A 144179-nucleotide genomic window follows, 5' to 3' on the forward strand; every position below is an offset into this window, starting at 1 on the left:
AACAAGAAAGAAGCACACACAGCCGGTGAGTTGGCAAGCGACCTGAGAGACTGGTGTGTGTTAAAGGGAATGCAAATAGCAACATCATATCACAAGTGAAGGCTGCATACGTGTGAAGTGAGATGTGAAGAAAGGCAGACCCGTGAATGAACTTTAAAGTAAAATGCAGCTGCGAGATCAGCGATCCTAACTAACAGAGTGGTCCAGAGAAGGGAAGTAAGCCATTTGAAAGTCTCTGTGAAAGCTACATTGTTTGAAGCTAGACGGCAAAAGTGAGAGTAAAATAGTAAACATTGAGTCGAAGTGGTCCTGCGGTGATCTGTAAGAAAACCACGCACATTCGAAAGACTTCAACATCCGAAAGGGGTCCAAGCCCGATTGAGGGAGAAACAAAGTATACTAAGCTTGGGGAAGGCAGCCCCACTTGCAACTTTGTGTAGAACCTTATCATGAGAGGTCTGAGCCCGGCAGAGGGGGACCTACGAGAACTTTCTAGTGAAAGGTCTGAGCCCGGCACTGAGAGACCTACAAGAACTCTATAGTGAAAGTTCTGAGCCTTGCAGAGGGGTACCTACAAGAATTGTGTGGTGAAAGGTCTAAGCCTGGCAAAGGGGGGAAGTTTGAAGCCAGAGAAAGAGACTTTAACGTGGAAGGCCAGGCAAGCCTCGATCCACCGTTTTGAGCTGTATACTGTGTTTGAAACAGAGCCAGAGTGTGTTGTCCTGCATACAAGGATTGCCTTACCCCATGAGGCCTAACATGAGGAGGAGATCTGGGTCAGCCACATTATCATTTGAACACTGATTTACTCCTTTTGCATACAGTTCTCCTTTTTACACTTTTGTACAAGAGATAGAGCCGGCATTAGATTTTGTTAGTGTTAGGAAAGATTTCTCCTTACTGCACATTTCCTTCCATTTTTATGGACCCCCAAAAGTTTTGCTTTTATTTTTGATCCTGTCCTGACCTGTACTTTGTACAGTGCAGTAAAGTCTTAAGCTTCACTATACTAACTTTTGATCATCTGTTATGGAGAAACTGACATGCCCTTCAGGCTGTCAGTACTGGGAAACATTGTTTCCCTTAGTCTTGCGACTTTGTTACTACTTTTTAGTAACTTATTATCACTTGTGGTAAATGTTTATCATTGTACAATGCATCTTACAATGCAGTACAAGGGGTACACTTTTTATTTTGCCTTAGACTAGCTGTCATGAACCACCGGACGCTTCCCTTCTGGACTTCGTGGTCCCTGACCCATAGGGTACTGAAATCAGCAGTACTCCCAACATGGCCGCTGAACGTGAAACACTGTTTGCCAGTCTCCACGTTGTACGCTCTGTGTTCTACAAAGCAGACACGCCCCCGCGGCCCTGCGCTTCTCAACGCTACCGCTTGCAGTAGTCAGACGTGTGCTGCCGTAGTCCGTACAACGATTTCCACTGATTCCTGGTTCCCGGTCCCCTATTTTTCCTCCTCCTTCATCCTCCCCTTTTTTTGTCCTCACCTTGCATTCCTGGATTTCCTTCGCACTCGCCTTCTGAGTGCGCTCCTCGCCATTTCCTTGACTTTTTTCCCAGACATCTGAACGCTCCCTGGAGACGGGACACGAACCGCACGCTGGAACTCGAGGACCCACGCACAGGGTTATACAAGACCTGAACGGTGCGAAAGAAGACTTCATCGAAGAACTCGAACAAACACAGACAGGTGAGAAGGGGGGAAACCTGTGACAGATTGAGACGCCAACAAACTGATACAGTTACGGACATGGAGGCTGCAGTTCAAGACCTCATGCGCGGCATGCAGGAGTTAACAACAGAAGTTCAGAATCTTAAGGCCGAGAATGCTGCATTGAAACAATTAGTCCTGTCACATGATTCCGCGACCAAGGAAAGTGTGTTGCTGGGCGGAGTGGTGGATAAATATGATGGGTCATCAAAGAACCTTTGTGGCTTCCTCGATTCGTGTTTAGTGCACTTTACCTTTAAGCCCTACTACTTCTCCACCCCCAGGGCAAAGGTGGGCTTTATGATTTCACATCTTTCCGGGAATGCATTAACTTGGGCAACGCCCTTAGTTAATTCGGGTGATACCCTCCTGGATGACTATGATGGTTTCGTACAGGTGCTAAAGACAATGTTTGACCGCCCAGAAAAGGTTTACAGTGCCCAAGAACGCTTATTGGACTTCCAACAAGCATCCCAGGATATGCTTACCTATGTAACACGTTTTAAGCAACTGGCCAAGGAAGCAGACTGATCCTCTGAGGCCTGTTGTACCCTCTTTCGAAGAGAGCTGAATGAAGAGATAAAAGATGAGCTAGCCAGGGTAGCTCGCCCAGGTTCCTTCCAGGCTCTCATGGACCTCTCTTTACAAATAGACTTTCGTATCCAGGAAAGGAAGGCGGAAAAGAAGAAGACTAAAATGCCCTACCAAAAGACCTCTACAGAACCTTCCTCTAGACCTGAGCCCGCTCCTTCCCTGACTACAGACCCAGAACCTATGCAACTAGGAGCCTTCCGCGGACCTATAACTCTGCAAGAAAGGATGCGACAGATTCACACCGGGCTGTGCATGTACTGTGCCTCTGATAAACATCTTGTGAGAGAATGTCCTTTAGCCCCTCCACGGCGTTCGGTAAACGCCAGCTCCCGATCCTAGATGGAGCAGAGCTTCGGGAGAGAGATGTTTGCTCCACATCTATTCCATCCTTGAACTCTCCTGGACAAAACAATCTTGTGATTCTGCAGGCCTTTCTATCACCTTCCAAGAAATAAGCTTATCCCATTCTGGCATTAGTGGTTTGTTGGGCCATGGAGATATTCATAGATATTGATTGGGTCACTACCCACCACATTCCATATGAAACACGAGACATCATGCAACCTGTAGAGGCTATCGATGGAAGACCTCTTTCCTCAGGACCCATAACCCTGCAAACTAAAGAGATCCTGCTTTCTATAAACCACCATCAAGAGAGGATCAAATTTGACATCATAGGATCTGCCCATTATCCAATGGTACTGGGTATGCCCTGGTTACAGAAGCACAACCCCTACATCAACTGGGTGGCAGGATCCTTGTTTCTTGGTTCAGAACACTGTATGTCCCACTGTCTATCCCTGGATTCCTCGTCAAGATCCTCTGAAGATACGCGAACAGACCAGCAAGGTCCATTCACAGTCTCAAATATCTTCCAGGTTCCCAGGGCCTATCAGGATTACACTGATGTGTTCTTGACTGCCATAGTTCAGGCTCTAACCCCTCACAGACCTGAAGACTGCGCTATTGATACTGAAACCTCAGCAGTGATTCCCTTTGGATGGATGTTCATTCTATCAGAACCAGAGAAAAGAGCCCTCCGAGAATACTTGGATACCAACCTGGAAAATGGCACTATACGACCATCCAAATCCCCGGCGGGAGCTTCGTTCTTTTTTGTTCCCAAGAAAGATACCAAGGAGCTTAGGCCTTGCCTTGATTATCGTGGTCTTAATCAATGCACCCTCAAGGACCGCTACCCATTGCCCTTGATCTCAGATATCCTGGAAGCGGTGAGAGGAGCTGTAGTGTTCACGAAATTAGATCTCAGAGGCGCCTACCATCTGATCCGTATAAAGGAGGGTGACGAATGGAAAACAGCCTTTAGAACACCCTTTGGTCATTTTGAATACTTGGTTATGCCCTTCGGACTCACCAATGCCCCAGCGGTCTTCCAACGTTTTATGGACCCGGTATTCTCCGATATGCTGTTCCTCTTCATCATAGTTTACCTGGACGATATACTGATATACTCCAAGGACCATCTGAAGTATGAAGAACATGTTAAAGCAGTCTTACAGCGTCTACGTGAACATAAGCTCCTGACTAAACTTGAGAAATGCCTTTTCCATGTGTCTACTGTTCACTATCTCAGATTTGTCCTTGGCCCAGAAGGAATTGGAATGGACCGCTCGAAAGTAGACTCCGTCCTATCCTGGCCTGTTCCAACTACTGTGAAACAGATTCAATCCTTCCTGGGGCTTGCCAACTTCTACCGAAAATTCATACCTTCCTTTTCGGAGATAGTACAACCGATCATTACATTGTTGAAGAAGGATACTCCCTTTCACTGAACAGCAGTCCAAGGTGAGGCGTTTCAACGATTGAAGTCGGAGTTTACACAAGCCCCCATCTTGGCTCAACCTGACATTGACCGACCCTTCCTAGTGGAAACGGATGCCTCTAACTATGCCATCGGGGCAGTTCTAAAACAGGAATTTGATGACAAATTACAACACCCCATCGCCAATCTTTCGCGCACCCTGACTCCTAGCGAAACCCACTATTCTGTTCTGGAAAAGGAACTATTAGCCATCCGTCAAGCCTTCACAGATTGGCGTCATCTACTACTGGGAGCTAAACATCCTGTTCAGGTCCGCACAGACCATCGGAATCTTCAAGTTCTGCAATCCCTGGAATGTAGGAACAGTCGTCAAGCCCGTTGGGCCTTCTTCTTTGCCCAGTACCAATTTCAAATCCATCATGTTCCTGGAACACACAATATAATTGCTGACGCCTTATCCCGATGTCCTGACTATGAAATTCTTGAAGACCGATCCTGGCCAAAGATGTTTCCCCATACAATATTTGTTGCCCAAGCAATCAGTCTCCTGGAAGACATTCAGATTCAAACCCAGTGCTCTGCGATCTGGAAGGAGTTTACTGGGAAGAATCGATGGAATCTGTCGTAACTTGACTCGTTGTGAAGAATATTTGGGCCTCTGTCCCCAAGTTCCACACGGAGAGAAAACAAAAATCACTCCCCGTGCGAGCCTTGAGGCCACATGTGGTGGTTGTTCTTTTGCAGGACCAGACGCCGCCGAGGACCCCAGAGCTGTGAAATGAATTAGGTATTAGTACAAACAAACACAGTACTGTTAACAATGTAACTGTTATTGAAATAGGGCTTACCCAAGGGTTATATTCTAACTTCCAGTAACTCTGAGGCTTTGGTGCAGGGAAGCGACGGTAATACTTCAAAGCCAAGGCACCAGAAAATCAGCACTGGCTACCACCTGATGATTCTTGGAAGTATTCTGAAAACTGTGCTAACGAAGCAGTTCAAGGAACTCTGGAGAGCGTAGAATACTTGGCAAAGCAGATAAGGATAGTCCAATCAATCCATGAAACGTGAGCTAAAGTCAAAAAGGTTCATAAATCCAAGCAGAAACCAAACTCCAAATCCAAGGAACAAGAAAACCCAGTCCGTAATCCGTAAGCTTGAGATCTGTAACCAAATAAATCCAACGTGATTCAAAAACGCCAAACAGAGTCGTGAAACAGCTGTGAAGCGACGAGTGATTCAAAGTGTGTCGCTTTTATACCTGTCGACTCCTGATCACGTGAGCGTAGCTCAGAGCACGTAACCGAGAGTTCGGCCCGGAACCAGGAAGTAGTTGTTGTCGATTACTCTTGCTCCAGCCATCTCGCAATCTCCATGGCAGTTGCCAGCGGAAACGAGGGAACAAATAGTATTGCCTTCTGATAGAGCCTTGTAATTGGTGACGCTTCCTTGGCACCACAGGTAGCGTGGTCATGTGAAGGGCTGACTGTGACTTGGAGATTCTCGCTGTGTTATGTGTCAGAGAATCACCGCGGGTATGAGTGTTCTGTAAGGCGGTGTGCCTGGTGTGCCTGACCTTCCTACTGCGACAGAATCTCACAACAAAGGATGGATATTTATTCAAGGATAATGGTCTGGTCATCCCCACGCAGAGACTGCGACAAAGGATTACAAGCCTATGTCATGACACCCTTCATTCAGGACACCGTGGCATCACCAACACTCTCCGTTTAATACGTTTTGGTGGCCGAAAATTAAAGATGACGTCCAGCATTACATCCAAACCTGTGCAGTCTGCACTCAAAATAAGCATGATAGCAAGAAACCGGCGGGTCTCTTGCTCCAACCAGCGCTGCCAACAAGACCTTGGGAATTCATTGTTACAGACTTTATTGTGGAACTAGCACCTTGCAGGGGTTACACAACTATCATGGTTACTATTGATTTATTCACTCACATGGCTCATTTCACACCCTTATATAAACTGCCATCCTCCTCTGAACTCGCTGGATTCTTCCTGCAACACATATTGTGACTTCATGGACTACCCTCCAAGATCATATCTGACAGAGGACCTCAGTACATATCTCAGTTCTGGAAACACTTATGTCGTATACTAGGAATCCAACGTGCCCTCTCCTCAGGTTATCATCCACAGACCAATGGAGCTACTGAACGTGTGAACCAAACCCTGGAGCAATATCTTTGCTGTTTTGCCACCAAGGTCCAGGACGATTGGTCACTTCTAATACCCGTGGCTGAATTTGCATACAATAATTCGGTCCACTCGGCTGTCAAAACAAGCCCCTTTTTCTGTAGCCAAGGATTCCACTCTTCGGTTCTACCATCCATACTCCCACATCCTACCCCAGTTCCTACAGTTGATTCCTGGATTGAAACCCCCATCAATGTACACAGAGAAGCAAAAGAACACCTCGAAAATGCCCGAACAAACACCAAGCATTATGCGGATTCCAAAAGAAGACCAGGGCCTTCATACACAGTGGGTGATAAGGTCTGGCTTTCCTCGAAACGACTGCCTCGACACTTACGACTAAATAAGTTGGCTCCCCGGTACTATGGCCCTTTTTCCAATAAAGGAAATCATTAACCCAGTGGCCTTCCGACTCAAACTACCAGAATCCTGGAAGAGGATCCACCCACTTTTTCACACTTCTCTGTTGAAACCATACGTCCAGTCCTCCCGGACTGCTCCAAGATCTACTCCTGTGGTTGTCAATGATCAATTAGAATACGAAGTGTCCAGAATATGTGACTCCAGGTACACACGTGGTCAGCTACAGTATCTGGTCGAGTGGAAAGTGTACCCTCCCAGTGAACGCACCTGGGAACCAGTCTCAAACATAAATGCCCCCAGACTACTCCAAAGGTACCACCTTATACACCCGGGTAAACCCGGAGGAACTGGGTTTCAGAGGAGGCATGCTGTCATGAACCACCGGACGCGTCCCTTCTGGACTTCGTGGTCCCTGACCCATAGGGTACTGAACTCAGCAGTACTCCCAACATGGCAGCTGAACGTGAAATACTGTTTGCCAGTCTCCGCGTTGTACGCTCTACGTTCTACAAAGCAGACATGCCCCCACGGCCCTGCGCGCCTCAACGCTACCGCTTGCAGTAGTCAGACGTGTGCTGCCGTAGTTCGTACAGCGATTTCCACTGATTCCTGGTTCCCGGTCCCCTAATTTTCCTCCTTCATCCTCCCCTTTTTTTGTCCTCACCTTGCATTCCTGGATTTCCTTTGCACTCGCCTTCCGAGTGCGCTCCTCGCCATTTCCTGGACTTCTTTCCCGGACATCTGAACGCTCCCTGGAGACGGGACACGAACCACACGCTGGAACCCGAGGACCCACGCACAGTGTTATACAAGACCCGAACGGTGCGAAAGAAGACTTCATCGAAGAACTCGAACAAACACAGTCAGGTGAGAAGGGGGGAAACCTGTGACACTAACACTCAAAGGATTTTTGGTTACTGTAGGTGTGCTAAATCGACAAGCTGATGGCAGCAGTGACTTTTTACAATTTTTTGTGTTGTTTTTTATTTTAGCCTTACCGTGTTTACCACGTTTGGCTACTAACTATGGCTAGTGACGAAACCATGGCCGTGCCACAAGGTGTTTCGCTTGTCCTTTGGCCATCTTGTTCTTTAGCCTTCTTCCTGTCCTGTGAGGCCAGAAACATCCTTATATGGACTTCCAGTGCCAGAGAAAGCAGAAGCTTTTGGTGGGCAAGTGGAGGGCTATGTGTGTTTGCTGGCAGGATGTGGGCTGGGACTGTCTGGTCCTAATCCACAAACTGGTTTCAGTGTGTCTCAGTGGTATGCATGAGTGTTCCCATCAGTGGTTGTGATTGCTCCACTGCTGGGGAGTGTGTGTGTGGCTAGTCCTGCTATTGGCTAGTGGGAGTTTCGGCTCTTACCTGGCTTTTACGATAAGAAGAGAACCCCTGCACCCATTCTTGAGAGATCCTGGAGTAACCTGAAGCAGCCAAAACTCGTGTCCAGCTGTGAGACCCGTGAAAAGACGGGAGATCCAACTGAAGGAGGCCTAGCAACCAACATCTGCTGCTCTCCTGGTGGAGCCCTATCTTGCTCGTGATCTTCAGCAGTTCTGCAATGGAGCTTCGACCCTTGGAGTGGAGGGAACATCCATTCCTGATGTCTGCTCGGTACCCTGCAAAGAAGAGCCTTCGGAAGTGTCCTAGGACCGTCCTGTGGCTGACCAGCTCTGAGTTTGGGCTACCGTGCTTCCGACTTCACCATTCAGAGTTGTGACCTGGAACTTGGGGGATCCTCATCTTGTCCTACAAGACTTACCTCAGGGAAATGTCAGTGTCCTAGCTTCAAGGGTCCCGAAATAGTAGGGAAAGTCTGACCGTGACAAGTGAGGCCCTTTGCGTCGCAGTGCTGCAGTGACCAATGTCCGAAACAGCTTACATGACCCAAGTACAGTCCTGAGAAGGGTCCTGCATTGAGGTTTGCTGCAATCTTCATTCGAGAGTCCTTGCACAAGCGAAAGACACCAACCGGAGATCAGCTCGAACCTGCAACCCCTGCACATCGAGGATTGCGACTGATGGTGGGAAAAGCAACCTAGTTACAGTGGTTCTTACTTGCCCCTAAACTCCAGTTAACATTTTTCCTTACTTTTACAAAGCTTTTAATATACTTTGGTTTTATTATAGCTTGCTGGCGCAAGCATTCTGAAAGTTGGGGACACTTCTATTAGAGTTCAATGTCCTCCAACCCTTGTAACTGTTCACTGGACCCCAGAAACCCTACTTCATTTTTTCCAGCTTCGCAAACTTTGTTGGAACTTTCCTGAACTTTTGGACATAAGGGCCCAGACAATTTAGGGAAGGACTTTTGAAGTTAGGGTCTGTCTAAGTGTAATCTCTGATTCCCATTGTGTGTACTCATTGTGGACCCTTTACAAGCTCACCACCTCCTGAGAATCAGCCTAGACCCTCGCCACTGCTACCTTGAACTGGTTTGACTACAGCTCCCCAGAGCTGTCCCTGTCACAATATAGGTTGGCCTTCTATACATCTGTCCACCAGGCCAGAGTATAGAAAATCAGTCCTAACAAATTGGTGGCAGCGGTGGGATGGCCCTCTCCTCTTAACATCTGGATGTTTTGTGAAAAGGATCAATATTGGGTACCTCAGTGTAGTGCACTGGCGGTGTGTCCAGATAATTGTGATTGCCTAGTAGTTAACAGTCCCCTACTAGAACGGATAACATAGAAACAGTTACATTCACTACGTTAAGCTCTTCTAGAATGGAACACTTAAAAAAATTGTGTAGTGAAAGGGGCTTAACAGTCTGTGGCACTCAAGCAGAATTAATTGTGAACATTCTTGACTTTGAGAAAAGCAAATGTATACCTCCCTTATCTAATGGTACTGGTAGTAAGGCTTCTGGACTTTTGTCTGTCACCACCTCAGATGCTGAAGCATTTTTTTGAACTGAAAAAGGAGAAGCTCAGGCTCATGGAAAAATATTCAAGGTTAGAGTTTGAGAGAGTTGAAAGGTAGGACAGAGATCACCAGATGCAGCTTGCCAGGATTCAGGCCTCACAAGGTTCTTCCAGAGGATTTAGAGATGGTTCAGGGTCCTCTTCACATCTTAGATTCCCAAAAGACCTTCTAAATATATATGAGGAAAAGAATGATATAATTGATTGGCTTATAATTTGAGTATGCATATGAAGTATAAGGAGTGGGTGATCCTTATAGAATTGTATGGTTGCTCAGCAGACAGTCCCATGCTGGCTGCAGTGCCATTATGGACATGTCTTAAGCTGACAGGCAAGAATATGCAAAACTTAAGCAAACTCTCATCTTAAAGCGTGGGAAGACTCCTGCCCAATACTTGACGAGATTTAGAGAGTGCAAAAAAAGGAACGCATGGCTTATGTATGTATGACTTATGTTACGTTTGTTACTTTTGTTGTAGATTCTTTGAAAAACTTGTGTGGCAGCGTAGAGGTTATCAGGTAACCAACCACCTTTGAGGGCATGATTCCTTTAGTCATGCTTGAGCATATTTTTGCCTCTTGTTCCCCAGAGATTAAGCAGCATTTGGCTGACTCATAGGAGTTCAATCTAAAGAGTCTAGCCATTTCTGCTGACATATGGGTCTCACATAGAGTGTCCCATAAGGAAACGCCTGCTTAAGGTAAACAGGAGGAGGGAAAGAAGCAGAAGAAGAAGAAAGAGGGTGGTGCTACTGATAAAACTATGTCCAAGAAGGCCCACAAAAAGTTAAATAAGGGGAAGTCGCAAGAGTCAGGTCAGGGTAGTGGGACTAATCCTCCCAAGCATGAGAGTGGTTTCTCTAAGGCTCCCTAATTGTCAAGATCCAGTGGGACCTGTTACACTTGTGGAGCCAGTAACCACAGGAAGGGGGACCCCAAGTGTAAGGTTAAGACCTTGGGGGTCCACTCTGGAAGCCTGGCCTTCTCTCTGTATGAGGAAGACGAGTTTTCAGGGGTGTCCTTCCCTTTAGATGGGGTCCCTTCAGGTGAAGAGTCTAAAGGTAGACTAGATTCATTCGAAAATAGTAGTGCTGGAGCGTCTGCTCCCATCCCAGACCTGTCCCTTAATCATGTGTTCTCTGAGGAAAGTGTTTAGGTAGAAGGTGCATGCACCTCTACTGTTAGGAACACTGGGCCCAGTCTAACTGAAGTAGCTTCTTCCATGGTAAACCCACAGGACCTTGCCAGACGTCCTGTGGGGGGACACTCAGTTGACTGATAGGCCCTCTCTCAATGTTCCAGTAGCACCTGTCAGTAGAGTCGTGAATAGTGAACTCGTTAGGGCATCTGTCAATGTTAGGAGAGCTATTCATAGAAGAGTTCTGGGTGAGATTACCTTTCAAGACTTAGGTCCTGACAGACACTCACCAGACCCTTCAAGCACTTGGTCTCGGAATCAGGCTGCCTTAGCCAAGCCTAAGGGAAAGCCTAGGCCTAAGGGGAACACATGCCAGAGGAGTTGAGGCAGAGGAAAAGAGAATATTCCCCCTGTCCTACCTACAACATCTGTTGAGGTAGTTGGTAGAGTCCCTAATCTATATGGGTTAAAATGGAAGGCGAATTCTGGAAGTCAATATGTGGCCTTCCTACCTCAGCATCAATGTGTCTGATAAGACATGAACTGGGCCTGGTCTCACTAAATGCAATCTATCTCTGGAAAATATTGAGTCTGTATCGTAAATATGTGATGGCCTCTGAAGATGATGGTGTGATGTATTTGATGGGAAAACACATGTTGAATACTGATAATTTGAATATTGCCAAATGGCGCAAGTGGTGTCTCTTGGCTATGATAGATGCAGGTATTGATGATGAGCTACTGGTAAATAATCCAGAAAGAGCAAAAAAAAAACTATGGATGTGGGATTGGATCGAGACTAGAAATGCATGTGCTAAATTGAAAACCTTCAGATGTCATTCTTTTGCTGTGAAAGAAGTCCACAAAATAGAGCAATACCTCATCAAATTTCCTGATCCTAAAAGCAGATTCAATTATCTGAGATTAAGATTGAATGTTTTTCCTTCAAATGAAATACGATTTATGCGAAGGTTGACTACTAATGCGGATTGTAGATTTTGCAAGGAGTCGGGACAAGTTGAATCCTTAAAACATCTAATTGCTGTATGTCCTGCACTTATTGGAAAGAGATGTACCTTCTTTAAACATTTGTTTATCAACCAGGTCATCACTGACCATGAGGTGTTATGGGATAAATTATATCATAGCCAATTGGTCAAAATAAATTTAGCTATACTAATGTTTGTGGAGGCGCTAAAGCTGAAAGATGGTACTAACATATGTTTGCTGGAAAATGTGTAACTGTGTAGGAAAAGATGGTTTAAAACATATCTCCAGACATCGAATATATTAATGGACGAGAACTTGAGATGATAATGGGTAAGGTGAAATATGGTTGAGATCTCCTAAAATGCAGAATTTAGTGTGATTACTACAGGGAGCATGTAAATCAGGCAGTCTAAAATCAAATGAAATTTTAATATTCATTAAGGTTTATGTTGCAATTTTTATTCTTCTAATGTAACAAATTCATATGTAATGATTGATTTCCTTGCTATGTTCCATTCTGTGCAACGTGTCAACGTTTATAATGTATATTTTATTGTGTGTCTTCTTTTTGAAAGGCTGTTTTTTTTTACAGCTAAATCAAATAAAGGAAAAAAAAAAAAAAAAAAGAGTCCCTATTCCTGGTTTGAAAGAAAGACTACCATAACATTTTGAATACTCCTGAACTACCTAGCATGCTGGTAAAGGAGATCCCTAGCGGAAAGATTAGTATGGGCCAACACAGAAAGAAACCGTCATTCATATGAATATGGATAAAGGCCTGCTTCCAGTGGGAGGGTTCCTCACCAGTGAAGTAACGGATACTAAAGCAAGGTGGGTTATTGGAAAGTAAGCCCACAGAGCCCACCAGAAAAATCCTTGAGCGGTTGGAGGTTTCTCAGGTGGTGAGGCCCTTCCTCCTACAGTTGGGGTGTGACATTCCCCTAGTGGTTCATCCTAGTCTCAGGATAACACTAGAGTGGTCTAACACACTTTCCCGCTGGCCGATGATGGTGATCTCAGAAGAAGCCCGCTGCAGGAGTGTCCCTCTCTGTCACAAGGTTGACAGGAATGAGACATGTATTCACCTACTCCAGAGTTCACATTTAGGAGTGGACTCATTTGTACCAGAGGCAAGTCCTACTTCGTTTAGCCCTTTGGCCCTGGAGACCTCGGTAGTAAGTTGAAATTGGTGGTTGCTGATCACAACACCATATGCCTTAATGCCAACCCACAGAGAATGACTGCCAAGTCAGTCATTAAAGGATAGTTCCGGGACTTTTTTTTTATTGTCCCTACGGTTCGGCCATGTGTTTTTAAGCATAAATCGGTAGATCGTAGAAAACATTCCTATGGACCTTACCCGACTTTTCGTCCATTAATGCTCTCGAAATCAGCCGCCATTTTCTGATAATCCTATCATTTCCCCCCATCGCCCTGGCTCACCTGCTTTTGCAGCACTAAATCAAATCCCCCGCCCCTGAAACAGACTTTATCAAAACATTCATATTCCCCGCCTCTATCCGTGACGTGACTGTGCTGCGTAGGCAAACGCGCCCAGGCGTCTTCTACGCGACTCCACACAGAACCCGGAAACCAACACAGATTAGCTCACAACACAGCGCGCCACAATTCGGAATATGAAACTGTACTTTTAAATCAAACCGCAAGATTGTAAATTTGGTAAAGTACATTTATTTGACATCAAATGTTTAGAGAATATTCAGCGATTTGCATTTTTATTTGCTCACGTTCCAAAAAGTTTTTTTTGAGGCACGCGATGTTCCTTTGCTGTACACAGGGTCTTAGATCATCTCACAATACAGTGCCACAATTCGGAATATGAAACTGTGGTTTAAAAGCAAACGGCAAGATTGTCCATTTGGCAAAGTACATTTATTGGACATCAAATGTTTAGAGAATATTCTGCGATTTGCATTTTTCTTTGCTCTCGATCCAAAATAGTTCGTCTTGAGGCAAGCGATGTTCGTGTGCAGTACACAGGGTGTTGGTTTACGATAAAATAAGCTCTTCGGTCGCACTGATAATCGCATGGCTGTTCCAACAACGAGGCACTAGGCCACCGCAACGGTCTGTATGTTGCATCTAGCCGTTAGTACCGCGTAAGGGCATACTTGTACTTGGCGATCGTCCCATAAAATGGTCAGGGTGGTAACGTTGTTCACGCGGAGAAGCAACTGGCGGTTATAAAAGCCATCCGCCGGTGTCTGGTACTCGTGACACATACAATAATGAAGGATGTACCTGTTTTAAAAACATAAAAAATGAAATTAGTCTCACCATCAGATCTTTATTAAAATTATTCATTTTATATATTAGGTCGGGAAATTATTTCATAGCTAGGACAGTGCAACTGGGTATTATACGTCAAGGGGGGGCTGTAGGATTCTGAGACAGTCCCCCAGTGCAGGGGTTGACAGGGAGGCAGTGCAGGTGGAGAGTGGAAGGGCCCAGGACCGAGGTCGCAGACAGTGGACCAGTTGTAGCAGGGGAGAGGGAGAGAGAAAGCCGAAGCAAAGAGGAAGGTTTTGAGGTGCTTCCGTAAATGGAGATGGTTCTCCTCAAGATAGTGCGCGGTACAAAACAATATGCCACATAGAACGAACAAGTACAACTTAACCCGTCTTTAAAGCTAATGTATAGTAATTAAATTGCGGTATAAACTCATCTAAAGAGTTACTTACATTATATTTGCATTTTCCATTGTGTCTGTGCGTAGGGCAGCCCCGAAATACCACTCCTTCTATGCCGACGTTATTTCTTCTAATGAACGAACATTAAATGGCTTTCGTTTCTGAAATTATATTCATTATCGTTTCTTACGTTATTGCCCCACACCCCCAAAAAGAAGTCTTTCGGGATGGTCCCGGCCTGTCGAGGTCAAATAACAATAGAACCTTATACTGAGTCGTGGGCCATTCCGGCACCCGAGAAAAAAATCAAAGCAGCTGACCTTCACTTTGAACGAGCACACATTCCTAGTTAGCTACATTCAGTGTAAGGCCATCTCACAGGACTCACAGAGCAATCACTTTTATTTACACAATACATAGCTACACATATTCAATGGGCCTGCGACATGAGGAGACTCGAGAGAACAGACAATCAAATTACAATCATTTAAACCGTGATGTGTATTTCTCAATGAGCTCTTCTTTAGGTGGACATGGAACAGAGGCAATGTTGGGTGGCAATGCAGTTGTCCCCTGCACAGGTTCGTTCACAACTCCATGTATGTGCCTATCTAGGACATCAACAATAAGTCTCTCAATAAAGTCATATTGCATATCCTCAAACACTGGTTTGATAACCCATTGTTTACTTCTTTTAGTGAAGGCCTTATTGTAGCGAAGCGTCCCTAAAGTTCCGGTCGTCCTACTTTGTTGACGGCCAACATTATGGTTATGTGCCAAGACCGCTAGAAGAGTCCGATTTATCATGCCCTCCATGCCAAAATGCAATCGTTTTGGCCTGTACTTTAGGCACATATTGTGGAACACCTCCAAATCTCCTGTGTGGCAGAATTCCGTGAGTCCCCTCAAATCTCTTGTTATAGTTTTATCAAATACAATCTTTTCAATGGCTTTGTGAGTGAGTGATGAAGGAATCAACCACTTCTTCTTCCGTGCCTCCTCTGTGGACAAATGGCCATGTTCACAATTGTGGAAATGTTGGTTTGTGGTCCAGCGGTGAACGTTGCTACAGTGTAGCATTACTGACCGCCATTTTTCCAGTAGAATTTCCAACGACCCTCCACATGTTTTTGAGCTCCACCAAAGATGGTTGCTGATTGACTTGGACCACTGTGAAATACCTTGCATATCTTTTTTTTTACCTGCAGCCGACATTTTTTTATTGATTGTTTTTGCAAGATGCCAAACGTCAAATTGGTGATTTATATTTTTGTACTCTTCTCTCATTGTCTTGGCAATTGAAACGTGTCTGTCCGTGGCTATCAGGTCGATCACCATTCCCCGCGATTGTAGTTCTTGCAATGATGCTACAAAGCCAACTTTCTCCATGGCCACTGAGGATGTACTTTGTGACACCTGCACGACCACCGAACTCACAATTTTCTTACTTTCCATGTCCTGAAAGTGGTAGGTGCAGTACTTGGCTGAAAATCCTGGGCTGTCGCACTGTCCATCACCGGCTAGCCTGAACCGTTTGCCCGCGAATGTACTATCAATAGACATTTTTTCCATTCTCCAAGCTTCGCTAATGGCTGGAAATAGATAATCGGTTTGGTATTTGTAGAACTGAGTTTTCGCAATGAAATGGATTCCCACAAACTGAAAGAAAGACTCTAACTTTTTAAAACTTGAGCCACTAAAAAGTGCAGCCGCTGCACAAAGTAGATTGCCTGCTGGCAGTTGCCCCAGCATGGGTTGTGCAGACCATGAGAAAGGATGATATTTTGTACAGGTGGCATGTATTTTAAGGTTAGTGCCTCGAATTGCACGAGTCACATTAATCAATGGCTCCCCACATACTTCCCCACCAACCGAATGCCCACATTTCATCCGAATAACAATATCAATCAAACAACTATCGAATACAATGAATTTGGCCTCTTTCCTTATACTGTCACTCTGCATCCCAGCTGGTTCGGCCTGTAACGTTGAGGACATGTCACTCACATGAAAGGTAGAATCTCTGATATCGTCTTCCGCTATGTTCAGTGATATTGATGGTGTTTCATTGTCGTCCACTTCATTCTCTTCCATTGCAACATCTGTTCCTTCTCCGGCGATGGGTGAATAAAACAATTTCTTCAACTTTCTCGCGGTCTTAGTTTTTGCGGGTGTGGATTCTGTGAATTGATCTCCGACTGCATCCGAACTACCAGGAGGACATTCACTATCAATGGCTGGATGTGGTATAGCTCAGTTGTCAATCACTTCATATTCTTCTCATTGGCACGATGCATCTCCAGTCTCAAGTCCCTGCCAAAAGGTTTGACAAGCAACATCTCTCGTTCGCTTCACTGTCTGTGTAGATCTAGTTCGTACACCCACTCGCAACTAGAGGACAGATTGGAAAAGGGATGTTCAGTTTAAACACAACTTACAGTATTGAACTATTAACAGTGAAAAACAACATAATATAGTGACCAGGACACTAACCTTCTTTTGCTTTCTTTTCTTTGAAACTTTCTTGCCTCGAACTTCAACATCGGGACGCTGTTGCTCCGACTCGTGTGTGCATGTCTCCACTTCCTCTTGCGCTGCAACAACTATATTTTCATGATAAGAACATCCATCACGCACTGACGCTCCATCGACTCCCTGAAACATAGAACTTTCATTAGTATGTATAATAATATTGAAAACACAAAATGTACTTGGGGACCAATACCCACGTACATCTCAATAGCAAAACACGAATGAACGCTTTGTGTAGAACATTCAAACGACAATTATTCACGCATTGTTGATCTAGTTAGATGGAACTGTCAAGATCCATACCTCGGGCTCCTCATAGACTTCCATTGATGATATTATTGAAGATGATGCTTCAGTAACTCCCTGAAACACAGTAATTGCATTAGTATGGTTTTCTATTTTGTTAAAAAGAACATACACTTTGTACAGGCGTCAACGGCTCATCTAAATAGACCTGCACAAATGATCAGTTGTCTAAAATAAATAATGGATATCTAAATATGATTCGATTTGCTCGATCGTTGGAAGTGTCACCACCCAGAGATCTGCATCAACTACTAGGGGTGATGTTCTTGTAGAAGAAGCTCCGTCATCTCCCTGAAACATAGTACTTGCGTTAATAAAGAAGGAAGTATAGCGGATGTAATCACGTCATATGATTTCGCTTGATCGAACTGTCAGTATCCATACCTCGAAATGCAAAAGAACATCAAGGGACGATGTAACTGCGGTGCACACTTCTGCAAGCTGTTGCGCCGACCCGTAACTGCATGCTCCCCCTTCTTCTTGGACTAATGCTCCATCGACTCCCTGAAACATAGGACTTTCATTAGTAATGAACACAATATTGAAAAAAGAAGACACATAGGAGGGCGACGACAGAAGGACATATCAATGGCTAAAAACGAAAGAAACATTGTGTGTAACAATCACGCTACAAGAATGCAAGATCTGATGATCTCCATCGATGGAACTGTCCGGAAACGTACCTCGAGCATCTGAGTGACATCAACGGTTGTCGTCAATGCGTTGGACTCCTCATCATCTCCCTGAAAGACAGTACTTGCATTATTTTGGATAACAATAATTATAACTGAAAACAAAGACTAGAGGACGAGTACAAGGGTGTACCATTAGGTAAAATAATCACACGATAAATTAAAACTATTGATTTACATGCCTAAAACAAGTCAGTGGCAGAATAGCTAAGTAAGATTACCCGATAGGCGCTTGAAGTGGCTGATGACTGCAATAACGACACGGATGGATAATCTTCCGCCTTCCTATTGAGTGGATACATAAATGGGGAAATTATTGTTAGCTAATGCTACACACTACCGCAAGGCCGAGAGATAAATACGTAAACTTGACACACCAGTGGAGGGATGTGGACGAATAGAGTGGGAATAGCGGTTGAGAGCAATTTTCGCTTCGCTCGCGGTGTGTTCTTCTTTATTAGCAATGATGTGGAGTACATGTCAGAGGTAAAGTGCCTGCTGCAGATGCGGTATCGATCACCCCTCTTGTCCGCAAAGACTTCTAGGACTCTACTTTCAAGCTCAGACGGTGGATATCCGCAATATCGGACCCATTCTCTTATCTGATCTATTGTCTTAGGGAAAACATGCATTATAGTACCTTCAGATTTACTATGAGTCTTCGAAGGGCAACCGCCAATGGAACAGGCAGGCATTGTGGAAAGTTCTGAAAAGTAAAGATCAACAATTCTCTATGAATACCAATGTGTTAAAAAATTAAATGACACATAAAAGGTTCAATGCAAGGTTCGTTTTGGTTCTTGGAACTATACACGTTATTCACATGCGGATAAGTATTTGAATAACTTTAAAAAAATAGAAAAATAATTTCACTAAACTCAGAACATGTGACTAGTTCCTTGCATGTACTGTCTTGAACGAAAAGAAATTGGACGCAAAATGATTATGGTACATGGCCTTACCTTGACGAACAAACAGTTAGATGCAGGGATCAGAGTAGTTTCTTGTCGTAGAACAGGGAGCAGTTCACAGGTTGCAAACTGACGAGTTTCCTCGAAGTGGTCACGGAAGTTCACAGAGACGAAGAGCAGATAACCAGCACCTTCACGGGTTGACTAGCAAAGCGCAAAGAAGTTCTCATTAGAAATATGAAGTGGGTTATAAAGAATTCGAAACAGGGGTGTGTTTGTGAATGACGTGTATATGTCGTGGCATTATGCGGTTTGCAGGGGGGCGTCCAGCGTGATGGGGGATGCTTGGCAGGAGACACTGGGTCTGGAGGTAGACATGGGAACAACAACCCATGCTCTATAGACCACTTTGAAGTGTACATGGTCTTTGCCACCTCTTGGCCTTTATCGCTCCCTGACAGCTCCACTTGCCAGCACAAGTACCCCGGTGCGAACTGCCTTTGATAGGGCGGGGGGTGGATTGGGGCGGTGGACGTGCAGACAAGACACAGGAAGACTCGTGAATGGAGACACACTTATGTGGATTGCAGGGGGGCGTCCAGCGTGAGGGGGGATGCTTGGCAGGAGACACGGGGTCTGGAGGTAGACATGGGAACAACAACCCATGCTCTATAGAGCACTTTGAAGTGTACATGGTCTTTGGCACCTCTTGGCCTTTATCGCTCCCTGACAGCTCCACTTGCCAGCACAAGTACCCCGGTGCGAACTGCCTTTGATAGGGCGGGGGGGGGGGGGTGGATTGGGGCGGTGGTCGTGCAGACAAGACTCGTTTGCCGCAGGGCCTCACCAAGGAGAGGCCATCTAACTGCATGTAAGAGGCAGGCTGCAGGATCTAGTACATGGAAGGCAGGGGGGTGAGTTTATAAATACCTCACCCTCCCAGGAGAATATATGGGTGCAGTTCACCCTGGAGACCCTGGATGCCTAGGCAGTTAGTCAGCAGCAGGCTGGCCTGTGGTGGCAAGGCGGCACGGGCCAGAGGGGGTCATCTCTGTACCCGGTGCCCAAAAGGATGATTTATTATGATCAACCATATTGATTATTTACCTATGACCATGTTTTGTATCAACAAAATCCAACGGCCTTTTATTGCCAACGCTTGAACAAAGTGGTGTGGTAAGTATTTTTGGGGGAGGAGGCAAGGCCGGGAGGCTTGATGCCAACCCGCAAAATAACATATGTATGTCTGCTGCATATGGGTTCAACGGTTATGTGGATTGAAGGTGGGCGGCCAGCGTGAGGGATGTTGCTGGCCGGAGACATGTGGTGTGACAAGACAAGGCACAGGAAGACTATTCAATGGAGACACACCAGATTCATTTAAAAAATCAAAACAACCATTGTTAAAATATATGTTGGGTTTTATTTTAGATCTTAATTTCAATTGAACATAAATAAACATTACACATTGTAAAGTTCCGGTTGCAGCACATCCAGGGAAAATCCGCGGTATTGTCCACTGTCGCTGGGGAAATGTTGTCTAATGGCAAGTACCGCACAGGCAGGTATTACTCTCCGAACGCGGTGTCTGAGTCTCCCTTGAAGCCACCAAGTGAAGCAACGATAGGCCACCAGCCTGTACCACCTGTGAAAATGAAAGATGCAAACTGTATTAAAATGACAAAACTTTCTTATCACTGTCGATTCAGGTAAAAAATGTCATTCTGCTTTGAAAAAAATTCTATCTAGAAAATGCACAATATGGAACCAATTTACATGCGTTCGAATGATATGTAGATGTAATTTTATATGTGGGAGACGACCATGAAATAGTAGTGGCATCACTGACATCACAACCAGAGTATACTTACTCGTTACTCGGATTACGCGGACGAACAGTGCCGCGAAGTTCGTGCATAAGCACCATCATCATCCTCAACACGGTCCGTGAGAGGCAGGCTTCCCTGAACTCTGGCAGCTCGGTGATGCATTGCGGACTTGGCTCGCTTCCGAAATGTAGGCCAAGCACCCGGAATTTTCACGGCAGCAGCAGTTCTCCTCCTCAGTTGGCATTAGCTCGCACCGATTGCACGTGCACCAGGTGGAGACGCCGTCCATGCGACATGGTCCAGGCTCTTCATCCGTTGACTGGTCCTCCCAACTGCCGTCCGAATCCCCATCGTTTTCGCGTGCCTGCCTTTCCAGTAGTTCTTCCTCGGTGTACTCGGGCTCGTACATATAGGGCATTATTGTAGCCATTGTGTGGTAAAGAAAGTAAAATAATTTACAGAGATGGTACAGGTGTTCACAAGGCCTAGAAGCGGCGAAGGTAGCTGACCAGAGCACAGAAACGAGTCACAGTAACACAGAGAGAATAATGGAATCGAAAATCTGCTGCTGAGTGTTGTGAAACGGTGTGTTTATACTTATTGAGGAAAGAGGCGTCCTGCCATTTCCATGGCGACACTTCATTAGCTGAGGCGCAGCGATTGTTGCCACGAAACGTGCTTTGGCGTTGGGAAATGGGCGGTACGCGTCTGCTGATGTCAGGCTCAGGGGCGGGGGATTTGATTTAGTGCCGCAAAAGCAGATGAGCCAGGGCGATGGGGGGAAATGATAGGATTATCAGAAAATGGCGGCTGATTTCGAGTGCGTTAATGGACGAAAAGTCGGGTAAGGTCCATAGGAAAGTTTTCTACGATCTACCGATTTATGCTTAAAAACACATGGCCGAACCGTAGGGACAATAAAAAAAAAGTCCCGGAACTATCCTTTAATACCATACTGATTGACAGGCCCAGAGGTAGCTACTCTGCTGTGCTCAGTAGTGGTCAGACCCAGTGGAGAGTGAAGTGACCTGTCAAGTGTCACTTAGCTGTCATCCACAGGAAGGTGGTCTGAGTAAGAGAACTGCCAGATCTCTCATAAGTTTGATTGGAGTCCTCAGTGAACGCCAGAGAAGGAGGTGGGACCTTCTCCTGTCAAACTTATTTGAGTCCCTGAACACATGTAAGTGGTCTGGGCCTTGCCAAGTTTCACATCCTGGCAAGGTAAACTATTCACAAGACACGGGTGGACCTGTTCTGGTTGCCTTAAAGTTTCCTGAGGATAGTGTGGAAGATTCTATCTTGCGAGATAGAATAGGAGCCCTGCTTATGACTATAGAGAGGGAGCCAGAGAAATCTTTGCCAAAGCAGCCCTTCTTATGGCTTCAGTGAGGATGTCCTAGTGTGCCCTCACCTTACCCCACATCAGCAAGGTGAGCTGGAGATTGGTTTGAAGCCATCTCCCCCCTTGTTGTCACTACAACCCTCTATAACAGATTGTTCTAAACCAGACTTTATCCTGTGAGTTGGTGAACTCACCAAGTTTGGGTGTTGTGGTGGTTCAGACCAAGCAAGTTCTGACAGTTGGTGTGAGATCCACCCTGTGTTGAAACAAGGAGTGTTTAAGCACTCTAGCTGTCTAGAGTCCAGTTCTGAGGAACTGGAGGGACATACTGGTAAAGCCAGTTTGGGATTCTATATGGACACTAGAGAATCACCATGCAACACTGCTGTGTACCCTGTCAAAAAGGCGACAGGGGGTCATGGCATTTTATACAGGACTTGTGACCTCTTAACCACATTGTAGAAGCAGAATATACTTTAGTTCCAAAGCTGGGGAAAAGTTTGTGCAGCATCCCCACGGAAGCTTGCTACTTCACGGTCATAGATTTGCAGAATGCCTTCTTCTCTATACCATTACATCCAGACTCACAAGACCTTAACTTTATTTCTATATAGAAATAAGAAGTGGAAACATACAAGACTTCCTCAAGGGTACTGTGAATCACCTTCCATATTCAATAGGGTCCTCCAAATGGACCTAAGCAACGTACAGATGGAAAACACGGTTATACAGTACGTAGATAACAAATTGATTTGCAGCAAGACAGAAGAACAGTGTAGAAATGATGAGTGACACCAGAAAGGGCAGAGGCAATATGCAGTACTGCAAGACCCACAACAGTCGGGGAAATGCAGCAGCTCTTGGGGCTATGTAATTACGGCAGGGCATGATTATTCGATTACAGCACTTACACCAGAGCCTTATAAAGTGCACTGAATCAAGCACAGAGAGGGGAGAAGACAATACAATGGACAACAGAAATGATTGAGGCATTTTAACGAGCTGAAGGAAGCAATATGCACAGCTCCAATACTAGGGGGATCCCAGACTATCAAAAGGAATTCTTTCTGTTCTCACACTCTGTGGGAGTAGTGATGACTGCAGTACTGACACAGAAGACCAACTTGGGGCACAATCCACTAGTCTACTACAGCGGGGAAATTAGACCCAATAATGAGAGGACACTATCCATGCGAACAAGCTTTGGCTGCAGCCGCATTCGCTGTACCCTGTCAGCGAGTATTACCATGGGATGCAGCACCACTCTTTATGTGGAACATGCTCTCTTTGCAATACTGGAAAGACTGAAGAGCACACTGATAACACAGAGAGCCTCCGTATGAGGTATTCCTGTCTAACCTAGCTCTCAAGATAGTGAGATGCAGAATTGTCAACCCGGCAACTTTTCTCGCCAACTCCTTACAGGAGGGTGACTATGCACATGTCTGCACAGCGAGCCTAGAAGAATTCAGGGACACTCGCAAGGTACATGAGGATGCACTTGAGGGGGGAGACATGCTCTATATTGATGGGTCATCAATAATTGACCAGATGACCTGGGAAACGCATACTGGGACAGCAGTAGTGAGACTGAGAGAGGACAGGACAAGGGAGTTAGTGATGAGTGCATGCCTGCCATCACATTATTCAGCCCAAGCAGTAGAATTAGTGGCCGTAATATTGGCATTAGAGCACATCAGGAAGAATGAAGTGACAAATTATGCAGATTCCACCTACGTGACTGCCACAGTGCATTCTGGGCTCTCACGTTGGTTGAGAAGCGGCTTCAGACGTGCTGATGGGTCACCGTTGGAGCACACATATCTATTGGGTATATTAGTAGACGTAATACATCTCCCAGAGTTAATAGAAATCATGAAATACCAAGCACACATAAAAGGGGAGGATCCTGTCTCTAGGGGTAATGCAGCAGCAGATGTAGAGGCCAACGCACCGCCTTATTTGGGGACATTTTAGAAATGGAGGCTTTGTCTCACACGCGCGATTATGCAAGAACTATGATACCAAAAGAGGAGTATAGAATATTACCAGTGACACAAATTATGGAACTGCAGGGAGCTGCACCCACATAGGAAAAGGAACTGTGACTTAGGAGCGGATGTACAGTATCTCCAACAGACACCCTATGGTGGCAAAACAACAAAGGACAGGTGGTTATACCACTTGCATCATTGAACAAAGCACTGACACAATTACATTATCCAACCCATACAGGGAAGGAGGTGCTTGCTGCCCACATTGGAGAAACCTGGTTATGTCCTAAATTGGTGGAACACGTCACCAAATACATGATTTTTTGGTGTGTAAACAATATACTGTAGGTCATACATTAAGAGTAGTGGGAGGAGCCATTCCTCACCCAGTTGGTCCATTCCAACACCTCCATGTTGACTATTTTGACATGATCCAAGTCTGCCAAGGGTACTGGTACCGCTACATGATATTGGTTGTGTGTCCATTTTCCTGTTGGATCGAAGCCGGTCCTTGTTCTCATCCTGAAGCCCTTAGAGCGGTGACATTCCTGGTCCAGGAAATATTCCCACAATGGGGCGTGTGTGAGGTCCTGCGGTCTGACAATGGCCCTCACTTCGCCAATGAAATGTTCCAGCATATTGAGAGAAACCTGAAGGTGTCTCACTCGCTAGTCCCCGGAGATCTGTCACCCAGGTGGCTAGGACACAACCATCACTATTGGATCCACTTCCTGGTGGTGGACCACTGGGGAGGATCACCTGGATGAGGGGTCTTTGGGGAGTGGAAGTGGGACACTGAAGGTTCAGACATGGTACCCCCTTCCTTGTAACACCTTTTCCCCATCCTACCCCACAGGATATTTAGAAGCTGTACCCCCCTTTTCCGACACAAACACTTTCTTACACCATGAAAGACAACGGACCAACACCAGAGCCATTTACCTGACATGTCCCAACACAAGGGTCAGGCAAAGTCAGGCAATTGACAATAACTACACACACCTGACTGCCCTTTCCCTTCCCCACAGGGATAAAAGGCAGAGCATGAGAGTACACTTTGAGCAAGTCCAAACGCACGAGGAAGCTGCTATTCCAGGAATGCTGTTCAAATGGAGATGAAAGGTGGTGAGACCTGAAAGGACGACAAGGAGAGAAGTGCCCTTGCCCTTTCCAACCCAAAACTGCAAAGCCTCTGTGAAAGGAATAATAAGACCAGGAACTACCGCTGGCACGTGGTGTAAGCAATTCAACGGTGTACAAGGCCCTCCTGCAATGCTAGCCAAGGCAGGGAGACGTGCCTGCTACCGTGGTACCATCCTTGACTCCAGAGACAAGAAACGCCAACTAGCTCAGCACAGCCGGTGAGTCAGAGAGAGCTGATGGTAAGCCAGACTGTGTTGAGCTGAAGGTTGCAATCAGCAACATTATATGAACTCGAGGAACTTGTGAACAAAAAACATGTGTGTTTATGAACCTGTAAGAAAGCCCAGGGAAGGGCCAGCTGCAGAGTGGTCCAGTACTGCCTGGGCACTCATTCGAAAGACTCTGGCTGGTCCCTTTTGTTGAAACTACAGATACCAAGAGGCCCTAGGAGAGGCATATGGGGGTGTCAAAGTGGTCATACAAGCGTCAATTGCCAAACCCCTTGTACAGTGGAAAGTCTTTGACACATTAAGAAAATAAATTGAACTGTGTCACTGGGGCAATTGCGGAAGCCTACGAATGAGGGTGACCAGTAACAACCCTGAGAACATTGTGTTAATAGAACTGCGTGAAGCCTGGCTGGGAGCTTTAACGAAAGCCTGACTGTGGGCTGATACCCGAACTTAGGTTAGAAAAGAACCTAAGGGTTCTAGAGTAATATGTTTCGTGTGAACGGAGGCAAGTGTGAACCCGACAGAGGGATGCCGAAAGAAAGCTAGGGGAAGGGAAACCCGCTTTCCGGTGAACTGTGTTAGAATGGCTATGTGAACCTTACGGAGGGTTGCCAAACGGAAAGCTGAGGGAAGTAAATCCTGCATTGTGATAAAGCAAAGTAAACTGTCTATCTGGCAAATGTGAACACAACTGAGGGATGCCTGCGAATCAGGGTGAACCATGATACGGCTATGAACATTGTGTCGACAAAAGTGAACCCGACCGAGGGATGTTCCTAGTGAATGATTGTTTAAAAGGACATCGAGATTCTTGAATGTTACAAGTTGCTGATCTTTTCAAAGAAAGGCCATAGTGAACCCGACTAAGGGAAGTCAACAATGCAAGAGGGATCGGAGTGCAATCGAGGAGGATCCAGAGATGAGGAGAAATCACCAGACATGAAGATTATTGAAAGGAACATTTTGTTTGTTGTTTATGGCACATCTGGTCCTTTGAGGCAAGAGACTTTGGGCCTCATTACGAGTCCGGCAGTAACCGTGCCGGAAAAACCAGCAGGTTACCGCCGGACCCGTATTACCTTTCCGCCTCTGTGATTCCCGGAATCAGCGGGGCATCACGACCCCGGAGACCCGGGAATTCGGGAATTCCAGAGGTAGAATTGTGTAAGTCCCCATTCCCATGGAGCCCCATAGGACTCCATGGGGATGGGGACAATGGAAACACTTGTTCCGTCCATGACAGAGCCGGTGTTTCCATGTCTGCCTGCAGGCGGGTGGTGTTAAACCCGCCAGGTCAGACCTGGCGGGAGTGACACCTCCCGCCTGCAGGACTCTTAATCAGCCGGTCCAGAAAGAACTGTGGCAGCGGTTTTACCATCACCATTCTTTCCGGACCGGCATGGTCATAATGAGGCCCTTTGTGTAAAAGAAACTTGGCCACAGAAGGCCCTGATATTTTGAAAACAAACTGTATGGTTGTGCTGGAGAAGTCCAGGACTGTGCTGTGCTCAAGACCCCCACCTTGTCCCTTGCTAAAACGTGGAGAAGGGAGACCCCAGCTATACCATCCTGACTTATCATTTTGAGAACACTTCTTTCTTTTCTTCTGAACACTATCCCACACTATTTCGTAACATAGCGGTAAGGATTGCCAATAGGTTTTTTATTATTTGATGGTCGTAGCTTGCTCCCATCTTAGATTTAGATTAGGCGTTTATCTCACCCATTATACAGTTTAATAAACACCCTTGAACTGTGATCACTTGTGTCTGTCTTTACTGTTGCCACCATAAATTCCTTACATATGGTGTCAAGAGTGAGATGTGATTCAACTGATAAAAATTGAAACCCATACTGATAATTGTGGTACCACCATAAGAGGGAAAACAAAAGAGGAGGTGTTCTCACAAATATGTATCCCGACTGATCAGCAGGATCTGTTTTTTAAAACTCAAGTATTACTAGACACCCTTCCTCGCTCACATTATAATATACAACAGTGGGATCGAATAATATTGAAAGTTCAACCCGTTTTTGCTTTTGTTAGACCTAGCACCCCTGCCCCTTGGAACCTTTTTTTTGGTACCCAATTGCCATCTGTTGTGGGACCATCTGGGTTGGAGATTAACCCACTGAGGTCCATTCCTTCGGCGGATTCAGAATCCGAGGAATCTGAGAATTTTGAGACTTTATCTGAGGGGATCGAGACCTGTTTCTTTTCTGATTCAGAGCCACCCACAGAAGGGACCCTTACACCCCGGAAGAAATGGCCGATCTAGCCAAGGTCATAGCCCAGTTAGTGGCCCATCAGATACAAGCCGAGGTTAGACTCCAAGAAAATGTAGCTAAACTAATTGAATTGCAAGCAAGACGCTTACTACCACAGAGGGTACTTCAATCATATCTTGAGGGCGAAGATTTAGGAATTTTCTTTCTAAACTTCGAATGTCTAGCAGCGCAAACTAGGATGGGAAGAAAATCTTAAAAGATGTTATCTGTGCCCTCTGTTGAAAGGCGAACTACAAACCTCCTATCAACTACTGAATCTTACACACCGTTCTATCCATCAAAGAATGTTGGAAACCTGCAATTGTTACTGGCAGAAGTTGAGAACTATTATATTAAACCCAGGTGTGTTATAAATGCCATAACATATCATATCATATCATATCAGAATCCCCCTTAGAAATGGTTGAATGTGTTAAAAACACTTTGGCTATATAGATCAATGGTAAAACCTTAGAAGAGCTAACGGAAATGATCACACTGGAACAATTCACTAATTCCTTACCCCCTTTTCTGCAGAAAGCCATTCTACAGTTAAATCGACCTACCCTGACTATGGCTATTGTGTCTGCACAAAACCACTCAGACGCAGCTAAACATTTCCAGTCAGGCCATTGTTGTGTAGCGGAGCAGCTGAATGCCTCTGCAGGAGGTCCCGCCCCATACCCCCTGTATTTTTGAAGTCTGTGACTGTGCCATGCTTGAAACCAGCAGTTGTGACCATACCCCAAAGAATACTTGAAAGAAGATACCCTCTGCGAAAGCCCTACCAAATGTATTACTGAAGAGACAACATTCTAAGGGAGGAACTCCCCGAAGAAATATGAAAAAGAGCGAAGGAAGAGCTGGTGACGTCACAAGAGACAAATGTGACGACCTGAGAAGCCTGGTGGAAGAGAATGTATGGAACCATATAGAAACTGATAACGAAGTAAAGAATTGAGTCAACTTTCATAATGGGAAGAAGAAGATTGCACATATGTGATGCACTGCAGAGAATACAAGCCGTTCATAACTGTACAGATGCAGCAATGCAAGTAGAGTAAGTGATCATAGAAGCTGGCTTCATGTAGTAAATAGACTGCAGGCAGAGCGGCCATTGTATAGAAACTGGACATCCTTTTCATGAATTTAGTAAGCTCGGACCCATGGAGAAGAAGGACCGAAAACTGTGTCGCAGCAAGTATTAGCTGAGATCGCAGACTTGAATGGTGAAGCTGTCTGGCCTGGTATCAAAGTTGACGCAAGACAAGGCTGGTTATCTATTCTCAAGGCAGTGAACGTAAGAAGCTGAATCATCCCTTGGTAAGGCGCAAAGAAAGAACACCAGTCATGTCAAGTTTTATTCAATCAAGACATTTAAATGCTGCAAAATAGTCCAAATCATGGTCTCATATCACGTGAGTCAAGGATAGAAATAGAGTTGGGTATGATGTTCCAGGACTACGATAGTGCTCGCACTCCCTTATATTCCCAGAGACAAGAATACACTGCAAGGCCAAGTTCAAAGACAATCTTCATGGCAGAAGGCATGGGTGATGAGAGACGTTGGGTTTATTGGGTGGGGAGGTAAAATCATGTCCACCTCCTGGCACATGCGCATGAGCTTGCATGCTGCTAAGTGAACTGAATGTTCCAGACATGGCACAAGCGTGGCAACCAATTGTAGAGGGCCATATAACGAAGGGCCTTATAGTTTGAGAGCCAATGATATACTGTGTACTTAATATTGTTGAAGATGACTTGTACTAGAGGTAGGCATAAATTGCCCATCTGACAGTAGAGATCGAGTACATCTGCCTAATAGCTTATCAATGGTTTAGTTGCAATTAGAAAATCTGCCTAATAGCATACCTATGGTCTAGTTGCTTTTAGGAAATCTGCCTAAAAGCACACCAATGGTTTAATTGCATTTAGAAAGTCTGCCCATTAGCAAATCCGTAGTCTAGTTGCATTTAGAAAATCTGCCTAATAGCATATCCGTAGTTTAGTTCCATTTAGAAAGTCTGCCTAATAGCATTTCCGTGGTTTAGTTGCATGTAGTAAGTCGGCCTATGAGCATATCTGTGGTCTAGTTGCATTCTAAAAATCTATGTAGAAACTGTGATATAGTTGTACCTAGAAACTGTGAATAATATAACCCTGTGATATAGTTGAACTCAGAAACTGTGAATAATCTCTCTGTGTGGTATAGGTGAATTGAGAAACTGTGATTAATCTCACCCTATGGTATATTTGAACTTAGAAAGTCCGAATTATCGGTGTGGTACAGCCAGTGCTCCAGATAAGATTTTGAGGTGGGAGTATTTTACGCATGCTTTTTCAAATTAGAGAGTAAATGCAATATCAAGAGAGTAAAAATGTGTTGTCTCCTCTGCAAGAGAGTAAAACGTATCCAACACATACAATCGAATAGTATATTTTAAAGCGCAATATGCAGAGAGGTGATGGAAGTCTTTCTTGAAAGTAACAGCTTGAAAGTTTTACTGCGTTTGTTCCAAGTACATTTTTCTGAACAAATACAGTAAAACTTTAACACTGCTAGTTTCTGGGAAAGGCTTCCCTCACCTCTCTGCCTAACAAAATGCAAGTGCGCACATCCAGGGGTGCACCTTGGCTAAAATTTAGTTGGTGCCCCTCCCTCAAATGTTGGGAGGGGAACCAACTTCATAGACGGTGGAGGAGTGGCAAACTTACTTGTGTAGGGGCATCTTACTACATTACTCATTGTAATGAGACTATTCCAGTGCAGCTTCAATGTTACAATCAGTTAACTCTCTCAATTTAAGACTGAAAAACCCACTTCTTGCAGATCCTCAAGGTCCTAGAAAGTGTGAAAATGGCAGATGGAGTGCAATGAAAGATTCAATATCATAGCATAACAGGACATTGCAGAGTGTGGGGCAGTTCCCTGGACGTCCCAAGCAACTACAGTGGCTGGGAGCAACAGGGGAGAAAATGTAATGTTGGTTGTACCACAGTCCGCTATACTAGAATCTCTGGTGCACTGACTGGCTGGTGAGACTGTCTGTCTGCCTGTCAAATCCAGTGTTATGAGACTGGGGAGGGCCAGTGCAGCAACAATGCAATTTTATACGCCCCATATAGAATTGCATTATTGCTGCACTGTGATGTGCCTGTGTTTAACAGTTAACTGCTCACACACGTTTACTGGAAGATTGGCTCTTCCTATGGGAAGGAGGGGCTCAGGGAGAAAATGTCACACAGTGGCTGAATCCACCTGTTATTGATGTTCAAGCGTCTGCATCACCTGGACGATTTGCAGATTCAACTTGTGAGGCTGCTAGGTCAGACTCTTTGTAATTGCCCGACCTTTGAAGAGATTTACTGCACTGTTAAAGTCAGCTGTAAATGCACAGGATTGTGTGACTAATTGTGCTGTGCGGTGTTGCAGAGCTATGAATGGGTTTGCTAGGGTTACACTTAGCGGTCTGGTTAAAGGCCCTGCTTCTATCACTGAAGATGGGTAAATCATATTCAACTGAATGTTAAGGTTAAAGGCTGTTTATACTGTGCACTATCACCACTGGAGTGTTCCCCTGGCGCTCTGGCAGATCTGAATGGAAAAAGGGTAGGATGGGTTAGTAGGCTTGAGTGTGAAAAGTGCAAGAGAGCTGTGATGTGCTGTTGGGAGCTTCAGTTCGGTTAATACCATTTGCTGTGCTGTGTAGACATCACATAGGTCCCACCACCCAGAAGCTGTATTTCCACAGTCTGCTAGAGACAGCACTAATATGTGAGGGACATGGACAATTGCGCAGGCTACATTAGCCGCTGCAGAGCCCTGTCATTTATTCCATAGCTCTAAACATTCTTAGTGTTCTCCTTAAACAGAAGATGGTCCATGAAGAACACCTTTATATATAACCTATATAACCTATAACCCCCGACACCTCACCTTCAAATCCTCCGACCCAACTCCAATCAACCCGTCACACCAGTCCAACCCCCCCAAACCCACCAACTCAACTGCTCGCCTACTCTTCCCATCGACCACCAAGCACCACCCACCTCTATCTCCCCCTTTTCCACCCTCTCCTCTCCCACCCCCCACCTCCGCAACTCCATCACCATCCTCATGTACCGAAGTAAATTGCATCCTTTTCAATGCCCGATCTGTAGCAAAAATCAGACACAGCATCTTTGACTTCCTTGCCTCTGACAAACCGGACCTGGTCTTTATCACGGAAACCTGGTTCTCTGACGACTTCGCCCCTATCACCAATGAAGCCTTCCCCCCAGACTACTCCATCATCCCACTGAACTGTCCCTCTAGAGGAGGAGGAATAGGAATCGCCTTCAAGTCTCACTTCTACGCCTCAATCATCGACAACCAGCCATCCATTCCTTCATGTGAATCACGTCTCGTAAAACTATCCCACCCCCCTTCGTTCTCCCACAGCTTCCTAATCATCTACAGACCCTCTGGCTACGAAAGACAATTCTCAAACAAACTCTCGACTCTATTGCCACCCTCCAACTAAACCATCCCACCCTCACCCTTCTAGGAGTCTTCAACATGTCGCTTGACATCCCCACCAACCCTATGACCCACGCTCTGGTTGACGGTCTAGACACAATTAACCTCCATACCCACATAAACGGGCCGACTCACTATAAATAACACACACTTGATGCCATCTTCAGCTCCCACACCTGATTCATCTAAACCCCCCCACCCCTATCATCTGGTCCGATCACTTCATTGTTTCTTTCACCATTCGCTCACACAACCCGCTCCCATTACCCAAACCAGAACCTCCGAATCTACGCAAATGCTGGAAGAAACTAAAAATCCTTACCGAGCTAGCCGATGCACTCCTTCAGTCTCCTTTGCCTACCCAATGAACCCCTAACCTCCGACGCCTTTGACTCATGGCTCAACACCTCACTAATCCCGCTCACCCCCTCTTGCAAACCATCAGCTCACCATGGCCTTTTTCCTAGATGGTTCACACCAGAACTGAAGACTACTAAACAGCTATATAAATCCCTAGAACGCAAATGGCAGAAAGACAAAACGGCCCTGAGCAGATCCTCCTTGGCCCGGCAACATTGCCTCTACAAGGCTGAAATCCGGAAAGCTAAAAAAGCCCATTACAACTCCTGAATCCTAAACTGTAAAAACCCCAGCAAAGAACTTCACAAAATCATTGCCAAATTCACCAAACCATCATGTACCACCACCCTTCCCAGCCCCCCACAATCACCTTGCGACTCACTCTCTCTACACTTTTACACCACAGCTCTCGAAAGAACAAACTCTCTAACCAACAAACTAGCTCTCTTACACCCACCATGCAATCCACCCACCCTACCTGCCATCCCACCGCCTGCGACCGCTACCCAACCGACTTTCGACTCCTTCACACCAATATCAACTGACCAATTTCTCAAACTTCTCTCTGCCCGCAAACCATCCGGCTCCCCGCTCGACCCCTGCCCAGCCACAACCCTCAAAGAAATGTTTGCATCTACCTGCGCAGGAGAACACGCAAGAACCATCATAAATGACTCCCTCTCCTCGGGTATTTTTCCCGATGCATTCAAAACTGCTCTTGTCAAGCCTCTTCTAAAAAAGAAAACCTCCCTCGACCCTCTCAAGCCCAAAAACTACCGCCCCATCTCAAACATCAGGTTCCTTGCCAAACTCATTGACCAAACCGCCTACTCCCAACTAAACGCCTTTGTCGAAGCCAACAATCTCCTAGACCCCGCTAAATCAGGTTTCAGAGCCCGACACGGAACCGAAACCACCCTAACCTCAATCTGGGACGACCTTAAAAACACTGCTGATTCTGCGGGATGCGATGCACTAATCCTTCTTGACCTATCAGCCGCCTTCGACACAATCAACCACTCAATCCTCCTTGACCGCCTCCACTCCCTGTGAATCCGTGGAAACGCTCTCAAATGGATAGCATCCTTCCTCGACAATAGGAACCAAATAACCCTACTCTCCACCTATGCTTCCCATGCCCGACCAGTCAACACTGGAGTTCCACAAGGAGTATGCCTATCAGCCCTCCTGTTTAACCTCTATATGTCCACCCTCCCACGGATAATCCGCTCGCACAATATCCTGTGCTATAACTACGCCGATGACACACAACTAATCCTAAAACTCCTGAATTCAAAACCCAACTGCCAACCTGACCTTGCTTCCTGCCTCCTCGACATAGATCAATGGGTGACCACAAACCACCTCTTACTAATCCCCTCCAAAACTGAAATCATGGTATGTGGCAACACTGAAATTCTTCTGCACCCGCTACTCTGGCCATCTGCCATGGGCAATTCCCCAACACCCTCAAATTCAGTAAAATAACCTTGGATGCACCCTAGACTCAGACCTTACCCTCTCGCTCCAAGTCAACATGGTCTCCAAGTCCTGCCACTACCACCTTAAAACTCTTATGTGCATTTTTCCATACCTCTCCTTTCCCAACAGACTCTCCGCGGTCCAATCAATTTTTATTTCAAGACTGGACTATGCTAACCCCCCTCTACCTCGGAGTCCACGCGTACCAACTGACTAAACTACAAAGAGCACAAAACGCTGCAGCCAAACTGCTACTAGCACTTGGCCCAAGAGATCACATCTCCCCAGCCCTCAAAACTCTGCATTGGGTTCCAGTTGCCCGAAGGGTGACCTTCAAAACCTTATGCATCTCTCACCGAGCAATGCATAACACCGGACCCCAATATCTTCAAGACAAACTAAAACCCTACCATCCTCCACGCACTCTAAGATCAAGCTCTGCCAGCCTCCTAGTCATACCAAAAACCAACTCAGTCAGGTTAGGTGGATCATCATTCTCAGCCTCTGCCCCCACTCTGTGGAACGCACTTCCACCCCACATCCGACTCACCGAGGACTTCATGTCTTTCCGCAAATTGCTGAAAACATGGCTCTTCTCCTAAAATCGACTCTTAACTCAAACTGGATAATAGCAATCAATGACCTTAGCCCAAAGCTGCTTTATCATAAATAACAATCCAGCATCATGATCCAAGCGAGAAATCAAAAACGAATAACCGCCAATGTAAATTATAACGGATAAATTGAATAGAACGAGTGAAGTGGATGAAATTAGTAAAGTGGATGAAAGGAATAAACTGGATGAAAGCAGTGAAGTGGATGAAATTAAGGAAATGGATGAAATAAATGAAAGGGAAGAGAGGAACGAAGTGGATGAGAGGATGGAAAGGATGAGTACATGATACAGATAGTGTGCACGGAATAGATATAGTGCATGGAACGGACAGATGGCATGGAATGACTGAGTGCATGGAATGAATGGAACAAATGGAATACATGAATCAAGTGCATGACATGGATGGAGTGCGTGGGACGGGTGGAGTGCGTGGGACCGGTGGAGTGCATAGAACTGATTGAACAGATGGAGTGCATAGAACTGAGGGAGTACATGCAACTGATGGAATGCTTAGAACAGTTAGGGGGCGTGGAATGGACATTGTACAAATATGGTTGGAGCGCATGGAACGGTTGGAGTGCATGGAAAGCATGGAGCATGAAGGCGCTCGACCTACTGAAAACCACCATATCACATCACCACGCTTACTCTTTTCTATACACCACCACTCAACTAGAACACAGCGATACTATGACACATTCGGTATAGCTGTCCTCATACCAACACCTGGCACATACTCCCCATCATCCTATCTAAACACAGCTGGCTGCACACCCACCAGCCTATGCATTCTCCTCGGGCCTAACGCAGCCAAAATCAGTCTGGTAATACCCTGCCAGAACAAACACATACTCCTGATCTCCAACCACCACACCTACCGCTAAGAAGCAGCTATCATACGAGTGCCGCTCCTGCTGCACATATATCCGGTGCACACACGCACCTTATGACTCTCTCGCTCTGTCTCTCTCTACTGACTTGAAATACGGTTCCCGAGGGCGTTCAACCTACCTGCGCCTTCAGATCATACCACTGGTACATAAGGCGCTATATAAATGCAAAGTAACATAACATAACAGAACAACCCAACCCCCATATAGAAAGTATACTTAGATGTTCCCCTTGACCGTATCACAACCACTCGTAAGTTTTTCTTATTTGCCACGTAGTATGATGTAATGTATGACGAATTTTCACTATATAATTGTGTTTTTTTGTAAGGTATGCTGAGAGCTCTAGGGAACATCCGTTGATTTCCGTTGTAACTCCCTGTTTTAGAAAATTGATATCAAAACATAAAACTTTGCCATCTTCCTGAGCTGTTTAGTTTATTTGGTGTCAGAGTTATTCTGCATCCCATCCATTGCATGCGTGCTATCCAAAGGGCTATAAGCTCAGTTGGGAAGACGGAATGATCATAAGCTGATCCACCGACCTTAACCTCAGGGAATAGAGAAACAAGGAAGATCATATAGAGGTAAAGAAGGGATGCCGCGAGAAAGAGTAGACATCAAAAGAATTGATCCCAAAGCAAAAGGGAGGAAATAAAAGGAAGCAGACCACCTCCTCCTGTCTGATTTTCCTGTAGAGAAACAGGACATGTGGCTCAACACTGCCCAAAGAATCTAAGGGATGAACCTATGGAAATAGGTTGCCTAAAGGGTGAAGAGTGGGATGAACCTGAGGAGGAGCTAGACACCTTTACTATCTGTTTATGTCAATCGTCTACTGATTTTACATACGAAAAAGCTTGGGTAAACGCGAGGCAAGTAAGGGCCTTATTTGAGGTGTGTAGTAACCAAACTGCTATCCAAGCTGATTTTTGTTACAACAAAGGACCTAGAAAATGTGGCCCTAGTTAGAGTCACCTGTGTGCATGGCGACAACAAAGTGTACTCGCAAAATACCTGTAAACATTAAAATCCAGGGCAAATCTTGTGAGATATTGTCAGCCTTAATTCCTGGGCTCCCTGAAGAAGTTATCCTGCAGTGGGACTTCCCTACCATCTCAAATCGCTTACAGGAAACTCCACCTCCATTTGGAGATTTTCTACCTCAGAGTTGCTGGCAAGCAGACTATTACTCCCAAAATTCTCCAATATGGGACTGGGAATCTTCCGAGCCTATGAAAGCAGAGACAACCCTTATAGCCCAATTCATAGGCTACACTAGAAAGAACAGTAAAACCTCTACACCTCTATCAATACCAACCAGTGCCAATCAATAGGATATGCGACAGTTCTCGGATATCTCTCGTCCCTGTTCTCTTCCAGGTCTGGACAAATTGGAACCTGGACAAAGAACAGACATATCCACCCTGCATAGGGGAAGGGCATGTGAGACACCTAGAGGTGTCTCACTCGCTAGTCCCTGGAGATCTGGAATTAGAACATCCAGGTGGCCAGGACAGAGCCATCGCTATTGGATCCAGTTCCTGGTGCTTGACCAGTGGGGTACGATCACCTGGTTGAGGGGTCTTCGGGGAGTGGAAGTGAGACACCGAAGGTTGAGACACAGGACCCCCTTCCTTGTAACACCTTTTCCCCATCCTACCCCATAGGATATTTAGAAGCTGTATCCCCTTTTCTGACACAAACACTTTCTTACACGGTGGAAGACAACGGACTAATACCAAAGCCGTTTACCTGACATGTCCCAACACAAGGGTCAGGCAAAGACGGCCAATTGACAATAACTACACACATCTGACAGCCCTTTCCCTTCCCCACAGGGATAAAAAGCAGAGCGCACTTTGAGCATTGCCAAATGCATGAGCAAACAACTATTGCAGGACAGCAGTTCAAACGGAGAAGAAAGGCAGCGAGACCTGAAAGGATGACATGGAGGGAAGTGCCCTTGTCCTTTCCAACCTAGACCCACAAAGACTCAGTGAAAGGAATTATAAGACCGGGAACTACAACTGGCGTGTGGTGTAAGAGATGTCAGTGGTGCACAAGGCCCTCCCACACTGATAGCGTAGGCGGGGAGACATGCCTGCTACCGTGGTACCATCCTTGACTCCAGAGACAAGAAACGCCAACGAGTTCAGCCAGTGAGCCAGAGAGAGCTGATAGTAAGATGGACTGCGTTGAGCCGAAGGTTGCAATCAGCAACATTATATGAGCTCAAGGAACCTGTGAACAAAAAACTTGTGTGTTTATAAACTTGTAAGAAAACCCAGGAAAGGGCCTGCTACAGAGTGGTTCGGTGCCGTGTCGGCACTCATTCCAAAGACTCTGGCTGGTCCCTTTGGTTGAAACTACAGATGCCAAGAGGCCCTATGAGTGGCAGGTGGAGGTGTCAAAGTGGTCATACAAGGGTCAAGCAAAACCGCTTGTACAGTCGAAAGTCTTTGACACATTAAGGAAATAAAGTGGACTGTGTTACAGGGTCCAGTGTGAAGCCTACAAATTAGGGTGACCGGTAACAACCCTGAAAATATTGTGTCAATAGAACTGCATGAAGCCTGTCTGGGGGCATTAAGGAAAGCCTGGATGGGCACTGAGACCCGGACTTGGGTACGAAACGAACCTAAGGGTGCTAGAGAGATTGTTTGTGTGAACTGAGGCAAGTGTGAACCCGACGGAGGGATGCCGAAAGAAAGCTAGAGAAAGGGAAACCCGCTTTCTGATGAACTGTGTTAGAATGGCTATGTGATTCCGATGGAGGGATGCCAAACGGAAAGCTGAGGGAAGTAAATCCTCCATTGCGATAAAGCAAAGTGAACTCTGTATCTGGCAAATGTGAACCAGACTGAGGGATGCCTGTGAATCGGGGTGAACCATGATACAGCTGTGAACATTGTGTCGACAATAGTGAACTTGACCGAGGGATATCCACAGTCTATGATAGTTTAAAAAGACATTGAGACTCTTGAATGTTTCAAGTTGCTGATATTTTGAAAGAAAGGCCTTAGTGAACCCGACTGAGGGAGGTCAGCATTACAAGAGGGATCGGAGCCCAGTTGAGGGGGATTCAGGGGTGAGGAGAAATCACCTGACGTGAAGATTATTGAAAGGAACTTTTTGTTTGTTGTTTATGCAAATCACGTCCTTTCAGGCAAGAGACTTTGTGTAAAGAGACTTGGCTACAGAAGGCCCTGATATTTTGGAAACTAACTGTATGCTCATGCTGGAGAAGCCCATGAGTGTGCTGTGCCCAAGAGTCCCACCTTGTCCCGTGCTAAAAACATAGGAGACCCCAGCTATACCATCCTGACTTATCCTTTTGAGAACACTTTTTTCTTCTCTTGTGAACATTATCCCACACTATTTTGTAACATAGCGGTAAGGAATGGCAATATGTTTTTTAGTATAGCCCCTTTTTATTTGACTAGACTCAACTTCGACTGTATTGTTATTATTTGATGGTCTTAGCTTGCTCTCATCTTATATTTAGATTTAGTTTAGGCATTTATCTCACCCATTATACAGTTTAATAAACACCCTTGAACTGTGATCACTTGTGTCTGTCTTTACTGTTGCCACCATGAGTCCCTTACAATATCACAAACTTGCTGGGGATCCAAAACCAAATCTCTTGTGCCTATCACCCACAAGCGAACTGGGTGGGTGAACACCTCAACGACTTGCTTAAAGAAGCCATAGCCAAAACTAAGAAGAGTTTGAACAAAAGGCGGCTGCATTGCCTTCCTCTAGCCTTGTTCGCACTGCGCAATAAGCCTGGGTCTGACCACCTTTTAACCCCCATCAGGTGGTGACAGGACGGCGCATGCTACTTCCCCTGGCTCCTCCCACAAGTACAATTACGGATTCTGAGAATGTGGCTACTGTATTGGGTCAGGAAATGTACGAATATACCACTTCCTTGATTGCTAGTGTCACTTTTTTTTCTCGTCAGCTGCAAAGATACCAGGAGAGGCCTGAAGCTGTAGAAGAAAGCACCAGCATTGACTGCCAAGACTTACTTAAGCAGCCGCCCGTATACCCAGGAGACCAGGTTCTATTGCAGAACCTTTCCAGAAGGTGGGCCGTGCCCAGGTTCACGGGCCCCCACACTGTGTAAGCAGTAACTGAAAGTGCCGTTAAACTCGTTGGGAAGAACGTTTGGAATCACTTAGGCGACATCAAGCCCTACAAAGCAGTGGCCTCACCTGGCACCAAAATTGACAGGGCCAAAAATCCTCAACAATTTGGACTCAGCACTGCCGAGCACAGGACGACCAATGGTTACTCGCTCTCGGGCAGCAGAGTTAGGGCAAGGCCTTCCTACACATCCAGAGTGAGGGTATACTGGGCCTCATTACAAGCTTGCCGGTCTGGTAAAATCGATGCCGGTAGGGAAATACTGGCATCGATGACCGGATCATTACGACCCATGAGTACGTCAACACTGGCACAGGCTCTTCCATGAGCGGCATCCCCGACACACTCCTGCTGTGCCTGAAACACCGGCATGCCGCAGACCAGTGCACATTCAGAGGTGCACGGACATGCATATACCGGCATCCACATACCGGTAATAACAGCAAGAAAGATACCGGAACCACCGGCATCGCGGGGCAGGCGTTAACGGGGATCAGGTGAGCAGAAAACAGCCACAGGTGCACACCATTGAACCCAGCCACAGTACAAAAGCAGCACACCCACACCCCTTCCAAAGCAAAAATGCTACCACTAGCACTAGCCCTGCTGGAGGTGGAGTACATGCAGGAACAGCTACTCTATGAGGAGGCAGTGAGGCAGGCCATGCAGCAAATGCACAGGAGGAGAAGGAGGGCCAGAGGGGGACAGCACATGCCCAATGTACATGACATTGTGCCACGCAGGTGCCCAACAATCCCCAGAGAATGTATCAGCCCATTCACCCTAACCCCATCTCAAATCCACACCCTGTACCGGCTGGACAGAGACACCATCATTACAGTAGTGGAACTCATACACGATGGCCTCGTGAGCTTTATCAACATACAGACAGACATTCCCCCCCTGCTCAAGGTTGTGAGTGTGCTACACTTTCTGGCAACTGGAACCTATCAGCACACAGTGGGTCAAATGCACAGGATATCACAACAATGCTTCTCCCGCGTGCTGATGCAGGTACTTGAGGCACTCCTCAAGCATGTACGTGACCACATCAGTATGCCACGTACCCCAGCAGAGATGTATGCAACCAAAGTAGCATTCCATGCAATAGCAGGCATGACAAATGTCTTAGGTGCGATAGACTGCACACATGTAGAGCTGGTAGGGCTGCATGGCGTTCAGCAGGTATACCGCAACAGGAAGCAGTTCCATTCGATTAACATCCAAATGGTGTGTGATGCCAGCAAACTCATCACACACTGCTGTGCCCGATACCCTGGGTCGACACACAATGCACTGGTCCTGCGGAACTCAACACTGCCCCGCTACATGGACCGACATGCCGGACCCCACACATGGCTGTTGGGTGAGTGTGACCACAGGGGCAGACGCATTGATGATGGGGTGGGTGATTTGCCAGCACTGGGAATCTGCCTGATGGGTGGGACATGTGGGGTAAAATTGGGGGCAGGGGGAGAATGTGCCAGCACTGGGAATCTGCCTGTGGGTGGGCCATGTTGGGCGTGTGTACATCACACAGCAAGCCGCAATCCTGGAGCACTGGTGCACACGGCTAGTATTGAATCCCTGAAAATCATGCCTGAACAGAATAGACCCACCCATGTTTGTCAAACGATGCAAATCATCATCAGTACCCTCTCTCTTGTCAACATGCAGGTGATGCTGGGTATCCACTGGTGGGCCGGCTGCTGACCCCAATCAGACATCCACGTAACCGACATGAAGAGGCATCACTTCAAGTCACAATTTACATTGCCTACTGATATTGTGGAAAAAAAATACTTCCTCTCTCAATTGTGTGGTTAGCCAGCAATCCTTGGTCCCTTAATGATGTTGAAAGGGCAACCATGAAATTAAATGCATCCAGAGCGGTTGGCCCTGATGGAATTCCAACATGCCTTTTAAAATCAGATATAAAGTTCTGGGCTAGTATTATAAAATATAAGATTGATATGGTATTTGCTACTCAATCCTTACCTCAGTCATGGTGTGCCGCTACGATCATTCCAATCTATAAAAAGGGCCCTATTAATGATCCAAATAACTTTAGGCCGATTGCCCTCACGGATGCCTCCTGAAAAGTATTTTGTCATCTTATCTTAGAGGAGCTGCTACCCTATCAAAATACCAAACCGGTTTTCGTCGCTCAATGGGGTGCTCCCTAAATGCTACAATTATATCTCACATTCAATGGAACACCAAACATAATCATACGGGTGCAGTCTATATGGCTTCTCTCGACCTGAGTGCAGCTTTTGACTCAGTGGTGAGGGAATTATTGTGGAGAAAAATGCAACAGATGGGATTCCCCTCGTACCTGGTGTCGCTAATTGCCCTTCTGCATACCTCGACTTATTATAAGGTCAGATTAAATCGAGCAGGCACTACCACTGATGTTATACCAACTAACATTGGACTTAAACAAGGCTGCACTCTTGCAGCTGTATTATTTAATCTATACATCTGCGATATTGAGGATTGTTTCCCTGTGAATCTGGGGGTGCTGAAACTCAATTACATGGGCGTTGCCGATGATTTATTATTATTTGATAAAACACCCTTTGGTCTTCAAAACAAGTTGAATTCCTTTTCCTTATATGCATCAGAGAATAATCTGAAAGTGAATCAATCTAAATCTAACATACTGGTTTTCACAGACGGGAAAAAAAGGCATATCTGTTTAACTGGTCTATGGATGGTATTCCTATTGAGGTAGTAAAATCTACTAAATATCTTGGTTATACATTGTCCGATATGTACTCATCGCAATGGTGGAAAAACAAACTGTATGAAAAAGCTAGGCCTCTAATCTCTCAGATGAAAATTATCATGGGAAAATATTGCGGCTTTTCCATATTACAATTTTATCTACTTAAAGTGGAACCATGCATACTATATTTTCTTGATATATGTCTTTATGAAATTGAAGATGTTCTTGATTCATTACAAGGTGGCATATGGAAGCAAGTATTGGGTTTGGCCGCCTCAATTCCAAATGATATCATAAGACATGAAATAGGACTCCTTCCTCTATCTGTAAAATGGCATTAGCGGATGCTTAATAATTATGTTAAGTACCTAAATCCACCAGCCAATAGTCTTTATGAAAATCTAAGCAATCAGGCGCTGCTTAAACATCCTCCGTCCATATTAGCATTTGTGGAAAAAATGAAGGATATTATGTCCGCTACACGGATCCCAGAGGAACATCTAATTTTGGGTTTACCTAGCTGCAAAAGGAAAATGCAGCTATATTACTGGTGTTGTCAATCGGACAGAATAAGTAGGTATCTCACGTATCAGGAATATGCTCAGACTAGAAGGAAATGGGGTACTTGTCCGAGATATCTTATACAATTTCCATCAGCTTCTGGTAGAAATCTACACCTCTGCTTCAGACTGAACCAATTCCCTACAAATGAAAGATTAGCCCAATGGGGAAGATGTAAGGAATCAACAAATCCTGGTGCTTGTAGATTCTGTCAGAAGGTTACTGTGGTTGAATCTTAACAACATCTGGTTGTTTTCTGTGACTATTTCGAGATAAAGTGACTTAGTACTCTTGGATCTTACTTTGATCCCTCTTCTTTGCTGGCGAGAATGACCCTCTGGTCTAGGTGTATGATAGGCAATAGTACCAAAATGACTATGAACTTGATAATGTTACTGTGTGAAATTGACAAGAAATTAAAGGATATGAATCTTTTATGTACATAGTGTGAAATTAGTAAACTACTAAGGTTAATAAGGATTTTATGATCTGAATAAGTTCACTTTTAGTTTTGTCATATCAATGATTAAATTATTTTAAAATAAGGAAATGTGACCTATCACATATGAATTGTAGCAAAAAGATTTGTGTTTATTTGCTAGGAATCAGAAATATGTTTTTTATACTGTTGTAAATATATGTTCAAAATCTTGTGTAAATTGTAAAGGTTTGTAATCTTACCAAATACAATAAAAAAAAGAGGCATACAATTGCACACACACAAGGACTTGTCTCACAATAGAACAGACCTTTGGCCTACTGAAGAGTCGCTTTTGCAGCATAAGCCGGTCTGGGGGTGCCCTCATCTATGGTCTCGAGAGGGTTGGGCGTATTGTGATTGCTTGTGCAATACTGCACAACATGTGCATCCGTCATAATGTGCCCCTGCCCCCGGACGTGGATATGTTGCCACTGGACGATGACGATGATCAGCATCACCATGGCCATGATGGACAGGCCACATGAAAGGCATTGGTTGCAAGTTATTTCTGATGGATGATCCAGACATGGGAATTTTTTATTGCCACACTGTATGCGTTGAATTGTGTTACATTAAATACTCATACACCCCTTGAATAATGTACAGACAACTGTATTGCTTTCAAACACAACTGTATTAATGCCTTGTGAACTATACACAAAAAGTGAGAGGTTGGACATGCATCTCAGTCCTAACAAGATGGTTACAACTCCCAATTACAACTAAACACCCAGAAATTGGCCAAAACACCCTTCCCCTTTAACACCCGTTTGCACTCACCCACCCCACAAAGTGAAAAACAACGTCCAATGTCGTATGTGAAATGCCAAAAACATCCCTTCAACAACAGGTTCCCACTGCCAGGCACTGTAGTGAAAGGCCTACTTCCACCCCCTCTTTGGAGCTGTTGGTTGGTAACCCATTGGATGGGTCAGCCTCAATGAGCGGCGCAAGGGGCTGCCATGTGTCGAAGGGCTGGGCGTAGCACTTGCTGAGTCGACTGGCGGCGTTCTAATGTGCCGCTGTTCGGCGATGGCCGTGAGTAGGAGGTTAATGGACTCTGCCATTGAGCACATGACTTCGTTGCCTTCACGTACCCTTCTGGCCAGTTGGTACAACGCCTCAGTTGCCCGGCCCAGCATCCTTCCAGTCTTTCACGTGTTGTCCTGAATGGTCTGCCTTGTGAGTTCTGCCTCAGTGAGGTACCGGTTCAGGAGTACATGCATTGCCTCCTGGCGTTCCTCGGTCCGGGTGAGGCGGGCTTCAATGTTGCGAATGTGGACCATTCCGGCAAGGGGCATGGGTGGTGGGCTGCATGGGGCTGCTTGGCTGAACCTGGGTTCTGGCTCATGGTGCCCATTGTCATTGTCACCGGGTCCAGTCTCCTCCATGTTGCTTGGTGCAGCTGTGACACGTCGTGTGCTACGCATGTCTGGTGTGTCTGAATCCTCAAGTTTGGGCATACTCTGTATGGGCGATATGGGATCGTCAGGCATTCTCATTGCTGGGGAATGAGGCAGATCCTCAATTTCAATCGGCGGTGATGCTGCTTCCTCATCTTGTGTAGCCTCAATCATGCCATGTGTTGTGGTGCGGCGTGGCGGGTCGGACACTGATTTAGGGCTGTGCTGTGGCTGCCGCCTGCCTGAAGGTGCCTTCGCATGGCTCTTGAGGCTGACAAGTGTGCGAGGATGGCTGGGAGGACATGACATGGAGGCCGTGGACTTTGGTCGGCTGTCGCTGCGTGCTGGTTCCTGGCTGCGAGCTAGTTCCTGGCTGTGAGCTGGTTCCTAGCTGCGTGCTGGTTCCTGGCTGCGAGCTGTCTTTTTGTGGCTGTGCCGACGTACAGCGGTGGTTGGGGTAGTTGCAAGTTCTCCTTCGCTGCCGGATGAGGTGCCTGTGGGCGACAATTTAGGGGTACTTCATTGTTTGTATTTTTATTTGTATTTATTGTTTTAAATAGCGCCTTAAACCAAGGCGCTTTACAATGAACAACAGCATATGCATTAAACAAGGAACAGTAGAAGCAATAACGATAAACATGAGTCAAACCAGAAAATCAGCATATAGAACAAGTTACATATGAGAAGGAAGAGGGGGGGTGGACAAAGAAAAAGGGGAGAGAGGGTAGTGAGTGAAATGAGCAGTAGGAAGAAGGGAGCTTTAGAAGAGAAGGGGGAAGATAAAGAACACGGAGAAGGATAGAAGAAAGAGGGAAAGAAGGGTAAGAGGGGGAAGGGCATCAGGGAGGGGAACGAAAAAGAAGAGATTTCATTGAGGAGCGGAATGAAGAATAGGAAGGGGAGGAATGGATGGAGAAAGGTAGGGAGTTCCAGTGTAAGGGGGCAAGGAGCTGAAAGGAACAGAAACGAGAGGAGGCACAGGGAGGAGGGGAAACTGAAAGTAGGAAGAGATTGGCAGAACAACGGGAGCGAGAGGGGGTGTAAAATGAGAGAAGAGAGGAGAGGTAAGGAGGAGCAAGGTCATGAAGAAGAGATTTAAAGACCAGACAAAGGAAGGGAAATTTAAGTTGGGAATGGAAAGGAAGCCATTTTAGCTGAGAAAGTGATTTGGAAATGGAGTCATAAGGAGAGAGAAGACAGAGGGTGCGGATGGCAGAGTGATAAAGGGATTTGAGGTGGGCATAACACATTGTTGTGCTATGAACCATGCAACAACCATCACACTTAGTTCAATTTACAGTGATGTGCATCCTTTGAATCATGGTGGGGGCAGTGTGTAACAGCACACATGTGCAGGGGTGGAGCAGTGTTGGTACATCATGGTGTGTACACGATTTGGTATGTGCATGTGGGATGGATTGTTGTTGTGTTCGGCCCTTGATGTCGTGTATATGCAACCCTGGACTGTGCATTTGTGTAGTCTGCATGTGAGGGAGTGGGGGTATGGGTGTGTAGGTAGGGTCATTGGGGTGTCATCAGCTACAGAGGGGACACTGGATGGGCACATTGGGATGTTTGCAATGGTGCATGCATTGTGGACAGGTGTTGTTGGTGCCATGCTGACACATGGCACAGGGGCCATATTGACCTCGGTGGAGTGTGTTGACGCATGCATACGGTGGGTCTGTCTGCATGGCATGGAACATGTGTTGTGTGCCTGTGGTGCTTGTGGACAGTCTCAATGGTGGGAAGATTTACTCTTTTGAGAGTCCGGTCAATGTCTTGCAGGGCAGCAGGTATCTGGTTACAGTCATGCACATGGCACTATTGGCGATCAGGGGACGAGTGGCTTTGGGATGTTAGTAATGGACACTCACCTGCATCTCCAGATGTTGTGGCTCCATGCTCAGCATCACCCACACCCTCGAAGCTGGCCATGTTCAGGATGGAGGCACATCTTTCCTCCCAGGGGGGGGAGTTTGAGGGGAGAATGTGGTCCACCACCAGTGGCTTGCCCCTGGCTGCGCTCAGCAGACAATAGATTTTGCACTCTGAGACGCAGGTCATCCCAGCGTTTGCGGCAGTCCTTTATGGTCCTGGGTGCAGTGCCTATCACCGAGACCTTGTTGGCCACTTCGGTCGAGATCTCCTTTTTGAGCAGCTGTGCAGGCCTGGGCAGATCCACTCCAAATATCTTGTCTGCATTGTCTACAAGGGTGTCGGCAAGCATGTTTAATTGCGGCGGCGAACGTTCCCCCGGGTAGCTGACATGTCCCTTTGTGGTCTTCAATTTCCAGCTCCTGTGTTTGACTCCTGTGTTTGGAGGATTGCAATTGATTGTGTTTTTAAAGATGGCCGCCTGTGCATTTCCCGTTCCGGCGTAATTATGTAGTTTCCGGTACTGGTATGCCGGTGCCGGTATTTGCGGGTTGGTGATGACGGTGCCGGTACCAAGGGCATTGATGGTGCCATTGTGGGGGTTTTTGGATGCTTTAGGGGTATGCCGGTACTGCCGTTACTGGCATGCAATTTGTTACGGCAAGTCATGCTAGTAATCAGACGTTGATTCCGGACTCAAGGCATGCTGGTAACGGTAGCTATGGCATGCCGTTATTGTGGATTTCCTACTGGCTATCTCGTAATGAGGTCCTCTGTCTGTTATTTTTCTTTCCGCACACATTCATTGTGAAAGTGCGACTGTTTTAATTGTATTTCTTCAATTCTGCCCATTGATCCTCGACCTGATACTTTCCAAGGTAAGCTTGCGCAATTTATTAGAAGTTCCAACAGGTCTCAAGCATGCCATCCTACTGTTTATTTCCATGTTTTCATAGAATACCTAGCCCACGTTTATCCACACCTAGAAATTGGAAACCCATCCGTCCTTGCAGTCCTCAGAGACTCTATAATTAAGGCTGTGTGGGAACAACTATTCATTTTTTCCATGACAGACTACATGGTCTATGGGGCTTAAACTGATACACTACTAATACATTAACACTCATTTTTGCGCATTTCACACAGGCAACTTATATCATCAAGCTGAAGCTGCACCAGGATCCAAGCAGCACAGGTAATGGAAAAAGGTATTAAAAACATGCTCATCTTGTCTTGGATCTTATTTCCAAGTGGTGTTTTTGCATTATTGTTTTGGCGAATATCCCTTGTATCTAGTGCTACCGCTGTATCCTCTACTAACATTACCCCAACTCCAGCAGGTGGAACGACATGTCAGGTGGACAGGGGAGCACTGTAAGCACAGTAAGGAGAGGTAAGCGCAGCGCTGACACAGACATGGGAGGGGTGGACCTATATCTCACTGACACTGCTCGAGTGTCTAACAGCATGTGGTACAAGCACATGACCAAAGTAGGTAAAGAAACCACTGATGAGAGCTGCTATGTCTGCTCACTTATCCCCTATGCCATAAGTGCCTCCAGAACGTTTATAGCAACTGAAATACCGGCAGCAAGAGCACAATGCCTTATGTACCTATCCATTTTTACAACCCGAGGAGATTCCAAGGGAAACAGCTACATTGAGATGGATGTCCAAGGCAACGTTCCCCTATGAAAACAGTTATATAAAGACTCTTGACATGATGAACAATTACTGGCAGTTATACCAGGCTATACAATACATAACTGATGGCCCACAGAAAGGGGAAACAAAACCAATAACACTGAAAGAATTACCATTGCTGAAGAGGGGGGGGGGGTCAAGGAAATAGGAAGTAGAACCAGGTTGCTGGGAAAGACCACAGATGCTCGTGTATGGCCAAGTGTACACAGCAGAAGGATGGAAAGAGGGAGTAATAGGAAGCAAAGCACACACCCTATTATAAGCACCGGTCAAAACAGTGCAAGGAGAAAATGACAAGTGCTTGAAGGAATGGGATGCAAGCACCAACTTGCTCACCTGGGTAGACAATGAAGCTGGACCAATGCCTATAATACCACTGAAGAAACCAGCATTATGTTACCAGAATGAGGGTGCACTAAATATTGAAGACAATACAGAGTGAAGTTACACAGAAAAGCCTTCAGCAATGAAGCTTGGCATAGCAGTATTAATGGACCACTATTGGGCTTGCGGATCCAAGGCATACGAGAAGCTGCCAGCCAAATGGGGAGGAGTTTGCTCGTTGGTGCACATGCCAGCACTGGAAGAAAGAATCTGTCAGTAGGAGTGAGTAGAGTGAAAAAAGACAACTATTTGTCATCAGAAGCATAACTAGATGATGTACCACCTGCACATTGGTTGTTCAGCAGGGCAGAGATGTTTTTTGCATAAGTAGTTCCAGCTCTCCAGACATACACCAATGCGAAATGGTTGCAGATAACCAGATGGGAGCTGATACAAACAAACTCTACAGTAAATGGCTTCAATGCGATAAAAGAAGAGCTCCAAGCAGTAAGGTTAATAGCACTTCAAAACCGATATGTTCTAGACCTTCTCACAGCAATGGAAGGAGGATTTTGCACCAAGATCAGGAGTTCTTGTTGCACGTTCATGCCTGCAAATGACGGAGAGAATGGCACGCTGACAGAAGCAGCGACAAGGTTATCAAAGATGCACACCAAGATGAAGGAAGAAGCCAAAGGGACAGGAAAGGACCAGAGCTGGTTGTCAAACCTATGGTCATGGATGCCATCATGGCTAGCAGATGGACTGACGGTATTACTAGGAGCACTAATACTAGTGCTAGTGGGACTATGTGTGGTCAAGATCTGCATTACACAATGTTGCAGAACCACTGAGAAGACCATAGGGATCAAAGTGATGGTAGATGTGAACAAGGAAGGAGAAAAAGACAAGATAGTAGAAGAAAGAAATAACCTAAGGGCAAGGATAAAGGAATGCCCACTGTTCCCAACTGAGATGATAACATTTGACAATCCATTTGACAGCAACAGATACTGGGGGAAATGGGAGACTGTAGCTATATGACCTGGAGTTTCAATGACCATGCAAATTACTATGGACATCTTATAGGAGTAACGAAGATATGGCTACCAAAAGCAAGAGTGACAAAGTATGGAGGATTAGTCAACATGTATACCAGAGGGGGGACTGAAGAGCTGAAGAGAGGGTCCCTGGAATGCCCCTCCTCACCCGCATGTACATGAAGGCCCAAAGAGTCGAAATTGCACGAAGCCACTGACTCTTATTGACACCATTTATTTGTCTATACCTTTCACCTTTTATGTTAGCACTACACATTAACAACCCCATGTATGCTGTAACCTACAAGGTGCTGTATGACCTAGATTAGTACTCTACACAGCCCCTGCTATTCTGTGCCACTTGCCATGCATATCACTTGATGCTAGGCTAATCTGTGACATTTGAATTCAGCCTAACTTGTGATATTTGAATTTAGCCTAACCTGTGACATTTGAATTCAGCCTAACCTGTGACACCTGAATTTATCCTAACATGTGGCATTTGAATTTAGCCTAACCTGTGGCATTTGAATTTAGCCTAACCTATGACACCTGAATTTAGCCTAACCTGTGACATTTGAATTCAGCCTAACTTGTGACACCTGAATTTATCCTAACCTGTGGCATTTGAATTTAGCCTAAGCTGTGGCATTTCAATTTAGCCTAACCTATGACACCTGAATTTAGCCTAACCTGTGACATTTGAATTTAGCCTAACCTGTGACATTTTAATTCAGCCTAACCTGTGACACCTGAATTTGTCCTAACCTGTGGCATTTGAATTTAGCCTAACCTGTGACATTTGAATGTAGCCTAACCTGTGACATTTGAATTTAGCCTAACCAGTGATATCTGGAACTAGACTGTCCAGCGATAAATTGAGCAGTCTCCTTTGCAATAACTGTGACCTAGACTACCCCATGAATATGTGCAAAATTCAAAGGAACCAGCCACTTCTACTCCTACTTGGCCATTACGTGACCATGGCCTCTATCATCATCTCATCATGCCCACCTAAGGATAGAAACATGAGACTGCCACGCATATACGAGCCTAAAATATACTCCAAGACTGCCCAAAACACCACCCTGGCCAGTATACCTTCGATTAGGCTAGTGCAGGAGGACATGCAATACATTAACTCTGCTCATGCCAGTACATCAAAAACCTGAAAGAAAACTCACACCCCTAGCATTAAATATCCACCTACCATCAAACCAATAGCACTATCACCTTATCTGGCTCACTTATCAACGCTAGATCACTTGTGGCACATGCCACAGAAATCGCAGACATCCTAACCAATGGAGACCTTGACCTGCTTGCAATAACTGAGTCCTGGCTTCACGAGGCAGCAGGCCCCACCCTTATGCTAGCCATGCCTGATGGCTACCACATACTCAGGCTTGACAGACCTAATGCCAGAGGCGGTGGCCTAGCCATCATCTCCAAAACTAACCTAGCCATTAGATTGTCCACTCCACTGTCATGCCAATCATGCGAGACACTCACAGCCAAACTTCCCTTATCAAGTACCCATACCCTTACTATCCACATGATATATAGACCTCCAAGTCCACTGGGAACATTCGAGGAGGATCTAACTAGCCTCCTAGCTAACCACACGAAAGACTCCTCTCAGACCTTACTGATGGGGGACTTTAACCTGGGCTTCACTGACCCTGATGATAAACATGCCCAATCAGTAGCAGCTATACTAATGGATCATGGGTTCACACAAAAAGTCCTTACCCCCACCCATAACAAAGGAAGGACTCTCCTTTTGGTGGCCGACCTGAACTGCAACATTACCATCACAAACATGACCCCGCAATCATGGACAGACCATTATCTAATCTCCTTCTCTGCCACACTAGATCTCCTTAGCCCCAAAACCATCGTCATGGCTCCACCTCTCCCCACAAGAAGTAAAAAGGATATTAGAGCCGAAAAATTACTCCCACATCTCCTCCCCTCTATCAACAACCTTGACTGTGATGCAGACCCTAACTTATTAGTGGAGGCCTTCAACAATTCCATGACCAAGGCATTGGACATTATTGCTCCTACCAAACTTCGCAAAGGTAGACAAAAAGCACACCTTAATGCCTGGTTTACACCACACCTCAAAGAACTAAGGCTCCAAAAAAGAAAGCTTCAATCCTGTTGGCACCACTCTCCTACCGATGAGAATAAAGCCGAGCTAACTGACCACTCTAAGCTGTACAAGAAAGAAATAACCAATACAAAAAAGAACACTTTTAATGATAGAATCTCAAAGGCTAAATCTAACACTAAGGAATTATTTACCATCCTTAGGCAAATGGAAGCACCTATCCCTCCCGTTGACAATGCCCCCAAAGACAAGCAATGGTGCACCGACATACAAAATGCCTTGTCAAATAAAATTGCCTCCCTCCAATCAAAAATAGCTATCAAAAAAGCTTCACTGCTCCCATCCGAGCAGCAACCCACCGACCAATCCACTCCGGACAGAACCACTATACCCTTTAAATTTACTAAAATCTCTATCCTTGAAACAGAAAATATCATTCTCTCCCTAAAACCATCAAACTGCAAGGGAGACAGCTGCCTGGCCCAAATTATAAAGGACGCAGCTAGAGACTTAGCCCCCTTCATCTCAAAGCTGATCAATGCCTCCTTCAAGCCCAACTCAGTGCCCAATAACCTCAAAGAATCCTGGGTTCTCCCACTACTTAAAAAACAAACATTGGATCCCTCTATCACCAACTAATTGCAGACCCATCACCACTGTCCCCTTCCTCCTAAAAATAATCAATAGAGTGTCATACCTTAATATCCAGGATTACCTTGAAGTCAACCACCTATTAGGCTCACAACAATCTGGGTTCCGCCCTCTACATTGAACGAAAACAGCCCTAGTAGGCCTTAAGACCCAAATCGACGAGTTGAAGGATAATGGGAAGACAGCTATGCTACTCCTCCTTGACCTATCGGCAGCCTTCGATCTGGTGGATCATGCAGTCTTATGCAATCACCTAAGGTCGGCAGCCCATTTCTCAAGTGATGCCATACTATGAGTCCAGTCCTTCCTAGCAAACCGTACGATGAAAGTCTTCTCCCCCTCAGCATCCGATGACCCTATACAAACATCATGCGGCATACCACAGGGATCATGCGTGTCACCTACTATGTATAACATTTTTACTAAGCCTCTATTCGATAAATTGGACAGACTGGGTGTCACCTACACAAATTATGCATATGACACTAAGATCCTCACTCCCCTTTCGGGCAACTTTCTTGAGGATTCGGCTCTGGTAAACAGGATATACCTCCTCATTCAGGCATGGATGGCATCCCATGGCCTCTGCCTGAATGATGATAAAACTGAGATACTGATCCTAGGCTCAGAGTTGAACCTAAAAAAACTCAGCCCTAGCTATGCCTCATTCAATATTGAGTGTAACTCTATCAAGGTGATGCCCGTAGTGAAAACGCTAGGCTTGTACCTTGATTCCACACTAACCTTTAAGAAACATGTCAACTCACTGGTATCTTCAACCGCCTACACTTGTAAGCTTATCCGGGCCTAAAGACCCTTTGTATCCGAAACCAATTGTATCACCGTGGCTAACACACTTATAATGACGGGTCTGGATTATTGTAATGCCCTCAGGTGCTAACAAATACATTACCGATAAAATCCAAAGGCTGCAAAACAATGCCCTAAGAGCCGCCCTAAATATCCCCAATAGAGAGCACATTATTAAATTCAGAAGAAATGCCCACTGGTTAAATATAAAGGACAGAATCCTGCTCAAAACAGCTTCACTCACATCTAAGTGCCTGAACAATACAGCACCACCATATCTTTCAGAAAGAAAAATCAGGAGAACCTCTACACGACTAACCAGATCTGCCAATGCCCATCTCCTAGAGGTCCCAAGATTTAAGCTCGCACAGCTGACGGATCTAGCTTCCCGGTCAAAGCAGCTATATCATGGAATGCACTACCTTTAGACATTAGAACTGAACAACCCTATCCTAAATTCAGACGTAACATACTGAACTGGTTACGTACCAACGACTGCTAACAAGCGGCTCACCTCCCTAGCACTGCTCCAGCTATCTGCCTCCCTATCTCTGCCTACATGACTCTATTATGTATAGGTAACTATTGGCCAAATGAATGTAATATGTATATGTAACCATTGCACCACGTATTATGTATATGTAACCATTGCACCACGCCCCAATGTAACGTGGAAGTGGTAGCAAGTTATCATTGTATGCCTGTACCCACTGCATGGTTGTAACTAAGCTTTAAGTATACGGGTCCTGTTTGCGCCCATCTACCTAAGGGTTTGTGCGCATTACCAAATAAATAAACAAACAAACAAGCAACATGGAGAGCACTCTCACAGGCAAAAGTGGTATTGCTAACAGATACATTGGGTACACATAGTCATGCTCATCACCTTCAAGAGGCGCACAAAGCGCTGAGAACAGAGCTGGGTCCCAGGCCTGGGGAGACCAGTCCCAGCCAATTGGGGGACAGAAATCCAGGGGTGGATGGCAAAGGACAAGGGCCAATGGTGCTCCTGTGATCCTGTAACAATGTAAAAGTTTCATGGGGAAGGGGCAGGACAGTCACCTGACAGGTGAGGGCCAATTAAGATCTATAGGGGTAATCCATAGTGTATACCACTCCGATCACTCAACCAAAAGGTGGGATAGGTTTTTCGGAGAAGGGCCCATGTTGTGATGACAATCTGCATCAAAAAGGAGTGACAGAGGTTTGGGAGCAGTGACTCTGGAGATTTTTGAATGTCCTGTATGATCCCTGTCGTTTTTAGTAATCAACGACAGTCTAACTAGCCCTTGGCTGAGTCCTCTGTTTGTTCTGGGGGAAGGGTTGTTGGGCCCTTGTGAGTTGAACACGCAAGCTCGTAGTAACCCCCAGACCTCTGGCATACCATACCTCACCAGCAGTAACTTGTTATCACTTGTAGTAACGCTTTTTTTTATCATGGTACAATGCATCTGTCACCGGGGTCGGTGATATCTTCGTCCGACAGTGTAGATTCTGAGATCTCCCCCCTCCCCCGACTCCTCACCTTCTTCTTCCTTCCAAGAACCCTTCTTTTCCTTTCTTCATGATCGCACCTTTTTTTTAATGTAGATAGGGACGACCCCGGGAGGAAGCCACCGTGCCCCCAAAGAAGGGAGACCAAGGGGCCCCTCCCCCGGGATCGACCAGGAGGGGAAAAAGCCCTTAGGCACAAAAAACCCCTGTGTTATCGTCGGGTGCCTTGGAGGAGTGGAACCAGGAATCCTTGAAGGGTGAGAGCTGGTGGAAAGTGTCTGGAGGCAACACGTGGGAGTGAACCCCCCCAGGACACAGGCAGTCCAGTAAGTGGTCCGAGGAACTGGTACACGAGGCAAGAAGTGGAAGTAACAAAACAGTAAGCAAAGGCAATCCAGGGGAACTGTTCTATTGTACTTGATGGTTGTGCAGATTAATAGGACCTCCGTCCCCAAGTACCACACTGATAGATTTAGGAATTACTATCAGTGCAATCTTTGAGGCCACAGGTGAGAGTGCCGAAGGCCGGAAACGGGAACGCCGGAAGGACCCCCTGACCGCTGTAAGGCAAGAATGGTTAGGTCAGTTAACAGAAAACGAATGAAAATGCAGTAAGGCGAATCAACGTGTGTAAGCTTACCCAAGTCTGGTGGACAGGACACTTTGAAGGGATAGGGGAGGAAGGATACCTGAGGCAGGCAGGAATATCACAGGCAGAGGCACGAAGTCCAATCGAAATTCCAAGGACACCGGGTGTTCCGTTCAATTTGACAACGGGAAAAGAAAATGCAATCCAAAAAGAGTTCCGTGGTCGAGTAAGCCAAAGTTCCAAGCAAAGTGTCAGGGTTAAGCAGTTCAATCCAAAAAGAGTTCCGTGGTCGAGTAAGCCAAAGTTCCAAGCAAAGTGTCAGGGTTAAGCAGTTCAATCCAAAAAGAGTTCCGTGGTCGAGTAAGCCAGAGTTCCAAGCAAAGTGTCAGGGTTAAGCAGTTCAATCCAAAAAGAGTTCCGTGGTCGAATAAGCCAAAGTTCCAAACGTGACAACTAAACGCTATGCAGCACTCAAGGAATGAAGCAGCTGCGAAGCGTTTGTTGATTGTTTCCTTCGTTCTTTTAACAGCATACAGGGATCACGTGATTCTGCTCCGGGAGCGTGGAGTTGAGTCAGGTGACCCTCGTAGTGAAGGAAGCAGCCGTCGATGTAGAAGCACGTGACTCGAGGCGCTTTGTTTTCCTCCTTATGTTAACACAACGCGGCACGCGACCTGCGTTGTTTCGTGCTCCTGTATACCAACGTTGTTTGGGATAGCAACGCCAAGGTAGGTGCCAGTAAAAGAATGGTCGCAGTCTGAACGAAGACTGGCGTGGGTTGCGGGATGTTCGAGTGTTACCCTGCGCTTGTGGTGTAGAAGCGGGAGGCTGGGAGTAAGATGTGGACCTGGGAGGAGAAACGGAAGACATGACAGATCCCCCCCCAAAGGCCCACGACCTCGTGGGCTTGACGGATGTTCACGATGGAATCGGGCAAGCAACCGCGGGGCATGGACATCGCGAGACGGAACCCACGAGCGGTCTTCAGGGCCGTAACCCAGCCAATCCACTAAATACTGAAGGCGTCCCCTACAGAGACGAGAACCCAGAATGGCATTGACCTCAAATATATCGGGCGCAGACACTGAAACAGGAGCAGGAGGGGCACAGATACGGGTAGTAACAGGGCAGGGCTTGAGCAGAGAGGCATGGAACACCGGATGGACCCGCCAAGCAGCCGGAACCGCAAGGCGCAATGCAACCGGGTTGATGATCTTGACGATCTTATAGGGCCCCACAAAACGAGGGAGCAGCTTGCGACAGCCAGGGATATGGAGATGACGTGTAGACAGCCAAACACGATCCCCAATCTTGTATTCGGGTGCTGGCAACCTCTTCCTATCAGCTGCTGCCTTCATGGAGGCCTGGGATTCCCGCAGATGGACGAGGGTCTGGGCGTGGACCGTGACGAGGTCGCGGGCACACGCATCAGCAGCAGGGGTGTTCGTAGGTGGGAAATCAGGAAGTGGCAGGGTGCGGGGGTGTTGGCCGTATAGTGAATAGAACGGGGAGAACCCAGTGGAGGAGTGAAGAGCGTTATTATATGCAAACTCCGCAAGATGTAAAAGGTTAAGCCATGTGTCCTGATGTTGGAGGATAAGGCAACGTAGATACTGCTCCAACGACTGGTTTACCCTCTCCGTCTGTCCGTCACTCTCTGGATGATAGGCAGAGGAAAACCGAACATCGATGCCCAGAAGCTTGGCCAGCGCCTGCCAAAAACGAGAGGTGAATTGAGTACCTCGATCAGATACTATTACTTGAGGTAACCCAAAGAGGCAAAAGACCGATCTGAAAAACAGGCGTGCTAACGTGGGGGCCGAAGGTATCCCCTTACAAGGTATGAATCGTGCCATTTTGGTGTACGAATCCACGATCACCCACACGGTGTCATGGCTTTGTATGCATGGTAGATCGGTGATTAGATCCATAGAGATCGTGTGCCATGGTTTAGGGGGAATTGGTAGAGGTCGGAGCAAGCCTAAGGGGCGACCCCTGCTGGATTTACTTTGTGCACAGATGGAGCAGGAATTTACATATACCTCGACGTCATGTCTCATAGATGGCCACCAACACCAACGCTTCAATAGGTCTAGCGTACGGATTTGTCCTGGATGACCATTGATAGCTGTATCATGTGACCAGTCTAGGGCCTGGTTGCGTGTGTCGGTAGTGGGCAGGAATAATTTCCCGTGTATGTAAGGCAGCCCATCCTGGAGGAACAAGTCCCACTCTGTTAACCTATGTTGATTCTGTGATACCCATTGGCGTATGGTGGCTATCATTGGCAGGGTAGGCATGCAAGCACAAATGACGTGGTTCTTGTCTAACAACGTTTCAGGAAATACAGGAAGAGAGTCCCCCCCAGGTGAACGAGACAGGGCATCGGCCTACCCGTGACCAATACCTGGTCTGTGTTTGATCATAAAATTGTAAGCGGCAAAAAACAAATGCCATCGCACTTGACGGCTGTTCAGGCAATTCAGTGTAGCCAGGTCTTGGAGATTCTTATGATCTGAATATACTATCGTCTGGTGCTTGGCCCCCAGGAGATGGTGTCTCCAAGTCTGCATGGCATCCTTGATGGCCAAGAGCTCTTTTTCTCTAATGGTATAATGCACCTCAGACGAGTTGAATTTCCGAGAGTGGTATGCCACGGGGTGTAACCGACCTGTGGTTGAACAGGGCTGGGAAAGTACTGCACCCAACACAAACGAGGAGGCGTCTGCTTCCAAGACAAAAGGGAGTTCTGGGTCCGGGTGTTGGAGTACAGGGGCTGTGGTAAATCTAGCTTTGAGGGCATCAAATGCCGCTTGGTGTTCCAGAGTCCAAAGGTAAGGGACCAGGGGACTGGTAAGAGCGGTTAACGGGGCAGCGATGGAGGAAAAACCAGTGATGAAACACCGATAAAAATTCGCGAAACCGAGGAAGGACTGCAGTTGTTTAAGATTAACTGGGACAGGCCACTCCGTGATTGCGCGTACCTTGGACTGATTCATACCGAGACCCCCGGGTGTTATGTGGAAACCAAGGAAATCCACTTCATGGGTATGGAACAAACATTTCTCGGGTTTTGCAAACAGAGCATTCGCCTGCAGACGGGACAGAACCTCCTTGACGTGCATGACGTGTTCCTCCAATGAAGGGGAAAAGATCAAAATGTCATCCAGATAGATCACAACATATACATCCAGGATGTCACTGAACACGTCGTTCATAAAATGTTGAAACATAGCGGGGGCGTTACAAAGCCCAAAAGGCATCACTAGATATTCAAAAAGACCCTGTTTGGTGCAAAAGGCCGTCTTCCACTCATCCCCCTTGCGTATGCGGATCAGGTTATAAGCCCCACGTAAATCTAACTTGGTGTAAACGGTAGCGTGTGTTAGTTTGTCCAATAGCGTGGAGATAAGGGGAATCGGGTACCGGTTCTTTATGGTGATTGTGTTCAACCGGCGGTAATCAACACAGGGACGTAGGTCCCCCTCCTTCTTAGGAACGAAGAATATGGGACTAGCAGCTGGGGAAGAGGAAGGGCGGATGTGACCAAGTCGCAAGGCCTGTTGGATGTATTCTTTCAGTGCTCGTTCTTCGGACTGAGACAAAGAATAGATACGGCCTCTTGGTACTGGAGCGTTTGGTACCAGATCAATGGGGCAATCATACGACCTGTGGGGTGGCAGGCCTTCTGCTGAGGCTTTATCGAATACCACGTGGTAATCTTGATATACCGCGGGTATACCGGCTGACACCACCCCGACCGTATGTGTTAAGGAAGAGTTATCTTACATGGTAAGTGAAGCCACGACTCCCAGGATACTGGCAGGAGTGGATGGAACTGCGGATTCAACTAAGCAGTAGTGTTGGCAGATTTCTGACTCGAAGGACACTTGTCCGGTACCCCAATTGATGAAGGGGTTGTGTTGTTTTAGCCATGGTATGCCCAGAATGACCCCAAACTGCGGAGTTGTGATTAGATCGAAGGATATGGTTTCTCTGTGATTACCCTGAATTATTACTTCCAAAGGGGCGGTCTGTTGCTTGATAGGGCCGGAAGCGAGGGAGGTACCGTCCACGGCCTGTACTTGTTCTGGGCGATCTTTATGAGTGGTAGGTTGAGTCGATGGGCTAATGCAATATCAATAAAGCAACCAGTTGCTCCGGAATCTATGACGATATGGACTGGATGCACATGATCTCTGCTAGGGATCAACACAGCCTGGACCACTATGGGTTTGATGGGACCAAAAGCAAGGTCAGAGGTGATCGTTGAAGTGCTCGCCCTTACCCCCGATCTTAGGGACGAGCCTTCCGAAAACCCGGGTTCTTATTCTTTGGGCGACGGGGACACTCCTTTACGTAGTGACCATTCGTACCGCAATAGAAACAGGCATTGCCGGAACGTCTACATTCTCGTTCAGCTTGGGTTATGGGGCTGCGAATCCCTCCTACTTGCATGGGTTCTGTGGTTGGGTCTATCGAGGAAGAGGTCCGGTTACCAGAAAACCCTCCCTCTGCCCTACGCTCGGTTCTCCGGGCATCCACCTGTAATGTTAGGTCTACCAATTCTGAGTAGACGGTGGGAAGCGATGGTACGACTGACAGGGCGTCTTTCATGCCCCCACACAAACCCCGACAAAATACAACCGCCTTCTTGTCTTCTGGCCATGAGGTTTCTGCGGATAACTGATTGAAGCGGGTTATGTACTCTATGAGAGCCTGTTTTCCTTGTGCTAGGTCTAGTAGTTCTAGATCCCGGGACTGCGCTTTGTGTCGAGTGTCAAAGACTTTCGCCATCTCATTGACCAAAAGATCTAAGTCGTATAGAGCAGGATGGTTGTTTTCTAACAAAGGGTTTGCCCAAGTCGCAGCCACACCCGAAAGATGGGAAAGGAGAAAGGCGGCCTTTGATATAGAGTCAGGGAAGGCCTGTGGTCGGCATAAGAAATGAAGCTTACACTGATTTAGAAATGTTCGATACCTACTAGGGTCTCCCTGATATCTTTCCGGGGCTTCTAAGGGAAAAGGGCTTGGGAGTAACACAGGAGCTGGCACTGGAGGGGCAGCAGGGGTAGTCGGAACCTGAGGCGCGGCATCCCCATATTCAGCATTATCAGGTAAAGGGTGTCGGGTGCTCTGTAGGGCGTCTAAGCGGTGGTGGATCGCTGTGGTGGCTGCGGCCATGTCAGATCTAAGGGTAGCGACCGCTTGCAATAGAGCGGTCACAGGGTCCCTGGCGGAGGTGTCCATAATCCGAACGACCAAGTAGGCTTCACAGTCTGTTCTATTGTACTTGATGGTCGTGCAGATTAATAGGACCTCCGTCCCCAAGTACCACACTGATAGATTTAGGAACTACTATCAGTGCAATCTTTGAGGCCACATGTGAGAGTGCCGAAGGCCGGAAACAGGAACGCCGGAAGGACCCCCTGACCGCTGTAAGGCAAGAATGGTTAGGTCAGTTAACAGAAAACGAATGAAAATGCAGTAAGGCGAATCAACGTGTGTAAGCTTACCCAAGTCTGGTGGACAGGACACTTTGAAGGGATAGGGGAGGAAGGATACCTGAGGCAGGCAGGAATATCACAGGCAGAGGCATGAAGTCCAATCGAAATTCCAAGGACACCGGGTGTTCCGTTCAACTTGACAACGGGAAAAGAAAATGCAATCCAAAAAGAGTTCCGTGGTCGAGTAAGCCAAAGTTCCAAGCAAAGTGTCAGGGTTAAGCAGTTTAATCCAAAAAGAGTTCCGTGGTCGAGTAAGCCAAAGTTCCAAACGTGACAACTAAACGCTATGCAGCACTCAAGGAATGAAGCAGCTGTGAAGCGTTTGTTGATTGTTTCCTTCGTTCTTTTAACAGCATACAGGGATCACGTGATTCTGCTCCGGGAGCGTGGAGTCGAGTGAGGTGACCCTCATAGTGAAGGAAGCAGCCGTCGATGTAGAAGCACGTGACTCGAGGCGCTTTGTTTTCCTCCTTATGTTAACACAACGCGGCACGCGACCTGCGTTGTTTCGTGCTCCTGTATACCAACGTTGTTTGGGATAGCAACGCCAAGGTAGGTGCCAGTAAAAGAATGGTCGCAGTCTGAACGAAGACTGGCGTGGGTTGCGGGATGTTCGAGTGTTACCCTGCGCTTGTGGTGTAGAAGCGGGAGGCTGGGAGTAAGATGTGGACCTGGGAGGAGAAACGGAAGACATGACAGGAACAGGCCGGAGTCCGGTACACGGAAGGTCACAGCAAAACTATCCGGAAGGTAGGCGAGTGCAAATCCAATGGACAAGGCAGGAAACTGGTACACGGAAGGTACGGAGCTGAGCGAGAGGAAGTAGGAAACAGAAGGACGGAGCAAGCGGAACAGACAAGAGGAAGAAAGGCGGTAAGTGAAGATGGGAAGGAGGGAGGGTAAGCAAGTTGGAAGGAGGACAGAGGAGGCGGGCGAGTGAAACAAAGCCAAGGGAGCAAGAGAAAGGCAAACTGAACCAGCGGAAGGAGGACGGAAGAACAGCGGGGCGAGCCGGACAGGGCGTGAGGACCCGACCGGCGGGAAAGGCGAGTAACCCAGGAAGAGAGCAACAGGTAGCAAGCAACTCAGGGCTAACAGGACGAAACCGGAAGCATTGCGACGCATCCGTGACCCGGAAGTGGCTGGTAAAAACACCGGGCCGTGGAGCGCCCAACCAATGGGAACAGAAGGAAAGTGAAACCAGGAAACAGGGGGCGTGGCCGAAAGCCACTGGCGGACGGGACTAAGTTCCGCGTCGCCAGCGGCTCCATAGACGCCAGGAACTCGGCGGCATGACAGCATCTTACAATGCAGTACAATGGGGTACACTTTTTGTTTTGCCCTAGTCTAACACTCAAAAGATCTTTGGTTGCTCTAGGCATGCTAACCGGATGAGCTGGTGGCAGCAGTGACTTTTTGCCATTTTTTAGTGCTTTTCGTTTTAGCCTTACTACGTTTATCAGATTTGGCTACTAAATGTGGCTAGTGTCTAAACATGGCCATGCCACACGTTTTTTCACTTGTTCTTTGGCCATCTTGTTCTTTAGCCTTCTTCCTGGCCTGTGAGGCCAGGTAAATCATTATATGGACTTCCAGTGTCTGGGAAAGCAGAAGCTTTGGCAGGCTACTGGAGGGCTATGTGTGTCTGCTGGCAGGATGTGGGCTGGGGCTGTCTGGACCAAATCCACAAACTGGTTTCAGTGTGTCTGAGTGGTATACATGAGTGTTCCTGCCAGCGGTCCTAATTGGACCACTGCTGGGGGATGTGTGTGGCTAGGCTCTATTTCTGTGGTGTAAGGAAGAAAGTGAATGAAAGGAAACAGGGCGGTAGCTTAGGCTTTTGGAGAGGCTGATGAAACGCCTATCACTGAGGCACAGAGGGAAGAAGAACCTACCATCCTTCCTACAAGTGATTGCCAAGGAAGAATGACAAGAAAAATGTAGCCCCTTTTTCTTCCTGAAACAGGGATTATTATATAGAAAGGAAACCTCCATAGAAGGCCTAAGTTTAGCTCGGTTAGTAATACCCAAAACCCATCAATAAATAGTGCTAGAGATTGCACATTCTCATTTGACAGGGGGACATTTATGACAATCTAAAACCCCAGCTCACGTCAGTAGGAAATTCTACTGGTCAGGTTTCTATACTGATATAAAGAATTTTGTTCAGACATGCGAGATATGCCAGAAAACCAGCGCACATAATCCCTTACCTGCCCCTCTAATCCCCTTGCTGATAATAGAAGTCCCTTTCTCCTGAATTGGGATGGATATCATTGGATCATTGGAAACCTCTAGACTAGGTAACAAATTTGTCCTAGTAACCGTTGATTACACTAGCCGGTACCCAGAGGTTTTCCCCATGCGGAACCGCACAATCCAGCACATTTTGAAACACCAATTACCATTCATTTCTAGGGTTGGTTTCCCCAAGAAATTCTAACGGATCAGGGATCCAATTTCATGAGTAAGTTTATGGGAGAAGTTGATGAATTACTACCTTAAGAACCTCAGTTTACCACCCTCAAACAGATGGACTGGTAGAGAGATTTAACAAGACCCATAAAATGATTTTGAGACAATTGGTAGATGAGGATGGGAAGGACTGGGATTGTATGACCCCATGGGCCCTATTTGCAGTGCGAAAGACAGCTTGGGCATCTACTGGATTCTTTCCTTTTGAACTACTTTACGATAGAGAACCAAAAGATGTCTTAGACATGCTCCGGTAGACCTGGGAAGAGAGAGAAGAGGCACCTATTCCCCTCTCACAAACAGCTACCTGATTACGAGAGCACATGAAACTCATCCGGGGTCTAGTCCATACTCATATGGAGAAAGCTCAAGCCTAAGATAAGTCCCCCTATGACAAGAAGGTACATTTAAGATATTTTTCAATAGGAAAGAAGGACAGAAAGTATTAGTCCTCTTGCCTACCAAACTTCAAAGTGGCATGGGCCATATGAGGTGCTAGATCAAACAGAAATGGGTACCTATAAAATAGCCCATCCAGATAGGAAGCAAAGGACTCACCTTTAGCACGTAAATCTCTTAAAGGAGTGGAAAGAAAATCCTTCTGCTACCTCCACCTCAATATTGTCTTGTTTGGTACCGGAGAAGATGGATATCTCTGAACTTATTCCCCAAGAACTATCTACACAAAAACAAGAAGATTTGAACGACCCTATTACAGCATTCCCCGATGTATTCTACCAGAAACCAGGGAGAGTACATGGCATTTATCAATATATCAGAACTCCAAAGGGAAAAGTAGTCCATTTGAAACCATATAGTCTTGCAGAAGAACGAAAACAAATAGTGTTTGAGGAACTGAAATAAATGCTTAAGGAAAACATTATCAAGCCCTCTTCAAGTCCATGATCCTCCCCTATTGTGTTACTAAACCTGATCATTCTTGGAGGTTTTCCATAGACTTCCGGCAGGTTAACCCCATCTCTGCCTTAAATGCTTATCCTTTGCCCTGCATCAATGAGTTAATAGATGAACTTGGAAATGCCACATTCCTATCAACCTTAGATTTAATTAAGGGATATTGGCAGGTCCCAGTATATGGACCTAACTGGGAAAAACAGCTTTCTCGACAACCCTTAGACTATTCCAGTTCAAAGTTTTCCCTTTTGGCCCCAGCCACATTCCAACAACTTTTGGACTGGATATTACAGCCCTACTCTGATTTCTGTGGGGCCTATATTGACGACATAGTAATTTATAGTAGAGCTTGGGAAGACCATCTTTTTCATCTTTCTACTATTATGAGGACCCTCAGAGACACCGGCTTAACTGCTAACCCATCTAAATGCAAGCTGGCTCAATCGGCTATGAAATACCTAGGCTTCTTTGTAGGGCACTGACCACTCACCTTTAGTATGGATCAGTCAACGGAAAGACTGTAACCCTCGAGTCATGCAATGGTTCTTAGACCCGCAACCCTACTGTTTGACTGTGGAACACCAAAAAGGTAAAGAACAGGGAAATGTTGATTTCCTTTCCCGGTTCCCCTGTGAAACAGATGCGGCTACATCTCATGGGAGAAGGGTATGTGAGAAACCAAGGGGAGTCTCACCCGCTAGTCCTTGGGGACTTGTCATCCAGGAAGCCAGGACACTGCCATCGCTGTTGGATCCAGTTCCTGGGAGTGGACCAGTGTGGGAGGATCATCTGGGTGAGGGGTCTTCATGGAGTGGGGTTGAGATAGCCAATGGTGAGATGCAGTATTCCCCCCTCTTTTGTTTATCTACCCATCCTATTTGTTAGGATTTCTCAAAATCCCAACCCCCTCCCCCTTTTTACATAAACACTGGGCCGAGGAAGAGTGTGACTAAGAGTAACCAGACTAACTCTCTCACATCGTACTAGACATTTCCCGTTAATTGGGCCAGGCAAAGTCAGGCACTTTACCCTCATTGCATACACCTCATACCAGTTAGCTCTCCTCACATGAATAAAAGGCAACACCTTAAGACACACTCTGGGCAGAGCAGAACAAGAGAACGAGCAGAACTTCTGGCATGAAGACCCACCTACTAGAGCAGAGCAACGGGCCGAAAACCCCATGGCTTCCCTACTGGAGGTCATTGCCTCCAACAGACCGCAAAAGATACATGGAGAAGGCCAGATCCGAGAAGTGAAGATTTCATTGTTTCAAGGACGCCAGCGACCCCCCCAAGTGAACGGCAGAGTTGGGGAGGAGAGACCAAGCCTGCAGTACTAATCTTGACTCGAAAATTGGATACTGCCAAACAAGAAAGAAGCACACACAGCCAGTGAGTTGGCAAGTGACCGGAGAGACCGCTGTATGTTAAAGTGAATGCAAGTAGCAACATCATATCACAAGTGAAGGCTGCACATGTGTGAAGTGAGACGGGAAGAAAGGCAGACCCGTAAATGAACTTTAAAGTAAAATGCAGCTGCAAGATCAGTGATAGTAAGTAACGGAGTGGTCCGGTGAAGGGAAGTAACCCATTCGAACGTCTCTGTGAAAGGTACATTGTTTGAAGCTGAAAGGCAAGAGTGGAAGTAAAATAGTGACCATTGAGTCGTAGTGGTCCTGCAGTGGTCTGTAAGTAAACCACGTACAATCGAAAGTCTTCAACATCTGAAAGGTGTCCGTCCCCGATTGAGGGAGACCCGAAGTATACTAAGCTTGGGGTAGGGAGCCCCCCTTGCAACTTTGTGTAGAACTTTATCTTGAGAGGTCTGAGCCTGGCAGAGGGCGACCTACGAGAACTATGTAGTGAAGGGTCTGGCCCGGCCGAGGGGGACCTACAAGAACTGTATAGTGAAAGGTCTGAACCTGGCAGAGGGGGACCTACAAGAATTGTGTGGTGAAAGGCTGAGCCCGGCAGAGGGGGACCTTTGTGAATGTTTTGGTTGAAACGTTACTTTTGAAGCCAGAGAAAGAGACTTTAACGTGGCAGGCCAGGCGAGCCTCGATCCATGGTTTTGAACTGTGTACTGTGTTGCAAACTATGCCAGAGTGAGTCATCCTGCATATAAGGATCACCTTACCCTGTGAGGCCTAACGTGGCGAGGAGAGCTTATTCAGCCACATTATCAGTTGAAAACTGATTTTTCCTTTTGCTTACATTTCTCCTTTTTTCCCATTTGTACAAGATATAGGGCAGGCATTAGGCCATTATGATTTGACGGACTTCACTAGGGCTGTTTTGTTCATTGTTTGAAGGCTACTCCCATCTTAGTTATAGGCCAAAATAGGAGTTTCTCCAACACCAACATTTCCAATAAAGGTTTTACAAATTGTGTCCATTGTGTCAGTGTCAATACTTGCGATACCATGCCTTCCCTACAGCATTCAGAAGCTCAGCATTGTATCTCATACTTCCCCACAGCATGCAATGTTGGTTTTATACCAGGCTCCTACAATATTTAGTTAACCATGGGCAACCTAAACATCTTTCCCTGGGACCCTGACCGGCATAAATGATGTCTGCAATATATATATATCACTTAGTGCCATGTACAGCACCAAAGCCTCTCGCCCCCAGCTATCAATTTCACTTTCTGTTAGCTGTAAGGAACCCATGGTGACAACAGTGAAGACAGACACAAGTGAACTGTGGTTCAAGGGTGTTTATTAATCTGTAAGTGCATGGTGGAAAAACGCCTAACCGAAATCTAAGATGGGAGCAATCGTCGACCGTCAGATGAAAAATAAGGCAGTCCTTGTGGTGTCTTGTCAAAGTAAAAAGCCTATACTAAAACAATCTATTGCCAATTCCTTACAACCAATTACAGAAAGAGTGTGGGTTAGGGTATTCAGATAAAGGAAAAGGTTTTCACAAATAAACATCAGGATGTCATTGCGTTGAGGTCTTCTTCCCCACGTTTTTTAGCACGGGACAAGGTGGGACTTTGGAGCACAGCACACTCTTCGGCCTTCCCAGCACGAGCGAACAGTCCTGTATCAGCTATCAGTTTTTTCGATGGTTAAATCTCTTTTCAATAAAAGTCTCTTGCCTTCGTGGCCTGTTGCTCTCAACAAACAAACACAAAGTTCGGTTCTACAAACACTTTGGGTGATGGCTTCACCCCTTGGCACTCCTCTTCTGGGCACAAGACCCTCAGAAGTCATAGTCAACAAATGAATAAGACAGATCCTTTCTCAGTGAACTTTGAGTGTTAACCTTCCACCCCTGGATCTCCCTCGGCCGGGCTCGGACCCCAAATGACAAGGGGGACGCTTCTCTTCCCCTTGTCTTGCAATGCTTCTTGCTTTCACAAATCTTAATGTCCAGAAAAATTAGTTGACGCTTACAATGACACCATGACCAGAGCTCTAGACACTATCGCTCCACTTAAGATGCGGAAAAACAAACCTAAAGCTCACCTGAACTCTTGGTTTACTGGAAAAAAGAAAGCTTGAAACCTTGTGGAAACTCTTTCCTACCGATGAAAATAAAAATAACTTGATCAACCTAGCCACCCACTACAAAAAATAAATTATACGCTCCAAACAAGAATCCTATAACGAGAGGATTAATAAAGCACGCTCTAGCACCAAGGAACTGTTCACCATTCTAAGGGAAATGGAATCACCCATCGCACAGACAGACAAATGTCTAAAGGACAAACCTTAGTGTACGAACATACAGAACGTCCTCATGAACAAAATCTCCCTCCTCCAAAGCAAGATTGCAAAGAAAAAAGCCAACATACCTAACACAGACCAGCAGAATTCCGCCTCAGCTTCTTCTAATAAACCTCCACACCACTTCAACTTCTCTCAAGCCTCCATCCTCGACGTGAAAAAAATCATCTCAGCCCTGAAACCATTGAGCTGTCAAGGAGATAGCTGCCCAACACAGAAAACCAAAGATGCTGCCAGAGACCTGGCGCCATTCATAACCAAATTAATTAACTCCTCATTCAAATCTGGCATTGTCCCTAGTAACTTAAAGGAGTCCTGGGTCCTACCCTTATTGAAAAAATAATCTCTGGACCTGACAATCCCGACTAATTAAAGGCCGATCACCACAGTACCTTTTTTACTTAAGATCCTCGACAGAGTCGCATACATACAAATTCAGGAGTACCTTGAGAATAACCACCTCCTTGGTGCCTGCCAATTTGGTTTTAGACCTCGCCATAGCACTGAGACAGCGCTAATAGACTTAAAAACACAAATTGATGAACTTAAGGACAAAGGGACAAAGGAAAAGTAGCACTATTGCTACTCATTGATCTTTCGGCCGCCTTCGACCTGGTCGACCATCAAGTACTCTGTAAACACCTTGCCTCGGCAGCGCACTTCTCACAAGACGCTATCACCTGGATCAAATCTTTTCTAAGCAAAAGGACCATGAGAGTCTTTTCTCCACTGGCAGCGGCTGATCCCATACCGACCATTTATAATATATTCACCAAGCCCTTGTTCGATGAACTTGACCATCTGGGTGTCACCTACACTAATTATGCAGATGACAACCAGATCCTCATACCTCTCACAGGAGACTAATGAGATGGACTTTACCCTGGTGTATAGAATATACTGTATTATTCAGGCCTGGATGGCCGCACACGGCCTATGCCTGAATGATGACAAGAACGAACTCCTAATTTTTGGAAATACAACTAACCTCAACAAATTGGGCCCAAACTACACCGCCTTCAATATAGACAGTATTACCATTAAAGTGGTGAAAGAAGTAAAAACCGTAGTTTTTTACCTCGATTCCACCTTCACATTTAATAAACAAGTCAGCGCTATGGCATCCTCTACTGCCTACACTCAGGGCATGCACACCTTTCCTCTGCAAAGATAGCTGTACAATCTTAGCTAGAGCCCTTATCCTCTCCAAACTGGATTACTGTAACTCTTTGTACTGGGAGCAAGCAAATACATCACCAACAAAATCCAAATCCTGCAAAATAGTGCCCTTAGAGCAGCCCATGGTATTCCTAAGAGAGACCACATATCGCACCTGAGAAGATAGACCAAATGGCCCTTGACCAAGGACAAAATCATGCTTAAAACTGTATCTCTCATGCATAAATACCTTAATCAAGCTGCCCCCATCTACCTTATTGAGAGAATCACTAAATAATCCACCTTACGGACTACAAAGACAATCAACTCATCCGGTCTAGTCGTGCCCAGATTTAAACTAAAAAAAGAGCAGGAGGAAGTAGCTTCCTTGTCAAGGCAGCACAAGCTTACCCCCGCCACTGAGAGCCAACCAACCTTTTTTCATGTTCAGACGCAATACCATGAACTGGTTGGTCTCTAACGACACATCGGCATAGCTTGGCCTTGCTCAGACCAGACTACAAGACTTCCTGACTTGCTTCTTACATACTCCCTGATCACCAATTATGCTATTATGCTCCAGCACTCTGTTTTTTTCCCTCACCTTATCCTGTATCCCTTACTTCACCTGTTACATGTTTTACCTGTTACACTGACTTTACCTGTTACACTTTTTTACTGCTTCTGTTGTATATAGAGCTCTACTATATTACTCTTTGCATAGTGTTTTGAATCACTCTTCTTGTATAAATTGTATAAAGTTATGTACATGTTATATATTGCACCTACTGTAACCAAGCTAACAGTATACTTGTAACTTCTGCTCAAAAGGCGCACAGATACCTTCAGGTCAGGTGCGCCATACAAATAAATAAACAACCAAACAAAAAACCAAAAAATAATGTCTTTTCAAACAATGTAGTATGAACTTCCCTCGATTGGGTCCACTCTCGCCAACCTTCATAACACACTTTTCATGTACTAATTTTTACCATGCTCGATTCACTTCCTTCAGCTTTCACAATCATCTGCCTGTGAAAGACTTTCGACGGTATAGAGGATTTTACAAGAACCCTGTATGACCACTTTGACCTTACTTTGCCTCTTCCCAAGGCCTTCTGGTTTCAGTAGTCTTTACCATTGGGTTATCGTCCAGAGGTTCCTGCGTGAGCACCCACGTGTTGCCAGACTCCTCTTTTCTGGTTTTCCCCCTCCTTTGTTAATACTATCTTTTGCTTTTCAAAGTTCAATTTAGCCTTCGGCTACTTTTCGTTCAACACAGTTCGGTTTCTTATCGACACTCCCCTTGACTCACTGGCTGTGATGAACCACTTGGCTTTCTTTCACCTTGGAGTCAAGGTTGGTACCACAGAGACAAGTGTTGGTAATCATTGGAGTAGGGTCTTGTGTACCGTTGACATCTGCTGAAACACACGTTGGCTATTGTTCGCGGACATATTATTCACCCTGCAGAGGTTCCACGGGCCTTGGTCGGAAAGGGCAAAGTCGACTCTCTCCTTGTCACCCTCTCGCTCTGCGCCGTCTTTTTCTTCCTCTTGAACTGCTGTGCTGAGCTAGCTCGTACGTTGTACGGTCTGCCTGGCTCATCCTGTGTTCTTGTGCTCCACCTTTTATCCCTGTGGGGAAGGGAAAGGGCTGTCAGGTGTGTGTGATTCTGGTCATTTGTCTGAACCTGGTATTGGGACACGTCAGGTAAACGGCTCTAGTGTTAGTCAGTTGTCTTTCGTGTTTGTGTGGGGAAAAGGGGGGGCTGTGTTTTAGAATATCCTACGTGGTATGATGGGGAAAAGGTGCTGAAAGAAGTGGCATACTGCATCTCACCCTTCGGTGTCCCACTTCCACTCCCCAAAGACCCCTCATCCAAGTGATCCTCCCCCACTGGTCCACCCCCAGGAACTGGATCCATTAGCGATGGCTGTGCCCTGGCCACCTGGATGACAGATCTCCTGGGACTAGCGGATGAGACACCTTCAGGTTTCTCACAAATAGTAGAAATATCTGATGTGGAAGCATTACCACTCACTTATAAGATTCATAAAGAGCGTTATCACTTGAAGAAAAGACCGGAGGAAATGGAAGCCCTTGTCTCCTTAACATTGTCAACCGAGGTAGAGGTGGCAGAAGCTCCTCTAAACTTGAAAACAGTAGCACTAACTCAAAAATCTAAGAAGTAGAGGAGAAGGGAGACTCGCCGGAAGGAGAGAAAATTAAGAAGTGTGGGGACACTCATAAACTGGCTATCCAAGGAGGTAATCTCAATACCAGCATCAGGCGATAAACCCACACATATCCCCAAAGCTATGCCCAAAATTGTCATGGCAGATGTGCAAGTTAGCAACACAGAGCAGGCTGTTGGAAGAGTGGAACCTGCTGACATGCCATCTCTAACAGTGACACAAGCCTTAATCTGGCTTCCCATACAGGTCACTCCCTCCCTGGATCCACTAATCTTGTCCATTGTTCCTAGAAAATCACATCCAGGCGCATACACCTTACCGGCCAGAAGTATTAAGACGTTTGTCTAAAATCCCTACATTAAGGATTCTGAAAACCTCAGATATTGAATTTATAGAACAGCTAAATGAAAATGGTGTGAAAATAACTTGCCTCCACTGTTGCCTACCGGAAACAGCTGCGATGATATGCCTACACAACACAACTTTCAGCTCTCTGGGCTATGAACTGGACACTAAGGCTCCTGATCCACTGCACGCTATCTGCTGCGACAAAGGCACGAACAAACGCAACAGGACATTTGAGGTCAAGAGCGTGACACCAGAACAAACATCTATGTCTGCAGCAAATCAGCAGTGATGGGATTGGCTAATGAGTTTCCTCCCACAACAATGTACTGCTACAAAGTGAGGCCTAAAGATCCTTTGTTGGAACACCAGAGGACACTGCCATTTACTTTCAGAAGCGGGTTAATTGCCCTTACATTTAGAATATGACGTTATCATGTGTCAAGGGACATGGCAGATGGACACGGCCCACATTGAAGGCTTCATAGTGCACCAGACCCCGTCAAAAAAGGGCATTCGTGGTAGACTGTGCAGAGGCCTGTTGATTGGTGCTAGGCAAACCATGGGGTCTGAAATGATAATGGCCAGTACAAATGACAACAACGTCATGGCTGTTGAAATCAATTTGCAGACGGAAGAAAGCAGTAATACCATGTTGCTAATAAATATGTATGTCCCTCCTGGGAGTGCTAGTACCAACGATATATTCACACACATTGATGAAATATGTGTAGATTTGGGGAAAGATGCAGAACATGAATTGATACTCTTAGGAGGTGCCCTACAGGCACCCTGTTTGGATGGTGATCTCTGTGTAACGCTTACCTGGACTCCTCAGGAGCGTAATGCCTTCTCGGCCTGTGGACCTGTTACTTGGGCACTTTTAGGATTCCTTTTCTGTATAAACAACAATAGAACTGCTATAATTCCTGATTTTCTGAGAAGTTACTGTATAATTGTGTGCTTTTGGGAATCCCTCCCTTCTCACCTGTGTTTATGTTTTGTAGAGATCTCCATGCTGTTATTCTGCAGGGGTGCGTTGGAATGAAGAAACTTTAACTTGGAAGGCTGAGGTGTCCAATAGATTCTTGCTTTTATAATGTCTGGAGAAAATACTATAGTCTTTAGATTTGGAATAATCCCTACATTGGAGAGCTCTCTCTTTCTAATATTTAGCCTTTTTCATGCAGGTTCTCGGAATTCGGAGAGGCTAATGGCTGCGGAATAACTGCGACGTTACTCGGGATGGAGAAACTTTCAACTAGCGTAAGTTCGTCTATGCGGAGTAACTGCAGCTTTTAGGGAAGAGTGCGGTAATAACTGAGCAGTGAAAACTTGAAGAAACTTCAGGTACGTAAACTTATTTAAACTTCTTTCTTATTTTCTATTAAGTTCGTTTGTTAATTAAATACCTTATTTGTCTTGAGGTTTTCGGAAAGCTGAGGAAAAATAACTTCGGAAGATGCAGCGGCTGCTGAGGCAACTTCTGAATTAAGGTATTGCGACTGCGAACAATGAATGCTGCTTCAAGATGCTCTGGCTGTGAGATAACTTCTGACAGAAGATGCTGCGGCTACGAAAGAACACAGCTGACTAAAAAACTACTTCGGAGATAACTTCGGTTCGGTAAGTCTTTTCTATAACTATGGAATTCCGTTTTTTTTTGGTGAAAACAAATGTCTCTGATTTTTCCTTTGACAGGTTCTGTGGGAAGAGACGCCGGTAGCGTTACCCGCTGTCAGCGGAGAAGATGCGAAGCAAGCGCTCCGGCAGAGGTGGGACTTAAGTAGCTCCCTCTGCAATAAGTATAGAGCGTGCTGAAAGTTATCAATGGATCTGGCGACGGCCATGTTAAGTGTATGAGACCACTATAAGCACTATGAGAGACTATGGGAGCATATGCTATGAATGGTACAAATGCCTTGTTTGCCAGGCTTGTACCCACTTTTGACCTGCTGACTGATGTGATGCACCTTGCTTCTCCTGCATGCCTGAATGGGAACTGTGCTCACTTACTGGGATCATGGCACTCTGCTCCCCTTTTGAGAATGTTAACCCAGAGTGAAAGCTGATACAGCAGAATACCAATGCTCAAGGGCACTTATGGGTTGACCTCGTCAAAGAATGGGAACTTGTATTTATTGTTGAATGGGCGAGCTAAAGGTGACACACCTGGTGCGTGGAAGTGGAGGAGTGGCCAGAAACATGGAACATTAGACTACTTCTTTGGCAGCAATGCTGTCTTGAAGTATGTCCTGGCCCTGGAGATAGAGTGAAATGCCCACTGCGACCATGCCACATTAAGGCTAACACTACAGCACTCTGTGATGACATTCTCTAAGTCTCCCCTCACTGGCCTTGTTGTAAGCCATTCAGGTAACTGAATCCAGTGGTCTGAGGCTAATATCCACCTATTTCAAAGCATCGACAAAGCATCGACAGTTGTAGACATCATTGGGAGGGCCGATTGGTATATATACTTAGCCTCTAGTCTGGATGAGAAACAGAACTGGTTTAGTGCCTTTACATGGCTACAACTGGTCCGAGACGGGCCTTGGTGGTGGGTAAGGGCACGGTAAAACCGTTCGACATTGCAATACGTGACTCCGAACACAATATGTGGAGAGAGGTTAGAGACTTGAGAAGGATTGTTCCCCTCGGCCCCGAGCTACACAACGAGGTAAATACAATTTTAAATCGTTATCGATGGTGGTTGTGGCTCTGGAAGGGCTCTGTGCTAAATACCCAATGGCAACGCATGATCCGAGTCCTCAGTGGAGGAAACACTCGATCTATATGACAAGTGCTGTCTCCATGTTGGACGCAATAATTGTTAGCAGGGTTTGCATTAAGGGAGATTCTGGCCTAGGTCTCCGTTGAGAATATTATGCTCGACCTACAGATGGGCTTCCGGCCAGGCTCTTCTACCACGCATAACATCTGCCTGCTGGATCGGCTTATCCTTGAGGCTACACAACCCCCTATTATTTTAATATATACCTTTTGGCCAGAACCATGAATCCCAGTTGTCCACGTCTCATTCCTGGCTCATCACAATGCCCCGTGATCTAACAGTTAAGATTGGAAAGGAAGGGACAATACTAAACAGGTAGGTAGACCAGAGGTCACGTGACATAGATCCATTTAGCCTAGTTGACCAACACTGTTGATGATACATCTTGCATTAAATGTAATCTCAAAAACTGTCGTACATGAACAAAGCCCTCCGGTGTGTTGTTTTGCATGTCCGAGTACATGTGTGGATGTGTAAGAATATTATTGGTATCATACAAAAAGGCATGCATGGCCTAGCATCATATTCTTCCTCAGGCAGATTATCAGTTTCACATAAACTCATTTAGTCCTTCGCTGCTTCCATCCCACAGACTTTGTGTCACACAGTGGGGAAACCACATCTGCATAGGTTTCACCTCAGAACTCTGTGGCATGATATACATTCTCTTTTGAGCCACTGACTCAGCGCTGGCTTAAAATGCTTCTTATAGTTTCTGAACACTTCTGTGTTACGGTTCGCCACTGAGGAGCCCCGCAGTCATTTAGACTATTGGTGAGCACCAGGGGTAGGGTTTCAAATAGGGTGAAAAATATTTCCCTGTGTTGATGATCCTTGATCAGCACATGTTCTCTGACTTGAAGATTGCAGGTATTTGAGACTCACCTTTCTATTGTTTCCTTGTCTCTGCTGTGCTTGGGCTGGCTTCCATTGTGGGTAGTAAACCCAAGGGGAGCCCTACAGAAATGGAATGACCAAAGTGGGCCGCATAGAAGTTAATGAACACTGGGGTGTGGTCTTCCCACTACTATAGTTATGTCATACTTTAATTCTCAGTATGTGTTATTTACAAAAAGCGATGGCTTACAATAGATTTGCCTCAAAATTGAATGAACCCTGTCAGGGTCCTGGAAGAACCAGGTCAACAGCAAGGTAGTAACAAACGTACTAGTTAAACTCCACTCACACACGCGTATGAAACATTACACATGCGTATTTTTCACTGAGCGGTTTATTCTGTAGCCGCTATTTATTGTAACTTTTTTTTCTAATCAATTTCTGAAGAATCAATCTTTTTCATAAATATTAAAACATGATTACAAACATAAAATTGCAAACACTAACATTAGTGAATACATTGTGAAACAATAAATGCAAATACAGAAAATACAAACAATTCTGTTATAAACAGATGTGAAATGAACATTTCAATGCAGTCTGTTAGTGGATGCTGGAAGCTTGTCATGTCAGCAACTCATAGAGCTGTAGGCAATGTAAAAGGATGTATGTCTAACTTTCATAAATGATAATCATTGCAATGAACCAGTTAATGGTTGTGCTCCAGGTACACATGTGACCAAGCCATGGTCACAAGAATGAAGAAAGACCAGTTCAAGGTCGACGTCAGAAAGTTATTTCCTGATGGCGTAGTATGGATTTAAGAGGGGCAATAAGCTCCTGGTCCAAGGACGTTTCGGCAGGCAGTAGAGGCTGCCTTCTTCTTTTTAAGAGAATCAACACTATACAAGTCAGGCTAATGATACGCCGTCCGAATTGTGAAGCAACAACCCCTGAAGAATTTCCCTTGAAAAGATACATATACCTAGGGAATGAAACATGTCGGGTTAATGATACCGTGTGATTATAGACACGTCCACAATAGAGCATTTAGAGCTTGTTCTTATTAAAAATACTGATTAATCCTGTTATCAAATATGAGGATAAATCACTAGGCAGCTTAATGTCATACTAAGACAGCTTTGCTAGTAGCGCTAATTGCTTTCTTTAGATTTGTACAGTGGTTTCTTAGTGTGTTTTTATGAAATCTCAGTGTATTGTCGTTCTCTTGTTTATTTGTCGATTCTGTAACAGTTTTTTGTAATCAATTAGTGATACAATTAAGGTGTAGGAATGTTTTTGTGCATTTATGTGGTTTCAGTTCACATACTGATCTTTTCATTTTTTTCTCCCTTTTTTCAATAATTGTGTTGTGTTATTTCTCTGTTCTTGATGATGATAATGAATTTGAGTGATGATTTTTTAAAAAACAATATTGTACACCTATTGAAGTTATACAATTTTTAAGACCAGTATGAAAATTGATATGAAGAAATAAAATAAAATGTATATCTTTTTTTCTAATACCATGAGTTCAAACGTGTAATTTGGTTGTCCCGTGACGTTGCACGTCCGCGAGGGTGTCAAATCCCGACGGACCCTCCCGCTCCTCCTCCTCACCTGTATCTTCAATAGTGCTGTCATATGTTTCTGACTCTTTCTTACGACGAGGCTTTCGTAGTTCCTTGGACTTTCTGTCTTTCTTGTGATGAAGATAGGGGCGAGCTCCTTCGGAGGCCACCTTGACCTGAACGGTAACCAGGACCAGGGGAACCCCGAGCAGCAAGCTCCCAAAATTCAGGGAAAAAGCCTCTTTTGGCATAAAAAACCCTGAGATAGCCAAGTGCTCAGAGTGTCCGGCTGTGGTTTATAAATGGAAAAAGATTCTTGAACTTGAGCCTTGTAAACACTAGCAAATGTCCGTAGTGTAGAAGGAGGAAGTCGAAGTATGAACTGGATGGAGGATATGGTGGAAGAACTGCTGAACTTGGCTACGCAGATTAAGAGGGAGTTGGCATCCAGGAAGCAGGGAGAGGACGTGTTCAAATTGATGAAAATACTGCAAGAGATCTATACTAGAGAGAGAGAGCGGATAGAGAGGAAGATGGAAAAGCCCGCTGAAGGCACGGGAAAAAATAGGAACAGAACAGGAAGAAATAGGTGGATATGAGCGGCAGGTAAGTCAACAGATTGGACAGTACCGGAACAAGAAAAGATAACCGGCGAAAGAACAGAGGTACAAACTGATTAAAGGAAAGGAATAAAGTAGAACGCAAACGAGAACAGCGAAAGAGCAAAGGCCGAGTCACAGAGAAAAGAAAGGTAATATAGAAATCACTGAACAAACAAATTGTGGAAAAAAGGAAATGATTACGAGTGCATAACACTTACCCAACACCGTAAGTATGAGGAGTTACTGGAGGGAGAAAAAGATACGCAAGGCGTAAGTAAACAAGTGACCAAGAAAGGAGAGATACCGGGCGAGACCGGTACGGAAGGAGCAGACAAAAATGGAAAGCGAAACTGCTAGGAACAAACAGGAAAAGCTTCGGAGCGTCAACCAGGAAACGGATACAACGCTCAGAGCAAAGGGCTCCAGACAGGATATAGTACGGGCGGCCATGTTGAAAAAACACTAGACCGTCATGGCGGAACATTGGCCACCATTTTACAAGTATTTCCATCTTCGCCATACTCTCCAAGAGCGCAGCATGACAGAGGGTCCATTATGAGTATTTACCTCATTTAAGAAAGGAGAGAGTGAGGCAGCAGGTTCTCTTTTGTAATATTTTCAGATTTGCGTTAGGGGCATGGTCCTGGCCTCCAGTTAAAAAAAACAACCCCTAGTCCTTATTAGTCTTTAGGTGTTCTAGGGCCCTGACAGGGTTCATTACATTTTTGAGGCGAATCTATTGTAAGCCATCGCTTTTTGTAAAAACACATACTGAGAATTGAAGTATGACATAACTATACTAGTGGAAAGACCACACACAATTGTTCTTTCACTTCCATTGCGGGTTGCACAGTATTTTTCCACAAGCAATGTGGGGGTAGCACACTGCAGAGCTGTGCAGTGTTCACCTGTATTGCTGCAGGAACTGTTAAAGTCCTGCTGCTCAACAGCGATTTGTAGTAGATTTTTGTATGGTTTGCATTAGCATCTCACCTTCACAGTTTGCCCTGGGGCACCTTTGAGTTATACCCCAGTTATCAATGCCTAACTCCCTGAGGTATGTCTTCTGTTTCCTGACCATGAAATTGCGAGCCATTGACCATTTTCAATTTGTCTGAGAGTGCATGAGCTTCCCCTCTCTTCTCCACTTTGGAGAGTGCTACTGACGCTGCTAGTGTGGATACAACCTCTTCTTCATGGTATCTAGATTACTCCTATGCTTTCACAAGGAGATGGCGGTCATTAGGGAGTGCAAAGACCTCTGTACCAATCTGCCACAGTACATGCTCAGCTCTTTATTGATGATGGGTGATAATCTGTCAGCACTGCCTGCCGTCTGGCACTTTATGCACTGCGCCACCTCCACATGACAAAGCAGATAGTCTTTTATTTCTCGTAGATCCCCGGATGTTCATATACCACAGAAATAGCCATAATTGGGGAGGTGGTGCGGTGAAGGATTTGATTTGTTGGAATGTAAATAAGAGCCCATAAGTCTGTGTGACGTTGAATTTAGTCTCTGCGCGGGGCACAGGTACACCCAGTAATGCTTGATACATCAACTATGTAGGTAGAGGTTTCTGTGTGACAGCTTGGAACTGTGATCAAGTGGGTGCCCATTGCTACACCAGGTCTTTTTGCTTGTAATGTAAAGCTTCTCTAGAGACAGGGGATTGTACCACGTCGGTAGGCTAAGCATGGTGGTGTAAATCTATGCATCCCCAAGGCCGAAGGATGTTCTGTTTAGAAGTTACTTGTTAATGTAATGTCACAAAAAATATCCCAACACCCAGAGATGGGTCAAGGGCTTTTATTGATATAATTAACAGGGTGCTAGGGCCGTCGCTCCGTCTCTGATCTACAAGTAGCATTTCCCACCCTAACCCAGGCATCTCTAGTTCCTGGGTTAGTATAGAGACCTTTGACCCTCATTATCTATTTTCTAGGCTTGCTGTTTGGGATAACCAGAAGACAATGGCCTTCCCTTTCTAGACTCCCTGAGCGACTTTGTAAACTAGTCCTACACTACCACTTTTGTTAGTAGCTATCAGAGGATCTGAGGATGTGCCTTTCAGACACTCTGCCTGACTCTGTCTTTTTCCACTCACATCCTGATGTTCCTCTCGCTGTCTCTGTATACTATTCTCCTCTACTCTTCTTCTTCCAGCTCCACCCATTCCTTCTACTTTCTGCGTCTTCTTCCTCTGCCTCCACACTACTGCTCCCTCCTCACTACTACTTGCCGCTTCTCAGTATTATTACCATTCCACCTCACCTTCGCCCAAGTCACACTCCTTTCACTCTCACAATCATCTCCCTCCCTACATTTCCTGTAACATTCACTAGCCTAGCACTTGCTCTCACCAACTAATACGTCAACCTTTCAAGAAATCACCTTCACACTCCAATCCATCATCCTTCCTCATGATTGTCTCTCGGCCTGCTACCTCCTATTCGTCTCACCCGAAAAGCCCACTACTTCCCGTTTCCTCTTGCCTCTATTATCCTCTGATTTCTTTGCTCACACTAGTCAATCTGACCCTGTCTTCCCCACCCAGGCAGGGTTAAAATCACCAGGAGCTACAAACAGTGGGTTACGGTCTGCCCCTTTTCTCTTCACTGGGCCACCATGCTGCATCAATGGTGGCCCGCGCTTCAAAGTGTTTGAATTCAGGTTAGGGGGCCATGATCCGGCTCCCCACAAAGTAAGTGCAGTTCTGTTGGGCGGATGCTGCTCCACTTTAAGTCCCTGGTGGTCTAGGGTGGCCAAAGAGGTTTCAACTCCATGAACACCGGGGCTGCGGAGCAGTGCATAGTATCCGGGTAAGCCGTGCAGGAGCTTCGGCTCATCTTTTTTTGCCCCACTCTCCGGGTTGGATCTGTATGTGGATTGCGTGGGGGTGCTGATGCGTTGCTGTCTTTCTGGTGGTCTCTCCGCATGATTGTTACTTCTCTGACAGTTCTAGAAAAGAAAGAGAGAACTTGCCCTGCATTTTTGTCAGGAGGTATGGGGTGATACAAGCTGCTATGGCACAAGTACATACAAGAAGGGGGCAGGAAATGGGTCCCTCTGAACTGCCACAGCACCCTCTGGGGAAGGATTGGCTCTTGCTTCCACCATGGTAGGCCTCCCACTCTAGGCTGAGAGGGGTTTGTGACTAATCTATTGAATCCGTCATATCTCCTCATGGGGGAGCCTTTGTCTGTGGGGCTAGGAAGGATTCCCGTTCTGATACAGAACTCCCAAAGAAACACACCACCACCATACCTCTAAAACATCCACTGAAGAAAAGTATGAAGAACATGCCAACATATTTTATTGCTATCAAGATACTATGATCCTCTATGGTAAAACTGCATAGCACTGAGATGATAGAAAAGACCTGTAGAGGAATACAGATCAGGAATTGTCATAAAAATACACTAATTATTCCTCCAAGGAAAAAAGACATAGTACTGAGATGAGGGGAAACAACCTGTGGAGTAATACAGATCATGAAGCAAACAGAGAAAAAGGGCATAGGCAGAGACTGGGGGAAGAGTGAGAGAAACCGCGAGTTATGAACTTGCTTTGAGAAGGATCCTGAAGGAAATTTGGACTTGCAACATCCAGTGCGAAGGCAGAATCCAGCTGAAGTTCCTGAAGCTTGGAGTTGGAGTAGAGAATGAATGATAGAAACCGTTGTGAATGTGAGGCTTCCTAGACCAGAACAAGAGCAAAGTGGTGGCGTGACCAAAGTCAAGCAGAGATGGACCAGCAGGTCAATGATTGACACTTTTACCACTTTGTTTAATGGAAGAAGTAGCACAGCAGTAAATCAGAGACAGCGTAGACAGTGTGTGAAACCACAAGAACTACGAAGGCCAACTTTACGAGTGCAGAAGAAAGTCCCAACCAGTCAAAAGTCCCAGTGACGTCCTCAAGCTCAAGACCTGAAAAGGGATCTGGAGAAAATCATGATTGACATGCTCATACTCGTCCTAGTCAAGATAAGATATTGGCATTGAGTTTGAGGACTCAGAAACGTGTGACGGACACAAAGGTAATGATTTCTCAAAGTTTGCCATTTGTTAAATGAAAAGGGGTGAGATAAACATCTATCTTTCCCTATACTAACAAGGATGCCCCTATTTAGGAAACTAAACTAAAGAAAGAGAGCCTAGTGTCCAAAAGTCTCTGACCCTCACACTAATACATACAACAAAATAACACAAGGAATATTTGCCTGTCTTCAATTCAACACAATAGAATAAAAGTTAAAACGTATAGGTTCTTGAAGGTACTTCTTGTGACCAGGTTTGGATTTCCTTCGTCTGGATCAATGCAGGAATAGTTTTGGAGTAGTTCTGATTCAGTAAAGTTCTGTTCAGTTCAACACAAAAGTTATTTTCCTTCAAATATGACTTTCTGCGTGTTAAAGTAAATGTCTCTTTCATAAACACTTGTTCCACAAATCAAAGCAATTGGTGTCTTTCCCAATATTGTTCTGGGTAAAGCAAAAACGTCTGTCTCTCGCAACACAAGTTCATAAATCAAGGCAATTGGTTTTCACAGGATATTAAAGCAAGTATAAACATATCAACTTTCATCTTCGAATGGACTCCTTTTGACAGGATAACACAGCAACTACTTCTGGTAATGATACACTTGTTCTTCAGGTGAAATACTTTTATCAGGATAGCACAGCAACCACTTCTAGTAATATCACACTTGTTCTTCATATGAAGTGGTGTTAACAAGTTCTTTTCATTAAACCTCTTTACCACAATTGTACTGCTTCTTTCTTGGTTCACTTGCTTCTTGGTACACTAACTACTATTGGTACCTTTCCTGGTTTACTCGCCTTCCACGAGGTAGCACTCTAAAAACTATGGTTGTTCTTATTGGCACTATTTGTTCCAACATTCTCTACACCAGTATCCTAGGTGAGGAGGGTTGAACAATGACTGCCTCTGTTTTTAGTCTTTTGACTCTTGGCAATGTAGGTTACAGGTCTCCCCCAGTTGGAGTCCCATATAAGGGGAGGTGCACCCCTGTTGCCTCTGTACTACTCCTTTGCAGCTTCTTGGCTGTTGGCAATACGGATGCAGGTTTCTCCCAGTTGCTGTTCCAAAAAAGGAGAAATTGCTCACTCGCCGTCTTAGTATTACTCCTTTACAGCCTCTTGGCTGTTGACAATGCAGGTTATACATTTTCCCAAATTGGTGTCGCATATAAGGGCATTTACGCTATTGTTGCTTTTTTACTGCTTTATTGCAAAATTAGGGTAGCTATAAAATGTACTATTCGAACCACACTCCCCTACCCCTGCATTCACCTTTAGTGTTAGGCATACTCACCGGTCTTCTTTGGTGTCTCCGTTCCCCTCTCTGATGCTGTGGTGGGTTTCCTGTCTCCCGCCAGCACTCGCATGTCTTCAGCGGTCTGCACGGTTGCTTTCCGGAGCTGTACCAGCTCTGCGGACCCTATGCTACCTCCTGCACACCAGAGCAATGCACATTGGGTTGGGAGCGCTTCTCCCTCTCGGCGGGGCTTCCCTTCCTGACACTGCTTCCCGCTGCGCTTACTCTGCAATGTGACAGGCTTCACCTCCTGTGTCGGCCTCAGCTGGCGTTCTTCCTTCAACTTCTGCAGCGAACTCAGCACTCTGATAGGCCTCAACTACTCCTTCAGCCTCTCCTTCTCGGCTGGCATCTCCTGTCACTGGCAAATCATTCCAGAGTTTAAATATCCCACTCAGGTGTTTTGGTCTATAACAACTAGACCACACATTCTGATTAATGGGATTGTTGATCGTTACTAACTCTGGGCCCCTCTTCCTCGTCCCAGTACCAAGGGCATTACGGATCCTGAAGTCCATAATGGTTTTGGTGTTTTGGTGTTTCATTAGTTTGGATTGCTCTGTGAATTGAAAGTTATTAGAGCTAGGGAATGTAGTGAAAAGGGTTTGTGTTTTAACTTTGGGATTAGGACCTCTATTTAACACATGATCATGACAATTAGAGGATCTTTTTTTTTAATTCCTGCACCCCCAAGGTACACATCTTGTGTTGGTTAGATGACTTTTCCTAACATGGTGTCTGGGTAGTTTCATAGGAGGAATTTGTACAATGACAGTATGCCATTATGTAGTTGGGGTTCAGGGAAATCTTATCTTCAAAAGAAGATGAATACTGCGTCCTTCCCAGAGGAGTCACCACTTCCCCTTGACAGCCGTCTCCTGCCATGTGATCTTGCCGCCGGATACCACACCCAGGGTTAGGATCAGGTAGTGACTTCCTTTCTCTGGCAACATGGGAGAAGACTTTGAGCTGGAGTTTGGTGATGACTCTGCAGGATTCATCACATGAGTAACGAGAAACAGAATTATTACTGGCACACTCATACTTGTACCAGTCAAGATAAGAGATTGACATTAAGTAAAGCTAAAGGGAATCATCAATGGCATGCTCATACTCGTACCAGTCAAGATCAGATACTGACATTGAGTGAAGAGAAGGAGAAAATAACTGGCACGCTCATACTCATCCTAGTCAAGATAGGAGATTGACATTGAGTGAGGAGAAGGAGAATTATCACTGGTACGCTCATACTTGTCGCAGCCAAGATAAAGTATCTAGAGTGAAAGAAGGAAAAGAGAATCATTACTGGTACACTCTTACTCGTCCCGGTCAAGATACAAGATTGACATTGAGTGAAGAGAAGGAGAATTATTACTGGTACGCTCATACTCGTTGCAGCCAAGATAAAGTATCGTGAGCGAAAAAAGGAAGAGAATAATTACTGGTACACTCATACTCGTCCCGGCCAAGATAAGAGATTGACATTGAGTGAAGAGAAAGAGAATCATTACTTGTAAACTCATACTCGCCCCGGTCAATAGAAGAGATTGCAACTGAACAAAGGGAAAGAGAATCATTATTGCTACGCTCATACTCATCCCAGTCAAGATAAGAGATTGACGCAGAACGAGAAGAAAGAGCATCATTACTGGACGCTCATACTGGTCCCAGTCGAGATAAAGGATTGAAAGTGTATCATTACTGGAATGTTTATACTCGTCCCAGTCAAGATGGGAGATTGATGTTGAATGAAGAGAAAAAAATAATTACTGGAATGCTTACCCTCCTCCTAGTCGAAATAAGAAATTAGCATTGAAAGAAGAGGAAGAGAATCATTACTGGAACATTCATACTTGTTCCACTCGAGATAAAGTATCAAGAGGGAATGATGGAAGAAATAATTACTCCTGGAACACTCAGAGTTGCTCAAGTTGAGTTAAGATATTGATGTGGAATGATAATCCTTACTGGAAGATTTATAACCCAGGAGATCAAGAAGACAACCCTGAGATATTACTGAACAGGAAATATTGTGAGAGGGACAAACTGAAAGAACAGATTGAAAAAGAAAACAACGGTCAAGCCCAAAGTGAAACCTAAGACTGTGAAGTAAAGATTAAGAATTGAGGAAGTCAAGGGATAAGTTCTAAGTGCTGGGCAAAGTTATCCTATGAAAGGAAAAGGATCAATACAATAGACCAAGACAAGAGAAGTACAAGAAGAAACGAAAGTAATCAAAGGAAAGAGACGCTTGAAACCTTGAAGTACCCAGTAGTTGAACTGTGTGACATAATAAAAGCAGTTAGCAAGAACTATGTAAGACTACTTTATTGAATGGAACTTGGTGAAGAACCAGCTCACAGGAGAAGGGAGTCGTTCTCCATGGGTTTGTTGTTATAATAGTGGTAGGGTTATAATAGGTTACTTTGGACAGTGGACTAACCCTCATTTGGACTCTCATTGATGACTGACAAGCACTGTAGTTAGTTTTGATGGAAAGTCAGAGTGTGTGCCCTTCTTCTGGCCCACCACAGGTTCCCATACCCTTGTGACAGGGTCAGGTTACATTTATGTACAGCTGTATGGAAATAAATCCGGACTCTTCCTTTGCTCCCTGGTGAAATACAGGTAGATGTGATAACACCCTCGTAGACTCCAAAAGCAGTTGAGCCGTCTGTGGCACAATGGAATTTTGATACTTCAGATGAGGACCTGATCAAAGCGCAAAAGGAAGACCAGAGTTTAGGCCTATTTTATAACCATTTGCGACTGAAGAGGACTGCAAAGGGAAAGAGGAATTCAGAGTGTTACTAAAAAACAAAATGAAAATTAGATTACAAGACGAATTGATGATTACAGAATCTGTGGCAGGCCAAATCCAATGGGTAGTACCTTTGTCATTTCAGGAATTGATGTTACATCATGCACATGATGCCATTACTGCAGGACACAGAGGTTCACAAACAACTTTGGACATTTTAAAGGATTACACCTGTTGGCCACACATATCCCAAGATGTTATGCTCTACACCAGAGGGTGTTTAGTGTGTTCACAGTTTCAACCTGCGTCACCTGCTCATAGAGCACCGTTGATGAAAAGGGGTTGGACACTCCCATGGTCTAATTTACAAATCAACTATGTCGGGCCCGTAAAAAGATCAGCAAAAGGAAACAGGTACAATCTAATTGTAACTTGTCTAATGTTCAAATGGGTGGAGTGCATTCCAGCCCCAGATTGCAGTGTGCAAACGGCAGCCACTTTACTTGTAAATCATATTTTTTCAAGATTTCATTTACCTTAAAGTATAGAATTGGATCATGGAAGTCATTTTACTAGTGTATTGATGAAAAAAATATGGAAAATCTTGGCTGTGAAGAGAAAGCTGCAAATTTCTTACCAGCCCTCCTTTTCGGGGGGAGCGGAAGGCTGCAACAGATCAATAGTTGACATGTTGAAAAAGCTTGTAACTGAAACAGGATCTAGTTGGGATTTGCGGCTTCCATTGGTACTGATGGCTAACAGGTCGACGCCCTCTAAATCAACTAATCTCAGTTCTCATGAAATATTGACAGGAAGAAAAATTGTTCTGCCACAACACTTACTTTACAGAACAAATGAACAGGTACTTGTAAATGCGTCCACAATTCATTAATATGTGGAAGAATTGAGAAAGCACTTGCAACATGCGTTTGCATTTGCGCAGGGAATTTTGGAAAAAGGCAGCTGATGGTGTAAAGACATATTATGAGAGGAAGGCATCTGTGAAAGAATATGAAATAGGAGATCAGGTATACAAATGTAACTTCGGGAAAGGGAAATATAAAAACTCTAAATATCTTGCAACATGGCAAGGGCCATATAGAATTATAGATAAGGTTTTACCTGTGGTCTACAGAATTGCTAAAAAGGAGGGTGGATTAACAGTGGAACAGTTTGTCCATGTTAATCAGATCAAGCCTGTTCACCCGAAACATGAAGTGAATAGACTGGAACGAGTTGAAACTAACAGGGAATAAAAAGAAAATAGAATTGCCATAGCAAATGATTAGGTGTAAATAGTGCTAGTGCACAAAAGGACAAAGGGGCTCTTATCTGAAAAATACCATGTGGTATTGTGATTAATTCACGTTGGCTTTTCTGTGCTTACTGAAAAATGTCTTGGCTGCATCGCATGTTATTCCTATAATTTGTATTTGTGTGCATAATCAAATTTGATTTCAGATGCTCCAGTGAGAAAGGAAAGTAAAAGGTGTGATGTGCTTGATGCTTAAGTTGTCTTTTCTTTTTACTCTAGAAAAATAATTGTTTTCCTTGTCAGTGCCGGATGCTTGGAGCGCTGGATACCTGGAGGATACCACTGGATTGGAGTTCCCTGGAAAGCCCTGTGGACCGAAAAAGGGGGGAAGATGATGACCCCGCTGTCATGGCCACTGGTCAAGGGCCATTCACTTTATCTCCTGCGGCATCCCAATTCGACCCAATCTTGGCGCCTCTGGCACCAATCTCATTTCAAAGTGTGCGTGCTCTGCACACAGTATGCTCAGGGCACGTGCATCTAGGCCGGGCGGGGCCATACAAATGCATGGCAGGCATGTGCAGAAGACAGGGGGAGTGGCAAGGTGGGGCCACAAGGCGGGGCATAAAGGGAGTGGCTAGTCCCATCTGTATGCTGGCGCTTCGCGTTAGTCTGCTTGTGCAGCGTAAAGCTTACTGCCGTCTACAGATCCTTACCTGTTCAGCATGAGCATCTTCAGTCTACAGAACCAATCCAGCATTTTACCATGAATCAGCCACGCCATCGCTGGAAGCACCGCTGTCCACTTCCCACTCTGCAGCTGCCACGCGCATCTTACCTGAGGTCAGCCATGCCATCGCTGGAAGCTCTGCTACCCGCTTCCGACTCTGCAGCTACCACACGCATCTTACCTGAGGTCAGCCACGCCATCGCTGGAAGCTCTGCTACCCGCTTCCGACTCTGCAGCTACCACGCGCATCTTACCTGAGGTCAGCCACGCCATCGCTGGAAGCTCTACTACCCGCTTCCGACTCTGCAGCTATCGCGCGCATCTTACCTGTGATCATCCTCGCCATAGCTTGGAGCACTTCATCCAACCCAGCAGCGGCCGCACGCCTCAAATCCACTTCGGGCAGCGCCTTGCACTTACCTGCCCCAAACTCCCAAGCAACACGGGGCCATCTTCCGGCGCAGCATCCTCGCGGATCTTCTCATCTGGCAGCCGGTAGGAGTTTGGGGAACTGCTTGCCATCCCGTACCAAGGAGACAGAGAGCACAAGGTTAGCAATTGCATAAACTCTAAACGCAGGGCAGCGCAACTCGCGAACTTGGCGCATCATCCGGAAAGTCAACTTACCACTTGTAGGTTTTCCAGATTGGACCCTCTTTAATCACCACGCACTCGTGGGCCATCTTCATACCTAGAGAGATAGGAAAGGACAATATAACATTAAGGACAGTAATCAATGGGGAAAATCACCACAAGGGATATGGACAATAATGATTGTTATAAACACCTACCTTCAAGGCGGAACAGGTCACAGCCAGTCTGGACCTCCACGCTAAGGACCAGTGACGCAACTAGGTCCATCCACGGCGCCCCTGATGAGAGAAAGCAGGACGGAAAGCTCATCCTTACATTACAACAGGTGAGCTTGCATGGGCAAACTCTTGCTCACTTCATTCTGGCACGAAAGGGTTGAGGAGGATCATGACACCAGCACACCACTCACTGCCTCTCATCTTCTCTCAGGGGCAGTACCAGCATCCTGAGTCTTCGATTTTGCAGCAGTCCTGGGAGGGCTCCAACCGTGCCCCAACGTCCCCGCAGAGACCAGGTGAGCGTAACACCCAAAAGATGTGCAGATGACCCCAAAAGATGTGGAGATGACAACCCAGTAAGAGGTTCCATGGAGTCTTGGAATAGAGGAATTCCACTATAGATGGTTTCCTGTGTGATTTTTTTTTATCACAAATTATTATTTACAGAGTGTATTTCTATTACACACTATTTTTGCTATTTTTATCACAAACTATTTTATTACAGGCTGTATTTTCAAAGACTTTTTTTTTTATCACAGACTGCATGTAGCACAAATTGTCTCTTGATCACACACTGTTTTGTTTTTGTTTTTTATTTTTGCAGTTTTTGCATTTGACTGAAGCCAATGACAGTTGTATTGGATGTATATTTTCTGAAAATGTTAATGATTTTTTTTTTAAAAAAGATAAAAAACTGGATCACCAATTAGAAAAAGATATACAAAGATAAAGGTGATAAAAAGATGAAAAGATAAAAAAATTAACAAAATTTAAAAAATTATTCAAAAAAGATAAAAAATGTTCACAAAAAGAGAAAAAATAGGTCACCAATTAAAAAAAAAGAGATGAAAATATAAAGGTGATCAAAAGACAAAAAAAGAGAAAAAAGAAAGAGAAAAAAACCAAAAAACTATTTTGTTGTTTCTTTTTTTCCATAAAGGTATACATATATTGTTATTTAATCAAGACTAATAAATATTCTACTCAAGACTGGAAATATATACATGATGTTTCTCATACCTGGATTTCCATTTGTGTGTTATTTATTTTAGACTGATAAGGGGAGATTACGTTGGGAGGAGCACATGTTTTTTAGAACATCTATTTTGTTTTTCCTGCAGTGATTTTGGTTTATATCCTGGCAGTAAAAAAAGGAGGGAGTGTAGGAGTAGCTGTAGGAGCTCAGAATTTTAGCGATGTGACTCTACATTTCAGCTCAGAATTTTAGCATGCACATGTAGCTTGTCGTTTTAGCATGCACATGTTAGCTTGGGTTTGCACTGTGATAGGGGATCAGGGGAAAACTAATTTCTGAACTCAAGAGTGTGAGTCTTAGACAGAAATAAAGGCACATGCTCATGCACAAAGCATGTGATTAAAATTGCACGTTGATGCAGAATGATATTTCAATGGACTGTTCTGCAATACACCTAATACTAATTTATATTAACATACTAACGTTATCCAATCCCAGTGAACAAACTGAATCCCTTAACAATAATAAGTGCAAATAAGTCTATTATAAAATAATCTGAAGGCAGATAGGAAAATGCATGATGCTCTTTAAAATGGAAAAATAAAACATGCAGGCTGAATATTTATGCTGTGTAAACTGACAAATGTGAAGATTCGTTCTACTTAAAAAGGCCATTGTGTGAGCAGGAAATTCAAGAAAAGATGGATCTTCTTATCCACTAACAATGAAATTCCATGCCATTTCATTGCAATGATCTGGTCAAGGGGAAGGATTTGCCTTGAGTAACAGGACAAAGTAATAAAAAGGGTTTGAGAGGGAGTAGCTGGTCAGACATCTTCAGGCAATGAGAGATGATGGAACAGGGAACTAGCTGGAGAACAGAGTCCAGTGCTGGCAAGCTGCCTGGTGCCATAGCAGTCCTTACCTGAGTGATCGACCCTGGGTGGAACAGGCGAGGAGTCTGATGAAGATTTCCATGCCAAGCTGAGTCCGAAACATTGCCAACATTCTAGGTGAATATCAGTTTAAGTAAGCAGCTGCTGTTGAATGGGATTAGTTAGTCAAGGTGAGATAGAACAATTCATGCTAAGTGCTGTCTAGAGTTTTTAAACATGCATGTAACCCTGCATTTATGCTTTGCAAAGTTTGCTTTATGTTCCTGTTACCAAGTGTATCTCTATTGCCAAGTTCCACGGTATCAAGGACAATTGGTAAGCCTGAGCAAGGCTAACCATTGAAAGTGTTTGCAATGTATTTGCACTGTGAATTATCATTTGGGCATAAGTGCCCCTCTGTGAAACTTGCATATTTCTATTTATACAATAAAAACAGTTTTCAAAATAACCTATAGTTGTATTGCATTCATGTTGCATTTAGTCTCCTTTATTTGATATGCAGAAAGAGACAGAAGTGTAATGAGGGATATCTGGACATAAAGTAGATATTTAGCTAGAGAGTCTGAATGAATGTCCAGTGTTTCAAGTGCATGCCTTACAGTTGTTGATACCTAGGCAAAAGGGCATATTGTGGCATTGTACATAAGATACCACGAGGAAGCATAAAACATTTACCCAGAGTTACCAAGTGCAGTAATGTGTTGTTGTTAGTGACCCTGGTAAAACAATTATCAGGCAATATTCTGAATTTAGTCTCACCACTATAGAAATACCCCAACAAATTACCACAATATACTACCACTATAAAATACCATTTTTTATCACCATAATAAAAAGATACCACGAAGTAATATGTATAATCTCAAAATATATTCAACAATTCCTGTTTATGGAGTTCGTAGAACTCCATTGAGGATTTGCCGGATTTACCAGAGGTGCTAATTCTGCCCACAGTAATCCATCAATTGTTCAAGTGGAGGATTTACCACCAGTAAATTGCAGGACATAAATCCTCCAACTTGTAATTCAGCAGTGCTGCAAAATGTGTGCTAATTTCACTACCACCCACAAAAAGGAGTGGTACACAGAACTGCCACACTTTTACAGCACCGCCAAACTCATAATGAGGCCCTAATAATGTTTTGTAGATTCTGTCTCAAGTGTTGGAACTGGGACCTAGACACCCAATGCTACTTCAAAGTGGGGAACGAGGACATGGATGTGTTATGCCAAACAGAAAATCACTGTCACAGTGTTAAAAGGACTGGCGAGCTGTACATATTGTGGCAGAGAAAAACGAAGAAAGCTTGCCTCAGATTTGATCAATGCTTCAGCCAACATGATGCAAGTATAGGGCACAGCTGCCATTAGTTATTTCTCACACTGCAGGACAACTTGCCAGTGGGGAAACGCTATCAGCATATGGGTTACGGTAAAGTCATATGGCATATATAATATCTCTCATGTTGACAATGCCACCTTATTTTGTATTGCATGGGACATTTACTGCATGAGGGTACACAGAAAGTAACCCATGGGGAAAATCATTTGTTTTTATAGCTAATCATCATGATCATTTTAACGCAATTAAGGTACCAATGTGGAAGATTTATTTGGACTAATGACATCATATTATATGGCTGTCATGATGTCTACCCCCGGGCATCCGGATCAAGCCCATCAGCCCCGGGAGCAGGCATCCAGATATTTAATAAAACCCCAGCAGCCCCGGCTGGGGGCTGTCTGGGTTCAGTCCTGGCGCCTTAGGCGCCAGGCTCATAATAGAAATCAGTCCTGGCGCCATAGGCGACAGGCTCATAGACTTTACTTACCTCATGCAGACCATGCTGCAAATGAATCCAAGCCAACGTGAGGCCTGGATGGGACTATTTTACTACATGGGTTATTTTTTGCTCGGGTGTGGTTCTAGGGACTTCTTACCTGGAACTACTTTGGAAGCTATTTAAACCACACCCGAACAGCAGCACATGCTTCGCGTTATTCTGAATCCAACAGCGTAACGCTCACCGTGCCTGCAGGCAGCATCCAGTCTTCAGCCACGCCGTCTCGAATCCAGAGCTCCTAGCAATAGAAGAAAGAAGAAGGAAAGGTTAGAAAACAGATATTATTTCAATCCTCACCTGAATTCCGGATCCATCACGTCTTCGAACTTGAAAAGGACATTAATCAACACGTGTCGCATCGCCAGCTGCAGCGCCACGCCATACTCACCAGTCCTCACAGAATTTTTAGATCTGGCGCAGCCTCCATCATTTTCTCCGCCGAATTCCACCATCTAGGGGAGAAAAGAAACATAAGGTGAGCCTAGAGAGCCAACAAATACAACCTCTCCACCATAGACTTACCTGTTTAACAACCAGAGGCATTATTCTGTAACAAACAGCAACTTCTTACGCCGCACCTGTAAGGAGAGAGAAACCAGCAATTTAAACACACGCATCTTTTGCTGGACAGTGTTGGGTAATACAGACTCTTACCTGAACACCATCAGCTGCCACAAGACAATCTTGGACCCTTGGACTCAGCTGCAACACAAGAAAGGAATGTACAAGAGTGAACATTGGACATATTGAACTCTTTGAACTTGATACTTACGGGTTCTCGCCTGGAACCTCGGAGTCAATATTCATCCGGAACTCTTCCAACGCCTTCAAACCAGTGAAGTAACTGGTATCTACGCGCCCCTGCATTCCACGCAGGATGGAGAGCTCATCATTTACAAACATAAGGTGAGCTTACTGAAAGTGAATATCGGTGGTGATTAGTGGGGAGAACAGTGGGGTGCCATTACTAAAATCCACGGGTGGCTAAATCTCTTTCTCCACTTTCAGGAGAATACTTCTACGGGTCAAGCAGACGAGATTAGGTGGTCCAGTTCAGTCTGTCATCTCTGCACTACGATTCACATTGGAGGAGGTCACAGCTGTCTAGGTCCGATCGACGCACCTGTGGGAGCCAGGTGAGCGTAACAGAACGCGAAGCCTATCTACAAATTCCCACCCGGGCGTTATGGAAACCTCCGAAACACACCAACTAGCCCAATTATTAGGGGAACTTAGGGCGGAAGTGCACTCTGCGCGCCAAGAGACTAATGCCCTCAGGAGAGAACTGATTGTGTCAAAGGAACGCACAGATGATCTTGCTAGACAACTGCTGCAAAATCAAGCTGGGCAAACACCCCTACCTGGACTCGGGGGAAACCCAGCTCCTGTTTCATCGAGCAATCCTGTGCAAGTAATCCTACCAGGGGCTATTCCTTTAGCTCCACCCGAACGCTTTGCTGGGGACCCAAAAAGGTTCGCAGTGTTTATGAATCAATGCCGCATGCACTTTTTATGCAGACCTGGAGCTTTTCCAAATGACCAAGCCAAAGTAGCCTTTATACTATCATATCTTAGTGGCAGCGCAGCTGACTGGTCAATTCCACTAGTCAACCAGGATGACCTTCTTCTTCGGGATTTTCAGGGTTTTCAAAGAAGCATGGAAAGACTATTTGCCAGACATTCACAGGGACAGGCCCTGGATAACAAACTTTTATCCCTTCGACAGGGTGATCAGGATCTGCTAACCTATATCGCAACCTTCAATAGGTTGGTGGTGGAAACCGGATGGCCTGAGGAGAAACGAATTACATTATTTCATCGTGGGCTTCGGGGAGAACTCAAAGATGTTTTGGCTCAAGTTGTGAACCCACCTCAGGATTGCGCAGAATATATAGACTTAGTGGTCCAGTTAGACCACCGACTTCAGAATAGAAAGGCTGATCGAGTTAAGTTCGAGAGTCGGGTGTGGGTTAAACCCAATGTTACCCCCAAAGGAACAGATGCAGCAGAACCTATGCAGATCGGTGGGGTTAAAGGACCCTTAACTCAAAAGGAAAGAGAAAAGAGACGGCAGATGCAATTGTGTCTGTACTGTGGAACCACAGGACATTTTCTACGGGATTGCCCTATAAAACCACCCAAGAAAGTAGTAGGAGTTGCTGACAAAAGTCAAATAGAGCCTGATTCGGGAAACGACCACGCCCGAGAAGCGTAGAGGTCTGCTTGCCGAGCTTAAAGAAGGACACTCAGACCTCCCACCTAATTATACCAATGGTCGTAATTGATCCAAGGCAGCCATCACGTATGCACGCAGTAAGGGCATACATTGATAGCGGGGCCGTAGGAAACTACATGGACCACGAATTGGCCTCAAGGATGAATCTACCCCTTTGCAAAAAGACCGCTTCGGATGTCATCACCATAGTCGATGGAACTGAAATTGCCTCTGGGCCTGTAACTCATTCCACTACTGAGCTGACACTGTTGGGTCAAGATGGGCATCGAGAAACTATTGTGTTTGATTTAATCAAGGCCCCGCAATTCCAAATAATTCTGGGAATGCCATGGTTGGAAACACATAATCCTTGTATTGATTGGCGAGAGAAGAGAGTGACCTTCCCAGATTGTGCACACACCTGTTACCCGGAAAAAACCTTGAACAAAAGCCTGGCCACCGTTACTAATCCAGTTGTGCAGTTACCTCAGGAATATCAAGAATTTCAGGATGTTTTTCAAAAAGAACAGGCAAATACCTTACCACCTCACAGATCATACGATTGTCAAATTGACCTAGTACCCGGGGCACAACCTCCATGCAGTATAATCTGCCCTTACGGAACCCGAAAATCTTCACCTACGACAATATCTGGACCAATACCTTGCTAATGGCTTCATTCGTCCATCCAAATCTCCTGCATCCTCAGCTCTATTCTTCGTGCCTAAAAAGGAAGGTGACCTTAGAACGTGAATAGACTACCGCGCATTAAATCAGATTACGGCAAAAAACCAATACTCATTGCCTCTGATCCCCGAATTACTAGACCAAGTAAAGGATGCTTGTATCTACACTAAGTTGGACCTCCGAGGGGCATATCATCTGGTACGTGTAAAGAAAGGCGATGAATGGAAGACTGCCTTTCGCACCAAGTACGGGTTATTCGAATACCAGGTGATGCCCTTCGGGTTGTGCAATGCACCAGCAGCCTTCCATTATTTTATGACCGATGTCCTTCGTGAACTCATTGACGTCTGTGTTGTCGTATACATAGACCATATTCTAGTGTACTCCTCAAAATCAGACCATGTGAAGCACGTTCGTGCAGTCCTAGAGAAACTACGCCAGCACAAGTTATACGCAAAACTGGGGAAATGTGTTTTTCATTCTACCGAAGTTGAATTCCTGGGATTTATCCTGACTCCAAAAGGAGTTCGAATGGACTCTCGAAAGGTGGAAGCAATCCTCAAGTGGCCATCACCCAATTCTGTTAAAGGGATACAAAGCATGCTTGGATTTGCTAATTTCTATCGCAGATTTATTCCTGAATTCTCACATATTGTACATCCCAACACAGCACTTTTGCGAAAAAACAAACGTTTTTTGTGGACTGAAGAGGCTGAAAGAGCCTTCCAAGAGCTAAAATTGAAATTCACGTCTGAACCTGTCTTAAAGCATCCACGCCCTGAGCTTCCATACATAGTTGAAACCGATTGTCATGATGCCTACCTCCAAGGAGCCAGGTCCGACCCAGCAACCCCAGAGGCAGGCATCATTTCCCCCAGGGAAGTGCCAGCGGGCCCAAGCTGGGGCCCTTTGGACACAGTCCTGGCGCCTTAGGTGCCAGGCTCATAAAGCTAGACATGTGTTCAAGTGTTTTAAGGTGCACTTACCTGATGCAGACCATGCTGCTACATCCAGGCCCTCTTGAGGCCTGAATGGAACTACTTTACCTGTGGACCTACTTTCCCCTGGGTGTGGTCGGGGAAGGATACATACCTGATCGGTGGAAGGATACATACCTGGAACTTCTTCCAAAGCTATTTAAACCACGCCCGATCAGCAACTCACGCTTCGCGTTGTTCTGCTCCTCGCAGCTGGACGCTCACCGTGTCAGCTCCTGCATCTGGACTTCAGCCACGCCTGTCAGCATCCTGGGTCACCTGCTAAGAGAGAATTGGAGAGAAAGAAGACCTTACCTGCTAAAGCTGCATCACGGAGACTTCACACCGACGATCCTGAAAGGGAAGACATCATTTTAAAAGCATTTCGCTTTGATCGCTGCAGCGCTGCATTTCACTCACCTTTCCTGGGCACCTCCATCTTCAGCAGCGATCATCCGGATCCGCAGCCACTTCCCAGAGCCTAGAGAGAAAAAGACAAGAACACAAGGTGAGAGAAGGAAGGGAATAGGAAAAGCTCAGTTTCCTTCTAAGACTTACCTGTTGGGTCATTCCCATTTCATTTCGGGTCCTGCCGCTTCCTGGCATTCCGGACCCCGGCCCCTATGGGGAAAATAGACAAAGACATTGAATGAGCGAATGCAAAGACATTACCCGAACGCTCATCCAGAACTTACCTGTCATTTACTGGAAGTGCACATTTCACTTCGGGTCGGCGCCATATCTCCGGCATTCCGAACCCCGGCCCCTCAGGGGAAAAAAGACATAAGCGATTAGTGCTTGCTGCAATAAGACAATGAACATTATTATAAGGCTTGAACTTTTGAACTTGCTACAGAACTCTTACAGCGCCTTACCTGAATAGTCAAGCTTATTTGAACTCCCATCAAACCTCAATCCAGTGAAGTAACTGGGTTTCAACGCGCCCCTGCATCAGAAGCAGGATGGAGAACTCATCCTTCCAGACCCTAAGGTGAGACTTCACGGGTAATCGAGGAAGGGTATCGTGGAGGGCTGGAAGGGAGTGGGAGGCTTGAGCATTATTCCGTCAGTAGGTAATACTCCCTTTTCACGCACAGGGGAATATTCCTGCGAGCCAGTGAGTCCATCTTCAGAGTCCTGCGCTTCACCATAGAAGAAGCATCAGCACTCGAAGCCAGACCTGCGCCTCCGTGGGAATCAGGTGAGCGTGACAGAACGCGAAGCCTACCCATAATTTCCCACCCGGGCGCTATGGAGACTTCCGAGACAGATCAGCTGGCCCAGCTTTTGGGGGAATTACGGGCAGAAGTGCACTCAGCCCGCCAGGAGACTAACGCTCTCAAAAGAGAACTGATCCTATCTAAGGAAAGAACAGATGACCTGGCCAAAAGGTTATTGCAGGCCCAGGCAGGGCACACTCCTTTACCTAATTCCGGAGATACTTCCACATCAATGGGTTTGAATAACCCGGTACAAATCAATCTACCTGGACACATGCCTTTGGCCACGCCTGAACGTTTTGCGGGGGATCCCAAGAAATATGCCGTCTTTATGAACCAATGTCGTTTACACTTTCTCTGCAGACCTGGGGCCTTCCCTAACGACCAGACCAAGGTAGCCTTTATACTATCTTACCTCAGTGGCAGTGCTGCCGATTGGTCTATTCCATTGGTAAATCAGGATGATCCCATTCTCCAGAATTTTCAGGGTTCCAGGCCAGCATGGAAAGATTGTTTGCTCGACACTCTCAAGGACAGGCCCTTGATAACGAACTGCTATCCTTACGACAAGGTAATCAGGATCTTCTGTCCTACATTGCCACCTTTAATAGACTGGTTGTGGAAACTGGATGGCCAGAAAACAAAAGGATCACATTGTTTCATCGAGGCCTGCGCGGAGAGCTTAAGGATGTTCTAGCTCAGATAGTAGATCCACCCCAGGTCTGCGCAGACTACATAGACTTGGTGGTTCAACTTGATCACAGACTTCAAAATAGAAAAGCAGATCGGTTCAAGTACGAAACCCGAGTACCGATCAAAACCCACGCTAACTCCAAGAGTACCGACGTATCCGAACCTATGCAAATCGGCGGTGTTAAAGGACCATTAACACAGAAGGAACGAGAGAGAAGGCGGCAAATGCAACTTTGCCTGTATTGCGGGACTTCCGGTCACTTTCTTCAAAATTGTCCGGTTAAACCACCGAAGAAGGTGGTTGGAGCCACTGATAACGATTTATTGACACCTGATTCAGGAAACGACCTAGCCCGACAAGCGTAGGGGTCCGCTTGCCGAGCTTGAAAACAAACTCTTTGACCTCGCATTTTGTCATGCCAATGGTGCTAGTGGACCCAAAACAGCCTCAGCTGTTGCATGCTATAAAAGCATACATCAACAGTGGAGCTATTGGAAATTACATAGACTGTGAATTGGCTTCCAGGATTAAGCTCCCTCTCCGCCCGAAAGTAACCCAAGATGTCATTACTACAGTAGATGGAACCGAAATTGCCTCAGGGCCTGTAATGCATTCCGCTGTTGAAATGACACTGGTGGGTCAGGATGGACATCGGGAAGCAATCGTGTTTGATGTGATCAAGGCCCCACAATTTCAAGTAATTCTTGGAATTCCTTGGTTAGAAACACATAATCCCAGAATCGACTGGCGAGCAAAGAAGATAAGTTTTCCTGATTGTGAACCAACTTGTTACCCAAGAAATCCAGTTATGGGTCTAGCCTCAGCAACTTCCACCCCTGTACAGCTACCGTCTGAATACCAAGAATCCCAAGACGTTTTTCAGAAGGAACAGGCTAACACGTTACCTCCCCATCGGTCTTACGATTGCCAAATCGATCTGGTACCCAATGCTCAACTACCTTGTAGTAGGATTTATGCTCTTACGGAACCTGAGAACCTACATTTGCGTCAGTATTTAGATCAGTACCTAGCCAATGGTTTTATTTGCCCGTCCAAGTCTCCTGTCTCCTCAGCTCTGTTCTTCGTGCCGAAAAAAGAGGGCGACCTTAGAACATGTATAGACTATCGCGCCCTAAATCAAATAACGATTAAGAATCGTTATACTCTGCCCCTGATCCCTGAGCTTATCGACCAGGTGAAAGACGCTTGTGTGTACACCAAGTTAGATCTCCGAGGAGCTTATCACCTGGTGCGTATAAAAGAAGGCGACGAGTGGAAGACTGCATTCCGCACTAAATTTGGGCTCTTCGAATATCAGGTGATGCCCTTCGGTTTGTGCAATGCACCTGCCGCCTTTCAGTACTTTATGAATGATGTTCTTCGGGAACTTATCGACGTCTGTGTCATTGTTTATATTGACGACATCCTGGTGTACTCCTCTTAAGAATCCGATCACAGAAAACATGTTAGGGCAGTTCTTGAGAAATTGCACCAGCACAGACTATTTGCAAAGCTCGAAAAATGCGTTTTTCATACCACAGAAGTGGAGTCTCTCGGATTTATCCTGACACCTCAAGGAGTCCGAATGGACTCGTGAAAGGTGGACGCCATCCTCAAATGGCCATCTCCTAGCTCGGTGAAGGGAGTTCAGAGCATGCTCGGCTTCGCCAATTTCTATCGAAGATTCATCCCGGAATTTTCCCGAACAGTCCAACCCATCACAGCTCTCCTAAAGAAAAACAAACGCTTTGAATGGACTCTTGAGGCCGAACAAGCCTTTCAGGACCTGAAAACCAAATTCACCTCTGCACCTATATTGAAGCACCCGCACCCAGATCTCCCTTACATTGTGGAAACCGACGCATCCAGTTCGGCCATGGGAGCTGTCCTGTCGCAAAGAGACCCAGAAACTAACCAACTACACCCTGTGGCCTTTTGGTCCAGGAAATGTTCTCCTCCTGAAATCAACTACGCAATTACCGACAAAGAGTTACTGGCTATTAAATCTGCTTTCAAGGCTTGGCGTCACTACCTTCTCGGGGCAAGACACACCATCACCGTAATCATGGACCACAGAAATTTACAGTATTTAAAGACGGCCAAGGCTCAATCTTCATGACAACTCCGATGGGCTCTATTCTTTGCGGAATTTGATTTTGTAATTACCTATCGCCCTGGCTGCAAGAATGGTAAAGCGGACGCCTTATCCCGGATTGGCATGGAAGAACCCAATTCGAGTTTAGAACCTGTGCCAATCATACCAGAACAAAGAATCTTAGGTCTAACTTCATTGCAAACTATTGAGGACATCCAAACGCAAGTAAAACAACTTCTAGACTCTTCAGCCTTACTGGAATGGAGTCAAAAGGGTCCTCATTACACCGTTAAGGATGACTTACCCTACTTCCAGGAGCGGTTGTTTCTGCCTAGTAAAGAATTGCAAGAACTTGTTATTGCCCATCATCATGAATCATTAATGGAAGGACACCCTGGTATCGCTAATACGGAGGAAAAAATCAAACGCCACTTCTGGTGGCCTTCTTGGAGAAAAGACATAAAAGTCTTTTGTTTTGTCTTGCGGAATTTGCGCCCAAAACAAGGGTCAAAAGAAAAGGCCAGCCAGCCTACTTCAACCCTTGGATATTCCACCAGCACCATGGCACACCTTGTCAATGGACTTTATAACTGACCTGCCTCCTTGTGCTGGTTACAACACTATCCTTGTAATTGTGGATCTATTCTCCAAAATGGCCCACTTTATCCCTTTAAAAGGTTTGCCTTCAGCTTCCACCTTGGCCAAGGAATTTCTGGAGAATATAGTTAGCATACATGGTTTCCCTTCCATATTAGTCTCGGATCGTGGAAGTCAATTTATCTCCCATTTTTGGAAGAAGTGTTGCCAACTAGCACAAATAGATGTGCGGCTATCCACCAGCCACCACCCCCAGACCGACGGACAAACCGAGAGAACCAATCAGACTCTCGAGCAATATCTTCGGTGCATGTTACACCAATCCGAGTTAAATTGGAAAGACATCCTTTGGATCGCAGAATATGCATACAACAATTCAGTGCATTCTGGAACCGGACAAACTCCTTTTTATACTTTGTATGGTCACCATCCTCGGACCTCTGATCTAGATCCACCTCTGACCCTGGAAATGCCCGCAGTAAATCATCTGTATTCCACAATAACCCAAGCCTTCAAAGAAGCTGCAACTCATTTACAGCAAGCCAAGAAAAAGTATAAAGAAAACGCTGATTTGCACCGAAGTAAAACTCCTCCTTACCAAGTAGGAGATCAGGTATGGCTAGCACGAAACATTTACCCCTCAAGGGCCCGCAAACTTTCAATCCCAGATTCATAGGACCTTATCCCATCAAGGCTGTAATCAATCCCGTGGCCTTTAAACTGGATTTACCGTCTAACATGCGTATTCATCCAGTTTTTCATGCATCACTTTTGAAGCCAGTACAACCAGGGACCCGACTGTCCAAGCCTCCAGACCCAGTTCAAATTGAAGGGGAATTAGAATTCGAAGTTAAAGACATTTTAGACTCCAAGGGGTTAAAGTCCAAACTCTTCTATCTTGTTGACTGGAAGGGATATGGACCTCAGGAGAGATCGTGGGAGCCTAGTAACCATGTTCACGCACCTCGATTAATACAAAGGTTCCACCGGAGATTTCCGAACAAGCCAAAACCCCGGAGGGAACAACCTTGGGAGGGGCCTTGAGGGGGGGTACTGTCATAATGCCTACCTCCAAGGAGCCATGTCCGACCCAGCAACCCCAGAGGCAGGCATCATTTCCCCCAGGGAAGTGCCAGCAGGCCCAAGCTGGGGCCCTTTGGACACAGTCCTGGCGCCTCAGGCGCCAGGCTCATGTTGGACCCCTGTCCTGGCGCCTTAGGCGCCACGCTCATAAAGCTAGAAAAGTGTTCAAGTGTTTTAAGGTGCACTTACCTGAGGCAGACCATGCTGCTACATCCAGGCCCTCTTGAGGCCTGAATGGAACTACTTTACCTGTGGACCTACTTTCCCCTGGGTGTGGTCGGGGAAGGATACATACCTGATCGGTGGAAGGATACATACCTGGAACTTCTTCCAAAGCTATTTAAACCACGCCCGATCAGCAACTCACGCTTCGCGTTGTTCTGCTCCTCGCACCTGGACGCTCACCGTGTCAGCTCCTGCATCTGGACTTTAGCCACGCCTGTCAGCATCCTGGGTCACCTGCTAAGAGAGAATTGGGGAGAAAGAAGACCTTACCTGCTAAAGCTGCATCACGGAGACTTCACACCGACGATCCTGAAAGGGAAGACATCATTTTAAAAGCATTTCGCTTCGATCGCTGCAGCGCTGCATTTCACTCACCTTTCCTGGGCACCTCCATCTTCAGCAGCGATCATCCGGATCCGCAGCCACTTCCCAGAGCCTAGAGAGAAAAAGACAAGAACACAAGGTGAGAGAAGGAAGGGAATAGGAAAAGCTCAGTTTCCTTCTAAGACTTACCTGTTGGGTCATTCCCATTTCATTTCGGGTCCTGCCGCTTCCTGGCATTCCGGACCCCGGCCCCTATGGGGAAAAAAGACAATGAGCGAATGCAAAGACATTACCCGAACGCTCATCCAGAACTTACCTGTCATTTACTGGAAGTGCACGTTTCACTTCGGGTCGGCGCCATATCTCCGGCATTCCGAACCCCGGCCCCTAAGGGGAAAAAAGACATAACCGATTAGCGCTTGCTGCAATAAGACAATGAACATTATTATAAGGCTTGAACTTTTGAACTTGCTACAGAACTCTTACAGCGCCTTACCTGAATAGTCAAGCTTATTTGAACTCCCATCAAACCTCAATCCAGTGAAGTAACTGGGTTTCAACGCGCCCCTGCATCAGAAGCAGGATGGAGAACTCATCCTTCCAGACCCTAAGGTGAGACTTCACGGGGAATCGAGGAAGGGTATCGTGGAGGGCTGGAAGGGAGTGGGAGTCTTGACCATTATTCCGTCAGTAGGTAATACTCCCTTTTCACGCACAGGGGAATATCCCTGCGAGCCAGTGAGTCCATCTTCAGAGTCCTGCGCTTCACCATAGAAGAAGCATCAGCACTCGAAGCCAGACCTGCGCCTCCGTGGGAATCAGGTGAGCGTGACACCGATGCATCCAGTTTAGCCATGGGAGCTGTCCTGTCGCAGAAGGATCCCGAAACCGGTCAACTTCATCCAGTAGCATTCTGGTCAAGAAAGTTTTCAGCACCCGAATTAAACTATGCGGTAACTGATAAGGAGTTATTAGCCATCAAGTCCGCCTTCAAGGCTTGGCGGCATTATCTTCTCGGTGCCAGGCATACCATCACTGTAATCACCGATCACAGGAATCTGCAGTATTTGAAAACAGCCAAGGCCCAATCATCGTGTCAACTTCGGTGGGCATTATTCTTTGCCGGATTCGATTTCGTGATCACTTATCGACCAGGTTGTAAAAACGGCAAAGCAGATGCCCTATCCCGAATAGGGATGGGAGAAGTATATTCGGAACCGGTGCCTATAATTTCAGAACAAAGAATTCTTGGCATAACTACTCTACAGACTCTAGAAGGCATTCATTTAAAAATCCAACAACTTTTCGATCCAGCAGCCCTGCAGGACTGGGTAAAAGGCCAAGATTATTCAGTCATCAATGATCTGCCTTACTATCAAGGACGTCTATTTCTACCACACAAGGAACTACAAGAACTAGTCATCTCCAATTATCATGACGCCCTTATGGAAGGACACCCAGGTATCGCAAAAACTGAAGCTAAAATTAAAAGACAATTCTGGTGGCCCACCTGGCGAAAGGACGTAAAGTCATTTGTGATGTCTTGTGGTAACTGCGCCCAAAACAAAAGTCAGAAGAAAAAACCAGCTGGCCTTTTACAACCTTTGGATATTCCACCTACACCATGGCACACCTTGTCTTTAGACTTCATTACAGATCTACCTCCGTGTAATGGATTTAACACCATTCTAGTTATTGTGGATCTTTTTCCAAAATGGCCCACTTATTCCTTTAAAAGGATTACCTTCCGCTTCGATTTTGGCCAAGGAATTTCTCGAAAACCTTGTTCGAATCCACGGATTTCCTTCTGTATTGGTCTCTGACCGAGGTAGTCAATTCATTTTGCAATTTTGGAAGAAATGCTGTCAATTGGCGCAAATCGACGTAAGGCTATCAACCAGTCACCACCCCCAAACTGATGGTCAGACGGAGAGGACCAACCAGACTCTTGAACAATACCTACGTTGTATGCTACACCAAACCGAAAGCAATTGGAAAGATATTTTATGGATTTCCGAATACGCATACAATAACTCCGTACATTCAGGAACCGGACAAAGCCCCTTTTATACCATATATGGACATCATCCTCGAACCTCAGAACTCGATTCGCCTCAACACTTAGCAATGCCTGCAGTGACTCATCTGCACTCTACTATTACACAAGCCTTTAAGGAAGCAATAGAACACTTGAAACAAGCAAAGGAGAAATACAAGAAAAATGCTGATCGACACAGAAGTGAAAATCCACAATACCAGATTGGAGATCAAGTTTGGCTGGCTCCAAAACACATACCTCTAAAGGGAACTCGAACTTTCAATCCTAGATATTTGGGACCTTACACCATTAAGGCCATTATGAACCTGGTGGCCGTCAAATTGGAATTACCCTCTAATATGCGGATTCATCCTGTCTTTCATGTTTCACTTCTAAAACCAGTTCAACCTGGGACAAGATTAACCAAACCACCTGACCCCATCCTAATAGATGCAGAACCTGAATTCGAGGTAAAGAATATCCTGGACTCTAAGATGGTTAAATCAAGACTTTTTTATTTAATCGACTGGAAGGGTTACGGACCACAAGAAAGGTCATGGGAACCTAGTGACCACGTTCATGCACCTCGGTTGGTGAAGAAATTCCATCGGAACTTCCCAGACAAACCAGGACCAAGGGGAAGAGCAACTTTAGGAGGGGCCTTGGGGGGAATGCTGTCATGATGCCTACCCCCGGGCATCCGGATCAAGCCCATCAGCCCCGGGAGCAGGCATCCAGATATTTAATAAAACCCCAGCGCCCCCGGCTGGGGGCTGTCTGGGTTCAGTCCTGGCGCCTTAGGCGCCAGGCTCATAATAGAAATCAGTCCTGGTATGCCATAGGCGCCAGGCTCATAGACTTTACTTACCTCATGCAGACCATGCTGCAAATGAATCCAAGCCAACGTGAGGCCTGGATGGGACTATTTTACTACAGGGACTATTTTTTACTCGGGTGTGGTTCTAGGGACTTCTTACCTGGAACTACTTTGGAGGCTATTTAAACCACACCCGAACAGCAGCATATGCTTCGCGTTATTCTGAATCCAGCAGCGTAACGCTCAACGTGCCTGCAGTCAGCATCCAGTCTTCAGTCACGCCGTCTCGAATCCAGAGCTCCTAGCAATAGAAGAAAGAAGGAAAGGTAAGAAAACAGATATTTTTTTTTATACTTTGTTTAACCAAATGGTTTTTAAAAGTTTTGCAAGTTTCTTTGTGTAAATGTTTTGTCTATGTTCCTTTTTCTACCGTTGACAAAATTGTGTCCAGAATTTTTGTTGTTGCTGTTATCCAGGTGGTACGTCCGCCACCAATCAACCTCGACCACCATGTCTCAACATCAAAGGTGTGTGCCGCTGCCAAGATCGTTTTCAGATATGGATCTCTTATCGCTTCCACTCCTGGACAGCTTAGCAGCAAGTGTTTGATTGTTTCTACCTCATCTCGATCTTTGCAAAATCTGCACTTATTTGTGCTGGCCAAGCCTCTTATCTTTAAGATTTCATTTGTATAAAGCAAGTTAAGGCGAGCTCTTATAAAGATGTTTCTCAACTTGCGATTCGGATATTTTTTCACGTATGGTTGAAGTTCGTAGAATTTGTGAGTCATCTGGGGCAAGTGTGAGGTTAGTTTATATGTTGCCGCCTGGTCCAAAATGAGTATCCAGTCAAGTTCGTTTATTTTCTTTTGAATTTTCGTCGGGTTATCCATTAGGTCTTTTTTGGATCATTGGATAAAACCCAGTTTTTTTTCTTGCTCTCTGTACCAATTGGTCAGCGCAGCTAAACTACCATCTTCTGCTACTTTGTTTATAGCTCCCAGTAGCTCATGGCGATCTTCCAGCAATAATTTCCTAAACAGCATCATACTGTTTCTTTCCACTATCGAGCCAAGTGAAAGTTGGCTCATTTCCCGTCTGATCAAGACTAATGGAGTTGAACATGGTAAATTCAAAACTTCTCTCCAGAATTTGCTTTCAAGGTTAGTCCAGATGTTACGTGGAAGCCCAGGCATAGCTTCAGCTTCATAGACCAGTGTCGGCACCACCTTGGCCCTATAGAAGTCGACCATTGGTATGAGGGAAAAGCGACCATATTTCCTATCGATCGCTTTTGCCTGCGATATCAGGTTCTTTGTTTTTTGAAGCAGATGTTTTTGCATAGCAATCTCCTTTGGCGAATTGTCCACCACTATGCCCAGATATTTAAATTCCTTTACAGTCTCAATATGTTCGCCTTCTAGTGACCATGTAAAGGAGTCACTTTTGTTTCTTTCTTTTCCAAGAAGCATGATTTTAGTCTTGGGTATGTTTATCTCTAGGCCATTTGCGTTTATGCACTCAGCAAAGTTGTTTAGCTGTCTCTGGAGTCCTATTGCTGTTTGATCTGCAATGATGATGTCGTCTGCGTACATAAGTCTCGAGATTTTCATTTGTCCTATTTGCGGTGGAAATGATCTGATCTTTCCTTCTGTTTCTTTATAATCTCCTATGAAGCTAAAAAAAAGAGCCGGGGCCAGCGGGCAACCTTGCTTGACCCCCTGGTTGGTCTGAATCTCCTCCGAGAGTGTGCCTTGATTGTCAAGTCTAACTTGTATCCTTGTGGCCGTGTGTAGTGCTATAATAGGATGTAATATTGAAGCTGGGCACTTCCAAGCCCTAAGTTTTTTCCATAGCCTCTCTCTGGTTACTCGATCGAACGCTTGTCTTAGGTCGATGAAGGCCATGTAGATACGTGTTCCTCCTGCAAGGCTTTTATTTTTTAAGATATTAACCGTAAGAATGTTTGTAGTTGTTCCGACATTCTTTTTTAAGCCAAATTGCAACGGGTCTTCACATGGCGCCTCCTTTGACCACCTTTGGAACTCTCGTAAAAGCAAGGAACCGTATACCTTCCCAATCACGTTTAGAAGGGCGATTGGTCGAAAATTTTTAGGATCATCTCTCGACCCTCTCTTATATATCGGGACGATCACTGCGGTTTTCCACGATTCTGGTAGGACTTTTACTGCTGTCAATCTACGAAAGACAACCGAAATAAATTTGGCCCATGCCTCAGGATGTTCTTTTAAGTGTCTGTTGGTCAGACCGTCAGGCCCTGGGGCCCTGGCGTTTTTCAGTTTTTTTAGGATATAAATAATATCTTCAGGATCGTGAAGCTCCACCCAGGGTTCAGTACATTGCAAGTTTGAAGATTCCATGCCCACCTTTGGATTGAGAAAAAGGTTTTCAAAGTGCATTTTCCACTTTGCTTCTGCGATGCCATTAATTAAAGCATCTGAGTTGGTCCGTTCAATTGCGTTTATCAAAGCCCAGAATACTTTCGGGCTTTTGGTGGAAATACTTCGCAACATGTCTTCCGAGTCTTTTTGGTACATGTTAAGGCGGTGCTCTCTCAACCATGACTTATATGCTTTTAGCTTGTTTACCCACAGTTGTTTGTTATGGGTGGAGCTGATTTTCACAAATCTTCTCTTTGCCTTTCTGAGTTGTCTTCTTTTTTCGACCAAAGTTTGGTTGTAAGTATGGAGTGACTTGTTCGTTGCTGATCTGTTGTTCAGTCTCGGTTTCTTGAAAATGTTTAAGAGAGAGCTGTAGTCTGGAAGGAGGGGAACATGCTCTGAAGACTCTAAATTGGAGTAGTTATTTGTCAAGGTGATGACATTGTTTAGACTCAGAGCAAGTCGATTTCCCTTCGGGTTTACTTCAAGCCTTGTATTGGGAGGAGTTTTGGTTGTTTGGATGGTTGGCCACGAGAGACGTAAGAGGTTATGGTCGCTCGCCTGGGTTTTTACAACCCCAAAGGATGAAATGGTAGACAATAAGGCTGAGGAGACGTAGATGTAGTCTATTGTTGCCTCAGAGCCCCGTCCTTCCCAAGTTGGTTGCCGATCTGGATCTTGGAAAGTGGAACTCACATTGACTAGATCTTTAAGTTTCATCAATGACGACCATGCTTTACCTCTGGCTTCAGCTTTAGTTTTAGTCTGTTTTTTTGTGCAAATCGCATTAAGGTCTCCGCACACAAATAGGTGGATTTCAGAATATTTGATATATGCTTTATCGATTTCTTGTTCAACCATATCCAGAAAGTCTTTGTTAGATACGGCTTCAGGATTCCAGTACAAGTTGATGACTATTGCTGTTGTTGACACTGTTTTCTTTTGTGTTGCATTCCAATAGTTCCATTTGACTTGTACTGAGTTCATCAGGAGGGATAATGTTAGGATCTTGATCATTTTCATTCCTTGTCCTGCTCTAACTGCAGTTATTAAACCCGAGGATGGTTGTCCTTTTGGTCCCTTTTTTTCTGAGGCAAAGGCTATTTCAAAGCCATCTAGAATAGGCTTGGTGGTAAGCAATGTCTCTTGCAAGCACAAGATGTCGAAGGAGGCAAAGTTCACGTCACCCTGTATGGTCAGGTGCATAGACCCCTGCGTGTTCCACGAGCAGAGATAGGCTGACTTTGTCTTAGGACCTCCTAACTCAACGTTGTCGTCGATCTTCTTGGTGATGATGGATTGCTATTTTTTGTGGTGTCCTACAACTTTCGGGAACCATGCCCACAAGTTTTGTAGAGGAGTAGATTTGTCTTTAGCTTCAATTTCTGTTTCTGCCAAATTCACCTTCTGTGTGCATGTTCTGTTAATCGGCCGCAGCAGACCTAATGGTTTTCTATCGTATTTCGTCACTTCAACCTCTTCTCGTTCTGTAGTTCTTGTTGACGATGGAGCCCAAGTGTCTCGTTTTTCGGAGCGTTCTCGGTAATTTCTTTGCGTGGACAAGTTCCTCCTCCTTTCCTTTTCTCTTGGTACTCGAGTTTTCTTTTTGTAGTGTATTGGAGAATTTTCTTGCCTCCGATCCACACGAGGTCTATGGTCCCTTTGTGAGTCATTCTCGTTTCTCCATTGGCCTTCTTTGGGGCTAGGGGTTGCTGGATCAGTCCATTTTACCTCTCCTTCATCCTTGAGTTCACTTATGTCGTATCCCATTTTTAGGAAGTGTTTCAAGGAGTCACGCAGGCTTTGTTTCACTAATGTGGAAGAGATGAATAAGTAGGCAATTGCTCGGCGTCCTTCATGTAGCGGCTCTAATATTTGTAAGTCACTCTATCTTACTGATCTTAATTTCGGTATGCTATGTAGCAGTTCCATCACAGTTCTTCGGTTCAAGATCACATACTCACGGCAATTTCCAATTTGTTCAATTTTAAAGGCTGGTACACCATAGCATTGCTTTTTGAGTGGCACCCCTCGGCCTTTGTCTTCTCTTTCATTCCTTTTTGTATTTCGATGCAGTACGCTGCCTTCTCTTCTTGGTTGGTATTTTAATCTATTGTGCTTCTGAAGATCTTTTTCCGGGGAGGTACAGGGTTGTTTTTCCTCCTGCCGGTGTGAAGAGACAGTCTCCTTTATAGGGTGAGGTTTTTGCATGTCTTGATTAGGGATCTTACTCCCTTTTTCAACCTGCTTGGTGTCACCCCAGTCTGCAGAGTGCGAAATCTTCTTGCATCGGTCCTCCAAAGATAGAAATTGCCAGTTGTCTCCTTCTTCATGCAGTCCTAGATCTAATTTTAGCTCCACTTTGTTTTCGCCTTTGTTCCTTTTTATTGTTGGACTCTCAATCAGTTCAAGGGAAGGTTGTTCGCTGGGTTGATTTAAATTTTCTAGGACCTCTTCCATCAGGAGATCTGCTGTTGATGTTGATGTATTTAAATTTTCGCTGGAGTCCAGTTGGTTCATATGGGTTGGTGTGCGGACGGCCTCAGTATTTGTTCGCGTTGAGCCATTTGGAGTTATGTTTGGGCCAGTTCCCATGCCATGGGTCTTCTTTCTATCTTTGAAACTCTTTTCTTGAACCGGTAAACAGAATACCAGTTGTTTTTCGTGGGTGGTAAGTCGTGTGTCTGGTAACTTACAGTCTGTGAAGATGGGAAAGTCTTGTTATTAGCCGTTTCCGTGATCTTCGTTGGCTCGCTTTTTGAGTTTATCAATGTTTTTATGATTTTTTTTCTTCGGAGCGGTGGCTTGCCCTTTTTTTAGTCCAACGTCTCTACCAACGTCATCTTTTCTTGCTGTGCTGAGTCTTGAGACTACGACCTTTGAGCTTTTAAATGGCGGCTGAACTGACATAATTTGTTCAATTTCTGGAAGATCCGCTTTCTCAGTTAGGTTCCGGGGACTTGAGTTTTTTTTATTTCATTGTGTCCCGTTTGTATCCCTTTTTCTGTTGTTATCAGTGTTGGAGGATTTCTCTTTCCCTCTGTCACTGTCTGTAGTGCTTGTGCTGTAAGAGCCTTTGTCTTTTCGTTTTCTACCGCAGTGACATACCCTTCGAAGTATGCAAATTTTGCATGCATTGTTGCCAGTAGAGAGCTGTTGTCCTTTAATGAGTCGTTTATAGCCTCATAAAGTTTGGTAAAAGGGGCCATAGCGACCGCCACCGCTGCCATGAGTGTCACCATGTCCAGTTTTTTTCCGGCGATTTCTCAGTTTGGGCTTCTTGTCCCATGGTTCTTCCTTTATCCCTGCTTGGTGTCGTAATCACAAACGAGTCTAGCTCGTTTGCCGTTTGGTTTGCTTTCTCCGATGGTGGGAACCAGTCCTCTGGGTCCCTTCTCGGCGTCGTGAGAACCGATGAGTTTGTCTGTTTTGCCAATTGATTTACATCCTCAGATGGTAGAGACCAGTCCTCTAGTTCCGTGCTTTCACTTGGGTTTTTAGGGGACTCTTCATTGTTTTGGTTACTGTTTTGGGTTTTGTCTGAGCCAAGTTTTGGAGTTTCCGGGCTTGGATTCTCAATCTCCATCTCTATTGTTTTGGATAGATTTTCCCCCCTCAACCTTTCTTCTATGGGCGCAGTGGCGGGATCTTTTCCGTCTAGCTCCTTCATGTCCTTTGTAGATGGACATTTATGGTTTCCTAGATTGGGATCATTAGAGACTATAGCCAAAGTTGGTGTGTCAAGTTGTGGTTCCTCTGAGACAAACCTTTCGTCTATGGGCACAGTAGCGGGGTCTTTTCCGTCTAGCTCCTTCATGTCCTTTGTAGATGGACATTTATGGTTTCCTAGATTGAGGTCATTAGAGTCTGTAGCCAAAGTTGGTGTGTCAAGTTGTGGTTCCTCTGAGACATACACCACTTCCAGCATCTCGGTATCACTTATTTCACAAATGTTTTCAAATTTCCTTTTTCTATGGTTCACAAAAAAATCTGCCACACTTTGAGGCGAAGAATTAGTAGTTACTTGTTGACTTTTGTTGTTTGTACTTGTCAAGGTTCGCCTTATTGTCCTTTTTTGTCTTTTTTTCTTAGCCAGATTAGAATCAAGGCCATTTAGCTCTGGCGTCTTTTCTGGGTGTGTTGGTAATGGTTTTGCCATCGTGTTTTTTTTGTCGGTTTTTGCATAATTTTCACTTTTTTGTTACACGGGCCATCATCGAGTTGTATTTCTGATGGATTATTTGACTGGCCCACCTTCGGTTTGCTTGAAGTTCCGAGTGGCTCAACGACTTTTAGTTTAGTTAATTTTTCTTGATTTGGTGTGTTAGCCGCGCTAGAGAGCCGTGAGTGAATTTCCACTATCGTCGTCACCGGATTTACTCCCACTTGACTCACCAGACTGGGAGATTCCCGTGAGATGTCGGCCACTATCTTTTCCGATGTTTTCCTTGTCGCGGCAGCCACTAAAGGTCCCTCCGGATCTTCCGCTGACTGCAAGTCAGCGCCGCTTTCGCTCTCCACCTCCAGAGCCCCCCGTTCATAGAGCCCCTTTTCGGGGTGAACAGTCTCCGGCGTCCCCACCCGAGCAGCCGCCCGCTCTACAGGACCGGCCCCGCCCGCCGCCGTCGAGCTCGACGCCGACCGCCCTCCGACAGGCAGCGGAGCAAGCGCGGCTGACAGGACGTGTCCCGACCTGGGCGAAACGCCGCCCGGAGTCCTCTGGAGAGCCAACAAGCTCCCAGGTAAGATTGTAGTTGTTTGTCCACGTTGTTTTTGGGCAGGAGCCTCCATTTGACCCCGGAGTCGATGCAATGAGTTCTTGACTTTGGGAAGGCCTCTGTGGTGAGGCTGTAGTGGTCGATTTAGTCTGCTTTAGATGCAACAAGCATTTGTCCGTGTTGTGTGGTTGGGATTTCCCCATTTCTGCTCATGTCCTGGGGCGTGAGTTCCTTTGATGGAAGTCTTTTTCACCTGTAGCCAAGGTTTGCCGGGGAGACAGAGTAGCATCCACAGCGTCCATTGCCGCCATTGACTGCCTGTGACTGCTACTCTGCCGCTACTCCGCGGCCGCTCCGCGGTGTCAGGGAGCTTTTCAATGTTCACCAGGTGCAAGAAGCAGTAGACACAGTGGAAAGACTGGAAAAGGAGTAGTCTGCAGCCACTGCCTGTGACTGCTACTCTGCCGCTACTCCTGCGGCCGCTCCGCGGTGTCAGGGAGCTTTTCAATGTTCGCCAGGTGCAAGAAGCAGTAGACACAGTGGAAAGACTGGAAAAGGAGTAGTCTGCAGCCACTGCCTGTGACTGCTACTCTGCCGCTACTGAAAACAGATATTATTTCGATCCTTACCTGAATTCCGGATCCATCACGTCTTCGAACTTGAAAAGGACATTATTCTACACGCGTCGCATCGCCAGCTGCAGCGCCACGCCATACTCACCAGTCCTCACAGCATTTTCTGATCCGGCGCAGCCTCCATCATTTTCTCCGCTGAATTCCACCATCTAGGGGACAAAAGAAACATAAGGTGAGCTGAGAGAGCCAACAAATACAACCTCTCCACCATAGACTTACCTGATTAACAACCGGAGGCATTATTCTGTAACAAACCGCAACTTCTTACGCCGCACCTGTAAGGAGAGAGAAACCAGCAATTTAAACACACGCATCTTTTGCCGGACAGTGTTGGGTAATACAGACTCTTACCTGAACACCATCAGCTGCCACAAGACAATCTTCCCTTGGACTTAGCTGCAACACAAGAAAGGAATGTACAAGAGTGAACATCGGACATATTGAACTCTTTGAACTTTATACTTATGGGTTCTCGCCTGGAACCGCGGAGTCAATATTCATCCGGAACTCTTCCAACGCCTTCAAACCAGTGAAGTAACTGGTATCTACGCGCCCATGCATTCCACGCAGGATGGAGAGCTCATCATTTACAAACATAAGGTGATCTTACTGAAAGTGAATATCGGTGGTGATTAGTGGGGAGAACAGTGGGGTGCCATTACTAAAATCCACGGGTGGCTAAATCCCTTTCTCCACTTGCAGGAGAATACTTCTACGGGTCGAGCAGACGAGATTAGGTGGTCCAGTCCAGTCTGTCATCTCTGCACTACGCTTCACATTGGAGGAGGTTGCAGCTATCCGGGTCCGATCGACACCCCCGTGGGAGCCAGCTGAGCGTAACAATGTCTCTGACATATGCAAAAGCCCAGAGAGGAAATTAAGTGCCTATATACAAATTGAACCTGTATTACAAACTAGGACCTGATCAATTTTAGTTTTATTTCTCCATTTCAGAAACAGGTGATATGATTAAGTGACAAATCAGTTTCTGCTTGACTGCTTGGGATGTACGGATGAATCCCAATTTCCATTGGGAAGCACTGACATCAGGTCATTTTAACAATCGCTATAGATTTAAAATTCCTAGTCCTCTGCTGCCATCTTTTGGCAAGTGTTATGTTATTTAGAGAGAACAAGAGCCATTATGTCTTTCCTTGTTAATGTTAATGTTAAAGGATATTTGTACCGTGCACTATTGCCACCGGAGTGGTCCCCTGGTGCTTTGGTGGATCTGAAAAGGAAAGGGGGTGAGGGGGTGAGTTAGTGGGAACAAGCGGGATAAGTGCAAGAGAGCAGTGATGTGCTGTTGGCAGCTTCAGTTCGGTTAACACTGTTCGCTGAGCTTGGGGGTGCTTTCCCGTCGGTAGCCGTTGTGTGCTGTTGTGTGAAGCTATGTGTGGTTTGTTTTGTTGTTGCGGTGTAGTGATGTTTGTGCGGTTTGTTGTGCTTTGGGGTTGTGGTTGTGTTTGGTTAGAGTTTGAGAGGTGTATGCAGAGGGGTGAAATTGTTAGTGGGTTGGTTATTGGCCTTGCTACCAAGAAGTGTTACGTGCTAATTTTCCACGTTCTTCCTAGATGTGGCACATGAATATCTCTGCATTTCTATCTAGATCTGGCACTGGCTAATATTCACAATCCTGTCTATATGTGATGCACGCCAATATTCACAATAATATCCAAATGTGGCACTTGCTAACATTAACAATCTTATCTAGATGTGACGCAGGCAATGTTCACAATTCTAATAAATGTGGTACTTGCTGTCATTCACAATCCTGTCTTGGTCCGGTGCAGGCTGACATTCACAATTCCCTCTGAGCGGCACTTGCCAACATTCACAATCCTATCTAGATGCAACGCAGGCTAATGTTCACAATTCTATCTTAAATGTGGTACTTGTTAACATTCACAATTCTAGCTAAGTGTGGCACTTGCTAACATTCACAATTCAATCTTTCTGCAATGATGGTTAATGTTCATAATTGTAACTAAATGTGGCCATTGCTATCTTTTACAATTCTGTCTAGATGCGACGCAGGTTAATGTTCACAATTCTAACTAAATGTGGCCTTTGCTATCATTCACAATCCTATTTAGATGCGACGCAGGCTAATGTTCACAATTCTAACTAAATGTGGCCTTTGCTATCATTCACAATCCTATTTAAATGCGACGCAGGCTAATGTTCACAATTCTAACTAAATGTTGCCTTTGCTACCATTCACAATTCTATCTGGATGCGACTCAGAGTAATGTTCACAATTCTAACTAATTGTGACCATTGCTATCACTCACAATTCTGTCTAGGTGTGACACCGGCTAATATTCACAATTCTACCTAAATATGGCACTTGCCGACATTAACGATCCTGTCTAGATGTGACGCAGGTTAGTGTTAACCATTCTATCTAAGTGTGGCACTTGCTAATATTCACAGTTCTAAGTGTGGCACTTGCTAGCATTCACAGTTCTAAGTGTGACACTTGCTAGCATTCACATATCTAAGTGTGGCACTTGCTAGAATTCACAGTTCTAAGTGTGGCACTTGCTAACATTTACACTTCTAAATGTGGCACTTGCTAACATTCAGAGTTCTATGTGTGACACTTGCTAACATTCACAGTTCTAAGTGTGGCGCTTGCTAACATTCACAGTTCTAAGTGTGGCGCTTGCTAATATTCACAGTTCTAAGTGTGGCGCTTGCTAACACTCACAGTTCTAGGAGTGGCACTTGCTAACATTCACAGTTCTAAGTGTGGCACTTGCTAACATTTACAGTTCTAGGTGTGGCACTTGCTAACATTCTCAGTTCTAGGTGTGGAACTTGCTAATATTCACAGTTCCAAGTGTGGCACTTGCAAACATTCACAGTTCTAGCTAGATGCGACGTATGCTAGTGTTCACAATTTTGTTAAGCAGGTTGGTGTTAATATCCTGGTATGCTATGGAGTGGCAGGGCCTCTGAAGTAGAGTGATTGCTCTACTCCCCAACCAGGCCACACCTACCTTTCTGGTTGCTGCTCGTTGACGGCTGGCCGCTGGCCTCTCCTGCTGACACCTGCAGACACAATCTGGAGCTGCCTCTGTGGGAGCCGCACTTTGCCTTGTGGCCCTTAGCCGCGGGGGCTGCATGGGCAGAGGGCTGCCCTGGGATGGTGTGTCATGAGTGTGATGGTTCGTGGAATACACAAACCTTGGGACAACGGACGAGATGTACGCCGTCCATTTTACTCATCCAACATGGAGAATCCCATTGCGGCAAGCTACGGTATAGCCATTGGGCCACATGAGGAAGAGGCTGTAGCCACGCCCCCAGACTGGCGAGCAGTACTTCCGTATCCAGCACCTGCACATCGGCGCGTTGCTACTCTCTTTCCAGAGTCCAGCCGCGCTTCGCAGACGTAAGTACGCACTCGTACCTGCAGCCTTTCCACTTCTTTCCTCGTATAGCTAAGTGGCTATCCTGTGTCTGTTTTTCTGCTCCGACTTATTATTGAAACTCCCTTACCGTTCGCTTTAGGCAATCATCCGATCGCGGCTTAGATCCTCCGCCTTCTTCTCTGCTTTCAGTGGAATCCGAGGAGTTCCTGTGTTTACAAGACGATCCTTCATCCAGGGATTCTAGAACGCAGGTCTTGGTACGATCTTTTATATAGAGTCAGATTTCCTTCAGTGGCATTTCCTTTGCTTTACCCGGTATTTTTCCATTCATCACAATCTCCTTTCTTAAGGATTCATTCATCTCTTTACATGGGCCATTACGCTACCTACTTCTTCCCAATACTTGTAGGGGATCAGTCTCTCCAGAGTCTCCTTCAGGAGGTGAGCTAAGTTACTTTCCTTCTCAGTTAACAAGATCAGGATTGGGAGGGGAAAGACTAAGTCTAATTTTCATTATTTACACTATGTCAGGCTTTGCAACTATTCACCCTATTTTCTCCAAAACTGCCATCCAGGAACTTAACCCTCCGGTCTTCCGGGCCTGATTTAGGTGTTCCTAGGGTAAGCCTTTTATCCCCTCTTTGGGTCTGTAACATCTATCCTTCGTGTCATTAATTCCTCTCTGTGTCTACTTGCGCCTAGCACTTATAGAGCTCGGAGGAGATTGGGAAGTTCAACCGAAGGAGCTGATTATTCTCCACCGGAAACACCTTCAGGGAGGAGTCCTCAGGAAACTACGCTCTCTAGCAGCCCTCCACAGGGTTTTTTCCCCGTAAGGGGTTTTTCCATGGAGGCTCCACCACTGTCGGACTCTCCGAAGTCGGATGGTGGAGGGGTTTCTAGGTATTTTCCCATTACTTCAAAAGATTACCAAACCATCGATTTCAAAGAAGAGAGAGGTAGGAGTTTTGTTTACCTGTATTGGAGTCTGAGTACATGTAATGATTTTGAAATATCACAGTTAGCAACGCCCAAAAAAGACAGGAACGAGAACAGTACTCTGACTCGAATACGGATTCAGAAAACTCATTGATTCTAAAATGGATCAACAAATACATCAATTGATAGCGGCAGTCCAGTCACTTACATCCGAGGTACAAACTCTTAAACAGGAAAATGCCACGTTACTACAGAACCAACAGCAGGAAGCACAGCAAAACCAACAGCAGACAGCTCAGCTAGCAGCCGCCCACCAAGCCACCCCCCCAAGAGATACGGGTTGCGTCCCAAGAACATCTATTAGATCTGAGACAAGGAAACCTAGACATTTTAGCATATATCACCAAATTCAAGCAGATGGCTAGTGAAACTACCTGGTCGGACGATGCACAGGTCACACTGTTTCGAAGAGGACTGTCCGAAGAATTGAAAGATAAAGTCTCGCGGATACCCAGACCTGCATCATTGTCTGAATTTATTGGATTGGTGATGCAGATTGATTACCGTCTGAAAGAACGGATCAGTGAGCGAAGAAAGGGAAGAACCCAACACCCCTTTACTCCAGCATCCTCATCCAATAAAGCCAGCACCTCAGAAGAGCCCATGCAATTGGGTACCACTGCTAGAGGTCCATTATCTTCAGACGAAAGGTCGAGGAGGAGAACTCAGGGTCTGTGTTTGTATTGTGGGGCGAATACCCATTCAGTTCAGGAGTGTCCCATCGCTCCTCCAAGAAGGTCAGGAAATGCCAACACCCGACCGTAGGAGGAACCACGGTTCGGGAACCCACTACCTCAAATGGTTCCTCAAACAAGATACAGAATTCCATGTGTACAGGGTCTTCTCATTCATACATGATGGTTCTTAAAGTCACTCTAAGTTTCGGGAATCATAGTGGCCTTGAAGTTTCTGCTCTGATTGATTGCGGAGCTGCGGGCAATTTTATTGATGATCTATGGGCCACCCAGAATAATCTTCCACGATCCAATAAACTAGAAGCCATACCGGTCGAAAGTGTGGATGGGAGTCCTCTTATTTCAGGTCCCATAATCAGTCAAACCGGGCCACTGATCATGTCCATAGCAAACCATCACGAAATTATTTCGATGGACATAATCAGAGCCACTCACTATCCCGTCATTTTAGGGTTACCTTGGTTATGTAGGCATAAACCTTTCATCAATTGGTCTGCCGGGTCTTTCTTCCTAGGCTCTGAGTTTTGTCTGGCTCATTGTATTAAGGAGAAGGGACTCACCCCAACCAAATCTTGTACTACTCTGAAAGATCCTAAAACAACAACCATCCTTAATTGCATATCCGGACTTCCCAGCATATACAATCAATTTGCAGAGGTCTTTTCCACGTCGGAATATTCACAGTTACCGCCTCACAGAAGAGATGACTGTGCCATTGAGTTAGTACCCCAACAACCACTGCCATTTGGGAGAATGTACATTCTTTCCGCTCTCGAGAAGGAGGTTCTGCGGGAATATTTACACACTAATCTAAAGAATGGATTGATTACCGAGTCCACGTCCCCAGCAGCGGCATCGCTATTTTTTATTCCTAAGAAGAATACCCACGAGCTTAGGCCCTGTATCGATTACAGGGGATTGAACAAAATAACCATTCCTGATAAATATCCCATGCCATTAATTCCGGATATTCTGGAGGCAGTCAAAGGAGCCACAGTGTACACTAAATTGGATCTCAAAGGAGCTTATCATCTGATTAGAATAAGACAAGGAGACGAATGGAAGACGGCTTTTAGGACCCCATTCAGGCATTTTCAATATCAGGTAATGCCTTTTGGGCTTTCCAATGCCCCCGCCGTATTCCAGAGATTCATGGACCATATGTTCGCAGACCTTCTTTTACATTCCGTCATCGTCTACCTCGACGATATTCTGGTATTCTCTAAGACGGTCATCGAGCATGAATCCCAGGTGAGAGAAGTACTCAAGAGGCTTAGCCATAACCATCTTTTCTGCAATCTGGAGAAGTGTTTGTTTCACCAACCCATGGTGACCTATTTAGGGTACATTCCATCAGCCCAAGGAATTGCTATGGACCCTGAAAAGGTTTTGGCCGTGAAAGATTGGCCTACTCCGGTCTCATGCAAAGATATACAAAGATTTGTCTGGTTTTCAAACTTCTACAGAAGGTTTATTCCTAATTTTTCCGCTCTGACACAACCTTTAACTAACTTGCTCAAGAAGGGAGTGACATTCTTGTCGACCGAACAGACTCAAAAAGCCTTTGATGAATTAAAAACCAGGTTTACCACTGCACCTATATTGATGAATCCAGACCGATCACGTCCTTTCCTCTTGGAGACAGATGCATCCCAATATGCCTTGGGAGCGGTATTACTACAAAAAGATGATCAGAGTCAGGAACGTCCTATCCCATATCTATCAAAGACCCTTGCACCTGCTGAGCTGAATTATACGGTGCTGGAAAAAGAATTGTTGGTGATAAAACGGGCATTTGAGGAATGGAGACACCCACTGCTGGAAGCACGGTACCCTGTGGAAGTTAGAACCGATCACCATAACCTCAGAATTCTCCAATATGCTCAAACTTGCAATAGCAGTCAAGCGAGGTGGGCTCATTTTTTCCCCCCTTTCAGATTACCTTTTCCTTTATCCCGAGGAAATACAACTTGCAGGCAGATGCATTATCCCGGAAGGATCACTCTCCTCCTGAACCTTTTAGATCTGAACCCATTTTTCCATATCTGGCAGCGGAATTGACAAAACCATCAGATTTTCTGGAGCACCTGAAACTTCAATCAGGAAGAGTCAGACTAGGCAAACTTTCAAAGACCCAACGAAAGTCCTTGACAAAGAAGGATGGAATCTATTTCCATGATCAGCAGATATACGTACCTACTAAGAGTCTACAAAAGGAGGTATTGAGGATGAGTCACAATGTAAAGACAGCAGGACATCGAGGTGTCTCAACCACACGAGAATTAATTTCTCGTCATTTTTGGTGGCCATACTGGAGAGAAGACATACAACATACGACAATACGTCAAATCCTGCCCCATTTGTCTTCAGACAAAAAGACCTAAACACTTTCCTTACGGGAGTTTAGTACAGATGCCAATACCGACATGACCCTGGCAGATCATTTCTACAGACTTTGTGGTAAATCTCCCTCCATCTGGAGGTCACACCACGATAATGGTAACCATTGACACCTTCACAAAATTGGCACATTTTGAGCCTTTCCGGAGTCTTCCCACGGCCGCACAAATGGCTCGGACCTTTATCATCCGAATTTTTACGCTCCATGGGCTTCCAGAAACTATAATTTCAGACAGAGGCTCTCAGTACACTTCTCGGTACTGGAAACAAATCTGTAAGATCTTGGGGATAACACGAGCATTGAGCTCTGGGTTTCACCCTCAAACTAATGGCCAAACAGAAAGAGTAAATCAAACCCTTGAAGGATATCTGCGGAGTTATATTTCCGCGGCCCAAGACAACTGGTTGGAGTTATTACCTATGGCAGAATTCGCATATAATAACTCCTATCACTATACAATCAACGCCTCACCATTTTTCTGTACTTATGGTTTCCATCCTACGTCCTTTCCCAAGACTGGATTAACAGATAGCAAATTCCCAGATGTGAACCATCTAATGCAACAGATTTGTCAGGGACATCAATCTGCCAAAAAGGCACTCAAAGACTCCCAGATGAGGGTGAAGAAGTTTGCAGACCGGCATCGTACCCCAGCTCCAATCCTGAACCCGGGAGACTGGGTATGGCTGTCTTCTCGCTTTCTGCCTCGACATTTATGACCATCGAAACTCTCTCCAAGATACATGGGTCCCTTTCAAGTTTTGAGAAAGATTGGAGCAGCTGCCTTCAAACTCCGATTACCCAAGACCTGGTCTCGCATCCATCCAGTTTTTCATATATCCCAATTGAAGCCTGACCAGCGGAGTTCTTTCCATCCTTATATTTCTGCACGTCCAGATCCCATTGCATCATCTACTGGTCCGGAATATGAAGTTTCCGGTATTTGTGACTCTCGTTACCATCACGGAAAGTTACAATACTTAGTAGATTGGAAGGGTTACACTCCCGCCGACCGGACTTGGGAATCTGAGGCTGCAGTACATGCTCCCAAACTGGTAAAACAGTTCTATCTGAAACATCCGGTCAAACTGGGGGGGAACACCTCTAAAAGGGGGCATACTGTGATGGTTCGTGGAATACACGAACCTTGGGACAATGGACGAGATGTACGGCGTCCATTTTACTCATCCAAAATGGAGAATCCCATTGCGGCAAGTTACGGTATAGCCGTTGGGCCACATGAGGAAGAGGCTGTAGCCACGCCCCCAGACTGGCGAGCAGTACTTCCGTATCCAGCACCTGCACATCGGCGCGTTGCTACTCTCTTTCCAGAGTCCAGCCGCGCTTCGCAGACGTAAGTACGCACTCGTACCTGCAGCCTTTCCACTTCTTTCCTCGTATAGCTAAGTGGCTATCCTGTGTCTGTTTCTCTGCTCCAATTTATTATTGAAACTCCCTTAACGTTCGCTTTAGGCAATCATCCGATCGCGGCTTAGATCCTCCGCCTTCTTCTCTGCTTTCAGTGGAATCCGAGGAGTTCCTGTGTTTACAAGACGATCCTTCATCCAGGGATTCTAGAACGCAGGCGTTGGTACGATCTTTTATATAGAGTCAGATTTCCTTCAGTGGCATTTCCTTTGCTTTACCCGGTATTTTTCCATTCATCACAATCTCCTTTCTTAAGGATTCATTCATCTCTTTACATGGGCCATTACGCTACCTACTTCTTCCCAGTACTTGCAGGGGATCAGTCTCTCCAGAGTCTCCTTCAGGAGGTGAGCTAAATTACTTTCCTTCTCAGTTAACAAGATCAGGATTGGGAGGGGAAAGACTAAGTCTAATTTTCATTCTTTACACTTTGTTAGGCTTTGAAACTATTCCCCCTGTTTTCTCCAAAACTGCCATCCAGGAACTTAACCCTCCGGTCTTCCGGGCCTGATTTAGGTGTTCCTAGGGTAAGCCTTTTATCCTCTCTTTGGGTCTGTAACATCTATCCTTCGTGTCATTAATTCCTCTCTGTGTCTACTTGCGCCTAGCACTTATAGAGCTTGGAGGAGATTGGGAAGTTCAACCGAAGGAGCTGATTATTCTCCACCAGAAACACCTTCAGGGAGCAGTCCTCAGGAAACTACGCTCTCTAGCAGCCCACCACAGGGTTTTTCCCTGAAGGCTCCACCACTGTCGTACTCTCCGAAGTCAGATGGTGGAGGGGTTTCTAGGTATTTTCCCATTGCTTCAAAAGATTACCGAACCATCGATCCCAAAGAAGAGAGAGGTAGGAGTTTTGTTTACCTGTATTGGAGTCTGAGTACATGTAATGATTTTGAAATATCACAATAAGTGATGAAACAGCCAATCAGGAGAGTGTGCAGGGGGGATATTACAATACCCGCCGCGCACTGTAGACTTGGCCTCCTGGGACTGCAAATGGTGAGGCCAGCATGCCGGAGAGCAGGTCGCTGGCCGGGGCATGGTGGAAGGAGCCACGGCCAATCATGTCGTGTGGGAGGGCTGGGAGCCAGAATGGAAGCGGGATGAGGAAGCAGGCAGGGGTGAGGGAAGGAATGCGCACACAGCGCTTTGTGCTTTAAAAAAATACAAAACCGAATTGGGCTAGATGGCTATGGGGATCGGGTGCCTGCCAGCACTCACCTTGGCCTCCTGGGACTGCAAAATCTTGGGTCTGGCTGTCTGGCTAGGGGGACTCGTATGGGGGGACTCGTATGTCAATTAGTTCCTCTGCAAAGTATAAGTTCCTGGTTGCATCTCGGTCCTATCCCCTCCCTTCCATTTCTTTAAGATTGGTTGCAGAATAAGAACTGGAGCTTAGAGGTCTTCTAGTGGGTCTGTCCATTGCATCTTGACTTGCTCTATGGCTGGTGACCTCCAGGCTCAGGGTTTCCTCCAATTGAAGAAGGGTGGGCGGTGACAGAGACCGGCCGCTTCCCGTACTGCATGGTGTTTGCACTTTACTGGGACTGGTGTTGAAGTGCCAGCCGAGCTACGTCAAGGAGCGGGGGTGATGCTGAGCAGAGGCTAGCCAGCCAGGATTGCCTAACAAGTGGGGTCCGAAACCAATGTATTTGGGCCCACTGCAGTGACATTAAAATCTTTAAATGCCCACACAGTCTGCTGACTGGGCATTTACAGATTTTGGGTGGGCCTTGCCCACTCAGGCCCTACCCTGTCTACCCCTCTGAAGCTGAAGAGAGCAGCATGGGGCAAAAGAGGGCCTGAGCTTACAAAGCCACCACTACCATCTGATGTGATCATCTGCAGGAGCTGAGGAGTGGCCGACCCTCCATGTGACCCATCACACCTCTCGGGCAGATACAGGGAGGTCTGCTTAGCTGTCTTCAAAGACTGGCAGCAAAGGGTGGCATGTGCACAGTGAACGGCAAAAATTGGGCTAACAGCAGCAGTTGGGGGCAGTCCAATCATTACTGAAGAATCATAAGCTTTGAAATACATTTCTGCTAAGACCACATACTGTACTTCACTGGGTCCCTGCAGGGAGTTTCATGGGAAATAAATGGCGTGCATACTTCCCAGAGCTGCAGCAGTTTGTCCGTTGGCGCCACCTAAGGATGAAAGGCAGAATTGACTCTGCCACAATTCGAACATAAGCATGAAGATTCCACAGATGTCACAAAGATCTCTGGGGCGCCCTCCTCCCCGTCCACCTCCCACCCATGGGATGCACCCACTTAGCTTGGCATCTTCTTCCTTGGCTCTCCCCGTCATTCTCTCTCTGTAATCTCTCCCTGTGGGCATCTTTAAAAACCACCACAAAACACACCACACAAATAAAGCGAACACTTGCATTCATATGCTGCAAGTGCCATTATTGATTGCAACCTTGTGCTCATGAGCAGGTGTTACACGAAAAGAAAAAAAATCAATGTTGGATAATAACATTTGTGATACAGGAGGGCCACCTGGTGTTCAAAGGTAGGATTTATGTCTACAGTGGTCTCTGGATTCAGCACTGTAGATTAGCCATTACCGTACCACACCAGCTGGAAACGGCTATGTAGGCATTGCTGGACCAATGCCTCTCTATAGTCTGGACTTCAGTTAAAGCAAGACAAGGACCAGAGACATCCGTGGATCCTTGCCTGGACCGGGAACACTGCTGTACCATTTAACCTCCTCCTACAACTTTCTGCCTTCGTAACCTTTCCCCAATGTGCACCTTCTGGTCCTCGTGCATCTGAATGTAAAACCTCCCCGCCCCTCGTCCCCTCCCCAACCCCACTCCTTGTGGAGCTCTCCTCTCGTTCTGCACGTTTTCCTATCCCGTTGTGCACCTTTCACCTCTTGTGCACCCTCCCTCTGCAATATCCCCTTGCAGCCACCCCCTTGTGTAACTTTCCCTTTTGCACCTTACTTCTGTGTACCTTCAAAGTGAGAGCCTAGGCAGGTAGGCAGGTATGGTGAGAGGTCGTGGCACTTCAAAAACAAAATGGTGGATTATGGCTAAAAATGACATACGTGCTGCAAAAAACATAAATAGAATCATTGACACTATAGGAATTCAATCATCAATAATACAAACAGCATTCCTAGTGGTCTCGCAAAAGCCCAATGAATAGAGAGCAGGACGTAAAATTGGCAAGTGATAATTGACTCCAGGTGAAAAGGGAATTGTGTGCTGTGTGTATGTGTAGAATTGAGGTGGCACGTGTCCTTGTGTGCCTTGCTAGTAGCTTGCAATTTCAAATGTTGTCCCCTGATAGTTGTCTACATGGCGCTGCTGAATTTATACACAGTGAATGTCAGCATCCTTTTATCACCAGTTAGTGGCATGTGTGAGTTTTAATTGCATGCTCAAAAACAATAATGTTGCTTTCACTGCAAGCTATGCACGTGGGCCGGAGAAATAAGGGCGAATCGACGCTGATGGAGCTCAAAGATCATAATTAGACAGTGGAAAACAAAATTGTAAAACCAGGCAAAATCACCTTTACTCTTCAGTTTTTCTCTCTGTCTTGTAAAAAGTCAAGTGCCTGTACATTTTGCTTTTTCGGGGATCAAAAAGTGTACATTGCAAAAAAAGGGACATAGTAAAACAAAGCAAAATTGATGGCTTTGGATGGGTAGCACCCCTCCAAACCCCCATTTAGGAATAAAAAACCTGCTGCAGCAATGCTTTGACACCTATGCAAAGGCATAAAAATTGTGTTAGCATCAACATAATGACATGGCACCATTTATTCTTAAATTGATAGCAGCTAAATAATGACTTCATCCACGCCCGTGCATTGAGCCATTGCTGGAATGTGATTTGTGCAAAAAATAACCAGTCAGGAATCTTCCACTTTTCTGAAATGTGGCTTTCCTCCTAATGTAATGTCCACGTGTTCCTTGTTTACTGTGTTCCTGTGGTATTTACGCCTGGGAACGTTAAGTGCATTTCCGTGTATAAAGCGAGCACGTCAATGTGGTGCCGTAGCCTCCATTTTGAACTAGCACTACTCTGCAGAGCCACCATATTGAGTGTGAATTTCCTACCCTGTAACTAACACTGGCCCAAAAATGGAAACTACTGTTCGGCAATAAGGTGCTATTTCACCACAATTTCACACCCTCTTTTGGTTCGGACATTATGCATTATCATTTTACAACTCCACAGTAATGAGATTTTACTTAAGCAATAACCCCCAAGATTGAGGGATTTACCACCTGGGGCCAAATTATTATTATTATTATTGTTATGCTTTTTTATAGCATGAACCTAGCTTGGGAGCAAAGTTACAGGACCATGCAAAGGCATGAGGGGTTTTAGCTATTTTCCCTAGATATGCTGTCTGTGATGCCAATTACATTTACTTAAGTTGTGAAACAGTACAGTGGCCATTTTACATGTTAAGGAAAAATACAAATCAAAATGGCCACCAAGGAAAATAGAGAAGGGAATTGCTTCTACTCTTTTCTACATTTCTATGGTTGTCATCGGTGAGGAGGAGCGGGCAGTGCAGCCTAGGAGTGGCAGGAGGAGTGAGGCCGGCAACAGCAGGAGGCAGGTGAATGGGTAGGGGGAAAGGGTGAGGGGAGGAATTGAGGGGAAGTACAAGACGGATAAATGTGTAGATCGGTAGGTCCCACTGGGGAAAACATTGGCTAGAGTCTGATCAGGGGGCTTGAAGTGCGGGTGCGGGTACCATGAGGTATGCCCTGCTTTCAAAGCTACTTGATTGACTGGGGGCCCATGACTTCAGAGAGCTGGGAGCTGAAGGTGAATAGCCAAGTAATGGTCTTATGATAGCTGAGTAGTGATGTCATAATGAGACTGAAATAAAAACATGATGTAGACGTTTTTATATAGCTACTTCAAGTTTCCATGAAATGGCATGTCTTGGTTTATGTGGATGTTGTGCGCATTAGCATAACATTTCTTGACAGAAGACCAAAGGACATTTTCACCAGAGGAAGAAGACAAACACACACAGAACGTACCCTAGCTCAACTACCAAGGACACACAGCCTGCAGGTTTTTGCCTCTTCATCAGGGGGGCAGTTTGCCGAGCTGAGAATAAACTATGACTTATGTAACAGGGTGGACTTGTATAAGAACTGAGTCACCCGGGCGCTGACTTAGAGATCTTATTGTTGACTGTGTAATTTAGATTGTATCTTAAGAATACATGAGAAATCTCGTCACATCATGTTTAGGGTGATTTATTAAAACACTTAAGCCGATACATGTTTTGACCCAACATGGGTCTTTTTCAGGGGGTGCGTGGTGAGCACATAGATATAAGGTGGTGGTGAGCTCGGCGTGGGGCACTGGCTGGTTAACCGTGAGTGGGGAGCTCAGCGTGGGGGCACTGGCTGGTTAACCTGAAAGGCCAGTAGGATCTGTGCATATTTTGTATTTTTTTATTTATTTAATGTGATTTTTGGTTATATAATTGACAACCTTTAGTCACAAATTTCATTAAGAAAAAGGAAGATGAAATAAAAGCAATTTTCTTTTAAATTAAAGTTCATGATTCATCAAATAATGTTAGTTTCTTCTGAATGATGAGTGAAAGTTTTACCACAGCTAGTGTTATCGATGTTTTATTCACCAGATTGCACCATTGTCCACAATAGATCTTTTGATCTATGTCCATACTTTTCTATGATGGCATTCATTAGGGTTTCTCTTTGTGATGATAAGGCTGGACAGTCCATCATTAGGTGATTCATATTTTCAATGGATTCTGCTTCGTTACAGCAGGACCTCTGCATAAAGATGGGCGGCGTAACAGGACGAACAGGACTATTTGGTCTTGAAACAGAAATAACGTTGTGTTGTGATCAGCAGGGAAGAAGTCAGGTGGAAAATACACAGGCTGTTAATATTAATAAAAGGAACACGTTTTATTTTGAATGTTACAACTTTTTTTCCCATTGGGCAAATTTCCAGCGCACTTGACTCCCACAAAGTTTCACAACCTCTCCATACAGCTGAGAGAGCAGAAAGTCATCCATCCCCCATAGAGGTGCACAAGTTGTTTCCTTGGCTGCAGATACAATAACATGAACAGAGTCACTTTGTTGAGGGAATAGAGTGAGGGAATACATGAACACATGTACCTATTTCCTCTAGGTTTGCCACCTCTCTGGGTTTGACTCGCACAGTTTGGGTTGATCTGCCCAGGTTAGGGAGAACATCCCAATAGTGCAGGACTCCGCAGCCTTTGGCTCTCTAGATAATTTGGACTACAACTCCCATCAACCTGAGTCAGCATAGTCCATGCAGAGGAATGGGAATACATTGAAACAATGAGAAAGAGAACATTCAAAGATGTGATTTTCGAACAGTTAATTCACAAAAAAGAAGGGTAAAAACATATTGACAATCACCAAACAAAATTGTATGATTTTAGATAGTGGAGATATTCCTACTGTTAGAAAGACATCAGGGTACTGTTTTGTGTTGACGTGGTAGTTTTTTTTTGAAGAATGTTCTCTTTCTCATTTTTTCAATGTATTCCTATTCCTCTATTTAGAATTGGTCTAGTATATATGTATGCTTACCAATTATTCTGTGTACTAAACCAGATTGATTTTGATGTATGAATTTGGTTCTTTGTCTTTTTTAATTGATTGTATTAATAATAAATGTTGATTTAATTTTGGCTAACCCTTGCTGTGTTTTCCTATAGTGATTCTTTGAGCAGAGAACAAGTTCCTTTCTAACTACGTTGAAAAATAACAATCAAATTTAGATTGTTCTATATGTGGATCCCTTTCTTGTGAGTTAATCAGTATTTTTAGCCCCCCATCCACATTAGCCCCAGAGGGTATCCCTATTGTTTGTAATGAATTGCCATTTGACCTGATAGATTTAATCTAATGCATTTCTGTGAACTTCCTGGCTAATATGATAGAGAGGACAACAAATTATGTCTTCTCTACCTGTGACTAAAAGTGTGCGAATTGGCTTTGTTTAGCTCTTTGTAGTTACTATACGAAATGTCCTAAATTTTGCTTTGTTCTGCCCTTCAACTGCGGCTTTTGACATTTCCTCCAATATGTGCATGCGCTTGTTCTACTAATTCTGCAGATACACATTACGTTGCGCATGCATGTTGCATAGCGCTTCACTTTTGGGAAAAGAGAACCAAATGTATCGCTTCCATAGACATACATGAAACGTGATGCTTGACCATGGGAAAAGCAAAGTCCACATTTCTCGTGCTTACGCATAAGCCTTATGCCACAATTCACTTTGATGAAAGTGACCACAAGTTTCTCTTGCTCGAGCATGCGCTTCGGCTAATCACTTGCTGTGAAAGCGAAGATCAAAACAAAGTTATGAGATTGGCGAGCTTGTGTGGCTTAGCTATATCATGGAGCCTTACCTTCAGACTCCACCACACCTGTTCGCTTGGGGTGAGGAGCCAGAACAGGAGCAACAGCAGAAGAAGCATCAGAAGAGGAGGAACCACCATCAACCGAAAAATGGTTTGCTCCTACGAAGAACACGGAAGTGAAATTGGATGCAAATTTCACCTTTTCTATTTCACTTTTTGAAATATCGTCCAGGCCTATCTGTGACGCCACACATTGTGTCAATAGTAGCATCAATGGATCAATGATGTCACAGCCGGGAGCTGTGTTCAACTCCCCTATAATCTTCTCCAAAAAACATGTTGCGGCAGGCCATTCCGAGGCAAGCACAGCAGATTGATATGATATGATGATATGATATTTTATTCATATCGCGCCCGTACACAAGTGTTTCAGGGCACGATTCTCATTCCTGAGACGATGCCCAACAGCCTGAACGTCAACCCCTAAGAATTGCATTTCTGCAGTATCTTGAGCATAACAAAAAAATCCTCCATTTCATTTTACTATAGAGAACTTTAGATTGTAGAACACACAAAGACAAAGATGGGGAGGAAGAAGAGGCGGCTAAAATAAAATAGAGGGGAATAATGAGACACTACATTAAAAAAGAGCAAAAGAAAAAATAGTTACAAATCAAAACTGAAAGGGAGGTAGGAAGGAAAAAAATAAAGGCAAACCCTGCATTCACTCCAGAAAAGTTATTTATCCAATTAATATCTAAGAAATCAAATATTCAGTTTTAGGCATGAATGCAGTGAATATGATAATACAAATGTGTGAATTTAGAAATAGAACTAAGTATGAAATCAAAGCACTAAGCAAGAAGCATGAGCAAATAATAAGAATGTTAGAATTGCAAATAAACCCACATACATTCAATATTGAAAACCCTGTAAATGCTGTGAAAACAAACCAATAAGATCAGTCCTCTCAGAATTCTATACTAGGTGAACTGGCACCTGTCAATCACGGAGACCCTGCGTGGCGGTGCACAGGCAACATCTGGGGTATCTGGTGATGTTACTGAAGAAAAAATAACGAATCAATTTTGACCAAAAAATACCGAAAAAGATATATATATGGGGTGGGTGTAACGGGTTAAAAGGGGTGGGGGAGGTCTGGGTGGACTTAGAAATGAAGGGAATGGGGGATTTGGGAAGGTGCACCCCCCAATTTAAAAACAAATAATTCTATATATATTTTTTTCAGTAAAAGTTGATTCGTTAACAATGTGTTCGGTAACATCACATGGAACCAACATTTACTGTAGATCCCTGAACCATCTTAATTTAGCAGCACAATTGCCCATGCTGGTTGCCTCCACTGGCATGCCACAAATAGATAAGAGAAGTCTCTGGCTGCACCCCTACATTTCATAAGCTTTCGAATAACTTCCTATCTGACTTGCAGTGCCTCTGAGCGCCATTTGATCTGCTGTGCACCCTTTACGATGTTACAACGCAGAGCAGTACGATCCCTTACCAACCTTTTTCATTTGACTATTTAAAGAATCAACATTTGAATACTGATCACCCATTGGACGAATTCCAGCCAGTTACGACCTCGGACCAGCTTTCATGCCATCTCCTTGGTTCTGACACCGCCCCCCATGAATGTGCCGAAGGACTGAAAGGCTTCTCTTCGAGTGTTAATTAAAGGGCACCATTCCGGGCCTCCATAGTACATGCCCGTGTTTTGTATCTGGATCCCTGAAGATTATTTCGGGCACAGTTACCCCTCTCCCTTGATCTTGCTAATGGATTCATTGCTATGTGTGGATGCTTCTCAGGTAATACCAACCTTGACATGGACCTGCAGACCTTTAAAAACATCCCATTAGAGCAAAAGGGACATTGGCAACTCTGTACAAGAGGCGGAGTGTGCCTAACACATTGGCTTGTTGGCGTCCAATTGTGGACCTTGATTCATCCATCCAACTGGCCTTTGAACCTATCCAACGGATTGTACACATTATTTTAAGGGCTCTTCCCTTCCATTTTATGCATTTCCATTCTAAACTATTTAAGGAAGTCATGGGCCCAGTCAAACAGCAAATTCTCTACTACTTCTTTCCTTGTACTCTTTAAAGGGAACACCTCCAATTTAGTGTCATTTAGCCTCACCTCGATAGCGCTCCAAACTGGTCGACCAGGTCCAGAGCCAGTTCAAATCCTGCCTGGAGTTTTTTAGGATTAAGTAATTAGGATTAAGTATGTCATATGCATAACGAGACGGTGCACGCATAATCATATTCACTGAATCGCCAAGCTTTCATTTCTGCACAAATCATGGTGGCAAGTGGTTCCATGGCAAGGTGTAGGCCCTGAAGAATCCCCCGGTGGGAGCCCGAAACATGACAAATTAAGTCCATTCTAAATACTGATGCAATAAGAGTAGCATGCAACAGGGACACCACTCAAGCAAGCTATACTTCTATTCCTAGGCTCAGAGTGGCCTAGAAATGAATATGGCAATGAACAAGGGCCGGTCCAACAGGCAGTTTTTCTGGTCTAATGTGGACCATCTAATGCCATACTGCACTGTGCAGCCTGACACAACATGCAGTGCAGAAAATGGTGTCCCCGGGCTTATTCAAGCAGTTGTGAAAAGTTCGACATCGCAATTCATGATTTTTGGGTGCTTTGTTTAGGAGGCCCAGGTCTATTATTTTCCCCAGTCTAACACTGGGTAACACCAGTGGTCATGGAAACTCTGCAATGCACACCCATAACATTGAGTGCAAACACTTTTTTATCTGAAAATAAAAGGATTATGTGCCTGAGGTGGAATGCTTGAATCCAGACATCCAATCTGGAGCTGAAAATTGCCGGCAATAATCGCTGGTGAAGCCCATACTTAGAATGCTGATGGCTGACAGGATGATCACTGCCACAGTGGGTACCTACTGCTCCACCCCCTGTCGCTGTACAAACCTGCTCTGTCTTCATGACACTCTCACCGGGCTCCTCTTCTTTCTCTTTCCCTCACTGACAACCTTCCGAGCAATATGAACATTAAAAAGGGACTGCTGTTCCAAGGCCTCTGAGTGTCATTTGTTTGGCAGTCCTCTTGGAATGGGTCCCTGTCACTTTGACCCTTATGGACAAACATAAGGGTCAATTCTCCACAGCCGCCCCCACGTCCAGGTGCTAACAGTGGGCACAGAGGTGCAATGGCAGTGTTATGGGTCCTGAGCGTGACCTATAAATCGGGCTTTTGGGCTTCTAACCCTCAGTATTGTCAATGGCACCAAGATATAACGCTTAATTACAGAATCCTGCAAATATTGCATGAATGAAGCTGTTGTTTCGAACAAGGATCCTGCCTGGCTTTGTGATACAGAAACCTTTGTATGGCCAGGCAAAGTGGCAGTGGCATTGGGGGCTGAGTGGCAAGGTGCATGGCAGTATGGGCTGCTGACTTTGCCGCTGGAGAATAGAGAGAGTCGTGTTGCCTGGTGCTTCCAAATTGAGCACTGACAGAGGAGGAAGGCATTGAGCCTTACTCCCTTGCACATATATCGCCCCTGGATTCTGAATCACCCACACCTCCAGACCCAGATTCAGAAGTATTCTCTGTATTCGAGTTTCCGTCTATTGAGAGGATTGAGACTATCGGGGAGGGAGGAATCTGGGATTTGGAAATAGAAAGTAACGGTTATGGGAGCCAAACAGAAGGGCAGATGAAGGGAATCTTTAGCCCCATTGAATAAGCAGGGGTGATTATGTTCGCTTTGGTTGGAAAAGAACTGCTGAGTAGGACAATTCTAAAATCAAGTAATGAGGGCTAAGCTAACCATGGTGTTGTTTTCTCACCCAACCACCTCATTGACACCCTTGATTAATAAAATATGCTGAGACAGAGCTCTCCACAATCATATTCCTGAGGCATACAGCTTGTCGTTATTCATAACTTGCTTAACATTTTCAAAAAAACGTTGAACACATTGTTTGAGCACCCTCATCATCTGTCAGAAACAGGTTGCTGTGCTCAAAATAGTATGTATGGCCCTGGGGCAGTGACTCTGGGCGATTCACTTAATTTATTTATTTTAATTCATTATTGTTTCCATGCTTGACTTCAAATACTACTTTATATTGGATCTATGTGGACTAGTGATGCATTCAAATCAAGAAAATTAAAGAACTTTGATTGGCTGGATTCCCCTGCATACAAGGGTACGTTGCCAATGGATATTAAACTCTGTTGCTATGCTCCATTAGTAATGCGTTGGGCCTCCAGACCCCATCAGGTGTATGAGGAGAGACGAAAACTGAATCCACAGCGAGGTCTGGGGGGCATGAACTTTCAGGCCCGCACCTGAAAAAATCCTCGATTGAGAACATCAGCTGAACAGGCGGAGCCAGCCTTAAAGCCGGGTCCCGCTCAAGATGGCCACTCTGCAAAGAAATCCAGAACATTAAGTCATGATATGAATCTGGTGCCTTATGGCGAATGAGAATGGGCGATGACCTGCCTGAAGCAAGCTCTTTAAGGGACGGAAATATGGCTACATCACATGATACCTCCGTATTTGTCCCAATTCTGGTAGCAACAGTGATAGTTGTGTGTTTGCTCCTGCTGGTATCCTTGCTGTTGTCTTTGTCTCTGTGTCTCGCAAGATGTGCTTGGTAGCCAAAGCCAGGCCATGGGTGACAGTGAATCACGGTACTTTTTATTACTTCAAATATTTTTTAGAAGTATTCTGATTTAGCTAAAGCTGGCCCTCCAACCATCGCTAGGTTGCCCTTGCGTGATGACTGTCCTTAGTGGGAGTTGATGTGCCGCCTATCTAGGATTAGGGGATAGATAGAGAAGGCCCTGTGGCTGAGACATGGCAGACTGTGTTTTAGGCATCCTGCTTCCATCTACGCACACTCGGCATTTACATGAAGGCGTAACTTAACAAAGCCGGCTCACGATAAAAGCTTCAAAAGCAAGCAGGGGCAGTTCTACTCAGAATAATGTCTTCTAATGATTCAGAAAAGAAGTAAACCCTTTCTTTTGTGCATTATGAACACACTGCATTCATATGGAGATTCCCTCTCGCATGCACATTCAAGAAACTTTTCAGATAAATGTGCATATATAAATCTGTAAAACTGACCAATGAGTTGAGTTTAGTGTGCAAAGGCGTACTATATATATTACATGGCCTGCGGTAGTGGCCGTGTAGTTATGGTTAAGTTGCTCATCTCATAGGAAGAGCACTTGTTGGGTGGCTTATAACTTCACTCCCCCTGGACGAATTCCCACCAAACTTTGCAAAAAAAAGTATATGGCCCACTCTGAATTGTTCTGCAAAGTTTGGTGAGGTTTGGTCCAGGGGCGGAAAAGTTATAGGGGGGTCCTAAACATTTTTTTTTCCCATAGACTGAAGGGAGAAAAAACTTTGCTCACGCCTACATCCCAAACCACTGGACAGATTTTCACCAAAATTGCGGCAGGAGCAGCGGCTTGGTCCCAAAAGCGTGCTTTTGTAAATTTGGTGAAAATCCGTCCAGTAGTTATTTTTAAAACGACCAAAAAGTAGGTCACAAAAAATTAGTGATATCTATGTCCGCTCCGCGGACACACTTCCCTGTTCGCTCCGCGGACAGGACACTGATTGGTTAATCGGCTTGCGCCATGTCCGCAGACATGCAACGTGTTCGCTGATTGGATGGTGAAGAGCGTGAAGTGCGTCAGATTTTTGGAAACGCCCGCCATCTTGAATTGTCCGCGGTCATTGCGGTAAAAACATATAAAAAACACAAAATTGCACTTTTTCAAACTTATCAAATAATCTCCGGGGAGGTGAGGGGTGATGTGGATGGGATGGGATATGACTGCAAGAAGCAAAAAAAAAACGGGTTTTTCGATGTTCGCGAACAGTCCTGTAAAGTTCGCAAACACCTTAGCATTACAGGATTGGTGAAATGCAGTTCTTGGATGGCTTATAACTTTGGCGCCACTTAATAGAACTGCATGAAACTTTGCATGTATATCTCTGACCTGATTCTGAGTGAGTTTGCAAAGTCTGGTGGGATTCTGTCCTGACGGGGTAAAATTAGAGGGGGGTCCCAAAATAATGTAAAGGCTTATAAATGAGGTGCCATTTGACGAATCTACACTTCATTTGGCAAACTGATAATAGATCTAGATATACATGTTTTGCAAAGTTTGGTGGGATTCTGTCAAGAGGGAGCAAAATTAGAGGGGGAGTCTCAAAATATTGTAAAGGCTTATAAATGTGGTGCCATTTGACAAGTCTACACAAAGGTTTGCAAAAAGATTATAGATCTAGATATAGATGTTTTTGTAAAGTGTGAATGGATTTTGTCAAGTGGGGGCTAGGTTATTTGACTAATGTATGTGCATACATTTGACACTTTTGAAAAAATAAAACATGGGTGGATTTCCAGGAAACTTGTGTAAGGGGCATTGGCAAGGACAAATGTGCCCGTGTTTTATTTTTTGGCAAGCGTCATAATGTAGGTACAAGAAATAGTGATATACCTTTGGTGACTGAGGTGTAGCCTGTGGCCATGGGCAGTGGCCACATTGTCTGGGTCATGGAATAAGGTCATGATCCGGACAATCTGGCTACTGGCCATGACCACGAAGGACAACACATGATGTTAAAGAGGCCATGTCCACCTGGGACCAGCTTTGTGGTAAAGTTATTCGAAAGTGAGATATCTTTGAAAAGGAAGAAAAATGTGCCTGTGGTAATATGGTCATAGTGTTCTCTCTTCGCCTTCTGAAGGCTGCCATGGAAACCGAAGAGGGGCCCTGTATGGAACCCTGCCTTCCCTTTCCATGGTGGCCATCTTGGAAAAGGATTTTCCTTCCTTTTAGCACCCCGGGTTCCCGCTTTGGGAACCTGGGGTGCTAATGGCCTTCATCCCCCATTGTAGAGGCTGGAATGGGGGGATAATGGTCCAGAGACCTCGTTATCCACCCTCAATTTGCTTGGGCTGATAACTTGAGCTGCCGGGCTGGTATCCACTGTTCTAGTCCCTGGAACGGGGGATGAACGCCACAATATTCCCATTAACATAACACAACATGCTAATGGAAATGTTGGAAAATCTTATTGAGTCTACGTACTTTACTGAGAAATGTAAAGTATATGGAGTCTACGTTTTTTTTAGTTCTATTTTTTAACTGTGAAAGGTGGTTCCTAAAGGAACATTTCTTTTGTTGTTTTTGGACATATTTTTTTTTTTGCAGGAGAGCTTAGAACGAAAGGTGGAGAGGGAAAACAGGGAAGAGGCACCAATCACTAATAGGGAGGGTTAGTTGGCAGGGGAAGATGTAGCACATGTGTTACTTCTAAGGTAGGGGGCAGTGTTTCTCATGCTCCTTGATTACCGCTTCAAAAGCACTTAGAAATTGCTTCCCTCTGCAGAATGATGTGTTGTAGTATATACAGAGGACTGTTGTCTTAAAAAAATATGGGTCAACAGCATCTTTTATTGCGTGCAAGGTAGCTGGTGGGATTTTGTGTCCCACAGAAGTAGGCTGTTTGGTTACAGTGCACTGTGCTGCGACATCCAGTGTCTGAGTTGGGCGTACCTGAACCTTTCTTCTTCCGTGAGGTGAAATGTTACTTTGTATTCTTCAAAGGAGGGGGTACCCCGTTGTTGCAGAAGTCCTTCCCTGCATCAGACCTCCCTCCCTTTATCTGCGGAGCCCTGTTGAGCCGACCCCGGTGAGAATTCAGAGTTATCCCAGACTCGGTTGAGGGGGCTCAGGGGGCTGCTGACTCCAGCAATGAACCAGGTTTTTAGTGGTTGCCAAAGGGCCAGTCTCCTTGGCTCAGCCTACTGGCCCTAGGTGTGACAGGACTGAAAGAGGAGCTGAGCTCCATGCCTCCTCTATTTGCTTCCAGCAGGGTGGGTTGTCGATCTCTCGCCTTGTAAAGGCGTGAGACAATTGCGCTGCCAGGCAATACCTCGAGATGTGTAGGACTCCATGACTGCTGCTGGGGACCCCCTGAAACATCACTTTCCTCCCTACCCGTGTTTTTTTCCTGCCCCATATGTATGTCATCATCCCCTTTTATAGTTTCCCGAGCTCCCTCTCCGGAATCGCAATGGGCAGAGAAAGGCAATGATAGAGGAACCTCGGGACCAGTTTCATCTTAAATGCAGTTATCTTTCCCAGCCATGACACCTCTTGTTTGTGCCATCAGTTTAGGTCGCTTTTTAAGTCTCTGAACAGTTGTCAGGAGCTAGCTTGATACACCTTGCTGATAGTGTTCAGAATCCTTACCGCGAAGTAGGTGATATGAGCCTATGCTTGCCAGTGATTCTCTTCTTCAGCGAGAGATGTTGAACCCCAAAGCATTGGACTTTGTATAGTTTACCCTGAAACCTGACCCCGGTCCCAATTTTGAAATTCTTTTCCACTGTACCGCTAGGGACAAGTCCGGCTGCGTAAGGGAGAGAAGGACGTCATACGCGTATAAGGAAAGTTTATAATCAGAGCCTCCGACTTGCATGCCCTGTATCCGTGGGTTAGCACGAATCCTAGCAGCGAACGGCTCCATTGATATCGCAAAGATCAAGGTTTACAAGGGGCACCCCTGATGGGTGCTCCTGGAAATCTCCACCTTTGGGGACCGAGCCCCGTTGATTCTTAGGATGTAGTGGGCTGCTGGTAGTTAGCCAAAACCCATTTTGTGTACTTCGGGTCAAACCCATAGTGGGACAACTTCGATCTCATGTACCCCCAATCCAGTAGGTCAAACGCCTTGTGGGTGTACAGTGAAACTACCACCAGCTCCCCTCCCTTCCTTGAAGTGCAATCAACTAGATTGATTATGCGCCTGATGTTGTCTTGGGCGGTGCGACCCGGGATCAAATCTATTTGATCCGGGTGCACTAAATGGGGCCTGACCCTAGCAAGCCTGCTTGCAAATATTTTGGAGAAGATTTTTGCATCATTGTTCATTAGCGTTATGAGCCTGTATGAGCTTCACTCCTCTGGGTCTTTCCCGAGTTTTGGTATAAGTTCTGTGAAAGATTCCTCCATGGAAGGTGTGAGGCTCCCTGTGGTTTCGAAGGAGTTAAAGAGGTCGGCTAAACGAGGGGCTAGGGAATGGGCAAATGTTTTATAAAACCGAATGGTGAATCCGTCTGGGCCTGGCGCTGTGCTTTTCAGGGCTCTAATGGCTTCCGTTACTTCCTCAAGGGAGATAGGAAGATCAAGAGAGTCCATCTTATCCGGTGGGATTCCTTTGGGGGAAACAATGAACAGATACTTAATCGGTAGTGCAACATCAATCGGGTCCCCCGACATTACTTCTCTATGATGCTCCAACAGCAGTTTCACCTTGCCCTCCTCTGAGACCAATAGGGAGCTGTCCGGGCCCCTCAATGTCTGGATATTTTTACAAGTGTGTATTTTCTTCAATTTATACATCAGTAACCGGTTCGCCTTGTTACTGTTTAGATGGTAACATTGCTTGGTGTATGCTAGGGCCCAGGCAGATTTGTCAGCCAAATGCATAGCTAGCAAGGACTTTGGCCCTCATTACGAGTCTGTCGGTAGTTGCGCCGGTAAAACCGGCAGGCTGCTGCCGGACTCGTGGGGATTTACCGGCGCCGGACTTGCCGGAATTACTGGGGCATTTCAGCCCCGGTAGTCTGGTAAATCTGGTGCTGTCATTCCGTTATTCCCGATTCCCGTGAATCCCATAGGACTCCGTGGGAATGGGGATTGCGGAAACACCGCACCATGTGGCAATGGTGCTGGTGTTTCCGCGTCCATCTGTGGCTGGTGGCGTTACGCCTGCCAGGTCAGACCTGGCGGGTGTGAGGCCACACGGCCACAGAACTCGGAGTTAGCTGGTCCGGAAAACGGTGCTGGTACGGTCTTACCGGCACCGCTATATCCGGTCCGGCTAACTCATAATGAGGCCCTTTGCCTTTCTGAGATTTCTCCATGTCGGTATAGTTTGTTTGGCTTTGTGGGCCTTCTATAGCTCCTCCACACTCTTCTCTAGCTGCACCTGCATAACCTGCCCAGTTTGCCTAAGCGCCTGTCATCAGTTCCCTCCTTATTTCCACTTTCATGGCGCCCCAGACTGTCGATAAGGAGCACCCCTGAGGAGCTTTCCTTAAAATAGTTGGATATAGCATAAATTTCCTCTCTAAGCACTGCATCTTGCAATAAGGAGTCCTGCAGCTTCCAAGGCTTTGGGGACCAGGCTACAACCAGGGTGTGGTGGAATATTGCTCTAGACAGAATGTTGACCCCTTACAGGCATGACAAAAGCTAGCTAGACATAAGGATTAAATCTATTCTTGAGAGACCCTTGTGAACGTGGAAGTAGAACGTATCATCACGTGTGCCCATGTTAGATAGCCGCCAAACGTCCACTACCCCCACCTCTCAAAGGAACGCAGCCTGCCCTATAGCTATAGCATAGTCCTCCGTCATGGGCTGCAGGGTTTTATACCTCCCAGGGTCCGTGACTAAGTTAAAATTGCCCCTATAAGGATTCGCCCCTCTGCAAATGAGACGATGTCTGTAGCAATTGGAAACAGTCCTGTGCACTTTTCGGACAATTGATGGACGCAAATGTAAGGGTCTGTTCGTGTAGCCGCCCTTTCACCAGTATATACCTGCCCAGTGGGTCCCGCTTTACCGAAACCTCTGGGAAGGGGAACCTCCCTACTGAAGAGCAGCTCAACCCCCCTCTTCTTTTCCCCTGATGTGGCAAAGTAGCTCCTAATGAACCGCCCACATTTTATCCGCCGCTCATCGGTGGCCAGGAGATGCATCTCCTGCATGCAGACTGTGAGCAGTCAGTTCTGCCAGCTTGCGCTCGACTGACCTCCGCTTCCCTGGGAAGTTAAGACCATGTACATTCCAGGTTACCATACCAAGTTCCCTGGCAGATCTATCATCCATGTCTATCTACCCGTAGTGCAGGACTCTTGCTCTGCACCGCCTTGTGAACTTGAACCTGTTGCTGTGCAGTAAGGTAATGATGCTTAGCTGGCCGTGTGGTCTATCCCACTCCCTGAAACACTCCCCCCCAACTTGACCCGCCCCTCCCCCCCCTTACCCAACTCCACTGAAAAAGATACATGAGGCTAGCCCACATTTCTCGAGACAACCGGCCCCATCCCAACAACCTCAGTGACCAACTTCGCTCATTTTGCAGCTGCAGCCATTGTCCACACACATTTGCCCCTCTCTCTCCTCACAAGACCCCGTGGCATTCCAGATTCGGGTGAGCGACTGCATGTATCTCCGAAGCAGGTGAATATCAGTTCAGCCTCTGGCTGGCTTGGTGTTGATTCAAGCACTGCCTCCCCCGGCCGAGGACGGCCCCCTGGAGCTTCTGGGCTTAGCTCTCTGGCCAGTCCAACCCGCCCCCAGAGGTGGAACTTGTGCTTTCCATTGTTCTAATGTTCCTTACTGCATCAGTCTTTTGCACCTTTGTTGTTCCTTTGGAGTGTACCTTTGGGCCTCCATTTCCTGGTCTCCCGTGTCCAGGGCTCCGTAACCCTCTTTATAGGTGCTGATTCTGTCAAAGCACTGGCTTCCCCTCCCTCTTCCAAGTTAGACGAGTTGAGGAGTCTTTCCGCTTCCTTCATGGTGTGTATCATCCAGATCTTACCCTCTGCTTTAAACAACAGTGCTATGGGGAATCCCCAGCTATAGTTATCTTCCTCTCCCGCAGCCGTTCTGTTAGCAGTTTCAGGCTTTTCCTTTTGAATAGCGTGGCCACAGCCAGGTCTTGGAACACTGCTATTGAGACCTCTCTGAACTGGATGCAAGGTTTGTCTCTGGCCGCCCTCATTATTTCCTCTTTGATTTTGTCGAAGTGGACCCTCATGAGAACATCTGGTGGGGATGATTGCAATTGCCTCACCTGGGTGTGGTGCATTCTGTCCAGTTCTATTCGGACACTGTTAGGAAGGGCCAGGATGAAGCCGAAGAGATCCTGGACAAATTCTTCCAGATCTGCATCAGGGACTTTAGGTGGGATTCCCCTTAGGCGAATATTTTTCTTGCTTCGTTTCTAGGGCTTTACATATTGTCTCTAGAGTGGCTCATTTGTCCGCTCCCTCACCGATTTCCTAACACTGCTCGCACAGGGCTGCCTCCACTTCGGCTGTTCTGGTCTCAATTTCCTCCACGCGCTTATCCTAACAGGTTATTTTTTTCATGAGTTCCTCTGTGCCTTTTTGATATTCCTTAGTCATCGCTACCAGGAGGTCTTGCAAATCCAATTTTGTCACTGCTTGCACTGGTATTAGCATAGCCCAGCCAGGGCCTTCCGCGTGGATCATGACCTCTCTGCACTCCTCTCTCTTAGGCTTCTACAAGGTGCTCATCACCAACATGGAGGAGATGTCTGCCTGCTTTGATACTTTAGGGGTCTTTGCCATCTTGCCTGATGCAATTGCAGCACCTTACCACGATCGGCTGTGAGTCCCGATCAGCCACCGAACTTCGACCTCCCACGCCTGTAATGCCGGATGGGGCCTCCTTCGGTGTAGTAGCATCTTGTATGGAGGAACAGCACCCCCTAGCGGCGGTGGCAGGCTTGCCGGTGCAATGTGCAGATGGCACCTTGAGAGTGAGACCTCCCTAAGCAGATAATGCGTGGCTGCTTCCCCGCAGATTCTTCATTCAGGGGGGAATGAGACCCATCCTGATTCTATCCCGTTTTGTTACCTTCGTTCCCATGCCTCACACCGGAGCTCCAGGGCCATCCTCCCAGCACCGACAAGGCGCCGGTGCCCCCAGCATTGGGAGCTCTGCGTGTGCGTTTCACAGGTCCTCCATCTCAAACTTCTGGATTTGTGCTCCCAACCTGACGAGCTTTAGCGCTGCTTCATGTATCCTCTATGTGGCCCTCTCCAGAAGCCGATCAACGTGTCCTCCAAGGACTCGCTCGGGACCCCTGCTTATGGGGGGGTTGCTTTTAATCACGCGCCGCTCCTGGGGCCGTTTGTGACCCGCTCGATCCAAGGGAGAGACCCGGGTTGTTGTGTGTCTCCCCCCGGTGTTGCGCTGGTACTCCAGCTGCCCGTAAGCAGTGGCCCCACTCCAGAGGGGGGCTGGCAGGAGGAGGCGCTGCACCACTGGTGCTGGGTCCCCACTGGGCTGGGCTGCTGTTGAGCGGCTCACCGCTGCTGGCGCTTGCTGCTTGCTCCGTCGCCATGCTTTTTCAGATCCTGGGACAGCCAAGGGCACCAAGCTCAGGCGCGATCACAGGATAGCGACTCCTACTTCACCCTGCCGGCCCAGCCTCATTCTTGCACTGCTGCATGTTCAGTTGTCAGGGCAGGGCCGTGAGCCATGCTTCTTGCTCCAGCTCCAGGCCCCATAGGTCCACATTTCTATCATTAAGCCAATGTATAAAAACTCCTCTTCTGTTCCCGACCTTATAAAAACAGTGTCATTAATAAATCTATGCCAATGTGTTATGTTTGAAGAGAATGGGTCGTTATTATAAACCCAATTTTGCTCAGAATCTGCTATAGATAAATGTGTTAATCTTGGTGCAGAATTAGAGCCCATCACTGTTCCCTTAACTTGCTTGCATAGGACAACTTTAAAGAGAAAGTAATTCCATATTAAAGCTATAGAAGTCAATTCTACCAAACAACCTTTTCGGAACTGTATGTGGTGATGGTAGACAATCTAGGTCTTTCTCTCTGGTACTAATAGCTGGTTGTTGGGAAATATTAGTTTTTCATGCTGTAATATTTAAAGACACCAAAATGTGTTTTGAGGAAATAACCCGACATATTTACAGATATGTTAAAACTAGGTCTCTAAGGTGCATTATACAACTCGTATGCACCTTTGGTAGTGCATAGAACACTCAGTGTCTTGGGTTTAAAACATTCAAATACTCATATTTATGATTGCAAATAATACCCTCATCCAAAGTTTGCATTTAAATAATTTTTTTGATTTCTGTCCTAGGATCTACCTCCAAAACCTCTAAATGAACTTGCTTCTTTACAAGATGGCCGGATCCACCGAAAACCCACATTTAAGGCACTTTTCTTGTCTGGCCCTGCCTCTTTTACATCACCTGGACACTAGGAGACTGATATCAGGCTCCTCCTGCATCTCGCCGAGTGCAGGAGGAGGCTGATGCCTTTATTCTTTGTATCACCACCGGAGCCCTTGCTCCTTTACAAGAATGTCAGATCGATGTCCTTAGACCACAGAGGCAGGCTTAGTTTGGCCTGTGACACTCTTCTGCCTACAAGCTGCTCTGTGGCAGCCCTACCGACATCCGATTGGCCGGTTGCAACAACAAATAGAAATGTCCGGAGCCGGCATGCTGTGCCGGCCCACCATTGAAGGCCCACATTTAAGGCCCTTTTCCTGTCTGGCCATGTCTCTTTAACATCACCTGGACACTAGGAGACTGGTATCAGGCCCCTCCTGTATCTCGCCGAGTGCAGGAGTAGGCTGATGACTTTATTCTTTGTATCACCACCGGAGCCCTTGCTCCTTTACAAGATGGCCGGATCGATGTCCTTAGACCACCGAGGCAGGCTTCCTTTGGCCTGTGACACTCTTCTGCCTACAAGCTGCTCTATGGCAGCCCTTCCGACATCAGATTGGCCGGTTGGAACAACAAATAGAAATGTCCCAAGCTGGCAGGCTGTGCCGGCCCACCATTGAAAGCCCACCATTGAAGGCCCACATTTAAGGTCCTCTTCTTGTCTGACCTTCTCCGGCCGTGGACAGTGCTGCAGTGGCTGTCTTGTTCCATGATGTGCACTGTTCCCGCTGCAGCACACCCAAGGTAAGGAGGCCTCCCCCTCCTGTTTCCATCCTCATTCCTATTCCTCTCTTTTCACCGCTCCTCTGCCTTGCACCCTGCCTATAGTGCCTCTTGCTCGCACCTACTCTGCCTCTCTATTCCCATCTGCTTTGCTTTGCTCTCGGCCCTGCT

This window comes from Ambystoma mexicanum, chromosome 5q, assembly GCF_040938575.1.
Source record: "Ambystoma mexicanum isolate Mex_15411 chromosome 5q, UKY_AmexF1_1, whole genome shotgun sequence".
Taxonomy (NCBI): domain Eukaryota; kingdom Metazoa; phylum Chordata; class Amphibia; order Caudata; family Ambystomatidae; genus Ambystoma; species Ambystoma mexicanum.